We start from the raw sequence: 144,179 nt of genomic DNA, 5'->3' as shown, positions 1-144,179 counted from the left end.
ACCCATTTAACCTTTCCAAGAGCTGCCTTGAAGGAAAAGCCTCCCGTCAGCTCTTCTCCACCAAGACGAGAGATTTGCTCTTGAGAAGGTGAGGAGGGGGGAGGGAAAGATGTTGTTGCTCACGGATGGACTATGTAGGCATATGGCCAACTAGGGTTGCCAACGGTTTGACAGAGAAAACTCAACACTTGCCCAGCTCCATGCCCCTCCCTTGCCCCCACATGCCTCGACCTTGTCCTGCTCCTATGCCCTGCTCCAAGCCTCTTGCCACACCTACTGTTGCACTTCCCCCATCCCGTCCCTCTCCAACCAACTTTCCATACCGTTGACATCTCAGAATAAAAAAATGACACATGTACATATGCTCTACGATTATTTCACAAACTCTGTTTGAAGTTATGACAAACTAAAATGATATTACAGCTGTGATGTCACCTCAGTACGACCTATACACAATCCTTCTACTGGAAAACACAATACACAAAAGCACACTCAAAACCTTACTATACCATAACAGCAATAACTCCCAGGACTCAAAGAACAACAACCTTATCCGTGAAAAGGCAGCACTGCAAATATTATACCAGGCCCTAAAACACCAATACACCACCTAGTGAAAAAAACTAAACAAATGGGAAATCTATACAGAAACTACCATACTTTGGTCAAACGCACAAAACACAGATAGACCCTCAACAAATATGAAACAAGGGCCCACAGATCAGGAATAGATACAAAGGCAACCCCCCCCCCCCCCCCCCCCATAAATCTGAAGAAGTTAGACTCTGTAAGACCTACCCCTCACTTTATACCGCTGACTGATACACCCCTCCTGTCTCTTATCCCGCTAGTTCACCCTGTTAGATGCTTTTCCCCCTGCTTACTCCTTGTATACTTTTCTAAGCTTCCTATTCTGTAATTTTATTTCATGTTTTGTAAGCCACATTGTGCCTGCATGAGTGGGAAAATGTGGGATATAAGTGAACAATAAATAAGTAAATGAATAAACATATCAGAATGCACATTTCACAAAGTTGACTTGTTTCAATTAGTAAATTCATAATAAAATACTTTTTTTTCTCCCTTTGTAATCTGTTTCTTCTGCTTGTCTCTATTGTTTTCTATCTTTCCAGGGTCTCCTGTCCGTTTGACATTTCTTCTCTCTCTACGTCTACCATCCATCTTATTTCTGTGTCTCTGTCTGTCCTGTCCAGTATCTCTCCTCTGTATCCCTGTTCTTATCCTCCACCCATGTTCAGCATCTGCCTTCTTAGTGTCCCTATCTTCCTCTTATATTCAGTATCTCTCCTTTGTGTCCCTATCCTTCTCCCTATAATCGTCATTGCCCCTCTGTGTACCTATGCCATCCCTTTTCCATCTTTGCTCCTCTGTGATCCTGTTCCTATGCTTACTCAATGTCCACCATCTCTTCTCTGTGCCCGGTCCCTCCACTCTCTCTTCCCTTCCTCCCTACCCTAGTTCCAGCATCTCTCCTGCTCTCTCCCCTGCCCCACCCTCACAGTCTGGCATATCTCCCTCTCTCCCTTATATGGTACTGAAGTCTCACCCAGTGCATCCCAGGATGCATCGGGCAGGATAGGGTGTCACCATTTTGAAGGCGACGTTCACAAGAGGAGGGACTGGTACTCCCTCCTCCTGTTTCAAAAGTTACAGCAGGGGGATTTGGGGGGGCACTATGCCACCAGGACTTTGGGCAATAGACCACCAGGCTGGGTGGGGGTGGTGCCCACTGGGCCACCAGGGAAACAGTCCTCAGCCCCTTGTGTCCAGGTGGGGCAGTGGAGGTCCACTGGACCTCTAGCCCCTTGTTTGTAGGGGTGGATAGTGGGATCTGGAGGTCCACCAGACCTCCAGCCCCTTCTATTACTCTGACAGGTCCAAGTTTTTTTTTTTTTTTGGCAGCCTGGACCTGTCAAACATCTTCTGCGGGAGGATCAGAGAAAGTTGAGGTGGGTCAGGTGATGATCAAAACTAATAGCACACATAAATTTGCCTGCTATTAATTTTGATAATCGGGGCTTTATTTTTCCACGCTGTTCCAGTGCTAATTTTAGAGCACTGTTCAGAACAGCGTAGGGAATTTGATGATCTACCCATACAGGAATGGTCTGGAATTTGGCAGCTATGATTTAATACTAAAAAATGCAGGGTCAAGCATTTAGGTTGCAAAAACCCAAGGGAATGGTACAGTTTAGGGGGTGAAGGACTTTTGTGCACGAAAGAGGAGCAAGACTTCGATGTGATCATATGTGATGATGTTAAGATGGCCAAACAGGTAGAAAAGGTGACGGTAAAAGCTGGAAGGGTGCTTGGCTGCATAGGGAGAGGAATGGCCAGTAGCAAAAAGGAGGTAATGATGCCTCTGTATAAATACTCTGGTGAAACCTCATCTAGAATATCGTGTATAATTTGTTAGGAGCCTCTAGTGACGGAGAAAGTACCTGTGTATAATGTCTACAGTACTGAATATGTCTAGTAGTGTTATAGAAATAAGTAGTAATACTATTTTTTGGATACTTCCTGTAAGGACCCCCAGGTGAACCCTTGTTCAAGGGTGTTATCTGTGGGACCCGGGAGGAGGGGGAGGGAATTTTCTGCATGGCCCTTACTCTTACAGATCTAGTGTGGTGTCTGGTTACTGAGCCTTGACCTTCTCTGTAGGGGTTCTCCCAGAAATAAGTCAACTCCCCACAAGGTCAATAACTGTAATTCCAAATTTAATAGCAACCCAATGGGATCAAACTTCAGAAAGAATCATTGATGAAGCTAAACAGTAGCAAAAGGAACAGTTGAGGGACGTATACTTTCTTGTACAGATGCACAACAGCTTTACTCGGCTCAGCTCCTGCCAAGAAGGTTTGGCTCTTCCTTGCGTTCCTCTCACTCATTTCTTTCTGTGCTCTACTGGCAGGTTCCCAGGACCCAAGCAGGTACAAGATGTTGTAGAAGTATCTCCTGGGGACTGAATCTACCTGAGGCTCCAATGCTCCCTCTTCCCCTTTGTGTAAATATGAGGACACTTCCCTGGCAGCCCTTCCCAATCTTCTTCTTTTGTCTCCCCCCTGGCTTGTGATGTCCAATGTTCAGTCCAGTTTGGTACAAAAGAAACCCTTCAGCATCGCAGCTTCCATGCTGTACTTGGGGTGATTCTAACCTTGCTGTGAGAGCCGAGTCAGAGTTTCCAATCCAGATCGGCTTCCAGGAGAAAGTAACCAACTGTATCTTCCTTCTCTATAGGGAACGTGGTGTATCTCCATCCCAAGCCCTACTACATGAGTGCAATAGACAAGGGTTGTGGAAAAAGAAAGGTTCTCTCCAAAACCATAGGATACATATATAGTCTCCAAAACTACCCTCCCAGTCCCCCCATGGGGTTGGGCTCTTCAGCTGCTCTATGGAAAATTAGTAGGTGTGGATTTATGCTGATTCCAGGGCACTGACTCCTCTGCAACACCCAGCAAATCCCAAAATTAGGTGTTAACAGCAGGCTTTAGTAACACCTGGGTCACAAGCCAGTAAGAGCCAGCAATGCATGCAAGAGCCATAAAGCTAATATGCAGTCTGCTACGTCTTCCACTCACCAAATGGAAAATCTACTTCTGTTGTCTGGCCGAAGCTTTTTCTGATTATGATGATTACAGTTGCTTTTCCATTTCTAACTTCTTCTCCAGGCTCCTTTCAGTTTTGCCTTTATTTTATCTCCTCTTTTCATTGCTTCCTCCCTTTCCTTCATATCAGTCTTTCCCTTTGATTTTGTTTCCTCCATTTTCTCCCTTACATCGCCACCACTTCATTACCTCTATCCACCTCTCCTTTCTCATTCCTCTTCTTTCCTTCACACCCTCTCACCCTTCTGTTCTCCCTGTCCCGATGCTTCACCTCCATCTCCCTCCCATCAGCTCCTGCTATACAGCTCTATCCTTCCCATCATCTCTATGTTGACTGTCTTCCCAACCATCCCATTTTATTCTCACTCCATTTTAACCATTTCATTCCATGCAACCCCTCTCACATTCTCCCATCCTCTCCAGTCTGACTCCTTCACCCATTCTCCCCACTGACTTCAACCTTCAATGATCTCTTCTCACTATTCCCCTATCACTTTCTCTGATTTCCTCACCCTCAGTCACTCCCTTGCATGCTCTCCCCTTCCCGTCTCTCTCACACACAGCCTCTCATTAGCTTTGTGGCTCTCTGTCTCTTTCAAAATATCTCTTCCATCACAACCTCTACACTCTTTGTCACATGCCCTCTCTCCCCACCCCCAAAGACGTAGCCAGCCCTCGATTTGGGAGGGGGCATGAGGCCAAAGTGTGTGTGGGAGGGCACATTTTGCCCTGCATCCCCATCGCTCTTGACCCCTGCCGTAACCCCACATACCTGGGCTGGTGGGTGTCCCCAAGTCCTGCCAGCAGAAGCTTTCCTGCAGTGATATTCGCCACCGTGCTGTTCCTCACCCCACCTTACTCACACCCTGCCTGATCACCCCCTCCTTTCTCTGGAGTCGGGGGCAACCCAGTGCCTTTGGTTCTCACTCCCGACCCTAGGAAAACAGAAAGCATTTGGACTTGGAGGGAGGAGGAGGAAGCAGCAAAGGAGCTGTTCTGAGCAGGGGCGTAGCTAGGTGGGGCCATGGGGGCAAGGGCCCCCACAGATTTAGTTCTGGCCCCCTCTACTTTGACCCCCCCCCCCTCCCACTGCCGACCCTTTCCACCAGGTACCTTTGCTGGCGGGGGTCCCCTACCCCCATCAGCATTAGTCTTCTTCAGCGCCAGTCTCCGGCGCTGAAGAAGACTGAGGCTGGCGGGGGTTGGGGCCCCTGGCCAGCAAAGGAACCTGGCAGTGCCGGTGGGGGTTGAAATTGGCGGGGGAGGGTCAGCGGCTGGGGGAGGGGGGCTAAAATGTGCCCCCCACCTTGGGCTCTGGACCCCCCTCCTGCCGAGGTCTGGCTACGCCTCTGGTTCTGAGTCCTTTTTGTCACTGTAGGGGAAGGAGAGAAGGCACGAGAATCATCATTCTCCACCAGGGCCGAGAGACAGAGCTGGGCAGTCACCGCCACCCCCCCTGCTGAGGCCGCTGCTGCCCCCCGCTCACCCCCCACTTAGGAAGCTGCCGTCCCCTGCCCCCTTACCTTCCTGTATCTGCTCCTCCATTGGTCTGTCACTCTCCTGCTCCTGTGTGTTGGGACCTGGGTTATCATGTTAACGCAATCACTCGGGTCCCATCACAAAAGAGCAGGAAAGACACAGACCCCACCACCGGGCCCCCCTTGGAGGCTGGGCCTGGGGAATCTTGTCCCCCACCCCCTTCAGCTGCCCTGTTATCCACTTGTCTCTCATCCCACAGCCCACCGGACCTGACAGAAATACCTCTCCTGCTCTGCCTGCTGACTGGTGACTCACTAGTGGTGAGAGATTCCCTGCAGTATTGTTCAGGTGAAGAATCTGAAGGCAGTGGCTTGACTCGAGCTCCTATAATAGTGACCCAGAACCTCAGACCCCTCTCTTTCAACTTGGAATGTTGAAAACAGCTGAAGTTGTGAAAACAGTGAAAAAGTGCAAATGAAAAAAAGTCTTCAAATATCATATTTTCTTCATTCCAAAAACAGGGAAACTGCTCATAAGTTCATTCGCCTGAAAGCAAAAATTTAGACCCCTGCATTCATACACAAGCAAAGTTAATTGATAGGGATAGGAAGCAATGTCCTTTTGTGAATTAGGAATTGATTATTTAACAGAAAACAGAGGGTAGGGTTAAATGGCCATTTTTCTCAATGGAGGAGGGTGAATAGTGGAGTGCCACAGGGGTCTGGACTGGGACCGGTGCTATTTAACATATTTATAAATGATGTGGATATCAGAAAGACAAGTGAAGTTATTAAATTTGCAGATGAGACAAAACTATATTCAAAGTTGTCAAAACACTTGCGGACTCTGAAAATTTGCAGGAAGAACTTAGGAAACTGGAAGACTGGGCATTCAAATGGCAGATGAAATTTAATGTGGACAAATGCAAAGTGATGCACATTGGGAAGAATAACTTGAATCATGGTTATCTGATGCTAGGGTTCACCTTGGGGGTCAGCACTCAAGAAAAAGATCTAGGTGTCATTGTAGACAAAACACTGAAATCTTCTGCCCAGTGTGTGGAGGTGGCCAAAAAAATCAAACAGGATACTAGGAATTATTAGGAAAAGGATTGGTAAATAAGACCAAGAATATTATAATGCCTCTGTACTGCTCCATGGTGCAGCCTCACCTTGAGTTTTGTGTTCAATTCTGGTTGCCATATGTAAAGAAAAGATATGAATTAGAAAATGTTCAAAAATGAGCCATCAAAATGATAAAGAGGATGGAACTCCTCCCGTATGAGGAAAGGCTAAAGAGGTTAGGGCTGTTCGGCTTAGAAAACAGATGGCTGAGGGGGATATGATTGGTGTAGAATGAATAAAAGTGAATCAATTTTTCACTCTTTCAAAAAGTACAAAGACTAGGGGAAATTGCATGGAAATACTTTAAAAACAAATAGGAGGAAATATTTCTTCACGCAAACATTAGTTAAGCTCTGGATCTCGTTGCTGGAGGATGTGGAAACAGCAGTTACCATATTTGGGTTTGAAAAAGGTTTGGACAAGTTCCTGGAAGAAAAGGCTGTTATTGAGATTGGTAGCATGGAATCTTGCTACAATTTGGGTTTCTGCCAGCCAGGCACTTGTGACCTGGATTGGCCACTGTTGGAAGCAGGATACTGGGCTAGATGGACCATTAGTCTAACCCAATTTGGCTGTTCTAATGTTCTCTTCTGCCTGAGAAGTACCTGTAAACCTTTCTTGAAGTCACAGCCCAAACCTGGAATGAAATGAACTGGAGAAGAAGCTGATAAACTTTTCGACTGCACTCGTAGGAGTCCAATGATAAGGTGATCCAGGTCTGAACCTCTGTCCTTTACTCCCCGGGCCCAATGTTGAATGTGCTCCTTAAACGTTGCTCTAAGTTCTGATATCTTCCAGCTAACTTGTAATAGTAGAGCAAAACTAGCCAGAGTAAGGGACTTGAAACATGCATATTTGTAAGAACTGTGGTTTTCCACATCAAACCATCACTAAAGTGATTACCATGGCGTCACCAATCAGTGGAAACAATGTCATATGAAACAGAAGCAAGGCACTTGGCAGGAGACTCTCCATTGCTCAATAAGTAAACATGACCAGGCAACGAGTGAGTGAGTATGCTCTCTAAAAGAGTTGCCAACGTCAACAGAAAGAGGTTAACTGCAGGCCCTGCACCCCATCTGAGAGGCAAGAGAATCCTGCAGGCCTCAGACCCTAACTGAGAAACAGAAGGATGCTATAGGCTTAATTCTGCAGGCTTTGGGTCCTGTTTGAGAGTCAAAAGGAGAAATTATGGAGACCCTAGACTCTATCTGAGAGTTCATAGGCTGTATCTGAGAGACAGAAAGAGAATTCTACTGTCTTTGGGTCTTAGCTGAGAGACAAGAGTATTTGCAGGCCCTACTGAAAGATAGGAGGGGGATCCTGCAGGCCCCAAACCTACCTAAAAGGCAGAATGAGGATCCTTCATACCGCAGACCATATCTGAGAATCAGAGACACCAAGCTGTATCACATATTACCATATTTAAAAGGCCAACCGTTCTCCAGCCCCCCCCCCCCCCCCCCCCCCCCAAGTAGTTAGGTCAGAGGCAGTAAAAGGAAACTGGCAGTGTGGAAACACAAAAAGCACACACGTCCTGTCTCTGTGACTCCTTTTCAATTATGTGCCCTGATTACAAAGGCTGATCATAAGTAACCGCTTATTCGGGGACTCACTAGGGTACTGAGACCTTGCCACTGAGTCCCAGTCCTTGGTCTGATGTAAACAGTGGTGGTGGGTGGGGGAATTGTTTCTTCAGGCCTTTAGGACTATCACCACTCAAAAACCACTTGGCACACCAGAGTCATTATTCCAAACAATTTAAATTATACTGCAGTAAAGCTTGTGATAATTGGACAAAGTGTAAATCTTGTGGGTGATGAATCTAAATTTACGTAATTTTACAAGACTCCAGTTCGTGCTTCTTAAATCTCTTGTTTTCTCCAGCCAAAATGGCCTTGGGAATGGGATGCAGACTTGCTGAAGTTCCTCAGGTCTCCTCCACTCTGCTCTTCCCTGGCACTATCAGATTCAAACTGTCTCTTGGTTAGGTTCAGTGGTGAGAAACCCAGATGCCAGACTGACATAAAACACTTCCTGCTGCAGATTCCTAAGTAACTTAGACAGTCCAAATGCAGGTGATCATTAACTAAGTTATCTCCCTTTAGAAAGAGACTCAAGTAGCCCTTGGAAAAGGGAAAACTCACCATCCAAAGAAAGAGAAAGGAGAAAAAAACTAAAATGTCTAGATCAGTAAGACAAAAGGCCTTTTCCAAGGCACCCACAGCATCATACAGTATTATGCCACTCCTGCAACTAAAGCAGGAAAAGAGAACAGAGCCTCTCCCTCCAAACCTCAAGTCCTACTGCGAGAAGAGAGAACGCAACCTCTCCCTCCAAACCTCAAGTCCTACTGCGAGAAGAGAGAACGCAACCTCTCCCTCCAAACCTCAAGTCCTACTGCGAGAAGAGAGAACGCAACCTCTCCCTCCAAATCTCAAGTCCTACTGCAAAAAGAGAGAACGCAACCTCCACCTCCAAACCTCTACTGCGAGAAGAGAGAACGCAACCTCCACCTCCAAACCTCAAGTCCTACTGCGAGAAGAGAGAACACAACCTCTACCTCCAAACCTCAAGTCCTACTGCGAGAAGAGAAAACGCAACCTCTCCCTCCAAAAATCAAGTCCTACTGCGAGAAGAGAGAACACAACCTCTCCCTCCAAACCTCAAGTCCTACTGCGAGAAGAGAGAACGCAACCTCTCCCTCCAAACCTCAAGTCCTACTGCAAAAAGAGAGAATGCAACCTCCACCTCCAAACCTCTACTGCGAGAAGAGAGAACGCAACCTCCACCTCCAAACCTCAAGTCCTACTGCGAGAAGAGAGAACACAACCTCTACCTCCAAACCTCTGCTCGTATTGTGGGAAGAGAAAACGCAACCTCCACCTCCAAACCTCAAGTCCTACTGCAAGAAGAGAGAACACAACCTCTACCTCCAAACCTCAAGTCCTACTGCGAGAAGAGAGAATGCAACCTCTACCTCTAAACCTCTGCTCGTATTGTGGGAAGAGAAAATGCAACCTCTCCCTCCAAAAATCAACTCGTAATATGGGAAAAGAGAACGTAGCCTGTCCCTCCAAACCTCTGCTTCTACTACACAGAGAGAAGACACAGCCTCTCCCACCAAACCTCCACTGCAAGAATTGATTCTCAGACTTTCACTTTGCTTCAACATTTGATAATTATGATTGATACCATATCATAGTTTTGTTAGAGGGATAGAATGAAACATGTCTCTTCAGATGTACATTTCGCCCAATTCCTTACTGTTTAAACATTCGATTTGTTATCCAGCATTTCATTGCTGCATTTAGGAATTTCTGTATATTTTCACTAATACCAAATAATTCAGTGCACTGTATGATCCAACTATGTGACAAACAACCCAAAGCCTTTCTGTAATCAATCCATGCCATATGCAAGTTTGTTTTTCTTCTTTTGAATTTTGCAGGCTCATCTTGTCAATAAGTAATCGATCCTTTGTTCCTCCTGAATTCCTACAGTTTCTCTTTTGTTCCACTGGGAAGAGAGAATTTGTTTGTTGTTAGGTAAATGATAAATTGAATTGGCTAAAATTCCAGTAAATAGTTTTAATGCGATTGGTAAAGTTGTAGGTTGGTAATTTCTGGAGTGGCTCCTTTTTTCTTATCTTTAAGGATTGAGAAAATCCTTCCTATTGTCATCCATTCCACCATGGATGCTCCATTCAATAAGGCATTTAATTATCATGTAGACTGGTAGCATCATGTAATTCATCCTGTCCAGGTATGGACCAATTTTTAATTGCTTTCACGTGATTCTTAACCATGTCAGTTGTTATAGTAACGTTCTTCATCTTCGGTTCATGTTTTTTGTCTTATCTAGGCTGAATTCTTATTGTACTTTACAGGGTTACTCCACAATTTTTTCCAGAGCTCTCACATTTTGCCTTTGTCTGGGCTCAAATCAGAGGATCCTCACAACGTCCCTGAAGAATTTATGCTGAGTTATAGAAACTGATGTTTTTTGGGAATAGTATCTTTCTAGCTTTTTACCAGCTCATTTTTGATCTTTTCATTTTGAAGTCTCTTCTTTTGTTTTTATTTTGTTACATTTGTACCCTGTGCTTTCCCACTCATGGCAGGCTCAATGCGGCTTACATGGGGCAATGGAGGGTTAAGTGACTTGCCCAGAGTCACAAGGAGCTGCCTGTGTCTGAAGTGGGAATTGAACTCAGTTCCTCAGGACCAAAGTCCACCACCCTAACCACTAGGCCACTCCTCCACTCACTTGCTACTTTTCATTTCTGTGTATTTTCCATTTTGGCTGCCTTTCGTTTAACTTGTTTTGCCTGTTTTATTTTTAGAACCGAATTCTTCAGTTGTGATATAGGTGGCAGAATACATGTATTGCTTTTTTCATCAATAGCCACTGTAGGACTTGTCTTTATGGCCATATTTAGCACCTCAGTCTTGAGTTACTTTTGTTCGTTCAATATCTTTCGTTTATGTGCATAACTTGTATGTATGTATGCATGTGTATATCTGTGTCTATACATTCTTATGCATTATTCTTTGTTATGTATCCTATACTGTTTATTGTAAACCACATTGAACTCAGACTTGTTTGGGATAATGTGAGATAGAAATATCATAAATACATAAATATCTGTGTGTTTTCATGTATATCTGTGTGTGAATACATGCATATGTGCATGTGTATTTCTGTGTACATATGCATGTATATCTATGTTTGCATGTATACCTGTGCGTATGTGTATAAATATGCATATATCTGTGTGTATATCTGCGTGCATATGCAATGCATGAATGTGTGTGTGTGTGTGTGTGTGTGTGTGTGAGAGAGAGAGAGAGAGAGAGAGAGTTAAAGCTGAAAGATCATTTTTTGGAAAATGGCAAGTGAAATACTAAACAGGTTAGGGGGATCTTCACCTTGGAGAAAAAATGTCCCGCCCTTGTGGAAGCAGGAAGTTACATCAGAATAGAGAGCTGCACGGCTTCCGTCCCCGCGGGAATCCCGCGGAACCCGCGGGATTCCCGCGGGGACGGAGGCAGTTCCTGCGGGGTTCCCGCGGGGATGGAAGCAGTTCTGCGGGGTTCCCGCGGGGACGGAGGCAGTTCCTGCGGGGTTCCCGCGGGGATGGAACCAGTTCTGTGGGCTTCCCGTGGAAGTGTAAGCTGCACCTGCACCAGCCTCTCATCTACCGAATACCAATTTATTTGAGTGCTGTCTCCTCCTCCTCTTCTTCCTTGCTTTAACAGCATAAATGTGGAAAGTCTTCCATTAAGGAGGTGGTAGAGTCACAAATGATGACGGAATTCAAAAAGGCGTGGGATGAACACAGAGGATCTCTAATTAGAAAATGGAAGTTATATAAAAGCTAACTTTAAATGGCTGCATGTGTGTGGATATGTCAAGTGACACTTAGATGGCGACTCTGGCTGTGATGAACTAGAGCTGATACCTGGCAGACTTGTATGTTCTGTGTCTCATACATGGCAATCTGGTGTAGGATGGGCTGGAAAGGGCTTAGACAGCAACTTCAGTGGCTGGAACATGAGGACAGTGCTGGACAGACTTTTACGGTCTGTGTCCCACAAATGAGAACATGAATAGGCTGGAGTGGGCTTTGATGGCAACTCCAGCAGTTGGAACATAAGGATGGGGCCAGATAGACTCCTGTGGTCTTTGTTCCAGAAACACAAAAGAAAGACCATAATCAAGTATATAATATCACACTCGTTGATTTAATGATGAATTGATCATGAGTGTGACTATTGGGCAGAGTGGATGGACCGTTCAGGTCTATTTGCTGTCACTTACTATGTTACTATTAATCCTCTTTGCTCCCAGGCTGGTGCACAGACCTCAGCTCTGACACAGGCACGAGAATCAGATGTCACCTGACCTACTGGCGCGTGCATGTGGCGGCCTCTCAGCACACACTGCCAGTGAATCAGAGACAAATCTTACATGTGCACACCAGAGTGTTCCAAGTTCCAACTTCCATTCCTTCCTTGCCTACAGTGCTGTGGCTCAAATCCAGAAAGGGAGCTGACTGGAACTTTCTTTTATGTACTATTAAATTCTTACGGGGATGGGTTAAATTCTTACGGGGATGGGTGGGGATGGGTTAAATTCTTGCGGGGACGGGTGGGGACGGGTTGGGATGGTTTAAATTTTTGCGGGGATGGGTGGGAATGGGTAAGATTCCAGCGGGGACGGGCGGGGATGGGTAGGATTTCTGTCCCCGTGCAACTCTCTACATCAGAAAGGTACAGGATGCCACAGGCAGCAGGCTCTGGGGTCAGCAGCAGATGACCTACGTGAATCGCTGAGACTCTATGGAGAAATGCTTTAATAAAGGTGTGTGTGGGGAGTGAATGGGTTCAGAGACAGGGAGACATGCTGGAGTAGGCTGACTCCTGTCACCCCTGTTTGTGACCTGGACTAACACGGTTGGAGACAGGACGCTGGGCTCAACGGACCTTGGTCTGCCAGCATATCTTTTCTTATATTTTTATCTAGACTGCCATCTGCTTTCCTCTCTGGTTCTCTGTAAATTCCCAGTGTCTTTTACCTGTTCCTTCCGCTGCCCTCTATATCTCTGCCAAGCTGGTTTAAATTCAGTGTAGTGGGCTGACCTCCCCCATCTTCACTGGGAGTTTTTGGGGGGTTATTTCATCATCTTCTTTGGTTCATACTGGTCCTATAATCCAATACTCGGTTTCCATGCCACATCTTATCACCACGTTTTGAAACAATCCATGGAGGCATCGAAACGAATGAGGCTTTTGTCCAAAGCCTTCAATGGCCCCTTGCTCAGTGCAGTTAGGAAATCAGATCAGACGTCCATGAACACTGCGGGTGTAGAACCAGGCTCCAAGGGGCCTGACTCTCTGAGATAGATTTTTTTTAAATTGAATTTTTACACTGCCTTTTCTCGACATCTATTGGTAGGCCCTGTGGCCTGGGAGCCATCACCACCTTCAATCACGTTGCATTTGATTTAATCCCATCATTGATTCTCTCCTTACCATTGGGTAATTCAATTAAGAAAAACTCCCATTAATAATGGATTTCTGCAAGACCAATTACAGACACAGAGGTTTTACGATAACTCAAGCAGACTTGATTTGTTTTACAGACTGTTTGATGCAAGCCAGTCTACAGATGTTGTTCCAGGTCTGGTTTTGCCGCACTGCCTGCAGGGAATTGCAGTTTTTCATAGCTGTGCTTTTCTTAGGGAAACCAGTACTCAGGGCGTTCTGCCAGATAGGAAACAGGCAATGATGTCAGCGAGGGCAGGGCGCAGCAGATGGAAGACTGCGGGGCTGGTGCAAGCAGCGAGAATGTATCGCTGCAGGTGCCGAGGACGCCTGAACGGTACACTGGGGAAGGATGGGGTTTAGAGGCAGGAGCGCTGATGCCGGGACATCACGGAGGAGAGGAGAGAGATGTGGGGTAGGGAACATATTGGTGGGGGGGGGGGGAGGCGAGTGCATGGAATGGCCCATCCAGTTTACCTCTGGGCCCATCCAAAATACTGAGTCTTGCTACGCTTCTAACCTAGAGCTTTTCAACCCTCACCTCAACCTTCCTATTCCCCATCACTCTCCTCCCCAGCTTCTAATTCCAATCGTTCACTAATTCTCCTTCCTCTCACTGTCCCTTATGTCCAAGATCTACCCTCTCCCCTCCCTTCCCCCACCCAGTATCTCCCTACTTTCTTTCTCCAGTGTCTTTATTCCTTCATATTCAACATCATCCCTCTAGATCCCTATTCCCACCCCCTCTCGTGTCCAGCATCTCCCTTTTCTTTTAGCCCCTTTCCACTGGTCTAGCATCTCCCATCATTGTGTCCCACTTTCCACTGTCCTTCCCCCCCCCCCCCACCCCCGCCCCATGGCTCTATTATGTTCAGATAGCATGTTTCCTGACCCACAGCTACCAAATGAAGCACTCTGAATCCCAAAGCTGTGGACATGTCACTAGCACTTGACAGAGAAAGAAAGCGTGTTGTCCTGCCTTTCACCCAAGCATCTTCTAAGGTGTATCTGCCACATTCTGCTCTCTCTTCTGCTATCAGGTCAGAGGAGGGGGCGGGATGCGGCAGAGCCTCCTCAGTGAGTACACGGATGCAGTGCATGGCCCTGTTGTATGTTATGTTATGTTACACGGGACTTGTCCGTAAATACCTATACTTAGTTCATTGTGGATCACAACTTGAAAAAAGAAGTTGAGACAAAACCTCAGGAATCATATAATAACATAAATTATAAGAACATATTGAAAAAATTATAAATGTTATCTCACATATTTATAAAATAAAAATAGTTTTGAGAACTTTACAAAACAGTTGATAATTCCTGAACAAATGGACTTCTAAAGTCCTCAGGGGTCGGTGCTGGGGCCTATTCTGTTTAATATATTTGTGGGCGATATTGCTGAAGGGTTGGAAGGAAAGGTGTGCCTTTTTGCGGATGACATGAAAATAGCCAATAGAGTGGATACCCTGGAAGGAGTAGAAACGATGAGAAGGGATCTCCGAACGTTAGAAGAATGGTCGAGGGTCTGGCAGTTAAAATTTAATACCAAAAAGTGTAGAGTGATGCACTTGGGGTGCGGAAACCCAAAAGAGAGATACCGGATAGGAGGGGAGAGATTAGTAAGCTCGACTCAGGAGAGAGACCTTGGGGTGTTGGTGTCAGAGTATCTGAAGGCGAAGAAACAATATGACAAGGTGACGGCCGTGGCCAGAAGGATGCTAGGCTGCGTAGAGAGGGGCATAACCAGCAGAAGAAAGGAGGTATTAATCCGCAAACAAACCTTTTCCAGAGACGGGAAGGCGGTAGAACTAGAGGACATGAGTTGAGGTTGAAGGGGGGCAGACTCACAACTAATGTCAGGAAGTATTTTTTCACGGAGAAGGTGGTGGATATGTGGAATGCCCTCCCGTGGGAGGTGGTAGAGATGAAAACGGTAATGGAATTCAAATAAGCGTGGGATAAACACAAAGGAATCCTGTTTAGAAGGAATGGATCCATGGAATCTTAGCGGAGATTGGGTGGCGACGTCGGTAATTGGAAACAAAACGGGAGCTGGGCAGACTTCTACGGTCTATGCCCTGATCGTGACTGAATAGATATGGATGGGCTGGAGTGTAAATTTAAGGGGCTTCGATGTTAGCTTCAGAACTTAGTACAAGAACAGTACTGGGAAGACTTCTACAGTCTACACCCTGAGAAAGGCAAGGACAACTCAAACTCGGGTATACATATAAAGTATCACATACCATGTAAAATGAGTTTATCTTGTTGGGCAGACTGGATGGACCGTACAGGTCTTTATCTGCCATCATTTACTATGTTACTATGTTAAAGATAGGGAATTCCACCAAGATGCAGCTAAAAAATCACGGGAGAAGTTAAATGGCTTCTTAAATGGAATGCCCTCCCACGAGAGGTGGTGGAGATGAAAACGGTAGCAGAATTCAAAAATGCGTGGGATAAACATAAAGGAATCCTGTTCAGAAAGAATGGATCCTCAGAAGCTTAGTGGAGATTGGGTGGCAGCACCGGTGGTTGGGAGGCGGGGCAAATACTGGGAAGACTTCTACAGTCTATGCCAAAAATGGCAAGGATAAATCAAGTACTAACAAGACAATCTTTCAGCGAAGTCAAGTGAGCCAATGTTGTCAGAAGTGATTCAGATTAATATAGTGGAGAAAAAGACCTCAGTAGTCTGCGCGTGGCAGCAGAACCAATATTGTTCTCAATGGCAGCTTCTTCAAGACTCCGTTATTATCATCGGTCAAAAAACTCCACTTGTTTATTAATTAAATCAATTATCACTCCATAAATCTTATTGATATTTCTAAATAATTATGACTCTTCTACGGCACTTCATAAGATATAAACTATGCCACTTAGCTTTGGATCTCTGCCCAACGGGGCTCTCCGTTTCACTCTGTAGTTGAGCTTCCTCAGGGGGCTAAGTAACTGTAGCCATTCACTGTGCCTGAAAACTAAAGTGATACCAAAATATTAGTGAAATGCTGCTCACAGTGAAAACTATGTGATAAACCATTTGTATTCACTGACCTTACAAAATGGCGCCCACCGTCTCTGGGATGCCGAAACTACAGGCTCGACCCGGAAGCAGGGTCAGGCTATTTAAATCGTTAATGTGATTGACACGTTTGAACCAAACACCTTTGCCAATTAATTAATTTAATGTTTTAGGTTTTAGAAAAACGCTGACCATTCAATCTGAACATTCAGGCTACTTGGTTCTCAAGACTGGAGTGTGAAAATCCATCTCTGTTCTTTTTGTATCAAAGTTTTGTTTCTGTCACCACCTCTATCGTTCAATGGAACGTGATCAATTATCAAGCAGCGAAAGGACTCAAAATCATGACCCTTGTCTAAACAATGTGCCTCTAATGGGGCTCCTCTTTTCTATGTTTTTATGCAGGAGCGATGTTCTGTGATGCGGTGATGTAGTCGTCTCTTAGTTTTACCTATGTATATTTTCTGACGTATACGACATGTGTTGTCTGACAATCTGTGTCATATTTCAACTTGAACCTTTTGCCATCTAGAGGATTTCTAAATTCCTGTGTCTCCAAAGTGATCATACATGTTTTACAATGTTGGCATTTTCTGTGTCCACCTGTGGCCATGTTGCGTGCCACCGGTGATAAATTGGCAGGGCTGATGATTTCTTTTAAGTTACGTGCCCTGGAAAAAGCTATTCTTATATGATGATCATTCAATATGGCATGGGATTGCATGATGGTCCAATTTCTCTTAACGATTTTGCTCAAGCGGTCACCACCCTTGGGAAACTGAATTACAAAGGTGTTAACGTTGTTCGTGGCTGGCCGAGCATGTGATGTTCCCTGGAGTAAGAGATCTCTGTTGTTGTGTTTCGCTCTCTTATATGCCGAGCTCACCACTCTTTCTGGATAGCCCCTTTTGGCCACATCGGTGCGGAAATTCTTAGCACAAATTTTGAAATCTTCATCCTTCTCACAGATCCTTTTAAACCTAAGGAACTGCGAGAATGGCAAGCTGTTCTTGAGATTAATAGGGTGGCAACTTTGGTATTAGAGAAATGTGTTTCTGTCGGTAGTTTTTTTTGAAAACTTTCGTACTAAATTTATGATTTACGATGCTCACATCTATGTCTAGAAAATGTACGTTCAGTGTGGAATACAAGTGGGTGAATTTGATATTCGGATGGCAGGAATTGAGCCAATCCACAAAATGTCCTAAAGATGTTACATCCCCATTCCATAACTTAAGCATAACATAACATAACATAACATAACTACGCATCCAGTTTCTCCTTTTTGGGCAGCCAGCTTTGGAACGCTCTACCCAGACCAATCCGATTAATAAACGACTTCTTGCCCTTTAGAAAAATGCTGAAAGCTCATCTCTTTAAGCAAGCCTACCCAAATGCCCCAACCTAATCTCGCCAACTTCCACCCCCAATTCTGTTCTGACTTAAATACCAACCTCCCATCCTTCTCTTTCCATCTCTCCTTAATTTTATCCCTCCTTACCCTTTCTCCCAAATTACACTACCCTATCCTGTCTACCCTCTTTTATCCTAGTCATATTTTATCTAGCTCAACTTATCATACACTACTAAGCCCAACTTTACATTGTTTTACTACTGTTTTATTAAAATTCTATCAACTTTGTATTTCAAATTACTATGTAAGCCGCATTGAGCCTGCATTGTGTGGGAAAGCGCGGGGTACAAATGTAATAATAATAATAACACATCATCGATATAGCATTTCCATATGGCAATGTTAGCTTTGAGTAGAGAGTTGTCCAACCATTTTTTCTCATACTGTGCCATAAATAAATTCGCAATGGAAGGGGCAAATGTCGCCCCCATAGCGATACCTGATGTTTGTAAATAAAATTCCCCAGCAAACATTAAATAGTTCTCAGTCAATGCCAATTTTGCGAGTTGTAATAAAAAGTCTGACGGAAGTCTATGAGGTCTGGTTCTTGTTTCTATGATATCGGATACTGTTTCAAGAGCTTCTAATTGTGGGATCGACGTGTATAATGCAGTAATGTCTAAGGTAACCAGAAGCGTATTGTCCCTAATTAGGTGATTGTGCGCTTCCAAAAGTGTCAGAAAATGTGTGCTATCTTTCACATATGTTGGACAGATGGTGACAAAAGGGTTTAAGATTACGTCAATAAATGAAGATAACGCTTCTAAAACTGAACCATTCGATGAAATTATGGGGCGACCAGGAGGAGATTGAAGACTTTTATGTATTTTAGGTAACGCATAAAAGAGTGGTATCGTACAGTGGTGGAAATAAGTATTTGATCCCTTGCTGATTTTGTAAGTTTGCGCACTGACAAAGACATGAGCAGCCCATAATTGAAGGGTAGGTTATTGGTAACAGTGAGAGATAGCACATCACAAATTAAATCCGGAAAATCACATTGTGGAAAGTATATGAATTTATTTGCATTCTGCAGAGGGAAATAAGTATTTAATCCCTCTGGCAAACAAGACCTAATACTTGGTGGCAAAACCCTTGTTGGCAAGCACAGCGGTCAGACGTCTTCTGTAGTTGATGATGAGGTTTGCACACATGTCAGGAGGAATTTTGGTCCACTCCTCTTTGCAGATCATCTCTAAATCATTAAGAGTTCTGGGCTGTCGCTTGGCAACTCGCAGCTTCAGCTCCCTCCATAAGTTTTCAATGGGATTAAGGTCTGGTGACTGGCTAGGCCACTCCATGACCCTAATGTGCTTCTTCCTGAGCCACTCCTTTGTTGCCTTGGCTGTATGTTTTGGGTCATTGTCGTGCTGGAAGACCCAGCCACGACCCATTTTTAAGGCCCTGGCGGAGGGAAGGAGGTTGTCACTCAGAATTGTACGGTACATGGCCCCATCCATTCTCTCATTGATGCGGTGAAGTAGTCCTGTGCCCTTAGCAGAGAAACACCCCCAAAACATAACATTTCCACCTCCATGCTTGACAGTGGGGACGGTGTTCTTTGGGTCATAGGCAGCATTTCTCTTCCTCCAAACACGGCGAGTTGAGTTCATGCCAAAGAGCTCAATTTTTGTCTCATCTGACCACAGCACCTTCTCCCAATCACTCTCGGCATCATCCAGGTGTTCACTGGCAAACTTCAGACGGGCCGTCTCATGTGCCTTCCGGAGCAGGGGGACCTTGCGGGCACTGCAGGATTGCAATCCGTTATGTCGTAATGTGTTACCAATGGTTTTCGTGGTGACAGTGGTCCCAGCTGCCTTGAGATCATTGACAAGTTCCCCCCTTGTAGTTGTAGGCTGATTTCTAACCTTCCTCATGATCAAGGATACCCCACGAGGTGAGATTTTGCGTGGAGCCCCAGATCTTTGTCGATTGACAGTCATTTTGTACTTCTTCCATTTTCTTACTATGGCACCAACAGTTGTCTCCTTCTCGCCCAGCGTCTTACTGATGGTTTTGTAGCCCATTCCAGCCTTGTGCAGGTGTATGATCTTGTCCCTGACATCCTTAGACAGCTCCTTGCTCTTGGCCATTTTGTAGAGGTTAGAGTCTGACTGATTCACTGAGTCTGTGGACAGGTGTCTTTCATACAGGTGACCATTGCCGACAGCTGTCTGTCATGCAGGTAACGAGTTGATTTGGAGCATCTACCTGGTCTGTAGGGGCCAGATCTCTTACTGGTTGGTGGGGGATCAAATACTTATTTCCCTCTGCAGAATGCAAATAAATTCATATACTTTCCACAATGTGATTTTCCGGATTTAATTTGTGATGTGCTATCTCTCACTGTTACCAATAACCTACCCTTCAATTATGGGCTGCTCATGTCTTTGTCAGTGGGCAAACTTACAAAATCAGCAAGGGATCAAATACTTATTTCCACCACTGTAGGATATTCTCTATTAAGGAATTTAAATTCTTTAGTTGTTAAGAAACCATCTTGCAATCCTTCTTGTGTGAGATGTTTAATGCGTGCCTGTAAGTCCCCTTTGGGATCCTTAGTGAGTTTGCGGTACGTGAAAGTAGCCGATAATTGTCTGTTAATTTCACTCACGTAAGAGTCCCGGTCTTGTATCACTACAGCGCCGCTTTGTCAGCACATTCTTTTCTGTAAATCGTGCATGGTATTTCTTTCGTGTTTAGTAAGATTATCATGAAAACGCCACTGTTCTCTGTCAAAATAATCATCTACATCACGTAATACTATGCTTGAAGTAAGGGATCCAGTGGGATCGGAGGTGGCCAGGTTGATTTTGGAACTATGATGGATGGGTCAGAATTACTCTCTTTATCAGAAAAAAAAAGATTTTCAATTGTAGTGTTCTTAAAAATCTCTCAAGATCTACCCTGAACTGGGGGGGCGGAGCAAGATGGCGGCGGTACCATCTGTCTGCATCGGTGACTAGCTCAACGCTGCTGGAGATTGAAATTACTCTTGGGGTTTTTCCTTTTAAAGATTTTTTTCTCTTCATACCTGTATGATGCCGCATACCAAGAGAAAGGGGACTGTTAGACCGACGGCCCAGTCGGCGCTAACATCAACGCCCGTCCAGCAGAAGCTTGACCAGTTCCTGATGCGACATTCCACTGTTCAGCAGATTGGAGGTCCTGCTGATATTACGGCGGTGGGAGACGCCGAAATCTTGGGTATAGACACATCGTTGTCTCCTCCAACTCTTTGTCCTCCTTTGCAACCGGCGACGCTCGACTTCGAGGGTGGATCGCCAACACCGGAAGTCAGAGTAAGCGCCCCACCGTTGGGCCAGAAAGTCGGTTTGTTTGCTGGGGCTTCCCTTCCATCGGAGCCAGAGGGCATAATTGCTCTACAGGAGAGACCAATAACATCTAAGGCCTCAAATGCAAAGGTAACGCTGGAGACGATATGGGAAGTGCTCCAGCGTTTGGATAATACGGTGAGGACTTCAACTAGCAAGATTGACTTACTGACTGAAAAGGTACAGACTTTGAATACTGCATTTACCACAATGAAAACTGAGGTCAATGAGCAAATAAATCTCTTGAATATTGATTCCACCAAAATGAAAGAAACAACTGTCAAGCTGATACAGGACAATACACTAATTCATAACAGGCTTGAATACTTTGAAAACTTCAACCGAAGATTGAATCTTCGATTATTAAATTTTCCTAGGACATCAGTGTATTCTCCTATGGATATCTTTAAAAGATATTTGGTGGAAAATTTAAAGTTTACCTCTGATAACATTCTACCTCTGAATAAAATTTATTATTTACCATCAAAAAGAACAAACGATGAGCCACAGATTCCGCAAAGTGATTTAAATGTTTCAGAACTCTTGGAAACCTCTTTGACCTCTATATCTGATAGGCAAACCCCTTTGGTTTCATTTGTGTTTCAACAGGACTTGGAACTGGTGAGAAAACTGGCTTTAAGAAATTTGCAAAACCCTTTTTATGGGGGAAAAATCTGGGTTTTCCCAGACGTCACTAAAGTTACACAAATAAAAAGAAAGGAATTTTTGCTGTTACGACCTGCTATTTTGACATTGGGGGCCTCCTTTAATTTAAACTATCCGTGTAAATGCATTATAAAATATTTGGATGTAAAATATGTTTTCTTTGTACCGGATCATTTAAAACAATTTATCGCACAAAAAAATATTATGAAAGCTGTTTGAAGCCAATTAGTATTAATCCTAAGGAAAAGTAATGAAGATATACAGTGGTAATATCCGTTAAGCCTTACTTACTATTTTTTGTAATCTCTTCTCCTGAGTTATCGGCATACTCCCCCCGTTATGGTGGTCTAAGATAAGATGTTTTTTCTTTTAACTTCTTGTAAGAAATTTCCTTTGTAAACCAAATTAATCTGTTTTTCTTGTTCAAGTATAAATGCTTGTAAAATGTTTAAAAGGACAAATAAAGAATTAAAAAAAAAAAAGATCTACCCTGAACTGGAACGGGTTGTAGTTGATGGCGGGTACAAAGGATAGACCCCTCTGTACTTGATAGTTGTTTGGAGGATAAATTAATCACCTCCGTTGTTGACCCCTCTGCAATCTGGTTTGAAAATGGCCTCGTCCTCCTCTGCTTCTTGTTTGTCGGCTGGATGCTCGGCACCCTTGATTGGACCCTAAAAAACCCTCCGCTGTTTCTCCACTGCTGGAACTTGAACTGGATGATGAGTCCCTGAATTCTACATGCTTTTTCTGATCCGATGGTTTCTCTTGAGAATCTCTCCACATCCATGGGTAGATTTTGCTGTCCCGATAAGCCTTATTGTCTCTGGATAGTTTTTTGAGCTTCCTTTTTTTGATGTTGTCTTTGAACTTATCCATTGACTCTTTGAATTTTATTTATTTATTTATTTATTGCACTTGTATCCCACATTTTCCTACCTATTTGCAGGCTCAATGTGGCTTACAAAGTCCTGTTATGGCATAGCCATATAGGGGTAAAAGATACAATTGGTGTAAGAATAAGATTAAAGATGACATGAAGGGTCTACGCAAACTGTTACAGAAGTATAGTTATCAGAGTAAGGGTTGAGTGGTGAGTTGTTATAGTTAAATTATGGGTACTCGTGGTAGGCTTTGTTGAAGAGATAGGTTTTCAGAGATTTGTGGAAGTTAGTAGTTTCTTTGATTGTTTTCACATTAGCTGGTAGTTCATTCCACAGTTGTGTGCTAAAGTAGGAAAAGCTGGTTGCGTGTGTTGATTTGTATTTTAGTCCTTTACAGCTGGGGTAGTGTAGGTTAAGAAATGTGCGGGCTGATCTTTTAGCATTTCTGGGAGGTAAATCCATGAGATTTAGCATGTAGGTCGGGGCATCTCCGTGAATGATTTTATGAACAGGTATACATATAAAGTAGTACATATGAGTTTATCTTGTTGGGCAGACTGGATGGATGGTACAGGTCTTTCTCTGCCATCATCTACTATGCTACTATGTAAATCTTATTGAGCTAATTGTTGGAAACTTTAACATATGGTCATGAGTTATCGTGCTAGTAGACGACCTGCCACATAATAGCTGCGCAACATGAGATAAAGACTGAGGTGCATCACCATAAGTCATTTTGAATGCTGCCGCTTTAGGTGACAGGTCCCATGGAGGTGTAGCAGTGACAGTGGCGGCAGCTGAAACAGGCTGAAGATGCAGGTGGAACGTGGAAATCATCGTCTTGGCAGCCATCAACCTTGCCTTTGAAAAACTGACCAGGCCAGTCAAGCATTGGCCAGTTAAGAGGCAATAACATTAACAGAGATGAAGGCAACCTGTATTTACTGATATTTCCTGAAGCCCTTTTAGGAAATTCTCTCACTTTAAACTGAATTAAGTAAGATAATTAGAACCCAACAGCAAGTGGAGGCATCCGCTTCCTTTTCAGCTGGGACTATTCTGCTTAATATTTTAACTGCGGTTTCAGGTTGGATTAATGGGCATTGATTATTACGTGGAGGGGCATAATCAAGCAGGGCGCTCAAGTTTTCATGCGGGCGTTCTCGCAGGACAGCCCCGTAAAGGGGCGGGGCAGCCCGTATTTTCGAAAGAAGATGGGCGTCCATCTTTTGTTTTGATAATACGGTCGGGGACGCCCAAATCATGAAATTTAGGTCGACCTTAGCAGTGGTGTACCAAGGGGGGGCGGTGGAGGCAGTCCGCCCCGGGTGCACGTCGCTGGGGGGGGGGGGGTGCCGTGCACCGGTCAGCTTCCTTCGTTTCCATGCTCCCTCTACCCCGGAACAGGAAGTAACCTGTTCCGGGGCAGAGGGAGCATGGAAACGAAGGAAGCTGACCGACGAGCGGCACCCCCCCAGCAGCGTGCACCCAGGGGGGGTTCTTTTGCCGGGGTAGGGGGGTGTCTTTTCACCGGGGGGGGGGGTCGCGCTGCACCGGGGGGGCGCTGCACCCAGGGGGCGGGGCACATCGGCGATCCGCCCCGGGTGTCAGCACCCCTAGGAACGCCACTGGACCTTAGAGATGGTCATCCTTAAGTCGTTTTTGAGATGGTCGTCCCCGGTTTTCGGCGATAATGGAAACTGAGGACGCCCATCACAAAAGCAACCATTCCAGGCCATTTGGTCGTGGGAGGAGCCAGCATTCGTAGTGCACTGGTCCCCCTCACATACCAGGACACCAACCGGGCACCCTAGGGGGCACTGCAGTGGACTTCAGAAAATGGTCCCAGGTGCATAGCTTCCTTACCTTGGGTGCTGTGCCCCCCAACCCCCCCCAAAACCCAAACCCCACAACTGTACACCACTACCGTAGCCCTTAGGGATGAAGGGGGGCACCTACATGTGGGTACAGTGGGTTTGTGGTGGGTTTTGGAGGGCTCACATTTACCACCACAAGTGTAACAGGTGGGGGGGGGGGATGGGCCTGGGTCCGCCTGCCTGAAGTGCACTGCACCCACTAAAACTGCTCCAGCGACCTGCATACTGCTGCGATGGACCTGAGTATGGCATTTGAGGCTGGCATAGAGGCTAGCAAAAAAGTATTTGTAAACTTTTTTTTAGGGTGGGATGGGGTTAGTGACCACTGGGGGAGTAAGGGGAGGTGATCCCCAAATCTCTCCGGTGGTCATCTGGTCAGTTCGGGCACCTTTTGTGGCTTGGTTATAAGAAAAACAGGACCAAGTAAAGTCACCCAAGTGTTCGTCAGGGATGCACTTCTTTTTTCCATTATCGGCCGAGGACACCCATCTCCTAAGCATGCCCCAGTCCCGCCTTCGCTACACTGCTGACACGCCCCCGTGAACTTTGGTCATCCCCGTGACGGAAAGCAATTGAGGGCGCTCAAAATCGGCTTTCAATTATGCCAATTTGGGCGACCTTGCGAGAAGGACGCCCATCTCCCGATTTGTGTCGGAAGATGGGAGCCCTTCTCTTTCAAAAATTCACCTGATAGTAACATAGTAAATGACGGCAGATAAAGACCTGTACGTTCCATCCAGTCTGCCCAACAAGATAAACTCGTTACATAAGGTATGATGTGATACTTCATATGTATATCTGATCTTGATTTATTCTTGCCATTTCAGAACATAGACCATAGACGTCTGCCTGGCACCAGCCTTGTTCTAAAATTTCTGAAGTTGTTGTCAAAGCCCCTGAAAATCTCCACTCCAGCCCATCCAAATCTATTCAGCGTCGATCAGGGCACAGACGTAGAAGGTCTGCTAAGCACCGGCTTTCCTATCTAATCAACACTAAGCTTCCTTGGATCCTTTTCTTACAAACAGGATTCCATGCATTTTTGAATTCCATTACCGTTTGCATCTCTACCAGCTCCCGCGGGAGGGGATTCCAGGTATCTACCACCCATCTCAGTGAAAAAATATTTCCTGATATTATTCTTGCTTCAGCCCCCTTTCGACCTCAATTCATGCCCTCTGGTTCTGCCACCTTCCCTTCTCTGGAAAATGTTTGCTTGTGGATTAATACCTTTCAAATATTTGAACATCTGTATCTTATCACCCTGTTTCTTCTTTCCTCCAAGGTATACATGTTTAGGTCAGCAACGTCTCTCCATGTATGTCTTGCTACGTAAACCCCATACCATTTTTGTCGCTGTTCTCTGAAGCACTCTTTTTACATTCTTAGCAAGATAAGACCTCCAAAACTGAACACAATACACAATGTGTATCTATGAGGGACCAGCTATTGAAGCAGGGTCTCATTCTAACCCTGTATAAGCACAGCTGCTTATCCTATTCTGTATTTCTTATGCTACTGGATTATATCAAAGAATGGAAAAAAGGATCCGAATGAAAAAAGTAAGAAGCACTGGCAAGTTATGTGCAAAGCACTGATAAAGAAGGCTAAAAGATAATTAAAAAAGAAACTTGCCACAGGAGCAAAAACTCGGTAATAACGTTTTCAGGTACATCAGAAGCAGAAAGCCTGTGAGGGAATCTTGGGACCATTAGATCATGAAGGAGCAAAAGGGACACTCAGGGAGGACAAGGCCATAGCAGAGAAACTGAATGAATTCTTTGCTTCAGTCTTCACAGAAGATGTAAGAGATCTGCCTGTACCAGAAATACTTTTCAAGGATGACAATGAGGAAGAACTGAAAGAAATCTCGGTGAACCTGGAAGACAAACTGAGCCAAATCGACCAATTAATGAGTAGTAAATCACCTGGACTGGATGGTATGCACCTCATGGTACTGAAAAAACTCAAACATGAAATTGCTGAGGGGAGATATGATTGAGGTCTACAAAATCCTGAGTGGTGTAGAACGAGTAGAAACAAATCGATTTTTTTTACTCGTTCCAGAAGTACAAAGACTAGGGGACATTCAAGGAAGTTACATGGAAATGCTTTTAAAACAAATAGGAGGAAATATTTTTTCACTCAATGAATAGTTAAGCTCTGGAACTCTTTGCCAGAGGATGTGGTAACAGCAGTTAGCGTATCTGGGTTTAAAAAAGGTTTAGACAGGTTCCTGGAGGAAAAGTCCATAGTCTGCTATTGAGACAGACGTGGGAAGCAACTGCTTGCCCTGGGACTGTTGCCACAATTTGGGTTTCTGCCAGGTACTTGTGACCTGGCTTGGCCACTGATGGAAACAGGATACTGGGCTAGATGAATCATTGGTCTGACCCAGTATGGCTACTCTTATGTTCTTATGGGAAGAATAATCTGATGCATAGTTACCTGATGCTATGGTCCACCTTAGGAGTCAGCACTCAAGAAGATCTAGGGGTCATTGTAGACAATACACTGAAATCTTCTGCCCAGTATGTGGCGGCAGCCAAAAAACGCAAATAGGATGCTAGGAATTATTAGGAAAGGGATGGAAAATAAGATAAAAAATATTATGCCTCTATATCGCTCCATGGTGCGACCTCATCTTAAGTATTGTGGTCAGTTCTGGTCACCATATCTCAAAAAAGATATAGCGAAATCAAAGTTTTGCTAGAAGGAGGTCTGATTGACAGGAGACAGTTTCACTTGACATGGCTGATGCCGTATACACCCAAGGAGGTTTAATTGGTCCCCTATGCAGCTGCTGCCATCTTGGTACCCTCAAAATGCATGATTTGTATGGCGTCAAGCTCCGCCTACTGGCTTCAGGCCAGATAATGGGCTAAGCACGCTCCTGCCATCTCCTGTCAATTAAAACTCCTGGGTTTGCTATACAGATAAGTCTTACCATGCATCGGTCTGTGAGTACTCTCTGCTGTGTTGTGTATCATACGGTGATCTGTGTCTGTTATGAAGCAGATAGGAGAATAACCAGGGCGCAACTTATGGGGGAGGGGGGGCAATTGCAGTTGCAATCAAGGTATAATGAAAGGTCCTGCATTGACCCACACACTCAAAGGAAGAACCATCAGCAGAAACGTACTTAAAGAGATTATGACAAATAAATAGGTGTTTTTCAGGATCCTTGGGGGGAAAGGGGAACTGGGACTTGATATATCACCTTTCTGTGGTTTTTGCAACTTCATTCAAAGCAGTTTACATAGTATATACAGATACTTATTTTGTACCTGGGGCAATGGAGGGTTAAGTGACTTGCCCAGAGTCACAAGGAGCTGCAATGGGAATTGAACCCAGTTCCCCAGAATCAGAGTTCACTGCACTAACTACTAGGCTACTAGGTGTTGTGTGAAGCATAATTACTGACTTTCATATAAAATCTGAGGGGGAACGCTGATAGTTGACTGTAAGGCTCAAGTTTTACCCAGGGCACTTAAACTACCCTTACATCAGCCATTGTGTTACACAGTCAGCACAAACAGGGGTTGACTTGTTCCTAACCTTATCTTGTCCTCCTCTCTTCAATGATCCCCTTTCCCTTATTTGTCTTGTCTGTCTGTCCTGATTTAGATTGTAAGCTCTTTTGGGCAGGGACTGCCTTTCTTCATGTTCAATTGTGAAGCGCTGCGTACATCTGGTAGCGCTGTACAAATGATTTGTAGTAGTAGAAATCCGTTTAGACACTAGGGTGGGGTGGGGGTGGGGGTATTTTACCTAGAAAATGGTAGGGATTTTTAAATCATTTTGAGCTAAAAGTCCAAATTGCAAGGCTCATTCTTTGCATGAGCTAAGATGTGCCAGCAGTTTAAGATGAACAAAGCCTGTTTGTGTTATTTCAAATTTCCCCACTCCATTTTCTATATACTGTTCTCTGCTGCCCCCTTCCCAGACAGCATACGTTTGGACCTGTACTGGGCCTAGGGGTGCTCAATGGCCAGCAGGGTCATCTTCCCTCTGGTCCTCAGTAAGCCCCTCGGAGGCTCTGCAGCCCAGCTGGCCCTAGCAGACCTGGTCTCCACACGTCTAGAAACAGGCATAACCCTGACTTCAGGGAAGACTGACTTGGTGAGCTGCAGGAAGCTATTGCAGGCACCCGCCCTCCGCCTGCCACTGTTTCTCAGACACCCTGTTCTGTGACCCTCCCTATGTTTATATTAAACCTGGTAGGTGCAGAGGTGGCTTTCAGTGCAGCCAGTTATTAACACCAGGCTGATGGGCGCTGCTGCTACCCAAACGTCAGAGCTGACAAGCCAAGGTCTAATCCCAGCAGGTCAACCTGATTGAAATGATATGGAAAAAGTGGCTGACAAACATCTCCAGTGCCCTGTCCCCCCCCCCCCCCCTCCCCATGGCTCCAAAGAAGGACTGATTGAACCAGTCCGGGTTTTACTTCTATTGTGGAAGTAAAATCCGGACTGGCTTAATCTGACCTCTTTTTTTCTGGTGCCATATGGTAACCCACCATGCTGATCCTGGGGTTTGGGGATTTATCGATTTTGATGCTGCCTCTGTGGGAAGGATCTTCTATGCACGGATGTTTGGGGGAGCAGAGATGCCAAGCTACCCAGTTCCAGACTGGAGACTTTTTGAACTTATCATCCCAAAGCAGTGTGGGATTTGTAGTGCCTGATCCTGCCCATTGAAATCAGTACTGCAAGTCCCATAAGGCACCAGGATGGGCTGGTCATAAATCCAGGACTGTCCTAAAATCTCCAGCCTGTTACAGGCTGGTACAGGGTAACTTGCTATCTCAGGGGGAGGGGGGGGGGGGGGGAGCAGGAAAGAATGCTACAGCAAAGCTGGGGTTTGAACTGGCCAGTTCAGGTGCAGCAAAGCAAGGTGATGTAACCATACAAGCTGAGTTACAGGAGGAGCCCTGCTGCTGTTTCGGGGCTGTACTTTTGGGTAAGTGCACAGGTGAAGCACCTACACTACATGTCTATTGCCCTGGGCCTGAGGCAGCAGCTCTTTCCCAGCCTTCACTATACTGACCCAGGTCACGGGTGAAGGGAGGACTGGCAATCAGAGCAGGTTGTCTCAGCTCAGCTGTGATCAGGTGCCACAGGGCTCAGAGCTGCAGAGCAGGGTCAAGTGGGATGACAGAGTGAAGGTGAACTGACCCTTTTGTCAGTGTTGGGTGTCTTTTTCAGCTCATCTTTATTAAACTGAAGGTGTGAAATTTTTAACAAGTGTTATGCCACAGGCACAAATCCACAAGCCAGTTCAATGTGGAGGTTAATGCAAATTAAATCCATCTTGAAAGCACCCAAAATTCTAACAACATGGATGCTTGAGCACCCCCACTATTGACCAAACTCTTGCACTTTGTCCAGGAAGGGGTAATCAACATCAAGTTTACCCCCCCCCCCCCCGATCTTTCAGGACAGGTGGCTTCTGTTCTCTACCTCCCATACTTTCATTAAATTCATTACACTGTAATCTCCCTCAAAGCTTTGTGCACACAGAAGACACAGCCCTCGGGGTCCCCAGGCTCAAGTCGCAACATCCCTAGTTAGCTAAAAATAAAATTTATATTGAACCATCAGACAACAGAGCATTGTGCAAGGCGATTCCCACACTTACAGCACTGGTGTGACGTGGGTGGCAGATAGTCTTGTATCCATATCAAGGAACGCGCTGGGTCTTAGAGGAACAAACAAGGGAGTTTTCTGGCTGTTGGACAGCAGAACCAGCGGAGCCCTGTGGAGACTGAAAACCTGGATAATCGGGATGGGGGGGAGGGGTAAGATCTAGCCACCCACCCCCACTAGAACAGGATGTGAGCACCTGCTTACAATAAAGCTGAAAGTAATCCTGGGGGTGAATATGGAAGCCGCTGTGGAACTCTTTGCCATAGGATATAGTAACAGTGGTTAGCATATCTGGGTTTAAAAAAAGGTTTGGACAAATTCCTGGAGGAAAAGTCCATAGACTGCTGTTGAGACAGACATGGGAAAAAACTGCTTGCCCTGGGATTGGTAGTATGGGAATGTTGCTACTCTTTGTAGATTCTGAATGGAATCTTGTCACTCTTTAGGATTCTGGAATCTTGCTATTCTTTGGGGTTCTGCATGGAATCGTCACTCTTTAGGATTCTGGAATCTTGCTAGTCTTTGGGGTTCTACATGGAATGTTGCTACTCTTTGTAGATTCTGAATGGAATCTTGTCACTCTTTAGGATTCTGGAATCTTGCTATTCTTTGGGGTTCTACATTGAATGTTGCCACAATTTGGGTTTCTGCCAGGTTCTTGTGACCTGGCTTGACCACTGTTGGAAACAGGATACTGTGCAAGATGGACCAGCGGTCTGACCCAGTATGGGTTCAGAGTTGCAGCTCTGGCTCTACCCCAGGACCCACTAATGTCACTTCAGAAAAAGGTGTCTCAGGCTCTGGGCTTAATCTGAACTGCTGTGTTAGCTCAATGCAAAGGGCAGGAGCAGCGCTTTCTGCTTTGCGATGAATCACCGACTTATGATTGCTTCCTGAGAAAGACAAATATTTCTTTTCAAGTTGAGTCCTCTGAGACTGCAGGACAGTCTTCCATGACATCATTCCTGTTACACAAACTTCAAAGAGGAATTTTATTAGGAGGGAGAACCTTCCCTCCCCCCTCCACAGTACACACTTAAATCATTTAGGAAGCCTCCCCCAGTCTTCCTCAGGAGGAACCACAACTATCTTAGAACAAAAGTGAGGCTTTGTGGGGAGAACTAGGTTTTGAGAAGGGATTGAGAGTCCAGTGTGCATGGAAAAGGAGCCACCCCAAGGGTAGGGGGGGGGGGGGCTTAACTCACTGAGGAGGGGTCTCTCGTATAAATCGCATTGTCTCACTCTTGCCAAGCTCAATTTAGAAGATTTCCTTGCTTTCCTGGGACTTATGTTATCAACTGAATGTTACCTGTCTTTGGTATTAATGATGGAGGGATGCTGGTGGGAGATACAGAACTGGTGTGGACAGGTCCCAAGGCAGCTGCAGCCACACACTGGGGGTCCCACTTCCCCTCCCCCCCCCCCCCAATGAAGCAACATTTCCCAGATGGTATTCCCCCAGGTGAAGTTGTGCATTCAGGGGACCCCCACAGCCACTGGCCGTGGCTCCTGCCCAGGATCTCCATCACAGTCACACTCAGAAACTGCTTTACCACCTCGCCCTTTTCCTCCTGTGCCAGATCTGATTGCTATCTGACTCATTCTTTCTATTTTTGCTAAGACACTGCTTAGATTTGTTTATGTACAAGTGGAGCAGTTTATCAAGTTTTTCAAATAAACAGCTGCTTCTCCTAGCGAAACTGGATCCAGGGTTGATCGAGTTAATGGTGCATTAGCTTCGGCTGCAGTGTGTTCACCCTCTTATCTGTACCCCGTTCCCCAGCAAATGCACAGGACGGGGCTAATACAGAGCTTCAGTGCAGGCACCAGCTAGAACTGCTGAAGGAGCCCTCTGGGAACTAGGCCCATCCTCAATCACACTGTATAAACTCTGCTTCCATCACTAGCACATCATGGTTTGTCTTGCGTATTAACCAGAAAGCTGCCAGGCCCACATACCACCAAATCAAGCCATGAAGGAGGCTCCATTTCCCCCACACATCACTGCAAAAAGAAAACTGGGTTATTGCAGCAAACACAGGTAGGTTACATCTGCAGGAAACAGGTCTGCTGGCAGAATTTCAGGGGGCAACAAAATGGACCTGGTGTGTGGCAAGGAAAAAAAAACCCCAAAAAGTGAAAAACTGAATCATGTTCAAAAGCCCAGAGGAGCTCACCAAATCTCAGGCTGCAGCACTGCAGAAGCTCTGAATTACTGCCCCAGGTCTAAGCTAGGCTGTTATGGTCACAGCTAAGCTACAGGGTAGCAGGTAATGAACGGCCCAGGTTGGTTTTTAATTAGCTGCTGGGCTCTGCCGCCCTGGTTCCAATATAGTCTGACAAGTGCTTAATGGTTTACACATTATATCATTTTGAAACATGCTCGACCTAACAAAAATAAGTGTAGTAATGTTATTAAATCAAATGCTAAGACAGGTGGGGTAATGTCTACACTTACTGCACAGGAGAGGTAAAGTTCAGGGGTGAGTAACCAGAATCCTCAAGGGCCACAACACAGGCAGATTTTCAAGATTTACACGCATGAAATCTATTTACATACAAAGTAAGGAGGACACGCAAATCTCCAGCGAACCCTCGCCCACCCTTCTCTGGAGGTTTGGTCCTCACTCCTAGTCCTTGAGGGCAACAACAGGGCAGGTTTTTAGGATCTCCCTAATGAATATGCATGAGGAAAATTTGCATGAGATCTCTCTCCTATATTTAAACACCCACCCCAGTAGCAGCCCTCACGACTGGGACTGAAGACCAAGGAGGTTTGATTGACAGGAGTCGGCGTCACGTGACAAGGCTGAAGCTGTGTACACCCAAGGAGATTTACCTGCTTCCCTACGCAGCCGCCGCCATAGTGATGCACTGAAGCTCCACCTACTGGCTTTGGGTTAGATCATGGCCCAAGCACGCTCGCCATCTCCCGTCACTCAAACCTCCTTGCTGAAGATCAAGGCTCTAATGTCAGACAGCAACACACACAGGCCATAAGGAACAGCTGGTTTTCCATAGGAAAAAACTTTATTTAACACGGTATCAGGTCTCCAGCGTGGCGGTGTGGAATTCCATCCATCCACTGAACAGCCAGGATCTGCTAGTCAGGTAAAATGCGCTGGGTGAAGTGAAAATAAAACAAAGGCGGAAGAGGCACATACAACAGAAATATTTCTTTAAAAGACAATTTCTCTCAGCGATTTCTTACAAAACACTGTGTTAGCCAGAATAGCGAAAAATGTCCGGTCAACGGCTCGTCCCCCAAGGACAGAGGGAACAGGAGGGAGACAGACCGGTCCAACCAGGCCAAGGGATGGGAGATGAGAAGGTGACTGAAACACAGAGGCGGGGAAGGGGCTTCCTCACTGCCCCCCCCCCCCCCTTAATATTCTTCCATCTGGGCTGGAAACAGACGTTAAATGCAGTTAAAGCCATTTTCTCAACTCAATTTTATTTAACTTGGACAAAGGCAGAGAAGAGGTCTGGGAAATACTCAGCAAACTGGAGAAGGAAAGCAGCAGGCCTGACACCTCGTCAGCACAGCCGTCTGCTCACCTGGCACAGAGCTTACCCCCCCCCCCCCCCCCCCCCCCAAGCTTCAGAGACCTCCATAAGTGTGCAGTGAGAAATGCGTTGTATATAGGTGAATGTATTCACAAGCAAAACCCCTTCCCATGTGTGAGCGGCTTTGGGGTGATACAACCAAAGCCCTTATGAAATGCGCCTTTCACAACCCAAAGCAGGTGAACAGAATAGGATCATTATCAATAACAGATCATTCAGTGCACCTGCCAGCCCTAAATTCCTATCACTGGCCACTTGCCACCCCCTTTACCTCAGTCCTATGGATGGATAGGGTGAAGGATGTAGAGCTGTGATTGGCTGCGTGCCGTGTCCACCCCGTCCTAGTGAGCGAATCGGGGCCACAGCCTGTAAAGCATTCACGCTACACCTCCTCTGTCCTGGGGCAACCTTGCTTTTTAGGCTGTTTATTTTTGTTTAATTTTTTGCTTTTTAAAATTTTCTACGAAAAAGCAACCAGAAAATAATTCAGAGTCTATACAAAACATCTTTACAGTATTTCTTCCAAAAAGGTCTAGTATTTACATAAATTCTCCCCAAAATAATCGTAATCTCAACACTGTCAAGAAAAAGCAGAGGAAAAACTTCCATTTCAATCTTAAACAGTACAAGGGCTTGAGCTCCCTTTTCACATATGTACAGGGGATTCTCTGGGACGGAGAGTATTAACGTTACAGTGATTCTGTGCTTCAGGAATAATGCAATTAACGGGGGTGGGGTGGGGGGGAAGAGTGCAAATATTCACCTCTTCTGTACACTGCACCTCATCTTCCTGAATAACCTTGAACCTTGGGAAAAGCCAGCCTGAAGCTTCACCTCCCTGGCCTGGGATTAGACTGGCAGCTTTAGCAGACAGGTGTATATCTAGAATGCTACCCCCCCTTGCCCCCACCCCCTTCAGCATCAATCTGAGTTTATGATCTGTGAAATGTACTGCTTATGCTAAAATCTTCAGGTTAGGAGGCGCGTATTACCTGTCCCCCTCCCCCAGACAGTTCCAGCCTGCACCCTTCCTTCACCGCACTCCCCCCCCCCAGTAGTGCAGAACCTGTCCGAGCTCTACTGCAGCCTCAGCATCCATCACCAGCCTTGTAAAGCCTGCTCCTGCCACTCCAGTGCCCCACTTCTCCAGTCAATAACGCTTCTAAGGACGTTAGAATGGAAGCTAAGGAGACATCAGCTCACGCTGCCACTGGATAAGGGTGAGGGGAGGAAAAGTGGTTACAGTAGAACACAGAGGCAAGAGCTAAGTGGCAGAGTTGGTGCCATTAGAAGCCCCAGAATCCCCCCCAATTGTAAGGATGAGGCACGTGGTAGATGGCCAGGAGGGGGAGATGCAAAATGGAAGTAGAGGGCGGGCAACCCAGCTGCAGTTCAGCAGGGCAGGGCTGTTCTAGGTCCTAGGAATTGTTTGGTTCACAAAGTTCAAGGAAGTGGACTCTACAGCTTGAACACCATTTCTCAAGTCTTCTCTGCTGATAAAATAATTCCACTTTGTCTTGCACAAATACACTTCCTGGGCAGCATAATCTCATGACAGGTCATCTATGGTTAGAGAACAAACTGGTGCTGAATCACACACATACCTATGTGTTGCACCCCCCTCCCCCCCAAGACACCAAATCATGGCTAAAATGAAGTTACAGATGACTTGGGAGCAGGTAAAAATGTCTGTATACAGTAGACTTGTAAGTCAGGCCTGGACTCTTGGACCAAGTCTACCCAAATCCAAGTGATATAAAATCAAGTTCTCTATGGTCATTGTACACCGGGAGGGGGGGGGGGGGGAGAGCGGGCAGGGACCTGTAATGAACCCTTTAGAAGATCAAGCCCAGTATTTCCAGAGCCCTGAGCTTTCTGCCAATTCCACCATCCCACAGCTCAGGAAGAACCAACCCATTTCGGCTATCTGCAAGAGGTTCAGCCCTTCCCACCCCCACTCCAATACAAGAAAACACCCAACTGCCCGAACACCAGCTCCCATATCATAAGACGAGCTGGGCTCTGGAGGAGAAGCATAAAAAACACAAATTCTAATCTAGAAGAAATGCACAGTAGAGTTTAAAATATATTACTACCTTAGTATAACTTTCAAATATGAACCTGTTATGGGCACTGAGAAAAGCAAATGCAGAGGGCACTATGCCAGGCAGGCAAGACTCAACCAGAAGGAGACAGACGGCAAACAGGAGGGATTCTGCTCCCATTTCTTCATGAGATGCAGAATTTAAGAGGAAAGCTGCTGACCGGTCCAGGCACCAGGGCCCGTCTTGGGGAGAAAGCAGTGGAAAAATGCATCTCATCGGACAACGACTGGCTGGTGGCATTTCAGAAGGTAGTACACACTGAATATCAACAGATCACTCCACCTTGACGAAACAAGCCAACTTGACCATAGATATCAACAGAGCTTCAGGAACAGAGAGACCTTTTGATCCTGCTTTTGATCAGAAGCCAACCTACAAAGCCCAGTACAGCCTAGATAGAGTCATCTCGAGAACTTATGAGACTGTGCAAAGGGGGGGAGGGGGGGTCCTGCGAGCTGATTTTCTAAAGCAAGTTGATTCCATGACTGAACTAGGTCTACACCAGGCAAAAGGCAGAGTTTGCTGTTCCTTTCCTCAGAGTCCTCAGCTGCACAGAAAGCGCCAAACATCCATCCAATGTGCCAAATCTGGTCTCAGCGAATTCAATTTGTACCTAAAATCAGAGGGGGAGGGAAGGAAGAGAAGAGGTTTTCTGGGGACAAAAATTGGCAAGGCAGCTGGACACACTGATAGGAGCAGTCCAGTGTTTCCCAAGTCCGGTCCTGGAGTACCCCCTTGCCAGGCAGGTTTTCAGGATAATCACAATGAATATGCAGATGATGGAGGCAGTGGATGCAAATCAAGTTCCTGCACATTCACTGAAGACCTGACTGGCAAGAGGGAACTCCAGGGCTTGGACTTGGGAACACGAACACAGAACCAGACCATAGCAGTAGTTTCAGCTGGGACCAAGTATCGCATGAAGTGCATTTCAGTCCTAGGAGAAGAAAGTCAGAACTCTTCTGCAATGCTACAATCCGCAAAAAAGCACATTCAAGAGCAACTGCTACAGGGCCAAGGTTAGTGATCAAAGCTTAGCACGGCAGTCCGGGATCTTCCACTGGGAGCAATTTTTACACTTCAGAAAGAGAATCTGGGAGGGTGAGGCCCAGCCAGTCCCTGTCATGCCAAGAATGCCAGTCTTCCTTCTTATGTGCTTAACCTAGACTTTCAATTCCGTTACTCATTCCTATTACAAACTTCCAAAACCTCTCTCCTCTCAAAACAGTCGATTTATGGCTTATGTAGCACAAGCACAGGACAGTTACCTATGATGGGCCAGGCTGCCTAGTGTCCCCGCTGCACCTTCCCATGTGCCACAGGGCAAAACAAAGACATGCAGCTTTGTCCTATCAGAAAACGAGCCATCACCCACCCCCTGCTCCTTGGACCTGAGATCGGTTAGCAAGGCTTGGGTGGAAACTGTTTATCTAGACCAAGGATCTTATTGCCCACCACTCCCCCGCTCGAGCCCACCAGGACAGTTCCCTTTGGCACTGCCGCCTACCCCGCAGGTGGATAGCTGAGCTTCTGAAGGGGGGAGGGGGAGAGCTACGTCCCACCTTCTTATCGATTCTGCTCAACAAAATGAATTAGAGGAGGAAAAGGCTGCAGCGGCCACGGGTGGAGGTTCAGTTTTTGTTGTTTTTTTTTTGTAAAGGAGTTGCCTGAGCAGAAAGGGCGTCAGTTACCCTTAATTCATAAGTACTAGAAATGTTTAAAAACAAATCAGCTTCTTTTAAACCAGAACCTTATTGTTCGACTGCTTAAAAATAAGGAATTTTTCACAGGTTGATGCATAGCTAAGTTTGGTGTTGCAAAGGTAGTTAACATTTCCCCAGATCCCTCCGCCCTGGCTGCTTCCTTCCACCTGCTCTGAACCTGAATGCTGAGCCCCGCTGGGCGAGAGCAAAGCCCCTGACGATCTCAGAGCTACATGTACCATCTTATTGCTGGAGCTGTGCAAACCAACAGGAAGACCTCCCCACCAGCCCCTTTTCTTCCCAGTCCCTCTCCACACCCTTCCCTCCCAGCCACTAGTGCAGGACTCTCGCCCATTCCAACCCTCCGCCATGATACGCTAATCTGAAACCAGGCAGAACGCCCAAGGTCACGTCCTCATACCAAAGGACAGCGTGTGCAAAACTGGGGATTTCATTTATTGCAGTAGAAAACACACTAGCTTCCGTATGAGGTGGGCCAAGGGCAAAGAGATGCTGCAGAGGTTGTTCTGGTTAATCCAGGGGCTGAGTCTGAAGGACAAGATCTAGGAGAGATGCAGAAATGAACCACCAGCAAAGTCTAGAAAGTTTAAAAGAACTCCATTAAAAAATAAAAACAGATTCATGACTAATTATAACAAAATTCCTCCCCAAACCAAAAGCCTGTGGTTTGTCCACCACGATCGAAAGGACCTGGGAGAGAAAATGTCCAAGTTTTATGATGGGTTCCGAGAAAGCGGGCACAGGGGCAGCCGACCCCAGGACTGCGGAGGGCTGTGCTCGGAGTCCTTCAGTAGCAGGGGGCCAACCTGGTTGCTGTCTGATTTTGTGCTCAAGGTCCCACTCCGCTAGGTAAGAGTCAGAAGAGCGGGGCCTCCATCCAGGGTGCCGAGGTTATAAGAAACCCAAACTGTAAGACTAAATACGAAGGAAAGAGTTATCCACCACAAGTTCCCACCAGTTATCCACCACACACACCAGCAGAACTCTCTGGGGCCTTGGGAACTTCAGCTTCTCAGAAGGCACACTGTGTGGGGTCTGTCTCATCAAGCAGACCTTAAATCCAGCAATATGGACCAGGAAAACTCCACAGTGCTGTTAGCAAGCGGAAATCCAGCCGTAGAGCCCATTTCCTGCACGGCCCGTGGGCAGGGGGAGAAGACATGGTCGATGGGAAGATCTTCACACTTTGTAGTAGATGTTAGCGGGACTCTGGGGGGGCATTTCCTGCACAATGTAGACAGGGTGGCCGTAGTCTCCGCTCACCTTCTCGTAATGGGGGCAGTAGTTATTCTCTGTAGTCCGCAAGGGGATGATGATATCGCTGGGCTCCGAGCCAGCGTTGCCACTGCATTTGGGGCTGGCCAGCGTGCTGAGAGAAAGCGCCGTCGCTCGCTGCTGCGTGTGCTTCCGGTGACGTTTGCGGATCTTGATGAGCAGGACGATGAGGAAGATGATGATGAGGATGAAGATGACGCAGCCTGCGCCGATCGCTGCGAAGACGGCTACCTTGGAGCTGAAGAATCCGTCTGCGCTGCTTCCTGGCTGGTTTTTCCCATCCTGCGTGTCTGGAAACAGAGACAACAGTCAGATGCAGTCAGTCATCGGCCTGAGAAATATTAATCACCCCACCTCCATCGTCTCTTCCGCCCCAGGGCATCACACGCACCTCCCAAGCAACAGCGTGTACACCGTGGCTTAATGGGAGAAGGCCAGATAGGACTGCACTTGGGAAAGCCCCCTGCCTCTCAAAGCGGACACTGAGCCGTGCTGGGATGCTTTCTGCATGTGGGTAAACAACAAGGCAAACGATCTGCAAATTCCAACATGGAAAACAAAACAGCAGATCAATATGATTAGACACATTATTGGTCTTTTCGGATGTGCTGGTTTTTTCTCGTATGAACATTACAACCCCTGAAGCAGCCCTTTTGGGCGAAACACGGCCTGTGTCGGGCATTATTCTGGTATCATTAATAAAATCTTCGGATGTTATATTGATCTGCTGTTTTGTTTTCCAAGTGGGTAAATTTGGAAATACTCTGTAAGCCACATTGAGCCTGCAAATAGGTGGGAAAATGTGGGATACAAATGCAATAAATAATACTATGTTAAAATTAGAGATCTGACCCCAGCCCCACCCCCACTGGAGAATTTTGAAGGTGAAGGTCTCCAGGCATTGCTCTGAGCAGGGGTCCGGGGGAGGGATTTTGGATTGAGCTCAGGTAGTCTTTTTTCCTGTCCCCAGAGAACAGTAAGCTTGTACTCCAGGCAATGGAAGGTTAGGTGACGTCTCTGAGATCACAAGGAGAGGCGGTGGGATTTGAACTCTGGTTTCCTGGGTCTCAGCCAGTCTGCCAGGTTCAGGTCTTCTCAGCCTCCCTCTCCTCTAGACAAAGGAGACATTAACTGCTCAGTGCGCCCAGGAGGCCCTGTCTGCTGCCCATTCCAATCCCCCACACGTCCTCCCATCTTACACATTACAGACTACAAACAGCAGCTACAGGCCAAATCAACATCAGCACATCAAAATCCACCTCAGCAGATGGCCATTAAGAGAAACACCTCAGGAAAGTAAATCCATTCCAAGGCATAGTTTGAACATACACACGGCTGTCCTGTCCTGTCTTTCTGGTCACTATTACCCAGGCAGCTCATGGAGCTGGTCATCCTGGCCTTGTCACTCCCCAGGCAGGGTCCTGTCTAAACCACTTAACAGAAGAGAGGGGCTGCAGGAGCCAACAGACCCCATACAGCTCAGCCGTTTGAAGTGGAGGAACACCCTAGTGGTTAGAAAAGTGGGATGAGATCCTGGAGAACTGGATTTTATTCTAAGTCACGTAACCCTCCATTGTCTCAGGTACAAAAAAAGCCATCCTGGATTATGAGCCCACTAGGGACAGAGAAACTGTGTATGTCAGTAGCACCACAGAAATGAAAAGTAAAAGTAGATTCCAACTATTTGACCAATAAGCGAATCCAGGTTATAAGAGGTCTACGCATAATTGTTTTCTACTAAGCTTCCAATGCAGCCTCACCCCCTCCCCTCCTTTGTCAACAGGTGGCATGTGGGGAGAACAAGGGAAGAGCTGGAGCAGACACAGACTGGCTTGAAACTATGATCCGAGGAATAGGGATGAAGACAAAGTAAGGGAGAGAGAAAGATACCCCCCCAGAGCACCCTTGAACTGTGAATCATTGAAGGTGGGGTGAGTGGAAAAACAAGTACCCCAACTAATCAACTGAAACCTCACGGTCAGCACAACTGGGAGTTAATGTTACCATAAGTCTGCATTTCCCCGGATATGCCCCTCCTTTTCAAGGGACTGTCGGGGGTCTGGACAAGCAGACTGACCGTCTGTCCGGGTTTCTGGACTGGCGGGCGGATGGACAGGCTTGCAGCTCGTGGATGGCATGGGAAGGAAGGGAAGGGAAAGGGGGAATGCAGCACATGGATAAAAGGGGATGGAAAGGAGAGGTGAGGGGGACGTGCTGCTCATGGATGTTTGCTTTTTTGGAAATGTACATCTTTTCTAATTTTGTATTCAGACCACAGAAGAAAATGCATTTCTGTTACTTTTACCAGTATTTTCACTGCTTCTAGGGGGATCAAGGTGACTGTGCGGCTGGGGAGGGGTGGCATTTTATTTTTTTGTCTCTGCAAATATGGTAACTCCATAGGTATACAGTGGTGGAAATAAGTATTTGATCCCTTGCTGATTTTGTAAGTTTGCCCACTGACAAAGACATGAGCAGCCCATAATTGAAGGGTAGGTTATTGGTAACAGTGAGAGATAGCACATCACAAATTAAATCCGGAAAATCACATTGTGGAAAGTATATGAATTTATTTGCATTCTGCAGAGGGAAATAAGTATTTGATCCCCCACCAACCAGTAAGAGATCTGGCCCCTACAGACCAGGTAGATGCTCCAAATCAACTCGTTACCTGCATGACAGACAGCTGTCGGCAATGGTCACCTGTATGAAAGACACCTGTCCACAGACTCAGTGAATCAGTCAGACTCTAACCTCTACAAAATGGCCAAGAGCAAGGAGCTGTCTAAGGATGTCAGGGACAAGATCATACACCTGCACAAGGCTGGAATGGGCTACAAAACCATCAGTAAGACGCTGGGCGAGAAGGAGACAACTGTTGGTGCCATAGTAAGAAAATGGAAGAAGTACAAAATGGCTGTCAATCGACAAAGATCTGGGGCTCTACGCAAAATCTCACCTCGTGGGGTATCCTTGATCATGAGGAAGGTTAGAAATCAGCCTACAACTACAAGGGGGGAACTTGTCAATGATCTCAAGGCAGCTGGGACCACTGTCACCACGAAAACCATTGGTAACACATTACGACATAACGGATTGCAATCCTGCAGTGCCCGCAAGGTCCCCCTGCTCCGGAAGGCACATGTGACGGCCCGTCTGAAGTTTGCCAGTGAACACCTGGATGATGCCGAGAGTGATTGGGAGAAGGTGCTGTGGTCAGATGAGACAAAAATTGAGCTCTTTGGCATGAACTCAACTCGCCGTGTTTGGAGGAAGAGAAATGCTGCCTATGACCCAAAGAACACCGTCCCCACTGTCAAGCATGGAGGTGGAAATGTTATGTTTTGGGGGTGTTTCTCTGCTAAGGGCACAGGACTACTTCACCGCATCAATGGGAGAATGGATGGGGCCATGTACCGTACAATTCTGAGTGACAACCTCCTTCCCTCCGCCAGGGCCTTAAAAATGGGTCGTGGCTGGGTCTTCCAGCACGACAATGACCCAAAACATACAGCCAAGGCAACAAAGGAGTGGCTGAGGAAGAAGCACATTAGGGTCATGGAGTGGCCTAGCCAGTCACCAGACCTTAATCCCATTGAAAACTTATGGAGGGAGCTGAAGCTGCGAGTTGCCAAGCGACAGCCCAGAACTCTTAATGATTTAGAGATGATCTGCAAAGAGGAGTGGACCAAAATTCCTCCTGACATGTGTGCAAACCTCATCATCAACTACAGAAGACGTCTGACCGCTGTGCTTGCCAACAAGGGTTTTGCCACCAAGTATTAGGTCTTGTTTGCCAGAGGGATTAAATACTTATTTCCCTCTGCAGAATGCAAATAAATTCATATACTTTCCACAATGTGATTTTCCGGATTTAATTTGTGATGTGCTATCTCTCACTGTTACCAATAACCTACCCTTCAATTATGGGCTGCTCATGTCTTTGTCAGTGGGCAAACTTACAAAATCAGCAAGGGATCAAATACTTATTTCCACCACTGTAGGCCTCACTGGTTAGACCAAGACACAACCCTCATGCAGAAGGGATGCATGAAAGCAGGACAGAGACACAAAGTTCGGAGAGCAGAGCTCGTTACTCTCAGACTGGTTGGGACTGGGCCGTCTCCTCTATCCAGCCAGTGAAGGATATTTTATTCAGGAGCAGAGCGGGGGATCGGTGGGGTGGGGGTGGGGGGATTTGAGATAAGGCTGCAGTGGAAAATCATCCCTGGACCTCCTGGCCCCTCTCCAGCTATCCAGGGGCTCATCCAGTTTGTGACTCTGTGGGGGAAGAAGAGGGAGTGAGAGAGAAACTAATGGAGCTCCCTGTGGAGACAGCAGAAATGATAATAAAAACTAAATGAACAGGGGAAGACAGGAAGGGGCTTAGACCAAAGATCCAGGCAGATAGAACCTTCTTTAGATATAAGGCTGAGACAAACCAGAGAGGAAATACTCGAGATAAGAGAAGAAAGTGGGATGAGAGGGAGGGAGAGGGTGAAGCACAAGCAGAAATCTTTTGGTCTGTATTTACAGAGGGGAAAGTGAGCCCCAGGCAGGATGCGGGGGATATTGTGAATTGATTACAAGCCCATCTGCTGAGAAGGAAGTACTTGAAGCATTTACTCAAAGCCAGTGCAGATAATGCTGAGAGACCTGACCAGGTACATCCAGGACACTTAAGAGGCCAGGACAGTGGCAAGTGCTCTGGGCAGCCTGACCGGAGGACAACACAGGAAAATACATCTGAGGAAGCTCCAGGGACAAAAGAAAGCCCAAAAGGGGAGAAAACCCAGACTTTGCACAGCCCTTTTATACAGAAACATCCCCAGATAGAGCTGAGGGGGAAGATCAGCACAGTTCCTAGCAGGGGCTGCAGGCTGGCACCGTCACACTTCCCAACTGAGGGATGTCCTAGTAAGGACAGTGACCTCTGCTGGAGCACTGGAGCCAGTTAAACTTGTATGGCTGAGGGCTGGGAGATCTCTTCAGTTATAGCAGTGAAAGGGGGAGGGGGCTGCAAATGGTCCTTATCTGCCAATATTTATTATGTACAACACTGGGTCCAAAGCCTGGGATAGGAGCTGGTGTTCCAGGCTTATGAAGCTCCGACAGGCACCATTATGTCACGTCCATGATAATAGTTAATTTATAGAATCTTGATATACGGCTACAAAATAACATAACATTTAAAAAACATGAAAATTAAAATCAAGGGAAAGAGAGAAGACAGGAAGGTGATAAAGAAAAGAAGATTGATAGAGTTAAACAGATGTCTATCTTGCCACACTCACCTGTCTTGCCAGGGAGCTCCACCACAGGGAACTGGTTGCGAGGATTGACAGTGGCTATCTTCATTGTGTTGTCGGCTACCTTACTCGGCCGGCTCGTGGTCATGTGCTCTGGCATCACCGCATTTGGATCTGCAAGACGAACAAAAGAGTAACGCATTGGAAAACATTCGAGCAAGTTCTTTTTGTCTCTTCCTGTTACATCCAGTCCCTTTACTGCTTTCACCCACCTTCCTCAGACGCTCTACTGCTCAAAACCCTGTAAGTTCATTTACCATGCACCCTGCTGCAACAGGTTTCTTACAATTAACCCGAAAGGAACCCCAGGGACAGACAGATATCAGACTTTCCCAGAGGAGTCAGGTCACCGAATTCAGAGACTGTGTTCTATGGAAATGTCGGACACCACTCTGTGGGCTGTTCTCAGACAAAAAGATACCCAAGGAGACATCTCCACTTCATAACCACCACCTCATGTCCACCCAGCTGATCTGGAACTTGACCTAGGAATAAACTAATCGGCAGAGCCAAAGAGCAAAATGACACAATGAACACTCGAAATTCTTCAGGTCTCAGACACCAAAGGCCAAATGTTAACTGAGTTGCTACAGGCAGGCTTCAACACCCCAGAAACCAACCACATCTGTCTGGAAGCTTGCTAAACCAGGCTGGCGGCACCTTACAGATTAATTCGTTTTTTGAAGGATTAGCCTTCAGAAGAGAGGTCCACAGGATAAAGCAGACTCTGGCCGATGGAAGCTCATGCCTCAAATTGGGTTACTTAGTTCAGGAAAGGAACTTGAGAGGTGGAAGTTAGATACACACATCTGTCAAGTTCCTTTTCTCAACTGCAATGTATTAAGACTAAACATTTACATATTTTCTGGTTTTATATTTTCAGCCATTAAGTCTGCAAGTCTCCTGTAACCTGATGTAAACTGCAGCCTAAATATCACATGTACAGAGTTAATAAAGAAAATTATAACCTAATCTCTCTCTACATTTATATCAGTGGTGTAGCCAAGGGTGGGCTTGGGTGGGCCCAGGCCCACCCACTTTGGGCTCAGGCCCACCCAGTACCAGCATAGCTATAATGTGGCTGGCAGGGATCCCCAAGCCCCACCAGCCGAAAACTCCCAACAAGTGTCCCTCCTACATACCTTGTAAGTAGCAGATCTTCGCCTGCAGTGAGCAGTGACATACATACTGCTCGCACCGGCCCCACAGCCTTCCCTCTGATGTATTTCTGCCTAGGCGAAAATAGGAAGTTGCATCAGAGGGAAGGGTGTGGGGCCAACATGAGCAGTGCGTATTAGCTGCTGTTCGCTGCTGGTGAAAATCTGCTATTTAAAAGGTATATGGGAGAGGGGGGATGTTTGAGAGACCATATAGCATGCAGTAGAAGGAGAGACGAAATCACGTGTGGGATGGGGCGAGGTTCTTCTGCCCACCCATCTTGGGCCCAGGCCCGCCCAAAATTGGGTGTCTGGCTACGCCCCTGATTTATATTCCATCCACTCCCCATTGTAGGCACTAAGCAGATTACAAGAATATAACCAGCGAATTGAACACAGAAGTACATAGGTAACTGTTGAACTAGTTATTCATCCATTAAACACAAAAACTTAATTAATGAAAATCTTTACTGAATAAATAAGTCTTCAACCGATGATGAAAAATGAAATTAGTAATATAGGCAAACTATTCCAAATTAATGATGCTTGATATGAAAAAGAATTAATGGTTTTCTACAGCGTAAATTCTGTGTTGACAGGAAGTGTTTGCTGCCCTCAAAGATTTAGAAATCCCTGGAAGAACTTTCAGGACTTGTCCCCTGCAAATGGCAAGCCGATTTAAACTCGACTCATGCTTGGATTGGTGACCAGCGGAGGCGACTCAGAGATGTTACGTGGTCATTCTTAAGGGTTTAGCAGCAGAGGTCTGTAATAGCTAAAGCTTGGAGTGTAATTGAACAGATAACCCTGCATACAAGGTGTTGCAGTAGTCTAAATTTGATAAGATTAAAGCTTGGACTAAGAATTGGAAATGCTCCTAAAAAAACACTAAGCTTAGCTGTCAATCAAAAAAACCCTCCATCCTTACAATGAAATGATGAACTACAAATTTTGTGTCGGCTGGAAGATCATTGTAAGAGTGGAATAAAAGAATACATTATAATTGCCTACCTTTATAGAAAACTAATGGACTGAGGAGTCTTGAAGGATATCCATGTGTGAAGATTATTTGATTCAAACTAATGGGAAGAAACTGACCGATCTGGACTGATTTGAACATTTGTAGTGTGCTGGGTGATTTATTTCATTCTCACCATGGATTGATTCCCGAGGACGTTTTTCAAAATACTGTTTTCTTAATAATGGTATATATGTGGGGAATGAGTGTTATATTTTATATACCTTTGATAAGATTGCTGTGCTTTTTTATTATTATTGAAAATAATTTTTTAAATGAATATCTGGATTTTCAGAAGGCGTTTGACAAAGTGCCGCACGAAAGACTCCTGAAGAAATTGCAGAGTCATGGAATCGGAGGTAGGGTATTATTATGGATTAAGAACTGGTTGAAAGATAGGAAGCAGAGAGTAGGATTGCGTGGCCAGTATTCTCAGTGGAGGAGGGTAGTTAGTGGGGTCCCGCAGGGGTCTGTGCTGGGTCCGTTACTTTTTAATGTATTTATAAATGACCTAGAGATGGGAATAACTAGTGAGGTAATTAAATTCGCCGGTGACACAAAATTATTCAGGGTCGTCAAGTCGCAGGAGGAATGTGAACGATTACAGGAGGACCTTGCGAGACTGGGAGAATGGGCGTGCAAGTGGCAGATGAAGTTCAATGTTGACAAGTGCAAAGTGATGCATGTGGGTAAGAGGAACCCGAATTATAGCTACGTCTTGCAAGGTTCCGCGTTAGGAGTTACGGATCAAGAAAGGGATCTGGGTGTCGTCATCGATGATACGCTGAAACCTTCTGCTCAGTGTGCTGCTGCGGCTAGGAAAGCGAATAGAATGTTGGGTGTTATTAGGAAGGGTATGGAGTCCAGGTGTGCGGATGTTATAATGCCGTTGTATCGCTCCATGGTGCGACCGCACCTGGAGTATTGTGTTCAGTACTGGTCTCCGTATCTCAAAAAAGATATAGTAGAATTGGAAAAGGTACAGCGAAGGGCGACGAAAATGATAGTGGGGATGGGACGACTTTCCTATGAAGAGAGGCTGAGAAGGCTAGGGCTTTTCAGCTTGGAGAAGAGACGGCTGAGGGGAGATATGATAGAAGTGTATAAAATAATGAGTGGAATGGATCGGGTGGATGTGAAGCGACTGTTCACGCTATCCAAAAATACTAGGACTAGAGGGCATGAGTTGAAGCTACAGTGTGGTAAATTTAAAACGAATCGGAGAAAATTTTTCTTCACCCAACGTGTAATTAGACTCTGGAATTCGTTGCCGGAGAACGTGGTACGGGCGGTTAGCTTGACGGAGTTTAAAAAGGGGTTAGATAGATTCCTAAAGGACAAGTCCATAGACCGCTATTAAATGGACTTGGAAAAATTCCGCATTTTTAGGTATAACTTGTCTGGAATGTTTTTACGTTTGGGGAGCGTGCCAGGTGCCCTTGACCTGGATTGGCCACTGTCGGTGACAGGATGCTGGGCTAGATGGACCTTTGGTCTTTCCCAGTATGGCACTACTTATGTACTTATGTACTTAAACTTGTACTGAACTTATAACAATGTTATTATTACTATAAAAACTTTCTATATAATTGTTTGGATTTCATATTGAGGAAGTATTATTTGTTAGATTCCACGAAATATTTTTTTCCTGCAGACCCTGCAACATTTTTCTAGAACACTTCCGTTTTCTCTAGTCTTGACGTTCACAGAACCTTGACGGCTTTGGTGAGATCTGGCAACCGGAATTGCCCAAAACACTCAGGGTGAGGTCACACCACAGAACTGTCACCGTATTATTTGTTTCTATTCTTCTCCTAATAATTCCTAACATTGTTTAGCTCCTGTTGCACACAAGTACATAAGTAATGCCACACTGGGAAAGACCAAGGGACCATCGAGCCCAGCATCCTGTCCACGACAGCGGCCAATCCAGGCCAAGGGCACCTGGCGAGCTTCCCTGAGCAGAAGATTTCAACGTATTATCTTTTGTCCCCCCCCCCCCCCCCCCCCCCATCTCATTCCTTGCTAAATCTTGTTTTTGCACTCTTAGCTACGGTTCGTTCAGAAGTTTTTTTTCCTTACGATTCTTTCGCTCATCACATCCAAGCTCAATTACTGTTACGTCATTTTTGCTGGTTCATCTCAGATTTTTCTGAAAAAAGTTACAATCATTGCAGAATAAGGCTACGTGTGTTTTTGTCATGCTGGTAAGTTTATGTTTCTCATCTGCTTAAGGAACATCACTGGCCGCCTCGTTCTTTTCGGGTGCAATATAACAATTCCTCTTCTTGCATTTAAGGCTTTTCATCTTGGCCTCCCTCCATATCTTGCTCCCCGTACTCTGCGCTCCCTGATCAAGCCCCAGTCACTTGGAATAGCCTCCCCTTAGAAATTCAAACTGAATCGTCTCTCTCTCTAAATTTAAAGCCGCTATTAAGACTGGCTTTTGGGAGCCAGTAGTTGTACACTGGGTCTAGGTCCTCTTATTACCCTCTCTCCCCAACTCTTAGCTACTCTTCCCTGTTTCTGTAAAGTTTTCATTTCTTCATTTTAGTTGTCGTTTGGTTGTTTGCCTTTCCTATCCAGGCATTGTAGTTCCTTTCCATTTTCTGCTTAGCCTGTAAACTGTTTAGTTCTGAGTTCAGCCATTGCAGTACAGTAAACGCTAATAAAGGATTGTCCATGATGACACCTAGATCTTTTTTATGGGTGGCGACTCCAAACGTGGAACTTAGTTCAAATGTACCTGAAAACATCTTTATTCTTTTTGCCATTAAGGCAAGTTTCTCTTCATATTCTTTTAGCCTTTATCAGTGTTTTGCATCTAACTTGCCAGTGCTTATTTTCTTCATTTGGATCCTGTTTCCATTTTTTGAAAGATATTCTTTTGGCTGCAATAGCCTCCTTCACTTCACCTTTTAACTATGCTGGCTCTCATTTGCTCTTCTACCCACCTTTAATATGTGGAATACATTTGGTCTGGGCTTCCAAGATGCCTGATTTAAAGTCCTAACCTTTGTGGCTGATCCTTTTTAAAAAAAATCATATTCCTAATTGTATCACAGTTACTCTTTTCGAAGCTAAACGCCAACATCAGATTTTCTTAGCATCTTAATTCCAGTTATTAACTTTCAAATTTGATTACGATAACTATTACCAAATAGCCCCAAATTTCCACTTGCATCGTGTCCTGCTTTCCACTGAGGACTAGATCTAAAATAGCTCCCCCTTTTGTCAGTTCCTGAAGCAGTCATTTATTTCATCTAGGAACTTTACCTCCCTTGCATTTCTCAATACGACATTTATCTACTCAATATTGGAGTAACTGAAAATCACCCATTATTGCACTGCCAACTTCTATTAGCGTTTCTTTATCTGTCAGACAGAAAATGAGTTAAAAGTCTCAATTGTTGGGACGTAGCCATGGCAGTCCATCTTCCAGGCTCTACCTGTGCTGACTTGAGCGGCCTAACATTTAAAGCAGTGTCCTGAGAAGCGGAGCCCAAATTGGCTTTCTCCCACAGATACACTTTATAACCTGGAAACAGCAACTTATCTCCCACTGCCTCGGGTCGTAAGCTCTTTGGCACAGAGACTTATCCTATCTGAGTTGCTAATAACTGTAAAACACCTTGGGCATAAACTTCCAAATTAAAAATGGATAAAGAGCCCCTGTCACACTTCTCCAAAAGAATTTACTCATTTTTTTCCCGCTTTTTCTGCCAAAGTATTAATTTAGGCTGCAAGGCACATCCCAAAATGTTTGCAAATAAGTACAGTCTGTAGCCCCAACATGAGATACAGAAAATGATTTGGATGGGGACGGTTTTCTTCTATGCTAGCTGATTTGATTGAAAAAGTGGCTTAAGACCAATATACTTTCATTAAATCTGGCAAAGAAAGTTTAGGGGGGTTTGGCAGCCATCCTGACCTGCGTGAGAGATGAGCGAGGATGAGGTATCCTGGAGCCGAGCTGGATTCTACGTGGCCTATGAAAGCCACGTAGCTCAGATTGTTCAAGCACTATTTTAAACTCTGCACAGGTTTACATTACTATTTGGATGTGTCCCATATGTTATGCTATAATGGACTTATATCCCGCCAACTCCCTCAATTGAGGTATAAAGAGAGTGCCGATACATTTTATTCAGGATTTACAAAAAGCTATGAAAAACTACTTCTTAAAAGAATGGGAAAACAGATAAGTCTTCACCATTTTACGCAAGGAAAAATAACTTCTTAAAGAATGGATTTCAACAGGAAGATCATTCCATAACTGCACAGCAAGACATATATATATATTTAAAAAAAAAAGTGTGAGAAAGAATGCTTTAAACCTCACGTTTCTATGATAATTTTTTTTTTTAATTCTACTTCCTTGGATCTTTTTGCATTTTTTTGTGGACAAATGTTTTATTACTTTTATTACAATGATTCAAAATGGCCACCGAGAGTTGCAGTCTTGCGAGGCAGTGTCAACTCTCGGTGGCCATTTTGAATCTACTACTACTACTTAACATTTCTAGAGCGCTACTAGGGTTACGCAGCGCTGTACAATTTAACAAAGAGAGACAGTCCCTGCTCAAAGAGCTTACAATCTAATAGATAAGAGTGAGACAAATATAGGACAATCAATCCATTGTGACATCACTGATGAGGTTGGCTCTTAGGCATTGGTGGAATGAGGCATTATGACATCACAATCTCAGCTCTGGATACCAGAGACTGAAACTCTTCACACTAAGGGGGGAAGTGGGCCAAGTATAGGACAGTCGAGCCATTGTGACATCACTGATGAGGTTGGCTCTTAGGCATTGGTGGAATGAGGCATTATGACATCACAATCTCAGCTCTGGTTAAATCACTGCTATATGTAATACTACTACTACTACTACTACTACTTAACATTTCTAGAGCGCTACTAGGGTTACGCAGCGCTGTACAATTTAACAAAGAGAGACAGTCCCTGCTCAAAGAGCTTACAATCTAAAAGACAAGTGAACAGTCGGTCCGATAGGGGCAGTCAAATTGGGGCAGTCTGGATTTACTGAACGGTAAGAGTTAGGTGCCGAACGCGGCATTGAAGAGGTGGGCTTTAAGCACCGGCGCCGGGACTAGAGTCAGAAAGGAACAGTATGCAGGTGCTCCGGGCAGGAAAGAGGGGGCTATTTCCTGCCCCAAAGAGGTCACTAGATCACCAGGGCAGTATAGTTAGGTAAGGGGAGGGCAGGACAGGACACCCTTAGGGGTTTGTGATGGGGGGGTGGGGGTGTGAAAGGGGCGGGGTGGTATGTGACAGGGGGTGGGGCATGACAGGGCGGGGGCATGTGTCCTCTTTTTTTTGGGGGGGGGGGGGGAGCAAATATGGTAACCCTAGTTGTACATGTGATTTTTTTTTTTTTTTAAGGCTCGAGGGTGGGCAGGTTGGGAACACTTTAAGAGCTGAGTTGCAGGAGATTTTCTTCTTTCTGTTGCCGTGACTGGGAACGTGTGGTATTCCTGCTGCTCAAACATTATTTATTCTGGTAGTCACGGACCTGTGATACCTGTCAGTTAATCCTGCAATAACTTGTTCTGTGGTAAAATAGTAATAACGACATTAATTTTATCATGTTAGTACCTGAATGTTGCCTGACTTGAGCTAGCAGCAAAAATGAATACATGAAATGTCCCTTCAGCATCCTGTATGTGATGACCAGAAAAACCGGGGTCATCATCTCGCTGTGCCTGTAGTTGTGTAGGGTTAAGTACATAAGTATTGCTATACTGGGAAAGACCAAAAGTCCATCGAGCCCAGCATCCTGTTTCCAACAGTGGCCAATCCAGGTCACATATACCTGGCAAAAAAGTACAAAACATTTTATACTGCTTATCCCAGAAATAGTGGATTTTCCCCAAGTCCATTTAATAACGATCTATGGACTTTTCCTTTAGGAAGCCGTCCAAACCTTTTTTAAAGGAGAAGGAATCCGGGAACTATTTTCCATTTCCGCATCAGAGTGGTTTCTCTGTGTAGAGGGAAAGAGCTCGTTTTCCCTTGTTTGCCAAGGCAGAACACGACTGCCAAATTGTCAGTTTATATTTAGAAGACCTTGGACACTAAGGGTTTTTTTTTTTTTTTTTTTTTTACAAAGGAGCACTAGCGGGTTCGTGAGTACTAAATGCTATTGACGCCCACAAAAATATATGGGCGCCTCGAACTTTTAGCCCGCACTAAAAATGTTATTGCGCCTTTGTAAAAGGACACTAAGTGTTGGAAATCTCACAATATAGGAGACCCATGTTACATCAAAACCCCTGAACCAAGAACCTTAAGCCCAAAAACATTGGCCACGTATTTCTTAAAGCAGAAGTAATGATCTGTAACTTTAAATTGTCTGGAACGAAGAACCCAGGTCAGGCCTCGAGAGCCACCCTCACAATCTTTCAATCCCCTTCGTACCAGTATCCTGTGAGAACTCAGATCCCATGGAGAATCTCACCTGGCGTCTGGCTAAAAGAGACGACACGTACACCGACATTTTGAGCTGCAGTTACCTGGCTTTGGAATACCTCCCTTCATGAGGTTGTCTAGATATAACACTCTGCCCCTCAAAAGCTGCACCTAGCTTCAGTCTCGGACTGTATGAATTTTCAAAGTGAAGCAACGCATTTATATATGCCATAATGGCGATCGCCACTTACGGAATGAGAAATACAAGTGGTATTGCATTAAAGTTCATAAAAGATAGAGCAAGTTATAAAGTAAATCAGTTCATTTCTGGCGTGAGAAATAAGGTGGTAGTGCGTTAACGTTCATTAGTGACAGAGTGATTGAAACAGTCAGGTATAGAGAGTTCGGTTTTGTCTGATTCTGGTAGAGTTTCGTTGTCTGGTATTCAGGATGGATCATTGTGGTATGTCTTTTTGAACAGGTTGGTCTTTAGTAATTTTCGGAAGATTGTTAGGTCGTGTATTGTTTTTATGACGTTTGGTAGTGCATTCCATAGTTGCGTGCTGATGTAGGAGAAGCTGGATGCATATATTGATTTATATGCAAGTCCTTTGCAACTGAGGTAGTTGAGATTCAAGAATGTGCATGCTGACCTTTTTGTGTTCCTGGTTGGTAAGTCTATGAGGTCTGACATATATGCCGGGGCCTTGCCGTGAATGATTTTATGGACCAGGGTACAGATTTTGAACGTAATTCGTTCTTTTCGCAGGTGCCACAGTAGTTTTTCTCTTAGGGGTTTGGCGCTTTCACATTTCGCTTTTCCAAATATGAGTCTGGCTGCAGTGTTTTGGGCAGTTTGAAGTTTCTTAATGATTTGTTCTTTGCATGTGCTTTCGTCGTCAAGACAGCCTAAAGAAAGAGTCGTCTGATCTTCTGCAGTTCCTTTTAGTAAAAAAGTACAGGCAATCCCCACTAACCCCAGCAGGCCTCCACTAATGCAGCTATAAACACGCATTAATGTTCCACATTCATGTCATTTTATTCACATACAGGCCAGGCCGTCTTCCCAAGAGCTCACTTCCATATTGTGAAATGGCTTCACCATTTGCCTGCCCTCCCTCTCAAATGCTTTCTTTAGGTTTAGATACAATCCAGTGTCTGAGCTAACTCTGACAAGATCATGCACATTATTATTTTGAATTTTCTGAAGGTTTAAGCGTGGAGATTCATTTTCCTTGACAATAAATGTCTTTTCCTCATTCCTTGGCTGAAATCTACTTAAAGGCTCATTTTACTAATAAATCCCAATGCGGACTATGACGATATTTTCTTGGCTGACAATTTGGAAGACTAGAGATGAAAGTCTGATGTTATCTGAAACCACCGACTCGCAACGTAGGTTACCTGCCTCTTATTGAGCTGGTCTTTTGCACCAACACTGGCAGATTCCTGAAGGCTACAGGCAGGAGTCCAATGCTTGACCTACACAATGTGGTGACCGCTATAAGAAACTTTGTCTTCACTTGGGCATCCGTAAACTGTGTAAAATTCATGCATTTATGCAGTGCAAGTGAACAGGACACAGTGTGATATATATGGATCGATTCCTGGGGTACAGCATACAGGGAAGGGAAGGAGGATTGGCTCCTATGCACTTATTTCCAGAAAAATCTATCACAATTGCACCTGCTTCAGACCACGTGTGAATGCCACTGTCTTCTGTCCCTGGGGCAGTTCCATAAAACGTGCATTTACGTTTCTTCATAAAATAATCGGAACACAACGTGAGTAAGCCAGCTCTGGAACTCTCCACTCAGTTCCTAAACAGAAGAACAGACTATCCCACTTTACCATGAGGTAGAGCCACTTTCTGTCTTCGGCCGACATCATTCCTTATCAGGCAACCTGCTCAGATGTCAAATCATCCTCACTGCTAAACTTTGTACCCTGGCTTGTGGCACCTGGTGCCTGGACAGCTCTTCTGAGTTGATGCATCCCCCCCCCCCCCCCCCCCCCCCCCCCCGTGCCAGATTGTTTTAAAATCCCAAATCCCTGTGTCTTCCTGATCCAATGTGTTTCTTAATATAATACCAAAGTGATTACTAGAAATTATTTGAATCCTCTGTATCTCAACCAACTAAGCTCAACTGAGCAGGGACCTCACCCTGGTGTGGTACGTAACTCGGTGTTTTCCACACTGGACCCTCGAAGGAGAGGATCCCTGTCATAAGATCCATAACAAACATATCCTGACTTCCAGATTTCTGGGAAAGGAAGCGTTACAACATTTTAAAATCTCAGCTGCCCTTTAACCTCTCCAATCTTTATCTTTTCTTACCTGCCTCACCTTCCTTGATGATCAACCCCTTCCCTACCAGGACTGCAATCTCAACTCTGGTATATGTTTTAGGAGTGGTGAGGGGACAGCAGGGTATTAGCTCTTCCTGGCTTAGGTTCATCCTCCCTCCCTTCTGGAGTATCCCAGATACAAGATAAGAGGGTCTCTGCTCAAGGTCTGTACACAAAGAGGCTGAATTCTTATACGGCACCTTGTACCTTATTTTGAAAGGGCGAGACCGAGGGAAGTGGTAAACGAAGTTCGCTCTGAGGAAAAGGATGCTATTAGTGATGTATTGCAGGGATCGGTCCTTGAACATCTTTGTGAGTGATACTGCGGAAGGACTGACGGGGGTAAAGTTTCTCTCTTTGCAGATGATATCAAACTCTGTAATAGGGTGGACACCCCAGAGAGTGTGGATGCCATGAAGAAGGATCTAGCGAAGCTTGAAGGTTGCTCCGACAATTGCCAACTAAGATTTAATGCTAAGAAATAAAGGGTCATGCACATGAGTCGCAAGAATCTGAGGGAACGGTACAATATAGGGGGTGAAGTGCTTCTGTGTATGGAAGAAGAACGGGACTGGGGGAGGTGAATGTTTCTGATGACCTTAAGGTAGCCAAACAGATAGAAAAGGCAACAGTGAAAGCCAGAAGGATGCTCGGGTGCATAGAGAGAGGATAGACCAGCAGAAAAAAATAAAAAGCGATAGTGCCCTTGTATAAGTCTCTGGTGAGGCCCCATGTAGAGTACTGTGTGCAATTCTGGAGACAGAATCTATGGAAAGATATAGACAGGATGGAGTCGGTCCAGAGAGCGGCTAATGAACTGGTCAGTGATCTCTCCCATAAAGCGAATGGGGACAGACTTATAGACTTAAATAGGTATTTAAATATGTTTAAATACCTCGGTGGCATGAAGGAAAACTCTGCAATGAGAGGGCATAGATGAAGTTAGGAGGAAACAGGCACCGGAGTGATCTAAGGAAACACTTTCATGGAAAGGGTGGTGGATGTGTGGAATACTCTCCCGGTGGACACAAAGACTGTCTGAATGTAAGAAAACGTGGATCTGCTACGGAGGAGAGAGTGGATGCTGTGGATGGGCAGACTGGATAGGTCAGCTGACGTCATGTTTCTGTTTCTCTCTGTAATTTCCTTTAAAAAGATCCTTGCACACACAGCACCCACGGACTTTACACACGGTTCCTGCAGGCAACCAATCAGGGCAGAGAACAGCAGGCGCACGCAGGGGCAGCTTTCCCCTCACTGAGAACAGCCCTGGCGACGCATCATTCAAATAGTCACCCCTGACTGGAATTGAACTGGAATGACAATATTACTCAAAGTCTCAGGCAGGGGGTAGCTACGTGGGGCCACGGGGGCCTGGGCCCCCGTAAATTTGGCCCTGGACCCCCCTGCCGACGATCCTCTCGACCCCCCCCTCCCCCACCTGCCGTCGCCTTCTGCTACCTTTGCTGGCGGGGGATCTCAACCCCTGCCAGCTGAAGTCTTCTTCCTTTGTTCTGTTTCTGAGTCTGACGTACGTGCAGGACGTCAGATTCACAGAAACAGAACGAAGCCTTGCAGATCAGCCAGCGAGGTCCTCTTCTTCCAGCGCAAGGCTTCGTTCTGTTTCTGTGAGTCTAACGTCCTGCACGTAAGGACGTCAGATTCACAGAAACAGAACGAAGCCTTGCAGATCAGCCAGCGAGGCCCTCTTCTTCCAGCGCAAGGCTTCGTTCTGTTTCTGTGAATCTGACGTCAGACTCAGAAACAGAACGAGGAAGAAAAGGACCTTGGTAGGCGACAGCGGGGGAGGGGGGGTCGAGAGGGTCATCGGGGGGGGGGGGCAAAGTTGGTGGTGGTGGTGGTGGCAGCGGCGGGGGGGGGGGGGTTCGGCAATGGCAGGGGGGGTCGGCGGCGCGGGGGGGGGGGGGGGCTAAAATGTGCCCTCTCACCTCGAGCTCTGGACCCCCCTCCCACTGAAGTCTGGCTACGCCCCTGGTCTCAGGTCATTCCCCCGAGTCTCCTATAACACAGAAACTGTGGCCAATGTGCCAGTGGGAATGAGGTTGTCCAGCCCCAGAATGGGGAGGGAGTCTTCCAACTCCTGTGCGAACGGTACTATGATGCGACTTACCTTGCCCAACTTTCATGATGATTTTCATGGAGCGTGACTGGCAGACACCACCTTCTCTGTTCTCTAGGCCTTCGAACGTGCCGTTGGAGGTGGCTAAAAAAGAAAGGGAAATGTGGTTAGGAAGGGGATTATTTACAGGCAAAGAAAGATGCAGAACGTCAACTCCTCACTAATGACAAGGGACTCGCTCCTGTTTATAAACAGCGTAGCAAACCCCTGAATGCAGCACCTCTCCCTCAGACCCGGCTACATTTTCCACCGCAAAATGCACACAGGTAAATCTAGATGGTTTCACCTCTAAAACATTTGCACATTTCCTCCATTTTCACCTAAACTGCATCTACCACATTTTAGGCCAATTCAAATACAGCAGGCTTAAGACTTCCAGGAACATGTGCATGAGACGGACCCTTCCTCCCCCCGAATCCAGCTACTGCCAGGTCTGTTTTGAACGCACTCACTCTTCAAATTTCAGCATTCCAGGACCTAAACTTTGCAAATTTCCCACTTGAACCATGACTTGAATCATTGTATCAAAAACTCAAGTGAAGATTAAAAAGTTGTTCTTTTAAACAAACATTTGTTACATGATTTGTGATCAGTTGAGGCTTTTAATGCAGAGTGCTGAACAGATGTGGAGACACAGATTGTAAACTGAAGCTCTCGCTTTTATTCTTAAAGTGTTCTTAAAAAACAATTGTAAAATGCTTCTCATCTTTTCTTATTTTATTAAACTGCTAAGATGGTATTTATGGACTGGTATTATAATCAAATGGCAAGTGACTTGCAAGATGTATAATTTCTGCCAGCCTTCTTACAAAATCTAAACCTGCAAACACTACTTCTAACCTGGATGCTTTGCCATCCTCACCTCTCATTACTCTAAAAGTTACTGCCATTTTGAACGGCCCCACCTTCCTTGTTTTAAAAGCTTTTGTTGGGGTTAAGCCCCAAGGTTATCACTGTATTAATGAAGCACCATGAATGTGGTAAAGGTGGTTAGCTTAGCAGGGTTTAAAAAAGGTCTGGGCGGCTTCCTAAAGGAATAGTCCATAGACTATTATTAAATTGGCTTGGGGAAAATCTACTGCTTATTTCTGGGATAAGCAGCATAAAATGTATTGAATTTTTGCGGGATCTTGCCAGGTATTTGAGACTTGGATTGGCCACTGTTGGAAACAGGATGCTGGGCTTCATGGACCTTTGGTCTGTCCCAGTGTGGCAATACTTTTGTACTTATGTAACCTCTTCCTTAGAGGGATCTGACTCTCCCAATTAAAGTAGAGGGGATGAGCAAACCAAGCTGCTGCTTCCCTGGTCTTTCTGTGCCCACAAAGTCACAAAAAGAAGCCGAATGAGTGAAAGATGTAGCGCCAAAGTCTGGCTTGGAGTCAGCGTCTAGCTATAGGATCCTCGATTCCCGAGGCCAATATTAACACCGATGAGCTCCTGAACTTAGGCACCCAAGTTACACATGTAAAGGGGCAGTTTTAAAATCATTTTGATTACAATTACTGAAAACTAACCTATTCAAAAAGGCATATCACAAAGATCCATCCTAAATACCAGTAAGAAATTTCCACCAGAACTACACAAAACGTAACCTTTAATTTTCTGATTGTTCAAAGTAACCTATTCACGACTGAAGTTTAATCTTATACCTTTTTACTTCTCAGCACGAAAATGAACTTTCTCTACCTGAATATCTAATCCTCTCTGTGACCTCCATCTTAACTATGTATTTTCTCTTTTCCAGAATTGGTGATCACCATTACGAACAACGTAAGCTACATTGAGCCTGCAAATAAGTGGGAAAATGTGGGATATAAATGTTACAAATAAATAAATAAATAAATTTTGTGTGTGGAAATAGTTCGTTATAAACTGCCTAGAGTTAACATGGGAAATATCGATTTGATCAGCTCGGGTTGGAACTGAACCTTCTGTGCGAGTTCATTTTCTTGAATATTTTGTGTATATTTAAAAGCAGGCGTAAGTGTGTTACTTTGGTCGGATATTTTTGGAACGGACTCTATGCACACACCTTTCCTTTGAAATTTGGTCTAAATTTAACCAAATACTGGCTGCACAAGTTATGTCACCTATTACAAACTCCTTTCTGAAAGGGTCTTTTGCAAAGTGGTGGTAAGACCAACGCAGGCTAAAACGGAACGACAGAAAGTCTAATGCGGACACCAGCGGCAGTTCTGGCTGGAGTGTGCATCATTTCCAGCGCTCCGGCAATTTTTTTCCTAGCGTGGTGCTAACCCGGCGGTAATCGGGCCTCGCTGTGCACTGCCTGGTTACCGTGAGAGCCCTTACTGCCACCTCAGTCAGAGCTCCCTGGCGAATGGCCACAAGGTAAGAGTTCTCTTACCGCGTGGCCATTTTTGGGGGAAGCATTTTACCGGCTGTGGTAAAAAGGGACCTGGCGCATGGGAAAAACAACCCTGCCGCTACCGCATGGCCCTTTTCCCCACAGCTTAGTAAAAGGACCCCTAATTTAGGCATTTATCAACAGCTGAAAATTCACCTAAATTCAGGAGTCCTAACATGTCAGCCAACAGCAGTGATCATGTCTTTACACACCGCCTACCACCAGCTAAATAAGACCCAGATATACCAGCACTCAACATAAGAGTAGCCATACTGGGTCAGACCAATGGTCCATCTCATAGGAACCAACTTTTCAAAATTATTAGGGGTGCTAAGCCCAGTGAAAATAACCCTTCCTTGGACACAAGGAATTTTCTCAATATTGAGGGTGCTCAAGCACCCACAGCACCCACAGAGTCGGCTCCTATGGTCCATCTAGCCCAGTATCCTATTTCCAACAGTGGCCAATCCAAGTCACAAGTACCTGGCAGAAACCCAATTAGTAGCACCATTCCATGCTACCAATCCCAGGGCAAGCACTGGCTTCCCCCATGTCTATCTCAGTAATAGACTATGGACTTTTCCTCCAGGAACTTGTTCAAACCTTTTTTTTCAATCCAGATACACTAACTGCTGTTACCACATCATCTGGCAGTGAGTTCCAGAGCTTATCTATTCTTTGAGTAAAGAAATATTTCCTCCTATTTCTTTTAAAAGTATTTCCATGTAACTTCCTCGAGTGTCCCCTAGTCTTTGGAACGAGTAAAAAAATCAATTTACTTCTACTCGTTCTACACCGCTCAGGATTTTGTAGACCTCAATCATATCTCCCCTCGTTCGTCTCTTTTCCGAGCTGAAGAACCCTAACTTCTTTAGCCTTTCCTCAAATGAGAGGAGTTCCATCCCCTTTATCATTTTGGTCGCTCTTCTTTGAACCTTTTCTAATTCTGCTATATCTTGTTTGAGATACGGCGACCAGAACTGAATGTAATACTTTAGATGCGGTCGCACCATGGAGCGATACAAAGAGTCATGAGATAGGAGGCAAGGTTCTGGTGAGGATTAGCAATTGGACAGAAAACAGAGGGTAGGGTAAAATGGCCATTTTTCTCAATGGAGGAGGGTGAATAGTGGAGTGCCGCAGGGATCTGTATTGGCACCGGTGCTATTTAACATATTCGTAAATGATATGGACATCGGAATGACGAGTGAGGTGATCAAACTTGCAGATGATACAAAACTATTCAAGGTTACTAAAACACATGTTGACTATGAAAAATTGCAGGAAGACCTTAGGAGATTGGAAGTCTTGGCATCCAAATGGCAGATGAAATTTAACGTGGACAAAAGGAAGGTGATGCACATTGGAAAGAATAATCCGAATCACAGTTACCTGATGCTAGGGTCCACCGCTCAAGAAAAAGATCTGGGTGTCGTACGTAATAAGCTGAAATCTTCTGCTCAGTGTGTGGTGGCAGCCAAAAAAGCAAACAGGATACTAGGAATTATTAGGAAAGGGATGGTGAGGAAGACTGAAAATACTATAATGCCTGTGTATCGCTCCATGGTGCAACCACACCTTGAGTACTGTGTTCAAAATCTATCCACCTAGGGCCGATATTCAGCACTATATCTACATATGTAGCAGGCAGAGAGTCAGGACTGATATTTATATGGTCCTCTTGCCCGTTAGCTATGCGAACGCTGGCGTTGGACATCACTAGTGTCCGCATAACTCCCAGGTCTATTCCAGACTCCACCCCGCACCTCCCAGGATAAACCAGCAAGTAAGGTGGAAACATTTAAAGTTATTTTTGTTTATGTAATTCTTTTTACGCCTATAGACATCTCTGTTTAATATGTATCGAATGTAATTTCTTCTCTGTTTTTGCAAACAGTTAACTGTAATTCATTTTGATCCTTTTAAGTGAGTTAGTGGAATACAAGTCGTATATTACAACGTCTGGTTAACTGTATTGAATATCTCTTTCTGACCCGCTGAGTGTGATCTAACTGGGTAGGAGCCTTTTCCTACTTGGTTACATTTGGATTTGACCTCTTTGTTTCTCTAAATTTAAGCTTTTTTTTTTTGTTGTCTGTATTTAGGATTTTGAAGTAGGTTTCCTACTGTTAAATTCCTTACTTTTTCCCTCTAATTCTGCCCTGTATCCACTCAATTTGGGCTCCCAGTAAACTCAGTCCCCGACTTAGGGCCTCAGCTCTCATCAGTTTTTGAAGGAACCACTTTTCAGCCTTCCAACCCCTTCAAAAACTGTCCTAAATTTAGGTTCCTAGAACATGGGCAGGGCCAGATCAGGAGGATGACGTTGGGCACTCAGCACTGAATTCCAGACTCCCAGACTGTCAATGGCTGCCCTAAATTTAAATACCATCTGTACCACACACAGCTATTTGTACGGGTACTTTCTGTCCTGGCTGGGTTCACAATCTAAGTAGCTGGGGCGACGGAGGGTTAAGTGACTTGCCCAGGGTCACGAGGAACTGCAGTGGGAATCGAACCCACTTCCTCAGGATCTCAACCCACTGCATTTTTACCATAAGGCTGATTAAACTTAGTCAAGAGCCACAACATCTAGGAACGCATAGCAGGCTAATAGAGATGCCGAACTTCACTGCCTCAGAGAATGTGATGTTGGATGGGTTCCTCTGCTCCAGTCCGCTACATCCGATTCTCGCCCTGGTTTCTATCCAACCTGGGATCCGGGCTCTGTATCCCAAGTCCTCTTGGATCTAGTTCCTGGTTTTGGGGTATTGTATTTTATCCGGGAGGTCCACTATGCATTCAGCACCATTCCTGTGAAGAACTATTCCCTCATCTCACCCCTGTCTCTACCCCCACGAAAAGGCTCGGCTTCTAGAACTTTCTTCCACATGTATCCGTCTGGAAGGTTAAATGTTTAAACACACGATTTCACCAGAACGTGCAAAGCAGTGCTAAAGTCCGTAGGGACAGGGAAAGCAGTCATCCTGCAGAATTGGGAGCCCCTGGGATGTCAATCAGCCCCCCCCCCCCCACCCCGCCTCGAGGATTGAGAAGTATTTAAGTCTCATCACAGGGAACCTTTGGTGTAAGTCCAGCGAGTGATGGGAAGAAAATGAAATAAAATGATCCAGGAGGTAACCCAACTCCTTGCAGCTCTCCTTACACACCTGCACCTGGGGAGGGAGGGGGCACCCGAGGGGGGGGAGGAGAGAAAAGGGTTTTATCTTCTGCCACCTGCTCCTCCTGTGGTCCTGGGGTGGGGAGGAGGCGGCTGCCTTGTTGAAGGAGAAAGCTGCTTTGTTTTACAATTTAGGACTGCATTACGGGAAAGACGGAGAGTTTCTCTCTTATTGGTCTCCCCCCCTCCCCCCCCCATCAGAAGTATGTGTTCTCATCTCCTGAAAGAAGCTGTGCAGGGCTGGGGGAGGCCGGGAGAGATTAACATTTGAGACTCGGCTCTGCCAGTGATATTAACAGTGACCTTTAAAGGCTCAGAGGCAGGAAAGCCAGCGAAATATGTACTGGAACAAAAACCCTGAAACCCCCCCCCCCTTACACACACACATCCAAGAACACACTCCCTAAATACCCAAACCCAGTACATGCACACATACAACCAGTATATCCATAAACACACGCTTCCCCCTCCCCACATAAATACGCTCTCCCCTCAATACTATTCTGCAAACACCTTCCACCTCTATCAGTACAGGTCTTTGTTTAAACAAGTACGATCGTCCGACAACATCCATGCGCTGCAGCCTGACTTTCCTAAGACCACCAAAATCTAAACTCAGGCCTCCCATCGCAACGGTATCCTCATCACAAAGTCAGAAAGCAAGCTGCACTAGCCTCCCTTCACAGGGCTTCCCACAGTCCAAGCAGGGGGAAGGGGAGTGGGCTGCGTCTGTAGCCCCCGCAGGACCAACTACAGCCGTGAGAGCACACGGCAAGCTCAGCGTTTACTATACCAAATACCGAATCAGTTCAAGAATCAGCACGAGATCAAGTCCACCCGAGAAGAGATCATTGGGGGGGGGGGGGGGGGGGGGAGGATGCATGGAGAACAAGGCTAGAAATGAAGACAATCTGTCCCCAGGCATCACAGATTTAGAGGTCATTGTTAGCGAGTCAGAGACGGAAAGGGGTTACAGGATTTAGTCTAGGGGTTAGAGACGGTATTTGAGAGAGAGCACGAGGTGTAGCAAAATTTACTCTAGGAATGATAGGTCACAGGCCAGGCTAGTGTAAGGGTGTCAGGGGACCCAGAAGGACCTTCAGCCTTATACCATAACCTTCAATTATCTGGCGGAACTTTAACTACCCACCATCCTCTCTCCCCCCCCCCCCAAAAAAAAAGAAATTCTGATAATAAAACCATATTGATCACTCCAACATCATCCTTCCCTGAATGATCCCACACAAATACATACTTGAATATCATTTCTGAACATTAATGTGGTTAGTATATCTGGATTTCAAAACAAGATTTGGAGAAGTTCCTGGAGAAAAAGTCCATAGTCTGCTATTGAGAGTAGTCAGTGCTGTCCCTGAAATTGGTAACATGGAATCTTCTTACTCTTTGGGATTCTGTCAGGTACTTGTGACCTGAATTGGCCACTACAGGAAGCAGGATACTGGGAAAGATGGACCTTTAGTCAGACCCAGTAGGGCAACTCTATGTTCTAAAATATGTTTATATTTATATATGATCTTCACACCTTTGACTCAATACTTGACGTCTCTTATGCAGCAACAGCAGCCATGTCTCATTTACGATAGATACTTTTTGTCTATTCCTCTTGGCAGAATAACTGGAGCTGTTTCAGGTTGGCAGCTGCAGGCTTCAAATCTTAACACAGATCTTCTAGTAGATTCAGGTTGGGACTTTGTTTCTTCTTCCTGAATCACTCCGTTACTGCTTTGGCTTTGTGTTAGGATCATTGTCCCGTTGGAAGGTGAATCTTCTCCCCAGCCCACTTCTCCTTCACGATCTGTCTATGCTTTGATTACCCATCTTTCCCTTGTCCTTCACAAGTCTCTTTATCCCTCCTGCTGCAAAGCATAACCCCCCCCCCCCCCCCACACACACACATACACACACACACACACAGCATAATGTTGCCACCACCCAGGACAAGCTCAAGGGGTTGCAGTGCCTTGAACCAACTTTAGCTTTTTCCCCCTACATTAACTCTCTTCCAACCAGCCAGTCCAAATCAACTCCCTTTCCAATGAGCTCCGTCCACTGGCATCGGCTCCGACTCACCCCAGGGGTCCTGAGGCAGGGTTACATTGGGAGGGGGGTCTCATCAGGCTCACAGCACCACCAGGGATTTAAAAGGTCCCACTGAAGGAGGGGATACTGGGTACTACCACTGGCAAATGCCACAGGTTTAAACATGTTCAATCTTCTAATTGTGCTGGTGGAAGTCCAAGGAGAGAGCAGAACAGCCAGCTCTGGCCACTGTGAAGGCTGAACCAGTGAGAAAGACTTTTGGTGTCCTGAGCCAGTGCCTCACCTAATCCTTTTACAGGAATCTCAGATCTCACAGTTGCCTTCTTCTACAATTTCCTTAACACAGGACTACTGACTTTGGAGGCACAGCCTTGGTGAACCAAACTGTTTCCACTTTACAGAGATATTCAAAATACATTGAAATTTTCTTCAAGACTTTTTTAGTAGCTCCCTGTTTGGCATGTTTAGACCTTTGCTTCAAATTCAAGTCATACAACAGAAACAGCTTGGTTCTCCGTGCAGCAGGAGTATTCAAACCAGCTCAACTACTATGACCGGAAACAGTCGCGTTCTAATTTATTATGGGTCTCATTAAGGCAATTTCTCAAAGCTGACCTAATTTGGGTTTGCTGACTCAGGCCGTGAAGACTTATGCAAATCAGGAATTTTGGTTTCTTCTTCTTTACCTCTTTAGAGTTTAAGTAGAAAATTGAAATCCAGAACTGCTAGGCCAGCATTCTCAGAAATGCTTCCCGTTCCAGAGGAGAGCAGAGCCGAACGTGTAGGTGAGACCATGATGCAGGGAGGAAGACTTCAGGTTTGTTAGGAATTGGGCAACATTCTGAGGAAGAGGGAGCATATTCTGAAAAGGCTGTGGCTGCTAGGTTTATAAAATCTTGATCCTAGGGGAAAGCCAACAGTCACGCATGAGCGCACGGTCCGGGGTGAAGAGACACTGGCAAAATCTCCAGTTGCAGTTACAGAAAAAAGATAAATTACTTTAATTTACACCCATCAACTACTATGCAGATGGCAAATACAAGCAAACACACTTTAATCTGTTTATATGCAAATGCCTGAAGTCCTAAAAATGAGATGCCAGTTGTACCATTCAGGGTTAACCATTCTATAGGAGTGGAGGAGTGGCCTCGTGGTTAGAGTGGTGGACTTTGGTCCTGAGGAACTGAGTTGGATTCCCACTTCAGGCACAGGCAGCTCCTTGTGACTCTGGGCAAGTCACTTAACCCTCCATTGCCCCATGTAAGCCGCATTGAGCCTGCCATGAGTGGGAAAGCGCAGGGTACAAATGTAACAAAAAAAAATTGTACTAAATTATAATGAAATGATAGAGAACACTGGTGGAGGGGTGGTGTTGTATATTAAGGATGTCATGGAATCAAACAGGATAAAAGGTCCTGCAGGAAACAAAGTGCAATGTGGAATCTTTATGGATAGAAATTCCACACGGGATGGGAGAGAGTATAGCAATGGGGGTATACCACCATCCACCTGGACAGAAGGAAGAGAGACAGATGGTGAAATGCTAATAGAAATGAAGGGGGCTAACAAATTTGGTAGCAAGAACAATGGTACATTTTATTTATCCCACTATTGATTGGGTAAATGTTTCATCAGGACACATTGGAAAAATTGAGCTTCTATATGACACAAATAACTAGTTTGTGGAGCAGCTGGTCCTGGAAACAACAAGGAGGTGAACTAGTCCTCACTGGAACGTAGACCTGGTACAAGATGCAAGGACAGTAGAGCTGCCTGGCAATAGTGATAATGCGTCAAATTTGTCAATGACATGAGGGACACAAAAGAGAACGACTGTTGTAGAATTTAATGTTTAAAAAGGCAAAGAAAGGAACGGTCGCAATGGTCAAAAGCCTCCGTGAGGTGAAGATATGTAAAAATATCTTGGAAGCAGAAACTAGATGTAGCCCATTCATTAAGATCAAAGACAAACTAAACGAGTGCCGACACAGTCAAAAAGGGTGAACTGAAAGGTTATTTACGCTAAAAGGGTGACTTTCAAAAAATGGAAAGTGGATCCAAGTGATGAAAACCGAAAACCAGCATAAGCACTGGTGAGTTAGCTGTAGAGGCAAAGCAAAAGAGAATCTGAAGAGCAGCTTGCCAAAGAGAAACTCATTGTAAAAACACTTTGAGAGTACACAGGGCTGGTCCAAGGATATCTGACACCCTAGGTGAAACTTCAGCGGTGAACCCCCCCCCCCCCCCCCCCCGACCCGACCCACCAGATGGCTCCCAGTTCAAGGCCCTTCCCCTCAGTCTCCATCATCTCTCTCATTCCTTCCTTCCTTCCCTCCACCTCTTCTACCACCCACAATTTGGTTAGGTCTTACCTCCTTCCCTTGCTCCAGTGATATAGATATGTATCGGGGCTTTGAGCATGCTGAAATCCTGCCAGATCTGCTCTCCCCCCCCCCCCCCCCCCCCCCACAGTGGTCTCCAGCATCTCTCCTCCTCAAGTCCTCTCTGATCTTTCTGTTTCCGAGAGGCTTTGTGAACATGCAAATACTCAAAGCCCTCTGCTGGCAACCGTGCATGTTCTACAGCTGCTGTTGGCTCCTGCATCGTTGCTCTGGAGGAAGGCAGGTAAGACCTGACGTGTGGGGGGAATGAAGGATTTAGGGGGCAGCTTTGCATTGGCACTGGAGATTAAGTACCAGTGCAAAGCTGTCCCCTCAAGCAGCTGCCTGGTCCGCTTAGTGGATGGGCCGGCACTGGCTGGAGAACCGGACAACAGACGTGCCCAGGGATAACGCAACAGCAAAAAAATCAACACTCTTTGCTTCGATCTTTACCAGAAATGTTGGGAAGAAACCTAGGCTGAAACGCTATTTGATGGTGGTGAATCAGAAGCTGAATCAAATCACGATGAACCGGGAAAAAGTAGTAGAGCCACACTAACAAGTTTAAAAAGTATCAAACCATCTGGATTAAACCCTAGAGCTCAGGAAGAATGCAAATGAAACTGCAGACCTATAACCTATCATTAAAATTGGCTATGGTACTCATGGACTGGAGCCTGGACAATGTAAACAGCAATTTTAACAAAAAGGGATCCAGAAGTGCAGACCAGTAAGCCCGACATCAGGGCCAGGCAAAATGGCGGAGGCCATTCTGACAAACAAAATGACAGAACACAGGGGGAAACAGGCTCAGTGGCTCATAACTAACATGGATTTAGCCTGACCAATCTGGAAGACTTTTTTTGAAGGAATTAGCAAATGCAGATAAAGGTGAGCTGCTTGATTTGTTGTTATCTATCAAATGTCTTCTGAAAAATGCCTCATAAGAGACTCCTGAGAAAGTTAAACAGCCATGGGATAAGAGGGAATTGGTTAAAAGATGGAAAACAGAGCAGAACAAATGGTCAACTCGCTCAACGGAGGAGGGTGAACAGTGGAGTGTCTTGGGGTTCTATACTGGGACCAGTACTGTTTTAACATATTTATAAATGAACTGTCCAGGAGTCAGCAGTCAAGAAAAAGTTCTAGGTGTCATTGTAGACAATACACTGAAATCTTCTGCCCAGTGTGCAGCGGCGGAGCCCAAAAAAGCAAGCAGGATGCTGGGAATTATTAGGAAAGATGTAAAATAAGACCAAGAATATTATAATGCCTCTCTATCACTCCATGGTGCGACCCCACCTTGAGTATTGCATTCAATTCTGGTCGCCGTATCTAAAAAAAAATATATAGTGGAATTAGAAAAGGTTCAAAGAAGAGCAACCAAAATGATAAACGGGGTGGAACGCCTCTCATATGAGGAAAGGCTAAAGAGGTTAGGGCTCTTCAGCTTGGAGAAGAGATGGCTGAGGGGGGATATGATTGAGGCCTACAAAATGCTGAGTGGTGTTGAACATGTAGAAGTGAATCGATCTTTCACTCTTTCAGAAAGTTCAAAGACCAGGGGGCACTCAATGAAATTACACGGAAATAATTTTAAAACAAATAAGGAGGAAATCGTTTTTCGCTCAAGCTCTGGAACTCGCTGCTGGAGGATGTGGTAACAGTGGTTAGTGTATCTGGGTTTTAAAAAGGCTTGGATAAGTTCCTGGAGGAAAAGTCCATAGTCTGTTATTGAGGTGGATATGGGGGAAGCCACTGCTTGCCCTGGGATTGGTAGCATGGAATCTTGTTACTCTTTGGGACCCTGGAATGTTACTACTAACTGGGTTTCTGTCAGGTACTTGTGACCTAGAACGGCCACTGTTGGAAGGAGGATACTGGGCTAGATGGACCATTGGTCTGACCCAGTATCGCTACTCTTATGTTCTTAACTATTCAGCTGTTAGATCATAAGCAAACAGAGGAATTGCAGGGGGACCTTTCAGGATTGGAGAACTGAGTGTCTAAATAGTAGATGAAATTTAATGTGGACAAATATGAAGTTTTTTTTGTTACATTTGTACCCTGCGCTTTCCCACTCATGGCAGGCTCAATGCGGCTTACATGGGGCAATGGAGGGTTAAGTGACTTGCCCAGAGTCACAAGGAGCTGCCTGTGCCGGGAATTGAACTCAGTTCCTTAGTTCCCCAGGACCAAAGTCCACCACCCTAACCACTAGGCCACTCCTCCACTGTTGCTACTATTTGAGATTCTACATGGAATGTTGCTGCTATTCCACTAGAAGTCGGGCCTTGCAGATCACCATTGTGGTCGCGCAGGCTTCTGCTTCTGTGAGTCTGACGTCCTGCACGTACGTGCAGGACGTCAGACTCACAGAAACAGAAGCCTGCGCAGCCTTCTACATGGAATGTTGCTAGTGGAATAGCAACATTCCATGTAGAATCTCCAATAGTAGCAACATTCCATGTAGAATCTCCAATAGTATCTATTTTATTTTTGTTACATTTGTACCCTGCACTTTCCACTCATGGTAGGCTCAATGCGGCTTACATGGGGCAATGGAGGGTCAGGACGTCAGACTCACAGAAACAGAAGCCTGCGCAGCCTTCTACATGGAATGTTGCTAGTGGAATAGCAGCATTCCATGTAGAATCTCCAATAGTAGCAACATTCCATGTAGAATCTCAAATAGTAGCAACAGGATCTCCAATAGTAGCAACATTCCATATAGAATCTCAATAGTAGCAACATTCCATGTAGAATCTCCAATAGTATCTATTTTATTTTTGTTACATTTGTACCCTGCGCTTTCCCACTCATGGCAGGCTCAATGTGGCTTACATGGGGCAATGGAGGGTTAAGTGACTTGCCCAGAGTCACAAGGAGCTGCCTGTGCCTGAAGTGGGAATCCAACTCAGTTCCTCGGGACCAAAGTCCACCACCCTAACCACTAGGCCATTCCTCCACTGTTGCTACTATTTGAGATTCTACATGGAATGTTGCTATTCCACTAGCAAAATTCCATGTAGAAGTCGGCCCTTGCAGATCACATATGTGGCCGCGCAGGCTTCTACATGGAATGTTGCAAGTGGAATAGCAACATTCCATGTAGAATCTCCAATAGTAGCAACATTCCATGTAGAATCTCCAATAGTATCTATTTTTGTTACATTTGTACCCTGCGCTTTCCCACTCATGGCAGGCTCAATGCGGCTTACATGGGGCAATGGAGGGTTAAGTGACTTGCCCAGAGTCACAAGGAGCTGCCTGTGCCTGAAGTGGGAATTGAACTCAGTTCCTCAGTACCCCAGGACCAAAGTCCACCACCCTAACCACTAGGCCACTCCTCCACTTAGGAAACAATTTCAGATACAAGATGCCAAGTTCAAATTTGGGAGTCATCACCTGGGAAAAGGCCTTGGAGTTATTGTGAACAATATTGAAATTGTCTGTTTAGTGCGCTATGGTTTTTACAATTCAACAAAACAATTTTGATGCTATTAGTACAGGAATAGAGAATAAAACTGTACAGCATAACCACCTCTGTCCTGGAAGCTGATCTCAAAAAACGATAGTGAAACTAGATAAGGTACAGAAAAGGGTAACCAAAAATGATGAAAGAACAAGTCCTCTGTGAGGAAAGGCTAAACATGTCAGGAGAAGAGACGGCTGAAAGGGTTGTAAAATTCTGACTGGGGGGTCTGGGAAATTTGGGAACAGTTCACCCTTTCACATAGTGCTGAGATAACAGGCCAGGCAGTGCTTTTCAACCCATCTGGAGGAAGTAAGCTTTCACCCAACAGTGTTAAGCTGTGGCACTTATTGTCAGAAGTTATAGTGAAAACAGTTAACATATCTAGGTTTATAAAAGGCGAGTTCTTGGAGGAAAAGTCTGTATTAAGTTTTTAAAAAATTATTACGGAGGCTAACTGTACTGCCAACTGTATAAAAATATAAACTAAAAATGAAAGCACTGACATAGGGGGTGAGAGGAGAAAGGCAGGTCAAAAGAAGGGAGGAAGAGTTGAGTAAGAAAGCGAGAGGGGGGCCAGGGTGGGGAAGGGAGAGGGGGGGCCCCACTGCTGTGCTGTTTAAGCCGAGCACAAGAAAGGCTATCCAAAGCTGAGACGAAAGGTTTTGACCTGTAGTAGCTGGTTCTGTGGGTGCTGTGCACCCCAGTACTGAGCAAGCTTCTTCGCTCTGTCCAGGGAGGGCTAATTTGTATTGTGTCTGAAACCCCAATCATTTGGAAATGTTGCCGATCGTTGCTAGCCAGGTAACCTTGGGAAAGTCAGCGAATCCCTGGATGTAAGAACACAGAAAGGATGCATTGTTTGGGATCCTGGATTGGCCACTGTTGGAAAGAGGATAGAGAGACCGATGGACCTCTGGTCTGACCCAGTATGGTAAGGCCTATATTCTGTGGTGAAACAGAGACATTCAGTGAGGTTTACTGGCAGAGCAGTGGGGGTGGATCTGACGGCAGGAATGAAATGCACTGACAAGAGCTGTATATTTAACAACTCCATGTCCCCTCGCTCTCCTGTCGCTCTCCTGTCCCTCCCCCCCCCCCCTACAAAAATGCATCTTCAGCATCCTCTCCCCTCTGAGCCCCCCCCCCCCCATACACACATAATTCGGCACCTCCTCCTCTCCCTGGTTGCCTGACCCATAGACTGGCATATATCCCCCCTCCCCAAACCTTCCTCTCAGCCCCCCCCCCCCCCCCCGAGTCCAGCAGTTCTCCCACATCCTCCCCCCCCCCCCAGTCCATCAAACCCCACTTCTTAGCCAGCAGCAGCCATAACACACTGCCTGGGCTGACCTGGGGCCTTTCCTCTGCTGCATCCTACCCTCATTTGAACAGGAAGTTGCATCAGGGGGTGGAACGCAGCAGAAGAAGGCTCCAGGTTGGCCCAGATAGCACCAGGTAGCGTATTATGGCTACCACTGCTGACAAAGAAGTGAGGGGGGGGGGGGGGGAATGAATTTTGCCCGATTAAGCAACTCTTACCAGAAGAGAGAAAAGCAGCGAGAAAGCAGAGAGAGAATGAGGCGGGCAGAGGATAAGCAGTGATCCACAGCATGACAAATGAGCTCTGACAGGACCCTCGTTGCCCCGACTCGCTGGTGCGCTATTGGTTTATTGTAGTCAGGCAAGTCAACTGGAAATAACAGTTTGCAACAATCCATGGGAGAGTGAAAAACAAAACTACAGGCTGCACTTAGGTAAGGCAGTTCCCAGAACCAGCAGGAGCTCCTCAGGTTCAATGCTAGGCCAAGCCAGAGGCAGAAACACCGTTATTTACTACTTCTTATTTTAGCAAGAAATAGAGAAAGGGTTAGAAGGTACGAAGGACAGAGGATAACGGATTCTAGAGTCAGGGAAAGAGAGAGCACAGACTGACGCACTAACATTAACTACCTAGAACATACCGGAACTCTAGCAAAAGTTCGACAGATAAACTACATCCACAAAACAGACCCTAAAAAGCAATAAAGAACAGAATGAGGACACTTCACTTCCCTGCTCACTATCACCCCCCTCCCCCACCAAAGGGTACTTCAATTGCTGGTGTCACCTCTGTAAAAACATCACTTAAGAACGTAATAGCCGCCATACTGGGTCAGACCAATGGTCCATTTAGCCCAGTATCCTATTTCCAAACAGTGGCCAAGCCAGGTCACAAGAATCTGGCAGAAACCGAAATCGTGGCAACATTCCATGCTACCAATCCCAGGGCAAGCAGGATTTTCCCCATGTCCATCTCAGTAATAGACTATGGACTTTTCCTCCAGGAACTTGTCCAAACCTTTTTTTTTAATCCAGATACGCTATCCGCTGTTACCACATCATCTGGCAGCGAGTTCCAGAGCTTAATTATTCTTTGAGTGAAAAAATATTTCCTCCTATTTGTTTTAAAAGTATTTCCATGCAATTTCATTGAGTGTCCCCTGGTCTTTGTACTTTTTGAAAGAGAGAAAAAAACAAAATCAATTCACAAAGTCCCTCCACTACCAGGTACACTCACAACGTAATACTCTAGAAACACAAACACGCAGCCACATCTGTCATATCCTCTCACAGCTACAACCCTGCTAATGAAAAGGCATCACCAGATATATTACAGCAGGCCCTGGAACCCGAATACACCTGTCTTCTAGTAGGAAGAGATGAGAAAACAGAACAAGCCAGAGACCCTACACAGCAATTACAACATGCTGGTGTGCTTATAGGAATTTATAACAGGAATCGTACAAAATACTTGAAAAATGTGACTATTTTATGAAGGCAACATACATGTGTTTCACAGGGTCCTACAGTTATCCAGACTACAGCAAAGTTACACCTGGAACCTTCTACATGCATTATACATGGGTATTTTTTTTGTTTAATTATAGAATATGCTTTTCCACACAACTCCACACCATCTCTACCCCAACCCTGGCCCCATAACGCTTAATGCCCAGCCCACTGGGCTGTGGAGTCGGTACACCAAACCTCTGACTGATATTAGACGTCAAATATTTTGGCCAGGGCAAAGATAAAGTATAAAATGAGAAATTTACCATATATTATAAAGTTCCCCCTTTTTTTTTTGGCTTTACAGGCTTTTTAGCAGTACGTAGTTATATGGTGAAAAGGGTAGACTGTGGAGTGTCTCCCGCTTTGTTTAATCTGTTGCTCCAAGCTTTGGGAACGGAGCTTGAGCGGCTAAAAATACCATTTCGTATTTATGCAGATGACATTTACCAACCGCTAAAGATTGGGTCGCCACCTTGAACAGCATGATGGGTTGCATCAGACTTACTGATATTGGATTTCTACTAATTGTTTAAAAGTAAAATCGAGAAAAAACTTAAGTTTCTATGGCTGGAACCGGAACGTCTAAACTTTCCACATAATTTTCAAATAGGAACTGATTCTTTTCTTTTCCAGATCTTTTCATGAGTCTTTGTAGTTGAAGTGGATACTTTGACCTTTTCAAATCATGTTAAGCAGATTGTACAAAAATCTCTCTTTACTATGCTTAAATTAAGTAATTCAAAAAATGTTTTGGAGTTGCTGAACTTAGATTCTGGTTCAAGCATTAGTTCTAATCATATCATTTTATTTATTTATCAGGATTTATTTACCGCCTTTTAGAAAGAATTCACTCAAGGCAATATTGTATTTGTTGGCCGTCTACAGAAATTACTGAGTAGAATACAATTGGTGCAGAATACTTACATTTTCAGTTTCTAGACCTGAATCTGCTACTCCACTTCTTACGAAGCTTCACTGGCTTCCGACTGACGCCAGGGCTCAACTTAAACTTTAGTTTACAAAGTATTAACTGGGTTAAACCCTTTCGTTCTTACTGACTGGGCAAATTGCGTAAATTGATGTTGCTATAGTTTCCTCCAATCAGACAGCTTAGGTATAAATCTATATTCAATTCGTCTTTATCAGGCTGTTGAACTTTGAAATTTGCACTCTCTCAATTACTTAAACTTTCGTAAATTGAGAAGTTTTTTGGAGTTTAATTTTGTTTTATTTTTGAAATTTATTGTAGGTCCTGGAGAGTTTTGATCCAGCCTTATTTATGTAATCCACAACAAACTGGTCAGGTGTTTTGCGAAACAGAAGTACTGCATAGTAGGTACCTTTTTACCGACTCCAAATCCATCCACATTGCTTCTGACCATCTCCACCGTCTTGCTTGTACAGATTTACAACCGTTTCCCACATGTACAATATAATCTACACATGGAGACAGCCTCTCGCAAACTGGCATGCAGATAACGCCTACCTCAGGGATCTGCCTGCAGACAGGAGTTACGAACACTTGTGTATTTTATTACAAACACATTTACCCGCCACTGGGGGTCACTGTATACAAAGGAACATAGCTGCCTGTGTTGACTGACTTTCACATCTGCAACTGTTCATTAGCCCCTGCATGTTCATTCCCCCTAAGTGGCAGAAAAGCCGTTAGACTAGATGTGTTAACTGGTCTTTATCTGCCATTAGTCACATGCAGAGAACCCAGACTGGCCAACAGCTACAGAATCAAGGACCACAAATTAGAAAGGTGCAGACAAAACTGACCCAGAAGTCCCAAGAAGCAAGACCCTGCCTGCAGTGCAACACTGGAAAACCAGCCATGCATTTCCTATTGCAACAGACTGAAATGTACATTTCCCAGAACCGAGAGAGGAAAATCAGCATGAGCAGGAGAACTGTACAATCCTGGAGGGAAAGAGGAGAAATGGCAGTGAAAGCAGGAAAACAGAATGTGATCCAACCAGGGACAATATGACCAGAACCTGGCAAACTTTTTTCTTTTCTGTTCACATCACGTGGGAAAACACATTTATCAATTTACCAATCAAACGGACAAGTCTTGTTAAGTTGCCGTTTACCTGCGGAAAAGGTGAAAACTGCCCACCCATGGTGATTTTCCCCAGGTTCTGCTAATGAGACAGACATGGTGAAGAGACTGCTTGCCCTGGGATCAATAGTATGGATCTTGCTACTATTTGGGTTTCTGCCAGGTACTTGTGACCTGGATTGGCCACTGTTGGAAGCAGGAAACTGGGCTAGATGGACCACTGGTCTGACCTAGTATGGCTACTCTTATGTTCTGCCGTGTTACTTATTCAGAGTCTGTTTCACCTCGCATCCTTTTCCCTTTGGCAGTTCACACAGTCAGTGGAGTCCGTCGCTGGCCCTGACTGGGTGCCTTTTCTTAAAGAAAATTACCCTTAAAGAAAATAACCCTTAAAGAAAATAACCTTTCCCTCACAGTGGGTTGATATACGAGTTACTTAGCATTTTGTCATTTTTTTTCCCACATCAGAAAAGGGACAGAAGGGATGATGAGGCTGGCGCTGAGGAACAAGGTTCACGCAGGGCTCTCGTTTGAAAAGCCCCACGTGGACTTGGTGCCAGTTCATTTGCACCCCCCGTCTGAAAGCAGGTTCGAATTTTCATGCTCAGGTGCAACCCAAGCCCTCCCCTTTTCAAAGGGAAATCTTGTGTGGAGTTTCTCTTTGCAGCCCTGCATGTGAAATGCACGATGTACCTGCAGGGCTTACAAACATTGCAGGCAGTTAGAAAATCTCCCCTTTTATACAGACGGGGATTCTTTAACAAGGCGCTCGGTTACGCTCCCATTTGAGTGTGAAAATTATAGACAAAAGTAGCACTTATGCAATCACGCTTAGGGCACATGTAACTGCAAGGGGGTCCCAGGTATGCGCATAACTTACAGAATACGGTACGTTGTGCGCGCTTTTGCTGCATTTAAATGCCACGATGCCAGATTACACTGGTATTGTATGACAGAATCTGGGTGCGCAGATGCAGGCTCTCACCGCCCCCCACTTACAGAATTACCTCCACAGTGTAGAACGTTTGTGAATTCTGAAGGTGGGAAAAGTGGAGACGGGGGGGGGGGGGGGGGGGGGGGGCTCAGCAGACAGAGAATGCCAGGGCCCAGCCCGGCGCTCACTTACAGGTAATAAAGTAATCCTGCTGGCGTTTGAACTCCAAGCCCATGTAGTTGGGGCTGAACTCTTGAAACTTGATAGTGAAACGGATCTCATGTTCAGGCCGGTTGCACGTCACCAGTACGTTAGGGTCCATGACAGTACTGCAAGTTTCCACCTGCTCTTTTTTAACCAGATACAGCTTGTAGAATTCATAAGAGTGCGATGGCTCAGACTTCGGACAGATAATATCCAACTTGTCTCCGATTTCCGGGTATATAACCAGACCCTTCCCAGGCACAAACCTATGGGAGCAAGGAAAAAAAGAAGCAGGGTTAGAGCTGGGAGGAAAGAGGAGCACTTACTGCTAATTTCTATAGCCCCATTAGATGTGCTAGGTACATACAAACCTTGCCCGACGGAGTTTACAATGGCATTAAAATACAATTTCAGAACATACAGTTATCGTAGAAAACAAGGTTAAAGCACCCAAACATCCTGTAGGTAGCAGGTAGGCAGTAACATTTAGGATGATTTTCTGGTTTCAGGACAGTATTGATACCGGAATACAGTCAGACACCCTTGATTAATCCAGTGTCAATACTGAAGGCAAATCTTTAAGAAAATAATAATAATTGTACTTTGGGGGTCCAGATTCTTGAAGAATTCTAGGTTAAGTACCATCAGGACCAGGAGTCTTCCTCGACTTAATGGTTCACCCCATTAATGGGAGGAGCCCATGTGACTAACGTACAACCCCGCAGCATTTTGCAGCAGAATTGAAGTCGCTTTCTTTTGGTGTCCTCGCTGCCTGAGGTTTCTCAGTGCTGGTGTTGATCTCTGGTGCCTTGTGTGGTGTAAGCCGACAGACTACACCAAGCTAAGCACCAGAAATCAGATTTCCATTATTTCTCTTATCTTTTGCCATTTGGTATACCACCCTTTATAAACCATCCTGATGTCTTTGATGATCACTGGAAATGTAAGCGACAAAAAATAACCCAAGAAACATTTTTAGACAAACATAACGAGTAACACATCATCAACCTCTAACCATGCGAATAGAGGAGCAGGTGGTCACAACGGTTCTCTGTAACACCTATACTCACTGGAAGGATTTGACATGGAGCCAGGCCCTAACAGACGCCATATGTTTAAGGGAAGATTCGGTCTGAAGGTTCACTGGTAAGCAGGTTCAGACTGCTGGAGCCTGGCAGCTACAGGTATCTGAGCTGAATTTGGCAGGGAAAGGAATCACGAGAATTTGTATTAGGGGAGCTAAGTGAAGAGAAATGCTGGAAGGGGGTTAGGCAAGCAGCCAAATAAATGGGAGTACCTGTATAGCAACCGCAATATGTGAGAAGTAATATTTTATAATAAATCCAGCTCTGAATGGGTAATCGACGTTGCTCCTGCAAAAGTGGAGTGACAGTCAAATTTTTTTGCATCAAATGTTTTTACAGCTGTATTCTCAAGTTGTAAACATTTAAGTTGATATTGAGAAGTGACAAGCGAAAAAGAGAATTTCAATGGTTTAGAATTAATGCATCCGATAGTCTTCAGGGGCTTAACATTCAGAAGCAGCACTGGAAATGCTGAACAGAAAAGTGTAAGAAAACTGGGAAAGCATTAGCAGGATGCTCAGGTACTTAAGGAGAAGTCATCAGCTGCAGGAAACAGGAGGTAATGTTGCCTCTGTACAGGTCCCATGCGGGTCGCCACCTTGACTGCTCTGTTCATTTTTGGAAACTGTATCCTTGTAAGGACACAGGGAGGTCACTGAAATCACAGAATGTCTGACAAACCCTACAAGGAAAGGCTTAAGACCCCCAAACTATACTCACCGGAAGGGGTAGGGCAAACATTCAAGTATTTAGCAGGTTTCACGAAAATACCCAAAAAATAAATTCTGGAACAGAAGGCAGGAGAGTTCAGAGGAAACATCTTAAGCAACAGCCTAGCTGATGTGTGGAATTGGAGCTGAAAGAGTCCCAGACACCAGGTCACCCTGGCATCTAACGCCAGAGGAGCTCCAGCAGCTGCCCAGGCCAGAAAACAGAGCAGCAGAAACTGGGAAAATCAGCAAATGCCGTGAGGGCTGGAAAGAGGAAAAAACAGTTGCCAGAACCTGACAGCGACATGGTAGTGGCAGAAGCAAGGGGCAGCCACTGGACTACAGAAGATAGGGAGGGGCTGGAGAAGGGCAAGAGGTGAAAGAAAAGCTACGCTGGAGACTAATGATTTCGGCTAGCAGCTAAATTCTCAAAACCTTGCCAGTCCTGTCCAAAACCATTTACCAGGATAACCACAACTTGGGCTGAATTTAGACTTGTTTGTGCCAGAGGCAGACAGCAAAAGACAAGTGGCACAGTGACAGAGCACAATAAATGGGACCCTGGGTATTGGTTTTATAGGATAGAAACGGAGGGGGTGAAAAGATGGACATGGCAAAGCTGACATGTACAGAGTGCTGGCACAGGGGAGGCGGCAGGGTAAACCAGCTGCCAGCACAGACCTTAAGATGTTCTCTGGTATAATCAGGTAGGTATTTGGGGGGGGGGGGGGGGGGGGAGGAGGAGGTCCACCTAACAGGAGCAGAAAAATGACTTATCTAATCTGATCTATAGTCCCCAACTATGGGGAAAAGGAGGCAGCGAAATCTCCTGCAGGGGGGGGAGGCAGGGCAAGTAAGGGCACAGAAGGATCAAGGCCAGAGCTTATAGCACTATCAATGCTCAAACTGGATTAGTTTAGGCCATGGGGTTCACCCAGCCAGTCGCATGAAACAGATTCACAGGTTTCTACCTCCATTCCATGCAAAATCTCTCATATGCATATTCATTCCGGGAAACTTGAAAACCTGGATGTGTCCGGAGGACTGGGCTGAGAACCCCTGAACAGACTCCCATCACTATCCACCAACATTTACCCAGTTATTTCATTTAGCAGGAGGTTAAGCCTCAGTGCTCGTGTATTCCATTTCCTATTTCTTCCCTCGCTGCTGCTCAGGTGGTCAGCTACGGGAAAGAAAGCAACCAACAGACTCTCAAAGCTGCCTAAGGGAGCATCAATATTTAATTTCCAGCAAAAAGGAAACCCATTAACTCATCTATAATGTATTTATTCTGCTTTCTAGCAGCGCTGCCTGCTCCCCCACTGTACCTCTTCCACTTTAAGGAGTAACTTCTCTCTCCCTCATCACAAACTAACTCCAGACAGAACCTGCTAAGTGCCAAACATGGCAGCTGTAAGGAAGGCCCCAGTGCCTGGCACATTTTTTTGGGCCCGAGCCAGAAAATCAGCTGCCACGAAGGGGACACCAACGACTGATCTTCATTCAGTAACAGCTGTATTCTCAAGTTGTAAACATTTAAGCTGATATTGAGAAGTCAAGGCAGAGAAAAGAAAACCCTTCAGCAACGAGAGAGAGAGGTAAGTTCTCTCTGTGCATCTCCTACCCTGCAGCATTCCTCTGCCTCATGCCAGCTCTGAACCCCCAAGCTGCCGTGGTAGAAATCAGAAGAAGGAAACAGAGATGATTTACCTCATTTTGAGCACTGCACAGCTCCCGCCTGGTTCCTTTCAGACTCCTATCCTAAGGGTGAACACATGACGGGCCTGACCTATGGCCGAGATCACAATTCTGCACCCTAAGCTTGAATTTTGGTCGAACCTGTCACCTTTCCAAATGCAAGCTCAAGGAGAGTTGCAATTCAAATCGAGTACATCTGAATTCTTTATCTGCGGAGGCAGTCAGAGCTGGTCGTAAGGTGGAAGTGATGCACTCAAGCCATGCAGGAAGATGCATTGCATGCATCATCCTTCCAGCCATTGGACCAACAAGGACGAAGACCTTCTGAGCTACCACAAAGGGGGGAGGGGGACATCTGGGGTAACTAAAACTCGCAGGCCATTATGCTGATAAGCAAAAGCCTCCTGTCCCCCAAAAGTCTCCCCTGCCTACAAGTCACCCCATTCAGCAACCAAAGTCTTTCCATACAAGTCAGAAGAATACACCCAGGGTTGGCCACTCCACTGCACAATAGAATGAAAGGCTTGTTCTGATTCCATGTCTGAGATACGGCATGTGAGTTCAGGCACATGGATGCTGTTACTGGATGTGCCCATAAGAACAAAGAGCAGGCGTAAGAACATAAGAGCCATACTGGGTCAGACCAATGGTCCATCTAGCCCAGTATCCTGCTTCCAAAACCAGGTCACAAGTGCCTGGCAGAAACCCAAAGAGTAGCACCATTCCATGCTACCAGTCCCAGGACAAGCAGTGGCTTCCCCATGTCCTTCTAACTAACAGACTATAGACTTTTCCTCCAGGAACTTGTACAAACTTTTAAAACCCTGATACACTAACCACTGTTAGCACATCCTCCGGTAACAAGTTCCAGAACTGAACTATTCTTTGAGTGAAAAAATATTTCCTCTTATTTATTTTAAAAGTATTTCCATGTAACTTCACTGAGTGTCCCCTAGTCTTTGTACGTTTTGAAAAAGTGAAAAATGGATTCACTTTTACTGCTTTACACAACTCAGGATTTTATAGACCTCAATCATAACCCCCCCCCCCCCCCCTTCAGCCATCTCTTTTCCAAGCTGAACAGCCCTAACCTCTTTAGTTCCATCCCCTTTATCATTCTTTTCTCTTCTCTGAACCTTTCCTGATTCTGCTATATCTTTTTTGAGATACGGCAACCAGAAAATGAATGCAATACTCAAAGTGAGATTGCACCATGGAGCAATACAGAGGCATTATAATATTCTTGGTCTTATTTTGCATCCCCTTCCTAATAATTCTACTACTACTACTATTTAGCATTTCTATAGCACTACAAGGCGTACGCAGCGCTGCACAAACATAGAAGAAAGACAGTCCCTGCTCAAAGAGCTTACAATAGACAAAAAAATAAAGTAAGCAAATCAAATCAGTTAATATGTACAGGAAGGAGGAGAGGAGGGTAGGTGGAGGCGAGTGGTTACAAGTGGTTACAAGTCAAAAGCAATGTTAAAGAGGTGGGCTTTCAGTCTAGATTTAAAGGTGGCCAAGGATGGGGCTCAGGAAGTTTATTCCAGGCGTAGGGTGCAGCGAGACAGAAGGCGCGAAGTCTGGAGTTGGCAGTAGTGGAGAAAGGAACAGATAAGAAGGATTTATCCATGGAGCGGAGTGCAGGGAAGGACGAGTGTGGAGAGATACTGGGGAGCAGCAGAGTGAGTACATTTATAGGTTAGTAGAAGAAGTTTGAACAGGATGCGAAAACGGATAGGGAGCCAGTGAAGGGTCTTGAGGAGAGGGGTAGTATGAGCAAAGCGACCCTGGCGGAAGATGAGACGGGCAGCAGAGTTTTGAACCGACTGGAGAGGGGAGAGGTGACTAAGTGGGAGGCCAGCAAGAAGCATCCTGTTTGCTTTTTTGCCGCCACCGCCCACTGGACAGAAGATTTCAGTGTATTGTCTACAATGACACTTTTCTTGAGTGCTGACTCCTAAGATGGACCCCAGCATCAGGTAACTATGATTTGGATTATTCTTCCCAATGTGCGTCATTTTGCATTTGTCTACATTAATTTCATCTGCCATTTGGAAGTCCAGTCTTCCAGTTTCCTATGGTCTTCCTGCAATTTTTCATAACAACCTTGAATAGTTTTGTCTCATCTGCAAATTTAATGACTTCACTCGTCATTCTGATTTCCACATCATTTACAAATATGTTAAATAGAACTGGTCCCGATACAGATCCCTGTGGCACTCCACTATTCACCCCCCTCCATTGAGGAAAATGGCCATTTTACTCTACCCTCTGTTTTCTGTCCAATAACCAACTCCTAATCCATAGAAGGACATTGCCTTCTATCCCATGACTTTTTAATTTTCTCAGAAGTCTCTCATGAGGAACTTTGTCAAAAGCTTATTAATATTAACGAGTGGACAGGAAGGGTTACTTTCCACCATTAAGCCCTCCCTACGCACTAGATGGGCAAGCATCTCTGGGGGTTTTGTGAACCTTTTCTAATCCAGACAGGCACAAGACAGAACTACTGGGCCCTCTGTCAGACTCGGCAAGCTCATGATTTGATGATCTGTGTGAGTCTAAGGTGCCACCAGCCCCTGTTGAATTCACTGGGGAATACTGTCACATCCCCCTGTTCAGCAGACCTTAGTGCAGAGTACAGCACACAGTAGGGTGAGTTTCCACTGTTTTATGCGAATGAGATCCAGTTGCTGGGAACCCAATGTTTTACACTACAGAAGAATTCAACTCTTTTGGTCTTTTCAATGTGCCGTTTTCTACACAATGTCTATTCAGAAGAGTTTCAAGGTACTCCTGAAGCTTCTTTTAAAATCTGTCAGACAGAATGTGGAGCAGACATTACAAGAGATGACTGAGGTCTACAAAACCCTGAGTGGTGTAGAAACGGGTAAAAGTGAATTGATTTTTCACGCTTTCAAAAAAGTGCAAAGACCAGGGGGACACTCGATGAAATTACTTGAAGTATTTTTTGCACTCAACAAATAGTTAAGCTCTGGAACTTGTTGTCAAAGGATGTGGCAACAGCAGTTAGAGTATCTGGGTTTACAAAAAGGTTGGACAAGTTCCTGGAGGAAAAGTCCATAGTCTGCCCCTCCTCCCTTCACATTAAAAAAAACCCCCACCAACTGGACAGAAAAGAATGAAAATAACACATTTACATAATTATGCAAATAAATGCAGACTTATGAAAATGTGCCGATCTCAAAACATTTGCCACAGGAAACCAGGGGTTGAGGGAATAAGGTGCATAAGCAGAAAATCCCCACCCCACCCCCGGGTTATTCAGGTCTGGCCCATACCCTCTCTGTAGGCAATCAGTTTTCAGGAAAGACAACACAGGTGCCTATACGCTGTTCCAAAAAATCAGCCCGACAGATTTACCCCCTCCTCCCCCGCTCAGAAGCAGGCAAGTGGAAATCTGAGTTTATATGTGTCTTATAGAGTGTCAGGTCTCCTCACCACACCTAGATGTCTACTACACACAAGCAGGCAAGAGCTGACCTGAGGATGCATGACACTTCTAAATGCTCAAGTTCCTTATAAAGTCCCCCCCCCCCCCCCCTTTAAGGTCTCTTGCAGGCGAGCACACGCTCTCAGACTGCTTGCCAGCCTTGCCCTCTTGCAACTGCAGCAATGTCTCTGAATCCACAGCTTGAGTATCTCCTCTCCCTATTCCTCCCCCTCCAGAGCCAGGCTACCTTGGGAAAGCTATCAGGTGGCCAGCTCTGATTTCCACATTGTTTGCGGAGGTGTCTTCTGATGGGAAAAGGTGAAAAGGGGATTTGTGAGGCCTGAAAACGATTCCTCCAAGTTGGGTAAACAAGAAAAGCTTTGTTGCCAAGCCTCAGGGAGCTGATGTAAGATCCACTGGCAGGGAGGGGCGAATGCGCCAGATTCAGGGGCTCCAGGGCAAAGCCCAAGGTCTTGGCAGAAACAGTCCAAGTCCCTGAAGGGCTCTCAGGGTGAAGGAGGAGGAGGACGTCAGGGCAGGATTCTGTGCCTGTGGGAAAATCCCTCCTTAGAATTAGGCCTGGTGTTTAGTCAAAGCAGCTAAGAAACGCAGCCAGCCTTAGCTAATCCAGGGCCCAGTTTCTGCAGAGGCTGCTGCAGTATCTGAAGGAATTAAGGGGAAATCGATCTGATGGCCTGTGAGTGCTGGGGACCCAGCCTGAGGAATGCAGCTTTGAAAAGGGCTTCCAGGCATCCACCCCGGGCCCCCAGTTCTGCCCAGACCTATGACCTGAGGGATTGTCTGGGTCCAGAGCAGATTGACAGGTGACAGCCAAAGTGGCCTAAATGTGGCTTCAAGCCTCCTGCTGGTAGGCCCAGACCCTGTGAACACCAGAGATAATAAAGGTCAAGGGTCAGTCACGCAGCAAATTGTGCTGAGTGGAATTCGGTAGTGGGCTTGGAGAGTTTTGAACACCTTGAGACCGAGTGCCCGGGGGTGGTGGTGGTGGGGGGGGGGGGGGAACTCAGGCAACAACTTTGCTCACTTACTGGGGGAGTCTAACTCCTGCCTGCTCCACCTAAATCATAGGAAAGATACATCCCTTAGCACCCAACCCATCCGAAAGCCACAGTCCTCCTTTGAAATTGCATTTTCAAGCATATTTTTTGGCCGTACACGACAACTTTATTCTCTCGCTGTTTCTCCTCCCAGGACAGCCAGGCTGCACCGGAAGGAGGCCGAGAATACAAAACAACTCTCTGACCGAATTTAATGTGCACAAGTGCAAAGTGATGCACAAGGGGGAAATGTGCTGGAGGCTTCTGCACTGTAGTCACCGTACAGGAAAAAGGATTTTGGTCTCATTGAATAATACGTTAAAATCCCTAGCAGAAAGTGAGTTAGGTGTTATTCGGAAGAAGCTTAAATCAGATCATAGGAGCCAACTTTTCAAAATTATTGGGGGTGCTAAGCCTAATGGAAATAACCCCTCCCTGGACATATACAAGGAATTTTCTCAATATTGGGGGTGCTCAAGCACCCACAGAGTCGGCTCCTATGAATCAGATCCTCAAGTACCAGGGGCCATTCTGATCACTCCTCATCTAAAAAATACAGATAAGGGGCAAGCAGAAGGATTCAGGAGATGGAAGAACTCGCTCTTCAGCTTGGAGAAGAGACGGCCGAGGGGGAATGAGAGGTCTATCAGATCCTGAGTGGACTGGAACAGGTAACTAGGAAGCAGTTATCTCACCTAGACACAGAATGCACATACCTCCAAGGGATCAGAGCGATTTACAAAAGATTAACCAGAAAGACTGAGAATTACAATTGTTTAACACATCCATGATTTCCAGCAAAAACAACTTTCAAGTACCTCTGGAATAAAAAGAAGGCTGTCATTTTACAAAGAGACAACCCACTCCCAAGTTGGGCTGCTGGAAGACATTTTTAACACGGGGGCTAGTAACGTACCACATTTAATACCAGATGAAGGAATGCAAATAAAAATCAAACAAAAAGTGTATTTTCCTTCTACATACAAGACACAGGAGCCAACTTTTCAAAATGATTGGGCTGCTAAACCTAATGGAAATTTGTTGCCAAGAGATGTGGTGAAAGCAGTAAAGTACAGCTGGATTTAAAAAATGTTCAGACAAGTTCCTGGAGGAAAAAAAGTGTACAAAAGTCCTTAATAGTCAGGTACAGCTGAAGTCACTGCGCATCCCTGAGCGAGAGCAACGAACAGACTGTATTTCTGGGATCTGCCTGGTACTTTCGCCAGTCAGACACTGGGCTCAGCGGACCTTTGGTCTGAAAATGAGGCAGCCACAATTCCTTCTGGAACATGTACGAGACGCTTAAATCTCAAATTAAAATCTGAGTTATCAATCTAAAGAGCTAAAACCTGACCTGGGCACTTCTAGCGTTTGTATAAGAGACCAAATCTAAAGATCTCACATAAAGATCACAGGAAACTCGAGAGCAACGAAACCTGCTGAGAAAAGTTCATCAAAGTGATCAACCGCACAGGACACCCTGGAACAATACAGGAAGGCAAAGAATATGAAAAAACAAAACAAAACAAAAAAACCCACATAAAAATACAGCAATTTACAAATCCAGAAAGGAAGCACTATCAAAACCAATCTGATTCAGTTCTCTGTTTGTTTCTGCAACGCACAGAAAAGGGGTCGATTATAAAAATGGGATATCCCTAACTCAAATATTTACCCAGGGGTGGGTGGAGAGGGGGGGGGGGGGAGGAAGTCTGTGTCAACAGTAACCATTATTTATTCCCCCATGTCCCAAAACAGATTGGTTCAATGTGGCTTTCAAAGTTAAAATGAAAGCACTGACATATTGTTGGTCACGTTTACATCACTATTACGGGAAGACACGTCCTATCCGGTATTTTAGGATTTCAGTTATCCTCTCTGGGATAAGAAAAGAAAGTTAAATTAGAAATGAAGGGTGAAAACCTACACAGAAGTCAAATTGGGTCCCCCTCCCTGCACTAAACCACTGACCAGATACCTTATATCCACTGATTAATAGCAATAACCCCCCCCCCCCCCCCCCTCTGTTTTTGAGTCTACATAAGCTTTTGATTTATTTGGCACCTCACCCTTAAACTAATGCAAACTGGATTAAGGAGAAAATCTACAAGTAAATAGCTGGAGAGGTACTGTTGGTTGTGGAGTATTAGATTCACTCCGTTCCACGCAGGCAAATGCACTTCACATTTCACTTTTTCTTCAGTAATTAACAGGAGTGCATCTCCCTGCATGCACTGGGGGTTAAAGCAGTCCCGTCACCTGTACTCTTGACAGGGAGCTGTATTATACCAGCTAATAATCATTCAGGCAGGGGGGGGAGACAGAGTAAAACCAGGACACATGGTCAATCCCCACCCTATCCTCAGCCCTTCAGAATAGCCCCAGTAAGCATTAAATGAAATTTGCATAACTGTGCTGATGCAAATCTCTATTCACCATCATGCTCATTGTGTCCCCTGGCTGGGCAACAGGAGGACAGGTTTGAAAACCATCATAGTATGGAGAGATCCCCAGTCCAGGACAGAGGCACAATTCAAATGCTTGCTCTATATAGACCACCTGGTTACCTTATACCCTATCCAAGAAGGTTTGCTAGAGACCTCCTGCAAACAGGCGTATCAGAAGAGTGAATTTCCAGAAACATTTTTTAAAATTATATTTCTGGATTTTCTGTCCCGGGATTGGTAGCATGGAATGTTGCTGCTAGTTGGGTTTCTGAAAGGTACTTGTGACCTGGCTTGGCCACTGTTTGGAAAACAGGATACTGTCTTGGTGAGACTAATGCTATTGGCTACCATTTGTAAAGAATTACAAAGCAGACAACACTGTTCAAATAATGCAGTCCCTTCGCGAAACGCTAATCATCTAATCAAGAATGCGGACAAATAAAAACGGCTACGTTCATTTGCTACAGAAACTAAACGAGGCTGTGATCAGGATATTGTACCATGTGTACCCCATAGAGCAGGAGCAGCCAACGGTCCAAACAGCAACACTGCTCTTACGTCGTTCTCACCCGAGATGTGTCGCAGCTGCAAAACGCAGCAGAGCAACCTGTGGTATAAATCCGCAAAGTGGCCGCTGTGCTGAACAGCCTTCCAGGACGAGGTCTACGGACCCCTATCCACAGTGATCATAGTAAAGCCAGATAAACGTCCAGAGCAAACATTCTGGCTCCCTCTGCCCTACAGGTACCTGGAAGCTTTAAAGCTAACAATATCCCTGAAATAAAGTGTATCCAAGAGCCCTAAAGGAAGATAAAAACGACAAGGCAGACCTAAAGGAAATAAGGACAGGATGAAGGGCAACCAAAATGATTAAGAGGATAGGACTAGCCCCCCCCCCCCCCCCCCCCCCCCCCCCCCCCCCCCCCCCCCCCCCGGAAAGGATAAAGTTAGGGCTCTTGAAGTAGGACAGGTAACTATGAATCTATTGTTTACTCTTTCCAACAGTACCAAGACTGGGTCACGCCATAAAGTTACATAGTAGCAACATTTAAAACAAATAGGGAAACGTATTTTCACTCAATGTATAAACTCTGAATTTTTCACTCTTTCAAAAAGCACAAAGACCAGGAGACACTCAATGAAATTACATGGAAATACTTTTAACACAAATAGGAGGAAATATTTTTTCACTCAAAGAATAGTTCAGTTCTGGAACTTGTGCCAGAGAATGTGGTAACAGCACTTAATATATCTAGGTTTAAAAAAGGTTTGGACAAGTTCCTGGAGGAAAAGTCCATATATTATTCAGATGGATATGGGGGAAGCAACTTCTTGCCCTGGAATTGGTAGCAGAAATGTTGCTGCTAATTGGGTTTCTGCCAGGTACTTGTGCCCTGGATTGGCCGCTGTTTTGGGAAAACAGGCTAGATGGACCATTGGTCTGACCCAGTATGGCTACTCTTATGTTCATATGATGGTTTGTTTTTTTTCAAACACAACAAAAGTTGGAAAGAATTATACAAAAAGGGGGTTGAGAATATCTGCCTGTGTGGGAGCAGAATAGGATGAAACATGACATATGGGAAAAACTGGTTCAAAATCATCTAGTTGGAAAATGGTCCAAAACAGACGGAGGGTTCCAGAAGAAGCAGCCCCCTCCCTCCATTGCATTGCTATGGGAGAAACAATTCCAGCTTCTGTAGCATAGAAACATCTATACAGTGGGAACACAGCAGTTTAGGAATTCTTCCTTTCAAACTGCTTCTCCCTGTTCTCTACTAAACATAAGAACATAAGCGTTACCATACTGGGACAGACCAAAGGTCTATCAAGCCCAGTGTCCTGTTTCAACAGTTGCCAATCCAGGTCACAAGTACCTGGCAATACGCCAAAAGAAACTGATTTCATGCTGCTTATGCTAGACATAAGCACTGGATTTACCCAAGTCCATCTTAATAATGGCTTATGGACCTTTTTTAAACCCCGCTAAGCTAACTGCTTTTATCACATTCTCTGGCAACAAGTTCCAGAGTTTAATTACACGTTGAGTGAAGGATATTTTCTCCTGTTTTAAATTTACTATTTAATAGCTCATTGTGTGCCCCCTAGTCCTTGTATTTTTGGAAAGAGTAAATGTCTACCATTTCCACTCCACTCAGTATTTTATAGACCTCTATTATATCTCCTCTCAAGTCATCTTTTCTCCAAGCTGAAGAGCCCTAGCCTCTTTAGCCTTTCCTCATAGGGAAGTCACCCATCCCCTTTATCATTCTCATCACCCTCCTCTGTACCTCTTCTAATTCTGCTATATCTTTGAGAAGCGGTGAACAGAATTACTTACACACAATATTTGAGATGCGGCTGCACCACAGAGTAATATAAAAGCCTTATAATATTCTCATTTTTGTTTTCCATTCCTTTCCTAATAATTCCTAACATTCTATTTGCTTTCTTAGCTGCCGCTGCGCACTAAGCAGAGGGTTTCAACATATCATCAACGATGACACCTAGATCCCTTTCCCGATCGGTGACTCCTATTGTGGAACCGTGCATCACGTAGCTATAGCTTAGGTTCCTCTATCTTGGATGTATCATATTGCCCAGTCTCGTAACGTCCTTTTCCTATTTAAGAATTTTGAATAACTCATTAGCAAATCACCTCACTCATTATTCCCATCTCCAGATCCTTAAAAAGCAGCTGTTGCAGAACAGACCCCTGGGGAACCCCACTATCCACTCTTCTTCATTGAGAATACTGACCATTTAACTGTCTTGACTAAATTCATGTCTCATTAATCCATGCTCATTATATGCTCTGTAATTTTGACCTTTATAAGAGTCTCTACCATTTTGCCAGGCACTGATGTCAGGTTCACTAGTTTGATTTCCCAGGTCACCTCTGAAACCCTTCTAAAAAACTGGCGTTACATTGGCCACCCTCCAATTTTCCAGTATCATGCTTGATTTTAAAGATAAAATTACATATTACTAGCAACAGCTCTGTAAATTCATTTTTTAGTTTTATCAATACTCTGGAATGTATACCATCCGGTCCAGGCAATTTGCTACTCTTTAATTTATCAAACTACACTATTTCATCTTCCAGGTTTGCAGAGATTTGTTTCAGTTCCTCCGACTCATCACTACTGAATTCCATTTTAATTACTGGTATCACCCCCACATCTTCCTTGAAGACAGAAGCAAAGAATTCATGTAGTCTCTCTGCTATGGCTTTGTCTTCCCTGAGCATCCCAACTGATTTTTACCGGCTTGTTGCTTCTAATATACCTAAAAATGTTTTTATTGTGTGTTTCTGCGTCCAACACAACCTTCTTTTCAAAGTGTCTCCCAACCCCTCAGACTACCCCCACACCAGAAATTATCTCCCTGCATAAACTACCTCTAAAAAAGCACCCCACAACTTTCCTGCCATTTTAAACTGTCCCCCACTTCAAAAAACTGTTCTACCACCTCCCAACTACTGCCACCCCCAAAAACTACCACAGCAACTACCCCACCACCCTGCAACCTGCCCCAGCCCCATAAATTACCTCCCTACAACTCCCACAAGCCACCCCCACTGCCCAAGAATTACATTGTCCAGCATTACGCACACTGCCCCATCCCAAAAGCTATTCCCCACAACTGTCCCACTATCCTATGAGCTGCCCCCAACCACCCCAGATAACACACGTAGTACACACAGAGAACATGCAGAGTCTGGGCAAGTTACCTACCCCAGGTATGTGTATATATAATGGAATTAAAAAAGGTTCAAAGAAGAGCGACTAGAATGATAAAGGGGATGGAACTCCTCTGAGAAAAGGCTAAAGAGGTTAGGGCTCTTCAGCGTGGAAAAGAGACAGATGAGGGGAAATATGACTGAGATCTACAAAGACTAGGGGACACTTGAAGTAGTTACATGGAAATACTTTTAAAACAAACAGGAGGAAATATTTTTCACTCAATGAATAGTTAAGCTCTGGAACTCTTTGCCAGAGGATGTAGTAACAGCGGTTAGCGTATCTGGGTTTAAAAAGGGTTTGGACAGATTCCTGGAGGAAAAGTCCATAGTCTGCTATTGAGACAGACATGGGAAGCAACTGCTTGCTCTGGGATTGGTAGTATGGAATGTTGCTACTCTGAGATTCGGCACGGAATCTTGTCACTCTTTAGGATTCCGGAATCTTGCTATTCTTTGGGGTTCTACATGGAATGTTGCTAGTCTTTGAGATTCTGCACGGAATCTTGTCACTCTTTAGGATTCCGGAATCTTGCTATTCTTTGGGGTTCTACATGGAATGTTGCTAGTCTTTGAGATTCTGCACGGAATCTTGTCACTCTTTAGGATTCCGGAATCTTGCTATTCTTTGGGGTTCTACATGGAATGCTGCCAAGATTTGGGTTTCTGTCAGGTACTTGTGACCTGGCTTGGCCGCTGTTTGGAAAACAGGATACTGGGCTAGATGGACCATTGGTCTGACCCAGTATGGCTACTCTTATGTTCTTGAGCCCACCAGGGACACACAGTACCTGCTTAATATATGCAAACTGATTTGGTTGTATCTCAGAAAGGCAGCATATCAAATCCATGACCCTTTACCTTAGCTGGAACGTAGAGAAACAAACAAGAAAACATTTGCTATTGCACTGTGAAAAATGCTAAGACATCAAGGAGGAACATTTCCCAAAACAGAAAATCAAAGAAGGAGCAGGAAAAACTGTGTAATCCTGGGGGAAAGAAGAGAAACAGAAGCTACTGCAATCTGTCACCAGGCCAGGAATTAAAACATTTTCTACACACTCTACCCAGCTAAATAGGCCCAGCTGAAAATGCCACCCTGCGGGTTAAGGAGGGTGTTCCAGTTAAACACATCCAATTTTTAACATTTGCCGTTTCACCCACCACCGATACTAATCCCAGGCGCAGGGTAGGTGGACACATTAACTGGGTGACCACTGCTCTCCACTGTGACCAGCGGTTATACCCATTTTACCAGATTGCGAAGCCATCCCGCTTATCCCTCTTCAGTATATGACGAGATCTTCCTTGAGCAACAAGTGCAGAAAGAATCAGCCATAAATGTTTCCTTGAATCTGAGAGAAAGATGAAGGAACCCCTGGGAGCCAGCTAAAAAGCAGACTTGTCTCTTAATCTGGCCCTTCTGCTCAACTACGTTAAACACGGACTAATGAACGAATCAATGCCCGTAAGCATTTACAGGTTTCAATTCTGGGGAACTTTTGTTCTATGCAACAAACAGCCAGATTTCTTTAATGAATATGAAAATTCACTCGATGAAGAGAGTGCGACAAGGCAGACCTTGTACCCCCCCCCCTTCACATGCTATCTCAATAAGCAAAGGACAAGAGGGACAAAGCAGGGGTATTCTTGATCATATCCACTCCGAGAAAAAATTAATTTGTGCGGGGTGGGGGACGTATTGGCACCTTCTCACAAAATACCATTAATAAGGATGCAAAGGGATGTCCTGCTCCCTCCCCTCACACAAGAATATTAACAGGTAGGTAGGGAGGGGTCCAGCCTCAGTCAGACAGAGAAGGTCTTAGCTTCACTGTGATCCATTTACACAGAAGCCCCCCCCCCCCACCTTTCCAAATACCAGCAGAAACTAAAAGCCTCTGGGGCCAGTCTCACCTAAGAGGGGGCAGAGCAGGAAGGCAGCCTGCCACCTTCCCACCCTCTGGGCGGCATCTCCATGGCTACAGGGGAAAAGCAAAGCTGCCAAGTCTGGGAATGTCTCCTTCCCCGGCCCATGCAACCCCCTCCCCTTTCAAAAACAAAACCACTGAAGAAAGACCCCAGCAGGGCACCTTGCATGTCCGACAAGCTCATGAATATTAAAGAAAGGAATTAGCATATCCTTCTTCCCATGTGAGTTCTGGAGGGGATGGGTGGGCAGGAGGTTATTGAAGAGAAGAAAGCTTGACACATCATGCCAGAAGCTTCTTTCCTTAGTCTTTATAAATGTTTTCAGCTATCTGCACTCAACTCCCAGGGCCCTCGAACCAATACCAGAGCCCAAAGGAAGCCCCGGGGCCTGCAGTAGACATGCCTGGGATTCTCCACCAAAGGAAAGACAACCCAAGGGCAGGGTGCTCTGTGCAGGTATCTCAGTCCCTTGCCTGGCTCCTCTCCTACCGTTCTGTTGCCACAGATGGCCTACTGGAAACCTGGCACTTTATAACCGTGAACCTAGGACACAAGGAGGCACAGCACCGAGCCACTACCACCTGGTTCAGATACACGACCCCAGATCCGAAAAGCTTGTTCCCATGGTGCCTTTGACCATCTAAAAACCATCCACATTCAAGCTGTTCAGTTACTGAGAAGGGTCTTTCTGGCAGCTGGAGTGTCCTAGCAATAAGCTTTCCTTATGTAAAAATAGGACTGTTATCCATAGCGCTTTGAGGCCGCCACGCCTCACAACGTACCTGAGATGTATATGCATTAGATTGTAAGCTCTTTGAACAGGGACTGTCTCTTTATGTCAAATGTTCAGCGCTGCGTGGGTCCGGTAGCGTTATACAAATGCTATTAGTAGTAGTAAGTGGGGTGTTATCACCCTGCAAGAGGCCGCAGACTATTACCTAATGAAGTTCTGCCCTCTGGAATCTAAGTCACGGGGTACCGTGAGAACCGAGCCACAGGAAGATATAGAGGCATATTTTCAAAGCACTTAGCCTTCCAAAGTTCCATAGAAACCTATAGAACTTTGGAAGGCCAAGTGCTTTGAAAATATGCCTCAAAGTGAACCACCTTGGGTCACAAAGTCCGTGGCACAGACGGGACGGTCTCTCTAAATGTGTTCCTAATCTACATGCAACCCTACTTCATGAAACCATTTCTCAGGTCACTTGAGGGAAGATGGCATGTAAACCCCAAAGGAACAAGTTGAATAGAAGGTGGAAGTGGGATAGTGGAGATTCGAGCCCCCAGCTATGGTCTTGAGGTCCAGAATGTATACACATTCGGGGGGGGGGGGGGGGGGGGGGGAGAAAGGATAAGATCCGAGGACACCGGCAGTTCCAGGTTAATATACTGACCGAATATCCAGCGTCACCAAATTACATACAGGCAGGTGAAGGAAGCAACACAAGGCCCTCGATCCACCCCTGCTTCAGCTGAAAATACCCCACTGGGCTCAGACAGTGTCCACTTTCTAACTCCCCCTCCGAGCCAGCCATGCCAGGTACAACACTGCTGAGCAGGTGGGGGCCTGCGATGCACGTTGTAAAGCAGATGGCAATTTACCGTGTGAGCATCTTTAGAAAGCCCCAAACCGTGTAATTCTGTCCTGTCTTCTCCAGAGTTAATGGGGCACAGAGGCCCAGTTTGCAGCAGAGAGAAATAATAAACCCCAAACTCCGTCAGAAGTTCTTGTGAAGAAATAATCTAATAAGATGCTAATGATCCATCTTTCTGCTACTGCAAGAACCCCCGTTAATTAAATTATGTAAAATCCCGCCAGGTGCTGAGCCAGGCTTGAGTCAATGCCAGGGAGAGATCCCCTTCGGCTGCCCAAACAAGCCCACTTCAATAGTTTGGGGTTAAAGGCCTCGATTAATAAACTCGGAGAGATAAGGAGCACTGTTCGAGCCCTTTGTCTGTGGCCTCTCTGCTTATTCAGGCAGGGGCTCCCCCCTCCTGGACACACTTTAAGCTCATTTTTTCACATTTCGGCCCTATTGAGGCCTATTCAGCTCTCCTCACAGACAAGGCCTCTTTCTAGTTCCTAAATGGATTTACAAGATGCACCAGCGAGGCAGAAACTGGTTGGCATGGAAACTCCAGCTCCGGCTCAGCCTTCTCCTCCTCCTCGCTTTAATGGAAGAGGTCTGAATCTGGAAGTCACCTTTGCTTGGGGAGGGGGGAGGAGGGGGTCTCATCACATCTCAGAAAGGGATTTTGAGGTACCTGGGACACCTGCCCCTGCACCAGCCTGTTGTACTACAAAAAAAAAAACACTGAGAACCCATGACGAAATGCTATCTGCAAGGAATGCACTCTTAGGGATGTAAGAGACATGCTCTGTCGAGGTGAACAACAAAAATCCCAGGTTGACAACACAGCCATACCCAGAGCATCTTCCACACCTGCCTGAGCTCAAAACTGATTTTGAAATTAGGGTATAGAATATATATATTTTCTGACATTTGATCTCACATCATGTGAGATTGACCAGTTTCCTGCCATTCTGCAGCCATGACTATAGCCACAGATTGAGAAGAAACCATCCAAACACCTATCTGCTCCCTGCGTCAGCGCTGCCGCTCAAGAATGAGCATGGCGGTGGTGGAGGGGGGGACTCCTCTAAATCCAGCAAAACCTCAATTACTGCTGGCACAGGGAAAGGCAAAACCTAGCAGTGCAGGAATTAGGTGGGGGAGGGGTAGAATGTAATGGCATCAGCACTACAGGGATGCACACTGCACTGATAAGTGATAGAGCAACTCTGTATGTCACATAGAACCAGGCAAACCTGACAACCACCTTCCTTCCATGGACACCAGCTTAGGATATCCAGACATGGGAAGCGCTTCCTACCCCTGCTCCCCCCCCCCCCCCCCCTAGCCGTTTCCTCATCTCATCTCCTGGAATTAGCAAGAGAACTTCTTAGACCTGGAGTCTGTCCAAATTTCTGGTTTACTGATGGATGCCGAGGGGTTTGTTAGCATCTGTGTGCCATTCTGTGGTTACAATCAAAGCGCTTTACATATTATATACAGGTACGTATTTTGTACCTGGGGCAACGGAGGGTTGAGTGACTTGGCCAGAGTCACAAGGAGCTGCAGTGGGAATCAAACCCAGTTCCAATCATAGGCGCCAACTTTTTAAAACGATTGGGGCAGCTAATCCCAACAAATTACCCCTCCCTGGACACTATCAAGCAGTTTGCTCAACCTTAGGGATGCTCAAGTCCCCACAGAGTTGGCTCCTACGGTTCGAATAAGAAGCTTTGTAAATACATACAGGACATTTTCACCACGGCCCCCACCCAACTCCCTGCAAACCGATCTGAACAGAGCAGCAGCCGGCCTGGCTCACCAGGGCTCAAGTTCTGCACCACTTTCAGGAAGCAGCAGGGAAGGGCGAGGTGACTGGCGCCTCGAACAACAGAACAGCAAGAGTTGAAGTATCAACTGGTACATTCCAACTTGAATCTCTAAGGTTTACTGAGATGATAAGGAGAGCAGAAACCTCCAAACATCTCTCTAAAGCACAAGTCAGTCAGAAGAGGCGGCTTGGATAGGAGCAGTGAGCAGATAAGCTGGTCCTCAGCCCTCCGCAGAGGGGCCCATGCCTGTGACCTGGCATTCCTCAGGGCTAGAGAGGGCTGCCAGGCACTCGGTCACAAAGGAGCCATGCAGAGCGATCCACTGCCCTTCCCCCCCCCCTCCCCGGGCCATGTCTACGCTCTGGGCTCCATGCTGAGACTGACGTAAGGCTTACTATTCAGTGCAAGCTCTCCAAGGGGGTGTTAATGTGGAGAAGGAGGGGGAGGGAAAAGCTCTCCACAGGAACTGTCACAAACTCCACAAAAGCATAAGGGGCTTTCAGGGATGTCACATCACTTTAATTGGGACAGCAATGGAGACAATGGGGCAGGCTGGAAGAGCGGCATGCTGGGACCCAATGCAAGGAACAAGCAGGGCTGCGGGACCGCAGACTTGAGACACACCTGGAAGGAAGGTGTCTTCCAAAGAGTTCACAGATTTTACTTTTGTGCGTCAAGTCATTTTCTGACTATTTGTCTTTGGAAAACCACAATAACAGTATAAGCCACACCACCCAGCAGTGCCCCCCCCCCCCCCCTCTCCTCTTCAACTATAGAAGGACTCACCCTCCTCCACCCCTTAAGCACCCCTTACCATTTCAATATTGGGAACACATTTCCAGCCCACGGTTCTGCTGCGCCCCCTGCTGCTCTGGTGAAAGGAAGCTCAGTCCACAGAGAGCAGTGGCTTAGCTGGGGCAGAAAATACCCTGAGAGGGTGAAAGAAGGCAGCCAAGGGCAAGAAACAGTGCTTACAACTGGAGGACTCAGACGAGGAAAAAGACTGTCAAAAAAAAAATAAACTATTTTCAGAGACACTTAAGTGACTAGAAACCATCAAAGCAGGGCAAGATATGCCATGAGATTCCAGTACATGGAATCGCTGCAATAGTTTTACTAAAGAATTGAATGTCCTGCCACCCCCCAGCACGTAAAAAGCTTGAATTCAAAGCCCAGGAACCTCTCAGTATGCCTTGCATGTTTGGTGACTACCCTCAAGAGAATCCACTATACAGAGATAGAAATTATCATCCAGATCCTCCTGTGGAAGGAAGCCAGAACCTGCCATGAGTTCGGTGCTCTGGAGAACCCCGTCTGGCAACTCCCACCTTCAATAATACCATGTAGGAGAGAACAAGATGAAACAAGAAGGCCTTAGAAGGGGATCCCATAAAAACCATCTGTAGGCTCCTCTTGGATGGAGAGTTGAAGAGATCTGCTCAGTTAGGGAAGCGAGTTGCTTCTCTACGAAAGAACCTCACTATCACCAGAAGTCATCCTCCTCCTCTGGGGACAAATCTGCTCGGTGCCAGGAAGCACCCCGCTTGGAGGGAACAACCATTATCTAGGTTGTCTACACCCCACAGAGGAGAGAGGTGGAATTTCCTCCCATTTATGATCAGAGCCTCTCAGTGAGCAGCCTGGCCCACTTGCAAACTTGCACCAGGTCCCCCCTCCCCCAAGAAACTTGGCCCTGAGGCCCCCCCCCCCCCCCCCACAAAAGACTCAAGAAGAACTCTACAGCCCTTCTAAAATGATTGGTTCAGACCTGTAATATATGCGGCCCCGAATCATCTCCCCTTCCCCCATGGGAGGAGCAGAGTCTTTCAGCGTTCTTTCCAGCAGGCCTGATTCTGCTGCTCCCCAGGGCCGCCGAGAGAGACTAGGCCGGGCCCGGGGCAAGGCCGCCCCGCCTCCCCCCCCCTGCTGCCACCCCCTCATTGCTCCCCCGCCGCTGCCGCCCCCCGTTGCATCTCCGCCGCTGCAGTCCCCGGTCTCACCTGCCTGCCTCCACGGCTCCGGGCCCCCTGCATTCAAAGCGGCAGTCGCAGATTGCCTCTCTTCTGGCCTTCCCTCATCTGATTTAACTTCCGTTTCCGCGAGGGCAGGACACAGGGAGGGAAGGCCAGAAGGGAGGCGATCTGTGACTGCCGCTTCGAATGCAGGGGGCCCAGAGCCGAGGAGGCAGGCAGGTGAGACCGGGAACTGCAGCGCCCCCCCCCCCCCCGCCCCTCCCACCTCAGAAGCAGCCATGGCAGGTACTGCTCGATATCCACCAGCGGTCCCCCTACATCCAGGAGCACTGTGAGGGCACCATGTGGAGAAATTTACTCTTTGCCATCACAAACGGAGCAGTAGGAGCTGTGGGCAATACGCTGGCTCCCACGTCTTGTAGCATCTGCCTCCCAGTACAGGCACGAACACTGCTGAAGCTGGCTTACAAAGAACTCTGCTGAGGAGGACATTAAAAGCAGCTCAGGAGCTCAGCCTAGCACAGTCCTCTGCCGCAGTCATCCCCCCCTGACCACCTGTTTAATGAAATTAACAAGTGGTATACCAAATAGGAAGGTGAAACTGAAAAGTACACCCTGCCTCAATTGTAATTTTGTATTGTTGTTTTTAAGTATGCAGGTGGAGTCCCAGGGAATAAAGCAGGGTGGGGGATAGAACTCACCCCAACAGACAAGGCCCTTTAGGGTCACCACCAACTGCCTCACAAGCAATGAAGACATCCCTGTGCTCCAGAGCAAACTCCGTGGACCAGGCCCCGGGAGCAATGCCTAAGCCAAGGCTCAATCTTGAGGGATGCAGGCTCTGGAGAGAAAAGGCCTGTTCAGAAGAAATTCTGCACCATCTGCTGGAGGCAGAAATATACGGGGAACCTGTTATAATAGTAATAGACAGCATAACCCATTAGTCTGGGCTGGTCTAGCAGGACAAGGAAAAACATGTTTTAAATGTGGCTCCGTGGAGGATATCAGCTCCTCATGCAGATATGTATAGTGCTGGAGATGTGAATAAATGGGAGTGTACCCAGAGTGCATTGGGAGGAGGGCCATATGTACGGGCAGTGTCGTCATGCATATTGTGGTCATTCCCCCACACAGGATAACCCCAGGAAGAAGTCCCTGGCAAGGGGCAAGAGAGCCAACCTGATCCCCAGACAGAGCAGAAGGGTCTGCAAACCAACTTCTGTGCCAAACGGAGGTGACCACCACCGAGTGTCAGTCTGAACAAGAAGTGGCTGTGAGCAAGTCCACACTCCATCCAGTTCTCTGATACTCCTGAGCTGGATACGAGTACTCTGAGAATAGAGGAAGTAGACTCTGGGGGAACCAACAGAAAGAACTCCCCCCCCCCCCCCCCCCCCCCCACACACACACACAGTGTATTTGCTTAAAAGGGAGATCGACAGCATGTAGTGCACTCCGAGAAAGTGAAGAAAATGTAATACAAAGGGCATTTCCTGAGGTGATCTATCAATTCCTTGCAGGGCCGGTTCTAGTGTTCATGGATCCACTTTTCTGTCCCAGTCTCTGCACACGGCCTGGCGTCCCCCACCCCTCATTCCTAAAGATAGCCTAATACAGTCTGAATTCATTCCAAATGTTAAGAAAAAGAAAATTCTCAAGTGAAATGAAGGAAACAGCAGTAGATCCCCCTCACTTCCAGAGGTCCCACTGCCACCTCTAATCAGAGGCACTACAGATCATCAACTCAACGCAGAAATGAGAGAACTGTACAGAATAGAAAAAGCACAGACAGCCATGGTCAGGAATGAAGGCAAGTAAACTTATTACCTAATTACAGGACAGGGGGCTCTCTAGAGGGCTAATAGAGAACTCCTTAAAAGGATGCACCATTATCAAATCCCCCAACCCCCCAAAAAGAAAAAAAAAAACAGGCAATTTCGTTGAACATTCCTATATGCAGACTCCTGCAACGCCGGTCACAGAGCAAGAATCACTGATGCAATCTCCTGCAAGAATTATGAGAAATCTCCAGGGGCTGATGGTTTAAAGAAAATACTACTACAAGATCTTCAAAGCTCTATTGGCTAAGGACATATCTTTCTGAAAGAAGGGGTTCTGCAAGACTCCCTGAAGAATTCACTGCTGACATTGTTACCCACAAGAAAAGGAAAACAGAATATCTGACACACATATCATTACTACCAGTGATCACAAAATACTGATTAAGACCCTGTTGAGGGATGAAGCTACAGTAGAGAGATGAATCATCTCCCCAGCCCAGAACAGACCTGGGCTACAAGAGACAGATCAACAGTCTGGCCTATGTCTGGGAACCGTGGGCTCTACAAGACAGGAGACGATTCTCTCCCATCTACCCAACCTAGAACAGGAATCAGACAAGATTGCCTATATTAAGAGCATTTCAGAGGAACAAGGGCTATCCAGGGATTTGCTGTCCACTCAGAAGGGAAGCATCAATGCTTCGTTTCCAGTGTCGGGTCTGAGAGCTCCGTGGAAGACTGTGGAAATTGAGGCTCTGTCAGCTTCTGAAATAAAAACTGAAGACCCTGTGGGCAGATCCTAGTGAAACCAGATTCACACTTAAATTGGGAATCAAGAGAGAGAAAAGTGAATGTGTAGATGGGAAAACCTGAAACTTCTCTGAAGAAAAGCTTATATTAAATATGTGAATACTAAGGGAAAGTCTTGTGTTTCCTGCTGCCAAGCTGGATTGTCTATTTTAATAAAAGCTTTTTTTGGGGGGGGGGAGGGGGGCGTGAGGAATACAAAAGCAGAGTATCATCTGAATGCCAAAATGCAAGATGGGCTAACTATGGTAAAACTCTCTTTGCTATTCTGTGCCTCTACAGATATGAGCCTTTCAGAACAGTGGGTCATGTGACTGGCTGCGCACCATGTGCTGATGTGTCGTGGCAAATGATCACATTCCACCCTGTTTATCAGTAAGTAGACTCTTTAGTTTATCTTGGTTAACATTTGAGAGTTATTGTGACAGAAAAAAAAGGTCACAACAGGCTCCAATTAGGTTAGAAGGGCCTTCAGTTTATATCACATCAAACTCCATTGAAAGTTTTAAAGCATCATTCGGTCAGCTTAGCCACCAACTTGTACATCATTGCATCTGTTGTCTGGTATAAAAACCCAGGGCCTATATGTGGCTACTACTGTCTCTCTCTTTGCAGCAGTAGCCACGGCCGCTCTTCCAAGGCCTTGGTCCTTGCAGCCACTCCAGCACGTCTGGTGAAAACTCACCGTGGTCCTACTAGTTCAGGATGCCAGGAGGCTCAGATAACAGACACCATGCAGGGCAGAAGTTACACTAGGAGCAAAAAGCAAGCCCAATCTTCTTAGACTCAGGTTTAAGGTTTATCAATTCCATCATGTTCCTAAAAGCAGACGGTAAGGGCACACAGATATCAGCCTGTAAACTTCTTCCTGTCAGGGAAATCCTGATGAGACCATGGTTCACTCAACTGTTTATGGTCCAGCCCTGTGCATAGCTTGGTTTATGGTTTTATTTAGTCTTGCTATACTGCCCAAACTGACAAACAGGACAAGGACAAATAAAAATATTCAGAAACAGAAAGGAACTACAATATTGAAGGGTAGAAAGGCACTCACTAAAAGACACAGCATGCAACCATCATTTGGGCAGACACAACCATAACAGACTAGAGAATAAACAGGCAGGATTACAATGAAATCAAACCTATAAGGAATGCAACTTCAGAGGGGAAGATCATCACTCGCATTTAGAATCAAACGTCCGTCCAAAAAGTCACATTCTCAAAGCCGTTTTGAATTCTTTTAAAGAGGAGGAACCATGAAGGTTCATTGGCAGATTGTCCACCGCTTCAATTGCACCGTGTCCCGCTGACCATGGCAGTTTTAAGATGCTTTGCTCCCGATTCCATGTTTTTTTTCCTTCAGATGCAGGTCCTTACGAAATGACACAGATCATTGGTTTTGAACCCAGTCTTCAGGGACCATGTGGCCAGTCACATTTTCATGAGAGAGATCTGCATGCACTGCCTTCTTGCGATACAAACTCTTGTGCATATTCATTGTGGATATCCTGAAAACACGACTGGCCAGGTGGTCCCTGAGGACTGGGTTGAAATCCACTGACCTAGACTGTCCTGATCTCAACCTGATCGGGGGAGGGGGGGGGTTCAGAACAATATTAATGATCTCATGAAGCCACTGCCCATCTGAAGTCCAGGCTCTGATAAGATATGACATCTTGGTGGTATATTTTGGCAGCTAAGGTGAGGGTCAGTCTCGCCCTGCCTCAGTCCCACCGATATTCAAAGTGAGTTAACCGGCCAGGAACAGCTGACGACAAGTTAACTCACCTGTATGCAGCTATCCAGTCATTCTCTGCCGCACTTAAGCAATTACTGGTGCTGAAGCGCCAAAGTGGAAGCCGGCTATATCATGGACGTTTCAGGGGCGGAGTCTGGTTAGCTCCCAATATTCAGAGCTAAGTGGCCATGTTTAGCGCATACATAGATCACAGAAATAGTATTTTTGGAAAGCGTCTGTTCATGCTTTCCAAAAATATTAGGACTAGGGGGCATGTGAAGAAGCTACAATGTAGTAAATTTAAAACGAATCGGAGAAATGTTTCTTCACTCAACATGTAATTAAACTTTGGAATTTGTTGCCAGAGAATGTGGTAAAGGCAGTTAGCTTAGCGGAGTTTAAAAAAGGTTTGGACAGCTTCCTAAAGGAAAAGTCCATAGACCGTTATTAAATGGACTTGGGGAAAATCCACTATTTCTGGGATAAGCAGCATAAAATGTTTTGTACTTTTTTGGGATCTTGCTGGGTATTTGTGACCTGGATTGGCCACTGTTGGAAACAGGATGCTGGGCTCGATGGACCTTTGTCTTTCCCAGTATGGCAACACTTATGTACCCCCCCCCCCCCCCCCCCCCCCCCACACACACACACACACTTTGGAATTATTACTGAACACTGCAGCAGGAGTGAATGAAGCTGAATAAAGCCTGGGTGTCACATAGTGGTGAGCTGGGTACGGACACAGCCCGAAGGAGCAAAACAATACTTCCAAGGACTTCAGGGGGGCTCTGATGCCCTAACATTCAGTTTCACCCCAATACTACCCTTCTACCATTGCCGCTTCAGAGACCCTTCTCTCACCTTCAAAAATGTTTTGCTAATCCACAAAAATGGACAAAGCGATGCACAACTCCCCAACAGAGAATCAAATCACAGGAAAAACTCTGTATAAATTGATGGGGGGGGGGGGGGGGGGGGGGACACAATAACAGTACAGCAAACCATGCTACCAATAGGAAAGAAGGAAGGGAATGTGGACCAGCACCAGACCCAGAGAATTCTCATCACAGTCCTGGCTAATGGTCTCTGACTTGATTTCCATATCCTCCCCCTCCCCCGCTTTTTTAGCACTTTCACCATTGGTAACACGTACAACTGTCATTAATAACGCTCAATTTATAACAAGTTTATTAAAAAAAAAAGTATGTGAAGCTGAGACACAACGAGAAGAGTCTATTGATGAAGTCCTGCCTTCGGGTGCTAGAATTTACTTTCACAAGGTACGGAGAACTGCAGGGCGAGTTAGAGTTAGAGTTAGAGGTGATCGCATCCCGACAGGAGGTGGAGAGAGAAAACTCCGGCGCTAGGCCTCCCTTGGAGGCTGGGGAGGACCCAGAAGAGCAGACTTCAGGTCTTCCTCCAACGCTGCTCTTCACTCTAGCCATTGCTTGCTAAGCAGCTGTTTTTCCTCTCAGGCCACACATGCTCGGTTTTGAAACTAAGCATGCACTGAGAGACATCCAAAGTTTCAGCGTGCTTGTCTGACATCGCTGTCTGGATGTCTCAACGCCACCTGAAATTAAATATGTCCAAAACCGAGCTTCTCATTTCCCCCCCCAAACCCACCTCCCCGCTCCCCCCATTTTCTATTTCTGTTGATGGCTCTCTCATTCTCCCTGTCTCCTCAGCTCGAAACCTTGGGGTCATCTTTGACTCTTCTCTCTCCTTCTCTGCTCATATCCAGCAGATTGCCAAGACCTGTCGTTTCTTTCTTTACAACATCCGTAAAATCCGCCCCTTTCTTTCCGAGCACTCAACCAAAACCCTCATCCACACCCTTGTCACCTCTCGTTTAGACTACTGCAATCTGCTTCTTGCTGGCCTCCCACTTAGTCACCTCTCCCCTCTCCAGTCGGTTCAAAACTCTGCTGCCCGTCTTGTCTTCCGCCAGGGTCGCTTTACTCATACTACCCCTCTCCTCAAGACCCTTCACTGGCTCCCTATCCGTTTTCGCATCCTGTTCAAACTTCTTCTACTAACCTATAAATGTACTCACTCTGCTGCTCCCCAGTATCTCTCCACACTCGTCCTTCCCTACACCCCTTCCCGTGCACTCCACTCCATGGATAAATCCTTCTTATCTGTTCCCTTCTCCACTACTGCCAACTCCAGACTTCGCGTCTTCTGTCTCGCTGCACCCTATGCCTGGAATAAACTTCCTGAGCCCCTACGTCTTGCCCCATCCTTGGCCACCTTTAAATCTAGACTGAAAGCCCACCTCTTTAACATTGCTTTTGACTCGTAACCACTTGTAACCACTCGCCTCCACCTACCCTCCTCTCTTCCTTCCCGTTCACATTAATTGATTTGATTTGCTTACTTTATTTATTTTTTGTCTATTAGATTGTAAGCTCTTTGAGCAGGGACTGTCTTTCTTCTATGTTTGTGCAGCGCTGCGTATGCCTTGTAGCGCTATAGAAATGCTAAATAGTAGTAGTAGTAGTAGAGCGACAGGCTTCTCTCCTTTCTTGGAAAGGAGCATGGGAACAGCAGACATTCCTGGGAGGCCACAGGCTTCTCAGCCTCTGCTGTCACACCTGGCGGGCCAAGCTTGAACAGGTCTTCCAGGAGCACAGGAGGGCAGGCAGCAAGCCTGGGAAAGTGCATTGGCTATGCAAAATCTACTTTCTTAGCAGAAAACAGGAGGGTAAGAAATACCACTTTGTCTTCTGCACAATGTTTTGCTTTACAGCTTCAAATCACCCACACATAGTAAGTGTGATGTTGTCTGGGGATCATCGGTATCCCTGGAATAAAAAAAAACTGATCGCCCAATAAGTTGGAGTACTCCGTGGATTTAGTGTCAGACAAAACAAGAGCAATGACAGGGAATTTCCCTGAACTATTCCTCACTTGATCTTGACATTAAGAATCACCATTTGTCCTACATAATTCAGGTGACACGTGGCTCACCAAATTTCTATGGTGAAACTGATGCACTCAATCAATGCACAATTCACTCAGTGCAGGTTGCTATTGAAACCTCTCTTTGTCAATCCACGCTGAACTGACGTTTCATTTTTTTCTTAGAGCTTGTCATAACTTTACACCATACACTCCTCTCATGACAGTCATATATGCCATTGCAAGGAGAAGGTTATAAATCATAGCTCAAGTTATTTTTATTTGCTATGGTATTTATATCCCACATTTTCTAACTGACATTGTTTCGATGTGGCTTAGAAATAAAATAAAGTAGTAACATTTGAAGACTGATCTGTAGATGGCAGGAAAGAAGGTGGGAGGGTATATTAGTGGCGATAGTCATATTGACAAGTAGTTATCTGATTAACATTTCTAGGGGCCCTTTCACCAAGCTGCGCGTCTACGCGAGCCCATCACGCGCCAAAATGGAGTTACCACCCGGCTACCATGTGGCTCTTGCGGTAATTTCATTTTTGGTGCACGTCTGATACGCACAGCTGAAAAACAATATCAGACACGTGCCAAGTGGCATTTTACGCATGTACGTCATTACCGCCCAATTGCCGCGTGAGACTTTACCGCTAGGTCAATGGCTGGTGGTAAGGTCGCAGACTCAAAATGGATGCGTAGCAATTTTGATTTTGCCGCACGCCCATTTTTGGCAAAAAAGGGCCTTTTTTACAGGCATGCTGAAAAATGGATCGGCGCACGCCCAACACCCGCGCCTACACTACCGCAAGCCATTTTTTAGCACACCTTAGTAAAAGGACTCCCTAGTTTGGTGTCCTTCTGTTTCTTCATAGAAAAACTTCTTGAAGACGAAAGCTTTAAGTTGTTTTCGTAATATCAAGTAATTATTTATGTTTCCTAAGGATTTCGGTAATGCGTTTCAACGTCTTAATTTGGCACGTATCATAGTCCATTGCAGTTGGGGAAGTGGAGTGCCAGACAGTTTCTCGATTCCGTGCTTATGTTGCATATCAGTAGGGTTAGGTCTGTGCCGGAGATGGGAGGCGGGACTGGTGGTTGGGAGGCAGGAAATACTGCTGGGAAGACTTGTACGGTCTGTGCCCTGAAAAAGGCAGGTACAAATCAAGGTAAGGTAAATATGATTTTTGTATGCAAGTGGGCATAGTTTGAAAGCTATTCCTGCCTTGATGGGGAGCCAGTGTAAGAAAGTTACTAGACGGTAGCCTTGGTCTTTGGAAGAAGTATTCTTCCCGTTATTAACCATTGTTAAGCTTTGCCAGATCTTGGTAAAGAAAGAATAAGGGACACACCATGAGATTACATAGTAATATATTTTAATTTAATGGAATTTTTTTCACTCAATGCATAGTAAAGTCTGGAACTCATTACTGGAACATGTGGTAAAAGCAGTTACTGTGCTGTGTTTAAAAAAAAGGTTTGGACAAACTCTTGTAAGAAAGTCCATAAGCCATTAAACTAGAGCTGGGAAAAGTCGCTGCTTATCCCCAAGGTTAAATCACATGGGATCTTACTTTTCTATTTTAGGCCATTCCACACTTTTTGATCTTTGCCGTTTCATTTCCTTCTTTATGTTGGGTCGTCAATCTGCTTCTCCATTGTGCTCCACAACATATGAATTTTTATGCTGCTGGTTTTACCCTAATGGATATGTAACACCCTGATCAGTTTTGGGGTCTTTACCTGTGTGGTCAATCAGGTGCGATATCAGACCATGAGTGGATGACAACTCAGCATGGAAGACGATTAATTCTCTGACAAGAATAGGGAATAACTTCAGCTCATGCTTCTAGTTTGGCTCCCAGATGAACTAATTTACATGGGTAATTTATGCACAAGCTTCATTTCACTTGAAAACAGTCAAGTCAGTAAATTCTAGAAATCTGTACAGAGCGCTAGGCTTCCAAATTCAATAGGACATTTCTAAAATTATATCAGTCTTTCATTCCTCCCACAGAAAGAGAAAAGAATTTCTAGCACCGAGTTAAATATGTATTCCCGGGACTGGATATTTCTCTTTAACAGGCAAACGTCCCTTTGACCAGGTCTCACACCTCCCTACAAGCCTCAGGATGTCCACTAGGATGATGAGGGTTGGGTTACTGGCTCATTGAATACACTATAGCTATAACACTGAAGGTCTCCTATGCTATGATTTAAGGGCCTCTCTCATGGGAGTCCTTTATACCTGTAGGCAAGGGCTATAAATGTCAATACATCTTTCCCATAATGCATTACAACTCCCCAAAGCTAGGGCTGAAGTGGCTGCTCTGGCCAAAGAGCCTTGAATCCCCTAAGCACTGGGGTGAAGAGAGGGAGAATGAGGGGGTTCTAGAATCTCCTGAAGTCCAGAAATCACAGACTGAACAGAGGTGGGGATTCATCACAGGTAATTAATGTACTTCAATAGAAAGGAAGCTTGGATAGGAGGGTCATAGGAGGAAAGGGAAAGACTTGAGCAATTTAAAGAGATTTCTTTAGAGAAAGGGATGACGTGTACAACGATCTCCCAGCAGAACTGGTGGCGACAAGAACTATTTGAATTCAAGAAAGCATGGGACAAGTACAGAGGATCTAAGAGAGGGAGAGAGGCTGTGCAGCTTGATGGACAGACTGGGTAGGCCATAAGTCTTATCTGCCTTCATTTTCTATGATTTGATGTTTCTTAGCAGTTCGACAACCATTGCCAGAGAATAATCATCTGCTGAATTCACGGACTGTGTACACAGTGTCCCTCGGGATTTTCAAGTACTGCTGTGATCAGAGAGCGGAAGCCACTATTACCCAGCAGCAGAGGTACGGCCTACACGACAGGAAGCCAGGGTTCTTGAGCAAATCCCTTCACCTTCCATCGCCCCAGGTATAAAAACAGACAGTAAATCTTCTAGGGACAGGGAACTAGCTGTTGTACCTGAACATAACTCGCCCTACGCCGAGACTGGAAAGGAGCAGTTACATGCAGGAAGAGAGCCGGGACACTGGGACCCAAGGACAGTACTGCAGAAACATTTTCATTTGTCTGTTTTAATTATATGTTGCAAGATACAAGAGTCCAGAGATGCACATTTCCCAAACCGACAGAAAATTAGAGACTTCCCAAAAATGAACGAGCAGGAAAAAAGCTCTATAATCCTGGAGGACAGAAGAGAAACAGTAGCCAGAGCAATGAATTCTGCTGAATCCTGTCCCCAGGCCAGAAGTGCGACCTGACCAGGGACAGTAGGGAGCAGTATGCCGGGAGCGCAGTTCGGGTTGCGCTGCAATGTCTCTATGTTATAAAACCCTGGTGTACGTGCAAAGAGCACGCACACCTCTGCCTCAGGGCAGGTATAAATTGGGAGACGCTGTATCGGTGTCCTTCAGAGAGACTCACAGCTGCCGATGAATCTTTACGATATAAGCATGTTTGCAAGAGTCTGGTAGGCGCTCTTAAAATTAATTTAGCTTGATAATACACAAAATTGTCGTGTTAAGTCAGATGTAAAAATCGGACTTCAGGTCATAAGTTCATCTAATTCACAGAACAAAAACTAGAGTATTTGAACCTGGAGAAAAGTCAGACGAAGACAAAAGAAGCTAGAGAACATATGAAAATATATTTATTTGCATTGCTTTCTGCTCACCCTCTATAAATCAAGCAATAAATAAAAAGAAATTACAAACCGTATCTCAATTGCATAATAAAAGTAAGGACAAACGCAGTATAACGATGACAGAGTTCATAAAGTGTATCCACGTTGCCCTCAAGGTTTGCCAACTCCCTTCGCAACGCTGGGCCTCCAGAGAAAGAGCCCAGAACCTTCTCAGCACACCAAAACCAGCGAAAACCTTTTATTAAACCGGCCACCCAGTACCAGCAGATCCAAAACACGAGAAGGCGCCTTTTCTAAATGTAAAGATTACAGTACCCCTCTCTCTGCCAGTCCCCAAGCGTGGAAAATTACCGCCTGCACAACGTCATCCAAGAAAATTGTTTAAAAATACATCCAGACTTCGTTCCAAAGCCGAGGCCGAGCTCCTTATGGAAAAAGCCAGGCCCAGAATCCACAGTCCACTGAAGGGAAGGGGGGTGGCCAATGTGGGGGGAAAAAAAAAAGAAAAAAAGAACAAGCTTTCAACAAACCCCTAAAACAGCAGGAAAAAAGCAACTTCTATGAAGAATGAAAACCTCCAACTCCCTTCTCTCTCCCCTCCCTTTTTCCATCCCAATTGTTCTGTGGTATTTCCTTCTGGAGAGCCTGAGGGTAAGTGAAAGAGAAGCTTTACAGCTCCCTAACCTCCAACATGCAGATTTACATCCAATTACTCCCCATCTCCCATGGAATGAAGCCACAAGGAGAACCCCCCCCCCCCCCCCAACCAAAGCAGCCCACCTTGTCTGGCCTCTCCTGCTGCACAAGATCTATAGAGGGGAACAAAACCTGCTTCTAATATTGGAGACAGGGATGCGAGGGGGGAGCGTGCCCTTCAGTGAGATAAAAGCAGACACACCACACTAAGGACAGACATGTCCCCCTGAGAATCCACAAAAACCACTGGGCATCTGTGCCATGCTTCAAGATAGGCCTGTAGCCAGCTCTGGGGTGCACGGTGAACACTACAGCTCTGACACTTTGACTGCATAGAAGCTCCCCTGATCTCAGATGAGAACAGCAGTTAAAAAAAATTCATACCCAATTAGCAGTTAATGCAAATGGATGTCTTGTGAGCAAGAAAGAAACCTGGCTTCCTAGCACAGTTATTCAATTTGCCCCAAAATGCTTTATTTGAGCAAGAGGGGGGGGGGGGGGGTGAAAGAATACCCACAAGAAGTTACCACCTGGTGACTCCTGAGGTCAGCCCTGGGCCCTTGAGCCCATGTCCTTTCAGGATGCAGCCTCTCCTACAGATGATAATGGGAGTGGAGGAGTAGCCTAGTGGTTAGTGCAGTGGACTTTGATCCTGGGGAACTGGGTTCGATTCCCACTGCAGCTCCTTGTGACTCTGGGCAAGTCACTTAACCCTTCATTGCCCCTGGTACAAAATAAGTAGCTGAATATATGTAAACCGCTTCGAATGTAGTTGCAAAAACCTCAGAAAGGCGGCATGTCAAGTCCCAGTTCCCTTTCCCCCTTTTCCCATTCCCTTATGACATCACAATATCAGGAGTGAGCCAAGTATCGGGCAATCAAGCCATTGTGACATCACTAATGAGGTTGGCTCTTATTGGTGGAATGAGTGGAGGAGTAGCCTAGTGGTTAGTGCAGTGGACTTTGATCCTGGGGAACTGGGTTCAATTCCCACTGCAGCTCCTTGTGACTCTGGGCAAGTCACTTAACCCTTCATTGCCCCTGGTACAAAATAAGTAGCTGAATATATGTAAACCGCTTCGAATGTAGTTGCAAAAACCTCAGGAAGGCAGTATATCAAGTCCCATTTCCCTTATACCAGGGCAACATTCCCCTACCCTTCTGAAGTTCCTCTGTCCTCAGAGGGTCCCCATCACTCCTCTCTCAAACCCATTTACAGAGGTCCCTAGGTCTCCTTCAGCTGTCATGCTCCTTCTCCACACTCGGGGAGCAGTTCTGCCCCCCCCCCCCTCTCTCACCTCACAGTACTACTGGTCCCTGAACTACCCCAATAATCAACAGCAGTATGAGGCAAGTGAGTGGTCCTTATATCCAAATCCAGTTACTGCATCCTTGGGAACAGCAAAGGGGAGAGGGCAGGCTGCTGGGGGGGGGGGGGGTGGACTGCTTCAGGGCATGTGGTGGACAGATTTAGGGAGGAAGGGGGAGGCTGTACTGAAGCGGCTCCAATCCAATTACAGTCCATGTATTGTTGCTAGTGAGGGTCTGACATGCAAAACCATCTGAAGAGCATTTGTTGTATTGAAAGGTGTCTTCCCTCCCCCAGCCTCTGAAGACCACTGAATAAGAGCCTCCTCCCGCCCCACCCCAAAGTTCTTCAGGTTGAGGGCTGACCCGCACCAAAAAAAGTCCTATTTCCATCCCAATGGTGTCAGAGACAAACTGCCCTCTTAGCTGCTCTTCCATCTGTGGCCAGGGCTTCAGAGGTGTAGTAGCGATGGCTTGGGGTGGGGGGGAGATTGGCGCACCAGGTATTAAAGAAAACACTCATCCCTAAAGACAGCTTATTCTGTCATCTCTTTAACCCTCCCCCACACACCAGTTCTCTGGGGGTATAAGCCTCCGAACCGCACCCAGTCACAATAGCCCTGACAAAAAAGCCCCCTAAGAAAAACTAACACATCACAAAAAATGTAATAAACTACAACTGAAATCTGCACTGATAAAGACTCCTACCAGCATTCAATTGCATAAACACAATTCTCTAGCTGCCAACTGGTATTCATGATCTGTTCTGCTGTTTAAGGAAACTATTCTTCCATCAACATGCTAATAAAAAAAAAGATATATTGTCATCATTTTCATAGTCTTACCAACCTTACCCTGTTTGGCAAGGTAAGATAATTAGGAAAGAAATGCAGGGTATCCTGATCAGCCCCTTTTGTCATGCCGCTATCTTGTCAAGGGCCAAATTGTGGGCAGGCCGTTTTGACAGTGGCTGTTATGTCAGGAGCTTTTTTATCGGGGCCATTTTGACCAGGTACCACCTCCAAACACCAGAAGCCCACTCCTTCCACCCCAGTGCTTATAGCAGCCGACTCTGTGGGTGCTTGAGCACCCCAATAATGAGAAAATTCCTTGTATGTGTTCAAGGAGGGCTATTTCCATTGGGTTTAGCAACCCCAATAATTTTGAAAAGTTGGCTCCTATGTCCAGACTGCCACATATCTGATTTTCATTGCTGCTCAGGGGCCAAAATTGTGAACCACAACCAACATATCGCACCCAGGACACGCAGAAGCTACCAATTACCTGACAACGACAGGAGGAAAATGAGGAAGAAGGGGAGGAGTACAGCACCCACCCACCCCCAAAATCCTGAGTCCTCAGTTATATCCACCACCCCAGTATATCTGCAGCCCCCCCCCCCCCCCCCCAGTAACACTGGAGCACCAGCAAAGCAGGAGGAATACATCCGAAGGGCTTCAACCTGCCCCCTAGGAACTGCAAAATTAAAAAGATTTCAAAAATTGAAATCAAAATGCCCTCAGTTGTAAAATCTGAATTATTTGGGGGCAAGAACTGTACCAAGTACTGGGTCCCCCACACTGCCTGCCGGTACTCATCACTCAGAAGCCCCCACCAGCTTCACACGGTCTCTGGAACTGGGCTCCCAGCACTGCCTTAATGTTTCATTCCCCACCTCAGATCTGGTGTCACTGCGCCTGTGCTGTGCAAAGGCTGCCACGTATGTCTCACTCACTTCTGCAAGTGCCCTGATCTTTACTCTGACCTGTGATCATTTTCTCAACCTGCAAAGAGAATTTCTATGAAATGTCACCATTTACCCTAACCCACCAGTCACAAATTGGTTTTGAACTGCAGTCTGAGTATTTCCATACCCCCCCCCCCCACCCCAACAGCTCTAGGGGGAGAGAAGACAGAAGCAGATGATGAAAGAATGGCTCAAGGCCAAGCAGCCCACCCAGCTTGCTTCCAGGTACAATGCCAGCCTCTTCTTCCTGTACCCAGATCAGATGAATGGTGGCAGGGCAGGATGGGAGTAGCCAGACAGAAGCTCAAAATGTGTTTGGGGCTCCCAGAAAACAGGGTGCCCCCCCCCTGCAGCCCCCAAAAGGTGCCCGTAAATGGTTTCACAGTCCTGCCAATGTTGGTGGAGGCTGATGTCAGCTCCAGGATGAGCCCAAATTTTCCAGACATTTATTCTGGAATCAGCTGCTCTGGCACAAGCCAAGTCCACACTCCGTATCCAGGTCTGGGGCCGACCTGGGCGTCAAAACGCAGAACTGGTAGAAAAGAAAAGCAAGGACGCTCTGTTCAGGTCAACATGCAGTCTCACACACAGTGCCAGCTGGTCTCTCACCTCTCAACCTGCCCCCGCCCCCAGGACCTCCCAAAACAGTGAAGCCCCCCCCCCCCCCCCCCCCAGGACTGTCTCGTGACACGATAGCTCTGCCTCTTACCTTAAGCATATTTTTCAGCTCCCTAAAAAACCCGTTATAAATTACCAAAAACTCTGTCCAGGAAAAAGAGTCAAGTGTTCAGCAAGAAAGGTCAGCCACAGGTTCTTGGTGAAAACCGCTTTGAGTGGAGGACAACCCCAAAATCTGGGATGTACAAAAAACAAGTTATTAAGTTCCAGTGGAGAGCAAGTTGCTTCCCCATAGGCATCCGTGGTCAGAGGCTGCTTTAGGGACAGCGGAAAACCCAGGAGCGTTAAGGCAACAGAATAGGATGTCAACCAGGACACAGGAAAGCACACGCTAAGCTCTTCAGGGCAGGGAACGGCCTTTTCTTGTACCTGTAGAACACACCGTGTGAAGCCTAGTGCTCTGTAACCTAATGGAAGAGAGGTCAGGGCACACATAGGAAGGTTACAATCTAAGTTAGTACCTGAGGCAGTGGAGGGTTAAAGTCGCTTGTTCAAAGTCACAAGTAGCTGCAGTGGGATTTGAACCCTTCCCAGCTTCTCAGCCTTTTGTCTAACCATTAGGCCACTCTCCCGCTCTAAGCCAAAGACCAAGTCTGTGCTAATGTAAAGCAAAGAAACACGTTTGGGAGAATCCCAGGACTACAGATCTCCGACACATCCCCTCTCACCCTCCTAAATCCTCTCAGCAACCTGTGAAGCAGCGTGTTACCTACACAAAAGGCAATTCTTCACCCCTTTTCTGAGCTCCATCCTATTATTATGAGTCTAAAATACGAATATTTCTGGAACAGACCTCCTACAATACACACCAGATTTTAAAGGAAACATCCAGCCATGATTTCCCTTTGAAAATGACCATGACGAAAAGTACGCACACACGTTACACTTGATAAGTAATATTCAAAAATATTAGACAGCCGGTGAAAATATTTTAAAAAAACAAAAACAAATTATACACTTTTGAAAATTCAGAATTGAATGTGCAAATCGAGCCGATGCCCTCGCATCTCCTGTCCTGGCCTCATAGGTAGGCACACTGGCATTATGTCCCTTTCACTGGCATGTACCCAGGGCAAAGTTAATTAAAACAAGCCGCTTCTAAACAGAAAAAAAAACTGTTTTATGCATGTAAATTGCTTTTAAACTACCCCTCTGTGCGGCCACACAACTGTGGAAAACACTTCACCCGAACATGGATGCAAGCAAGGAGCTGTACAAAGTGTCACCCTGGCCACCAAGGTGACCCAAGCGAAGGCATGTGGCAGATGCAGGGCACATGACAGATTCCACATCCCCCCCCCCCCCCCCCCCACATACACTGTAAATCGTTTTCCAGAGATTATGCGATGATTTATAAATAATTAAGAAAACCCCATCAGTATGCATCAAGTTACCATCTACCAGCTCTCTGATTCCTATTGTGTACTAAAGTGTCGTTTCCAAGTTAATCCAAAAGTCCATCAAGCCCAATTAAGAGTGGTCAGTCCCAGACACTCCCACATTCATCAATCCCATATCCATCTGCTTAACTGTCAATGAACCTTTCCTCCAGAACCCTGGCCCAAATCTTTTGAAAGCCACGTCCTCTGCAGGCTGGTTGGGGAGCGGATGAGGGGTCACTGCCATATACCCCAGCCCAGCTGCAGTTCACCTGAGATTGACTGCAGGGCAGCACCCTCAACCTGCTTCTCTGCCCACTGGTCTTTGGAGATCAGTTAATCCTGGGTGTTTAACCCTTCACCTGCCAGCATTCACAATAGTTAACCAGGGGGTAAGTGAACCAAGTTATAACCTACAGCAGTTACTCATTAATTAGAGTACAAACGACCTCCTGGAAAAATTTAATCATTGCCGAGATTTAAGGCAAAATGAGACGTTTAACAGAGCCGGCCTGCAAGCCCCTCATGTCCTGTTCTGTTCTTCAGCTACCCGACCCGGTTCCTCCCCAGGCTAAAGGCATTCAGTCCGTGCTCTCATGCCTTCGAACAATTGGCAACAGAAAGGAAATGGAAATATGAATCGGGTTTATAACGAGCCTGAGCCTGACACACTGAAAAGGTCCCATGGAAGAAAGCCATCGTGTCACCGTCCTTTTGACATTCCATCCAGGTCTTTTTCACATGCCAGTTCTCTGTAAAAAAAAAATCCTATCTGAAGCTCTTGCCCCCTGTGTACAAACTTTTCTTCCGCATCTCCCTGTTCAGTACTAGCTGCAGTCACGCGTGAAGCATGTTAATTACATGAAGTGCCTGGCTATATTAACTACGCAATGACCTCTAAGAAGGGCCCCCCCGCAGCTGCTCTACAATCACATCCACGGAGAACGGGGTTGATTCAGTGATCTAATTAGATAGCACAATCTCCACTCTATCATCATCTACCTTTAAAGTCACGAGCAGAAGAATTCTAATGAAATCAATGTTAATACAGAACAGAAAGAACAGAGTTACTGCCACCTTCAGAGGTTTAAAAAAAAAATCGAACCGTTGGGCTTCTGTAGGAAAAATTACATCCCTCTCCAAAAATCATTCCCAGTATAGAAAGCAAGGTTTGATGGGCAGATTACAGGAGGGTAAACAAAAATCCCAAGAGAAAATAGAACCAGCAGCTGAGAGAGAGAGAGAAAAAATATCAAAGCCTGAGCAGGAAAAACTCGGGATAATCCTGGAAGAAAGAGGAGAAACGGCAGCTGGAGCAGCAAAATCTGTCGTAGCAGGCCAGAGCTGTGACCCGATTGGGAGGAGAACTTGGGAATCGGTCCTCCTGTCCCGTTCTTTGGATTTAGTTCGCCACGGGTATACAGTCTGTGGCCATCATTTACTAGGCTCTGTTAACGTGATTTAGAGAGTCTTTTACTAAGGTGCCTGCACTCAAAGTTAGACACGCCAGTGCAAACTAAAAACGTGAGAATTCCTTAGTAAAAGATGCCCTAAATGTCCAGTGAATTATGAAAGCCCGTTATAGTCAGATTTAAAACTCACGTGCACTAATATAACTCAGCCCGAATTTGTACCCGAGGCAATGCAACCCAATGTCACAGGAAGCAGCAGTGGTGGGATTTGAACCCTGGCTGATCCGGCCACCACTCTTCTCCTCTCTTTTATACTAAACACTGTGTATCACTCTGACAACCTGGCCACAAACACAATCCGGACTAGCACCAAAACTCTTTGCTGTCCTGTCTTGCCATGTGCATTACTCCTACGTGGCAGTTCCCGTCTCTTATTTAACCAAAAGCACTCCCTGAACGTGTGAAGCGAGCAAGAGATTTTACAGCTGCTACTTCATAATGCTGCCTTTGGGGTTAACGTCTGAAAAATGTCTCCGTACGGGGTTTCACTGCAAATTGTTAAAAGCAAAACCGCATCTGTATAGCCGAGGTTAGCGTCTTATAATTTAAACCTCAGAGCAGAGGAACAGCAAAGGCTCGATTTTGCATCACTGCTTTCCCCTCATTTGCCAACCAGGGGGTCCCCTCCAGTTCTGAGACTCCCACACCCATCAGAAACAGTTTCCAGCATTAATCCCTTGGAAGATTAGATATGTATCAGGATTAAGATCACTCTTCCAGCTCTAAATTCAAATTCTGACTCTGAAAATAAATACTGCAGAGGGGAACCAGCTACCCACTCTCCTTCCTGCACTGGGCCACTCAGGCACACAGCAGAACAATCTAGTCCTGGGGTCACGAGCTGTGCTATAGCTTAAGCTCAGCTTTAGATTCCCCCCCCCCCCCCCCAAAAACACACACAGCTAGGCCTGACTTGTAGTCCCTCCTTACCCAAGCTGCCTATTGTAGGGAACAGAACACCACCACCACCCCGGTCAGAACAGTCAGATCCTGCCTTAGGAATTTAGGCCAATTCCTGCTCTCAACATGCACCAGGGGCTCCTCAGGGAAAATCACAGAAATAAGAGATGATTCCCTGTCCTGCGACCCTTAAGCATGTGCTGGGGCTGCAAGAGAGGATCGGGTGCTCAGAAGTTCTGGGGGGCAGGAGTGGGAGCTGAGCCGGAGTCTCCCTGCAGGAGGGTGTGGACTGAAACGGGCTTTTTAAAATGATTTCAGATGTCACATTGTGTTCTGCCCAGGATGTTAAGATGTTGCAGAATATAATTTTTAAATAAACTTTAGCAAGTTTCACTGACGAAAAAGCACTGCAGATCAGCTCTCAGCCCACTACAGACGGCCCCAAACCCATTCCTTCTACAAATATTAAAGCATCTGCAGGGAAGGGAAAGAACAGCGGCCCAGGGGCCAGCCCTAGCCATTTCTACTAAACTCAACACAGGGTTTTAGGTGCGATACAGTAGAGCATTATCCTGGGCTCCAGTCCTAGGACAGTCTAAAGGTGTGACCCTGTCAAAACTGCAGGACCACCTTAAATTGAGGAAACAGCTTGTGACTCCAAGAGACAAGAAATTCCCGGAGCAGCTGGCCCCGGGGCCTTACTACAGACTTTTCTGTGTGCCTGGGGTGGCGCTTGCTATTGGATTAAGTCTGATACAGAGCAGGAAAGGTGGAAACAGGCTCTCAGGGGTCCAGCACAGACTTCTCCCAGATCCGTTGGTGGTGTTAGCAGAAGACATTATAAGAGGAATGAAGGGAAGGTCTCCCTTCCCCATCACCATCTGTAGCTATAATACAAAAAAAATATTGAGCGTATGTAACATTGGGAGGAAAGGCTGGAAGACACCCCCCCCCCCTTCCCCAGACCATGTCCCCATACTTCCCTTCTGGAATAAGTCCACCCACTTTTCTAAGAGCGGCACAGACCCTGGGGTGACCAGAAGAAAGCCTGGAGGGCTGCAGAATCCTGGAAATCTGAACCAACTGTTACTACCAATGTTCCAGCTCCAAGCTAAGACTGGAGCAATCAGAAAACATCCCAGTAACCTGCAGCTTTCTCCCACACAGTCCCAGCACCAGCCCTGTCTGGCCTGCTCTTACCAGAAGGGGAATCACAAAATCCGCAAGACCCCGGGTTCAGAACCTGCCAACGTGCCACTTACAGTCTGAACAGCACCAGAGGCCCTGGATATGAAAGAAGCTGGTGAACCCCGGCAGCTTCCACAAGCCTCACAGAAGCAAGTGATTATCACATACTGTTACCGTCCCAACTCATCCTTCAAGCTTCCACACCTTGTATCTATTGGGCAAATCGAGCAGGACGCAGCCAGGCCGATCAATATACAGCACACGGTTCTATTTACCGACTTCCTTGAACCAGACATGTAGTGAGGCTGTTCAGGGACATTCTACCCATTCCCCACCCGGCAGGCACCCTCCTCTGACCCTAAAGAACAGAAATTGTTTTAAATATAAAAATTATTGAGGCTGCGAAGAAGGAAAACACAGCCATATTTAAGTTTCACTATTTTCCTTGTGCAAAAAGGGAGATAAAAGGCTGGAAATGTTACAACTCTACAGGTTTATAGACTGATGTACGTCCTCTAACAATATAGTTACTCTATTTAGTGTTAATAAAAAAGTACTTAACCATAAAAACTAAAACAATAACACCATAGAAAAGCAAAATCCTTCCGTGTCCTCACTGGAGGTCCTCGGACGCCTTCTACTTTTTGTATCCTAGGGCTTCATTTCAAAATGTTCCTGAACCACATGCTGTAGAGACCAGGGCCAACATGCCCATCTCTCCCGGGGCAGAAACCCACACAGCGTCCAACTCGCACTGCCAGCTCCGGACACACTAAAAAGCTTCCAGCTCCCTCCAGGCCACAAAATTCTATTAAGAGTATTTTCTTCAGGGGAGCAGGGAAAGTAATTATCATGGTAATGACAACAGGACCCTGCTATGCCTTCCTCATATTTAAACACAAGATAAACAAATCATGAGAGATTTACAGGACACAGGTCAGTGCCTGGGCTGCCTCACCTCCACTGCATTTACTCCCTTGATGGTCTCCATCAGGCCTTACAAGATCCTCTTCCATTTCCCCTAAAACGGGCCAGGGACAAGTTTCCTTTTGGGAGAAATGGGGCGGTGGGGAGAGCCTTTTTTACTGGACAAAAAACACAAGTGGGTCAGAAGGAAGAATTAACTCCCCAAAGAGCGATGGCTCGTCCGCAGCGCCTTTACAGATCCCGACTTGTGCAGATCACAGAGGGCTGGAGATAGGTTGCCATCGGGAAAGCTTCTTTGTTAGTCCAGAACAGAAGCTGCTTCAGATTTCACGGATCCAAGCCCGTCTTCGCAGGCAAGGGAGATAAGTATCGGGAAATAAAGGTGAAACAAAATAAACGTTACCCCGATACTTTTCTAATCCTATAACTTAATACATTTCTTACGTGAAAGAAGGACTGAATCTGCTCTTATCTTGGTTCGCCCTTGGCTATCAGCTCTTTAAAGATTTGTGAACCGGGTTTTTCAGTTATTAGTGATTTTAGGTTTCATATTAAATATCTGATTTTTCTTAATGAAATGACTGCTTTATTTTGTCTTATGGGTGGCTTTGCTTTTTATTAACACATAAAAATAAAAAGCACACAGATCTGCCATGTCAACATTCGATTACCTCGCTGTAATTCAATATCATTAAATATAAATGTTTTTAATAAACAGAGACTCCTTCACCTAAGAATCACTAAAAGAAATCTTGCTTAGCACCAGACCTACTTTTGGTGCACAGGGTTTTAAGGAAATGCAGGTGTGATTTGATGTTTTGATCCTGTCCAATGCCTTGATGGCTACAAGCATCATAAAAAGTGAAATGAACTGATTTCTAAACCTTTTTCTAATTGTCACTTGGCAGCGTTTTGATCAACAATAAACTGAGCGGCAGCAAAGAGCTCGAGATAGGATGGATTGTGCAGCAGGAAAAGGGCAGAGAAGTGTGGCCTGGAATGAATGCGATTCCTAGGATAGGGGAGGGGGGGTTGGGCTGCTCCAGGAAGAATTTACAGCTTCGGGGGGAATGAGCCACCCATCTCTTTCTAGGGTTAACATACCTCAGGACCTAAATGTACTCCTGTTTCATTAGTTTATATTTCATGCAAACACATTCGTTCCAATTGCAGGGTGTAGTAAAGTGGGACGCTGTGGCTTGAGTTTGGCATGAGGGGAAAATCAGACACAAGAACCCTCCAGGACCAGGAGTGAAGCTGGAATGAGAAGCAGTCAAAACCCTGTTGTTAAGGCAGTAATGAAAAGGTCTGTGAGATCAACGGGGTCCATTGGACCCGGACCGTGGAATAGCTGCATGGGTCACTGGGAAAACAGCAGCCGTACCCTGGGCTCTGAACCCACTGGGGGAATCATTTCTAAACCTTCATTCAGCTCCTGTGCCGATTTGACATGTTCTCCTGGATTCAGTCAGGTCCAAACCTAAACTATTTTCTATTAAAGAAAAAAAATAAGCGAATGATGATTGCTTTAACAGCACTCTGCTCTCCAGTGGCAAGAAATGAAGCTTTCTCACACCAGCCTTTATGCAAAGGACTTTCTGCCATGTGTGTGCCCCAGAAAAACATCTTTCTTGCAAGTTTTCTGCAGCTGTCTGTATCTGCCACACCTAGAGAGCAAGGAACTGCTCCGAGGAGAAGACTTTTGCTTTTGTGGTCCTCTACTGGCCCCTGCCTGCTCATTCTGCAGGAACCAACCCCACTGGGCTACAGCGGGGGAAAAGGGGCTGAATGAGGCCACTCCTGGGCTTCTGTAACAGCTAGGAAGTCCCAAACCCCCAGATTTGACAGCAGGATGGTGTGAAAACATTTGCACCCACCCGCACAGTTCTCAGAACACCACAGACCCCAAAACCCAAATCAGCCCGGGTCCTGAGGAGATAAAAACGGGGGAGGGGGGTGCATGAGACTAGATTTTCTATTGTTCTGAAAGGGAATCTCAGGGCTGTTAGCCCTCCTTTTTGGTAGGACTCCGTGTTCTGCCACTCGTGGCCACATATCAGAGAGGGTTGAAAATTTGTTTTCAGGAAACCTACTTTGGCCTCAACAAAACCATGACCTGGGGAATTTTTGCCCCGAAATCAGCCTTAGAGAATTCAATGGCTTTGCTGGATTTAACACACTGGGGGGCACAATGCACGTCCTTTCACACACGCCTATCTGATATGAATCTGCTTTGTGCTCTCCTAAACTTGCTTCAAGCTGGCATCACCAGGCAATGCCACAGGAGCTCAGCACAGCAGCCCCAGACCTGTTCACACCCAAAATACCAAGAGACACGAGACAAGCAAATCCATGCCAAGAGAGACTGTGGCACAGAACACGGCACCTGGGGGGAAAACGCAGGACAAAACAGCCCAGTCCCGGGAGGTGCAGCTCCGGGGCTCTGTACCAGTCCCCCCCCCCCCCTTTGAATCGGGGGAGGGGCTTTTTCATTGTACAAAAAAAGTGTTAGACTGACAGGCCAGTTCCTAAGCAAGGTGGGGAGGGGGGACCAGCTAGATGCACAGGTAAATCATCCTAGGACTAGGGATCCGGGCACGGATCGGAGCGTTCCGGCGCCGGGGGAACGATGCCCCCTCCTTCCTTCTCTCACTTACTTGGGGTTGGAGGCGCTCCAAGACACGGCTTCCAGGTTCTTGGCCAGCGGTAAAGCGATCCTGCAGCAGAAGAGCAAAATCCCAAAGAGGCATCGGCCGAGGGGGCCGCCCCCGCCCATGGTGCGCCCGATCGTGCGGCTCAGCGGGGCTCGGGCTGCGGGTGCCCCCGGGGGCCCATGTCCGCCCCCACCGACCGCGTCCCCGTGCAATCCGCTCCCCGATGCCGCTCCAACAGCAGCGCCGCCGCCCGATGCTCTCTCTCCGGCGGCCAGAGCCCGAATGACGCGCCTCCAGCCCGGCCCCGCCGCCTACCCCACGCCCACCCCCAGCGCGAGGGCGTCCTCCGCGGCCGCCGGCCAATCGGCGCTCCGCCAGCGCCGCCCGGGCCCCGCCCCCGGCGCCCACAGCCCCGCTTTTTAAAGCGCCAGCGTCCGCCTTTAAAAGCCCAGGTGCGGCTCGCCGGCTGCTCATTCTTTCTGCGATCGCCTCGGATCTGTTTGTGCGCTGGAACACGGCACAAAGAACGATCGATCGATCGACTGACCCGCATCAGCACAAAGAATGAGCAACTGAACGTGCTCAGCCCTGGAACACAGACAGCACAGAGAATAAAGAATCGAAACCGGCTCAGCCCTGGAACACAGCACAAACGATGAACGATCGAAACCAGCATATCCGTTTATGAGTTTCACGACCCTGAAACAAGCTGTTGGGGGGAATCGGAGGTAGGTGGGGGAAACTTTCAATAGCAAGAAGAAAAACTAGTGCATCTCCCCCCCCCCCCCCCCCCAAATAAAATAGAGTCCATAACCAACAACTCAACCGGAGCCCAAAACAGTGAAAAAGTGACAGGAGTAGCCTAATAATTACCCTCCCTTTGCCTCGTCTCTACCTGAATGTTCAGCTACTTCTAAACAAGGCGTGAGCCACAGATACCTAAACAAAGCATAAATAATAATGATAATGTTGCTACTGAAGGATTAACAACACTGTGAGTAATAATTATTGCTTGCATTTGATTAAAACTATTTCCCCATTATCAAGGGTATTATAAAAAGAAATCTCTCCCTTCACCCTAGCAGGACCACTGGCTCTGGGTGAATTTATTTATTCAACTTAAAATATTATCTGCAGATCTTCACGAGACTGAGGGCAGAGATCAGCAATTGTCCGAGGCTGGCCCTTCCTTGTCCAGGACTGGGCTGGGCCACTTGGGGTCTGCACTGGCCCAGTGGAATTGGGGTCTAGGATCTAATGAAGGCAGAAATTGTCATGCACTAGCTTGGGTCACTTGGGGTCTGGACTGAGGAAAAATAAATCCATGCCACCTTTTCAGAAGAGGTTTATTTTGGTGCAAGAATTGAAATCATTTAGAGTAAAACAGAGGTGTCCCATGGCAGGGTCACTTCTGCGGGGGAGGTGCCCTCCCTGGGCCTTTGGCTGCTCTTTTAGCCTGTGATCCTGTCTGAAGCTAGGTGCCAGCTCTGCGGGCACTTACCCTTGGGCAGGGAGGGTTCAAGTATGCTGCTGGGTTGGCCTCTTGCTCAGTTCTAGGGTAGGTAGGTGGGCAGGGGCTGAGCCAGGGCCTATCCCCTGGGGAACCCCTCCATCTCTCCCTGCTCTGTGTTCAACTGCCCCTCTCTCTGACTTTTCCACCTAAACAAAGGGGACAAACTGTGACCTGCAAATCTTTCATTGGACTATGACAAATTGACACTTGTGGAAGATTTTGATGTGTCGGTTTACCAAATGCTGAATTAATAAATAAAGACATTGTCAAATGTTTCCCCATCATCCCAAAAAGGCAGAACATTCTTAATATATTTTCTCGGTTTAGTTCAAAATGATCATATCCCAACAGAAAATGCACGGTCTAGTGATTAAACTTTTAAAAAAATATAAGGCATTGGCGTAATCAGGTGCACCTTTTAGCATCTTGGGAGGCTGGAGATTCCAAAATGTCGCCTAAACGTAGAAAACCATTTCTCCAGCTATGGATGCCTTATCTTCAGATTCTAAGCCCAAGGGGTCGGAGTTTACTTATTAATGATTGTTGATTTTGGATGTGAGGGGGGGGGGGGGGTTCCACCTCCTCTCTGCCCCGTAGTAAGCTGCTTTTCCTAGTGTACAAAGGTAATCGCGTAATCTGTGGGCTGCCAAACAGTTCTGGATTACTGATACTGTTGTACTTCCTTGAATCAACATGAATAGCAACAGGAAGGTTCCTGAGACTTTGGAAATTGAGTGGTACAGGGGTTGGGATGGAGGGGATGGGAAGGGGGGGGGGGGAAGGGCGGTTTACAAGCTGTATGGTTCATGCATTGTATCTTATTGTTTGTAAGTTGGCAATATTGAGTATGTTGTGTGTTGTGTTGCTTAACTTTGAGTTATCAATAAAATTAATTTAAACTTAAAAAATAAAAAAAATATATAGGGTCCGTTTACTAAGTGTCAGAAACCAAGACCACAGGGAGTCCTCAGCCGTCCTGCGGTACTTTTGGGATCTACGTGCCCTTCCCATGCGCTAAAAAATACTTGTTAGTACTGGGGGCGGAGAGTAGGTGTACCCAGCGCCATTACCAAACACCGACTGTCAGCACGGGAGCCCTTATCGCCTAGTAAAGAGGACTCGGTAAGGAATGGGGAAATTAGCGTGTGGCCATTAATACAGAAAATCGGCCATTTTATAGCCACGCTAAAAGTGGCCTCACCAGGCGGAAAAACCCACACACTAGTCATAGCGCAGGCCACCATTTAGCCCAGCTTAGTAAAAGGGCCACGTAGTAACTGATCCATCACAATTTTAAAATACTCTTTAGTTTAAGATTATTTAAACATTCATTTGATTACCCCCCCACCCCCCTGGATTTTGTTAATATCAACATTCTGATTAAACGTAATCCAAGGCTGGCAACTTCTCAGGTTTGGATTGTCCCTGTCCTAATTCCATTATTGATTTTTTTTTTTTTTTTGGGGGGGGGGGGGGGTGTCCCCGGAGTCAGATCTGGCTTTCTTTTCTGTCCGCCTGAGTTTCTGCTTCTTTCCTTGGATTTTGATTTGGTTACAGGATACACATGAGCAGGAGAATTTGTACATACTGTACTTGTTATTTTATTTGGGGGGGAGGGGCAGAGATTACTCAGGTTTTTTTTTTGTTTTCCTCTCCTTTCCCCCTCCCCCCCCCCCCCCCCCCCCCCAGACACTGCCATTGCGTCTTTGCTCTCAAATATGGAACAACAGCTCCTCCTGGGGGACATTCCTGGAACTGCAGTGCATACAACTGATTCTGCATTGGGAGTCAAACGGGCTGCTTTCTTATTTTGATCCAGAGACAAACTGCTCAAACATCCTCAGTAGGTCAATAGGTTTTAGAGGGAAGAGGAATGCTTCTCTTTGTTAAGCTTTATTTCTGTGCATTCAAGTGGAGAAACAAAGCAGCCACCCCATTTTAACCCAACATCAGCAAAAACTTTCCAAAATGCGGTAAAATCAAGTGCAGGGAGGGCCGTTAAGTCGTCCTTCCACCCCACGTGCTGCTGCTTTGCTCCAGGTTGCTCTACTTTTCCCCACACACTTCCCCAAATTTTGCTTGTTAAATAAAAGTAGGAAGAGACCTCCCTGCTGCATTAGATTCCTTACATTGACTATTTCAAATCACTGCATGAGCCAGATGAGAATTTTAATATTCTAGTTTTGAAGGTTTTTACAAATAAGTTTTTTTATACAGAAAACACTAGAAATGAATGCAGCTCTCTTGCATGGGAATCAGCATCACTGCAACATAGCCAAAAAAAAAATCCATTTTGTTTTAGGAAAAAACAAGAGCTGACCAGTTCACTGCCAGTAATTTGGGTCAGTTGGATACCAACCAGAAAGGACTTAAAGCCGTGGTAGGAAACTCAGATTATAAATCTTAAAATTCTTCTTCTGTCACTCTGATCACCTCCACCTTTTCCCAGAGCCTGTCTTTGGAATGCTATTATCTCTCACTTATATGGTCTGATACTGCTCTGACCCAAGGAAGGTGGTTTTGGCCTTGAAAAGCTAATAAAAAATGTATTAAGTTAGTCCAATAAAAATCATATCAACTAGTTTTTCTTTTCTTATTGTTTTATTTCTTTGTTAGCCTGTGATAGGGGGACAGCTTCAGTCACTGTGAAAGAAGTTTGCTGCCTCCCCAGGACAAAATCCACTTCTGCCCTTCCATTTTCCTATTCATATTTTCAAAGCACTTTGGGAGGCTAAGTTCCATAGGTTTCTATGGAACTTTGGGAGGCTAAGTGCTTTGAAAATGAGCTTGGGGCGGTGTCAGCTGACAATCTGTGTACTCATAATTTCATTTTATCCTATCTCTGGTTCCTGTAGTGATTCCCACTGCTGCCTGACATTGGGCAGTGGGTTGAGATCCTTGGGAAGTGGGTCCAATTCCCGCTGCTGCCCAAGGGTCGGCAGTGGATTGAGATCCTGGGGAACCGGATTAAATTCCCTCTGCTGCCTGACGGCGGTTGAGATCCTGGGGAAGCGGGGAGGCAAGTCCTCAGTCCTCCATTGCCCCAGGTACAATACATACTTAGATTGGGAGCCCATGAAGGACAGTGCAACGTACCTGTAATAGAAATTGTAAACTGCATAGTTTCTTCAGGGTTCACTTGATCAAATGCTGAAAATAAATAAAAATGTTTTCTAGCTGGCGTAAAACTTTTCTCTTGTGTATTTACATCTTGTAAATGTTTTAACTTCTAATAAAAAATAAGATAGCACAGAGCTGTGCCAGCATCATAAATACATCTCAAAATCCACACATCAACAAGACGAAAGCATACTGTAGCCCACCTGCTCCTATATCATTCTGCTTTTAATGGAAACAAGATGCCTGCTTCATATCTGTTTCTATAATTGCTTTTTACTTAGGGTAACCTGTTTGAAACAGTCCTGATCATATCTCGTATGTAGCTGAGATTTTACAGCTTTCAGAAGTGACTGTTGAAACACACACAAACACAGCAGCTGAATATTGAAACCATTTCTTTGCATCTTTCAACACAGAGTTTCTGGCAAACACGGTCCCATTTGGAATCTGCTGCCTTTAAGGATATCTATGAACAGATTTGGCCGCATATCCGGCAACCCTAATTGAATGCGTTGATCACACCCTTGCCAGGTTCATTTCAAAAAGATTTAGAAAGAAAACTGTCGAACGCTGCTGTGAAAATCACAATCTGTCTTGAAATTCATTTTGCACAATTACATCAGCAGTGTGTTTCCAAGTGAAATGAAATTGTACTGTTGCATCCTCTGAAAGGATTCTACGGTGGTGGAAGTGTGAAAGATTATTTGCACTTCACTGCATTGTAAAAAGGTGTAATTTTGCTTCAAAGGATTTTACATCACAAAACAGCTCATGTGCTATTTTTCCTTTCCCTTGGAATTTACGAATGAGAGCTTTCAAACTTCAAATGCTCTGTGTATATCTGTCCAAACTGAGGTACCACAGCACAGGATCAGAGAGGTCAGCCACTGGGTTGGACTTCCCTTGTATAAATATCTTCAAGGTCCTTTTACTGAGGTGCGCTAATGGATTTAGTGCTTACTAACAATTAGCACGCACTAACTCCCCTGCTTACAAAGCTGCGCTAGCGGTTGCCAGTGCGGTAATGCCCAATGGGCGGTGTCATCGTTGCCACGTGGCAGCTGCTAGCGTGGCTTTCTAAACAGGAGGGTTAATGCTAAGAAGCCCATAGGTATAAAATAGGCTTCTTACAGTTTAGTGTGTGCTAATCATTAGCCCACAGTAAAGGCCAAATGGGCTGTGTCATTGTTGCCACGTGGCAGCTGCTAGCGTGGCTTTCTAAACAGGAGGGTTAATGCTAAGAAGCCCATAGGTATAAAATAGGCTTCTTACAGTTTAGTGTGCGCTAATCAGCGCACAGTAAAGGCCAAATGGGCTGTGTCATCGTTGCCACGTGGTAGCTGCTAGCGTGGCTTTCTAAACAGGAGGGTTAATGCTAAGAAGCCCATAGGTATAAAATAGGCTTCTTACAGTTTAGTGTGCGCTAATCAGCGCACAGTAAAGGCCAAATGGGCTGTGTCATCGTTGCCACGTGGTAGCTGCTAGCGTGGCTTTCTAAACAGGAGGGTTAATGCTAAGAAGCCCATAGGTATAAAATAGGCTTCTTACAGTTTAGTGTGCGCTAATCAGCGCACAGTAAAGGCCAAATGGGCTGTGTCATCGTTGCCACGTGGCAGCTGCTAGCGTGGCTTTCTAAACAGGAGGGTTAATGCTAAGAAGCCCATAGGTATAAAATAGGCTTCTTACAGTTTAGTGTGTGCTAATCATTAGCCCACAGTAAAGGCCAAATGGGCTGTGTCATCGTTGCCACGTGGCAGCTGCTAGCGTGGCTTTCTAAACAGGAGGGTTAATGCTAAGAAGCCCATAGGTATAAAATATGCTTCTTAGTTTAGTGTGCTCTAATCATTAGCCCACAGTAAAGACCCCTTTTACTGTATCACACTAGCGATTCTCAGTGGAGCAATGCTGGCAAAGTCCATGCGCTTTGAATGGGCTTCGTTGGCATTGCTACGCAGGAATCGCTAGTGCGGTTTGGTAAAAGAGATCCTAAATCTGTTAGCGCACCTTATTAAAAGGACCATTTAATTTCTTGATGGCATTCAAAAAACATTTCAAAACTTTAATAGCACTTAAAAAGGATAGACTTCTGTGTGATATCAAGTTTGGTTTCAATCCCAGGAGGCCCAGGAGGTGGTTAAGCAAAAAACGGTAACAGAATTCAAACGTGTGGGATATGTACAAAGGATTCCTAGATGGAAAGAGGATGGAACCAAAACAAAAGTTAGTGCTAACCAGGCGAGTGCCAGGCAGACGTCTACAGTCTGAAGCCAACACATCTGGATGAGTTGGTGTGGGCTTCAGCAGCCACTGCAATGGGGGGGGGGGGGATGTCAAGGGCTGGGAAGACTGCAAGGACAGATCAAGATCAAGAATATATATGTTATATCGCATCAAATGCTATGAGTTTATCTTATTGAGCAGACAGTCCTTATCTGCCGTCATCTACTGTGTTACTATCAGGCTCATTTTCGAAAGAGAAGGACACCCAGCTTTCGACACAAATCGGAAGATGGACATCCTCACAGGGTCGCCCAAATCGGCATAATCAAAAGCTGATTTTGGGCATCCTCAACTGCTTTCCGTCGCAGGGATGACCAAAGTTCGCGGGGGGGTGTCGGAGGTGTAGCGAAGGCGGGACTGGGGTGTGCCTAACACATGGGCGTCCTCGACCCATAATGGGAAAAAAAGGGGGTCCCTGACGAGCACTTGGACGACTTTACCTGGTCCTGTTTTTCTTACAACCAAACCAAAAAAAAGGTGCCCGAACTGACCAGATGACCACCGGAGAGAATCGGGGATCACCTCCCCTTACTCCCCCAGTGGTCACTAACCCCCTCCCACCCTCAAAAGAATCTTTAAAAATATTTTGTGCCAGCCTCTATGCCAGCCTCAAATGTCATACTCGGGTCCATCGCAGCAGTATGCAGGTCCCTGGAGCAGTTTTAGTGGGTGCAGTGCACTTCAGGCAGGCGGACCCAGGCCCACCCTCCCCTACCTGTTACACTTGTGGTGGTAAATGTGAGCTCTCCAAAACCCACCAGAAACCCAATGTACCCACATCTAGGTGCCCCCTTCACCCTTAAGGTCTATGATAGTGGTGTACAGTTGTGGGTAGTGGGTTTTGGGGGGCTCAGCACACAATTTAAGGAAGCTATGTATCTGGGAGCAATTTGTGAAGTCCACTGCAGTGCCCCCTAGGGTGCCCGGTTGGTGTCCTGGCATGTTAGAGGGACCAGTGCACTATGAATGCTGGCTCCTCCCTTGACCAAATGGCTTACATTTGGTCGTTTCTGAGATGGGCGTCATTGGTTTCCATTATCGCCGAAAATCAGAAACGACCAAGTCTAGGGACGACCATCTCTAAGGACGACCTAAATTTCAAGATTTGGGCGTCCCTGACCATATTATCGAAACGAAAGATGGACGTCCATCTTGTTTTGATAATATGCGTTTCCCCGCCCCTCCACTGGGATGTTTTGTGAGGACGTTCTTGGAAAACTTGGGCGTCCCTTTCGATTATGTCCCTCCATGGAGTTCATTTTCAAAAGAGAAAAACATTCATAAAGTGACATAAATCTGCATTTGGACATTTTTATCATAAAAAAACCATTCAAATTGGTATTTTCAGAAACAACTTGTAGATGTTTTTCTATTACGTCCATCAGAAGTGTATTCAGATCACAAGGGGACATGATAAGGGCGGGATTTGGGCGGTCCTAACACTTGGGTGTTTTTCAACCATAATGGAACAAAACAAAACCGTCCAGGACTAAACTTTAAGCTAGACCTGTTCTTATAATGAATAAGGCACAAAAAGGTGCCCTAAATGACCAGATGACCACTGGAGGGAAGCAGGGATCACCTTTCCTTACTCCCCCAATGGTCACTAACCTCCTCCCACCCCCAAAAAATGTGATTAAAAACATTACTTCAACAATACCTCCTCAGGAATCTAACAATCAAAATTGACCCCAATTGAAACTCAAATACAGAACAGGAAAATATTACTAAAAATCATAATTAAATTTTCACAGGGCTGGACAAACGTTTGGAGAAATAGGTGTGTTTAACTCTAATCTGTTTGGAAACTACGGAATACGGGACGATTTCCATGGTTAAAATTGGAAACTATGAGATGGGCAGAACCGGATGTGGTGATTCATTAAGAAGAAAAGTCTCTATCACGGACTGTTTCCGATTCTGGAGGAGTTTTTTTAGTGAACTTATAAGGGTATTGAATGGATGGGTGTATGGATGTGAAGATATGTTTTAGATAATTTTGTTAGGGATTGTTGTGCATTTGTATAGTAAAAATAAGGTATTTTGATAAGTTTAATATATGATTTGTTTGGGGATAAAAATAAAAAATGTATAAAACTTTAATTATGATTTTTAGTAATATTTTCCTGTAAAAACATTACTTGCCAGCCTCAAATGTTATACTCAGGTCCATTAGAACAGCATGCAGGTCCCTGGAGTAGTCCAGTGGTGGGTTCAGTGCACTGCAGACAGGTGGACCCAGGCCCAAACCTTCCCCTACCTGTTACACTTGTGGTGGAAACTGTGAGCCCTCCAAAACTCGCCAGAAACCCACTGTACCCACATATAAGTATCCCCTTCACCCGTAAGGACTATTGTAGTGGTGTACAGTGGGGGTAGTGGGTTGTGGGGGGGCTCAGCAGACAAGATAAGGGAGCAATGGTGAGATGTGTATCTGGGAGCATGTTTTTGAAATTCACTGCATTGACCCCTAGGGTGCCCCACTGCTCTCCTGGGACGTCTGGGGGACCAGTCTACTAAAAATGCTGGTTCCTCTTACATCCCAATGGCTTGATTTTGTGCGTTTTGCACTTGAATGGGGTTCCCCCCCCCCCCCCCCCCAAAATGGACCAAAATACAAAATGTCCACAAAACAGTATTTTCAAAAAAAGAGGTAGACGTTTTTCTTTTATGAAAATGAGCTTCTTTCCTACTTTGGATTTTGGCCGTTTTGTAAAAATGTCCAAAATTGAACTTAGACGTCATATCGAAAATGCCCCACGTAAGATAGTGTTGGGATTGGGAGTAATTGACAGGAAAAGTAACAGTTTTCCCTGCGCAAAGAGTTTTGAATAATTCAGGGTAGCTGCCCTGTTTTTTCTTCTTCTTTCACGTCCAGTAAGTGACGTCTCTCTAACAGTCATATTCCTTACACTTCTCAGCTGTTTCTAACTTAGATCTCGCTCTTGAATTGTTTAAAACACTTTTAGAAAAAAAAAAATCTCCACTGGCAATTGTTTAAGCTCCAAAGTGCTGCTAATTCTTAAGTTATCTTGAAATTTTCACTCAGCTCTCGAAGAAAAATAAGCAATAGCTCAAGTCAGTATTAGAATACGTAGTGTTACTTTTCACCTTGTCTAAGCTGGGGAAATGTTTCTTTCTAAACGTTCACGCAATCTAATGCTTGTACATGCAGATAAACGAAGGGGGCCCTTTTACTAAGTGGCTGTGCACAGGCCCATTTTTCAGCGGCCTTTTTTGGTGGCCGGAAATGGACGTGCGGCAAAATTTAAATGAGCGCACGTCCAGTATCGGCCTGAGACCCTACCGCCACCCACTGATGTCTCATGCGGAAAGCATCTGCGTGCATGCAGTGCCACGCAGTAGAAAATAGAAAATATTTTCTACCGCACATTTTGGACACTACGTCAAAAATGGAATTACCGCCTGAGGCACGCGGTAGCTGGGCGGTGTCACACTTCCTCACGACACACTGGGTCTGTGAGCCCTTGGACCACTGCCGAGGAGTGGCAGCGGCAGGCAAATCACCCAAATAGGAGGCAAGGCAGACCACAGACAGGCGCAGGCCGGACTGGAACAGAAGCACTAAGCAGAAGCAGGAGAATAGTCCATGAATCAAGCAGAGTCTTAACGGCAGGCAGCAAAGCAGCAGGGAAACCAGGAACCACATAGAGTCTGTAGGCTGGCGGCAATCAAAAGTAAACCAGGGATCAAACAGGGCCTTGGGCAGGCAGCAGACAGTAGAATAAACCATGAAACAAGCAGAGTCTTGGGCCGCCAGCAGACAGTAGAACAAACCAGGAAACAAGCAGAGTCTTGGGCAGGCAGCAGACAGTAGAATAAACCAGTAAACCAGCAGAGTCAAAGGCAGGCAGCAATCAGTAGAATAATCCAGGAACACAAGCAGGGTCAAAGACAGGGCATTCAGGGCAGGAACCGCAACAGACCAACAAGGACAAGAACACAACTGAAGACCTTTGTTGACAAGGCAAAGCCTGAAAGTTCTCAGGTGCTTAATAAAGGCAACATACAAGGGAGTTCACCAGGTAAGGGTGCTGCTAAGTTCCAAAAATCCCAAGACATTCTGGAAGGCTGGAAGATCCGGACCGCACCAGCATGACTTCTGGAACATGGGAAACAGCAAACAGACAGTCCATCACAGCCACCAGCTCTGACCACCAGGTGGCGAGATGAGTGAGTGCATGAAACAGGGGCACAACCGTGACAGGCATTGCAATTTGATGCACATTGGATGTGCGTAGGTACCTAGGCGCCTTAGTAAAAGGGCCCCTTACTCTGATAAATGCACCTCTCTCACTGGGTCCCGCATGCTCACTAAGAAGCCCTTTTCGTAAGCTGTGCCGAAAGGTGCTCTGTGCTATGACTAGGGCGTGGGTTTCCCCGCACGCTGAGACCACTTTGAGCGTGACTGTAAAATGGACGCATTAGTGCGTGAGCCCTTGCCGACACGTGGAGGGGGATAATCGAACAGGGACAACCATCTCTAAGGACAGCCCCTCGAAGGGGTGGGGCATCCCGTATTATCGAAACAAGATGGGCGTCCATATTTCATTTCGATAATACGGTCGGGGACGCCCAAATCTCAACATTTAGGTCGACCTAAGAGATGGTTGACCTAAATGTTGAGATGGTCGACCTTAGAGATGGGCGACCTCGGTTTTCGCAGATAATGGGAACCGAGGACGCCCATCTCAAAAATGACCAAATCCAAGGCATTTGGTCGTGGGAGGAGCCAGCAATCGTAGTGCACTGGTCTCCCTGACATACCAGGACACCAACTGAGCACCCTAGGGGGCACTGCAGTGGACTTCAGAAATTGCTCCCAGGAGCATAGCTCCCTTACCATGTGTGCTGAACCCCCCAAACCCCCCCCCCCCCAAAACCCACTCCCCACAACTGTACACCACTACCATAGCCCTTAGGGATGAAGGGGGGCACCTAGATGTGGGTACAATGGGTTTCTGGTGGGTTTTGGAGGGCTCACATTTCCCACCACAAGTGTAACAGGTAGGGGGGGATGGGCCTGTGTCCGCCTGCCTGAAGTGTACTTCACCCACTAAAAACTGCTCCAGGGACCTGCATACTGCTGTGATGGAGCTGGGCATGACATTTGAGGCTGGCATAGAGCCTGGAAAAAATGTTTTTTATTTTTTGGATGGGAGGGGGTTGGTTATCACTGGAGAAATAAGTGGAGGTCATCCCCGATTCCGGTGGTCATCTGGTCAGTTCAGGCACCTTTTTGAGGCTTAGTCGTGAAAAGAAATGGACCAAGTCGGCCAAATGCTCATCAGAGACGCCCTTCTTTTTTCCATTATCGGCTGAGGACGCCCATCTTTTGCACGCCCTCGTCCCACCTTCTGTACACTGCTGACATGCCCCCAGGAACTTTGGTCATCCCTGCGACGGAAAGTAGTTGAGGATGCCCAAAATCGGCTTTCGATTATGCCAATTTGGACGACCCTGAGAGAAGGACGCCCATTTCCTGATTTGTGCCAAAAGATGGGCGCCCTTCTCTTTCGAAAATGCCCCTGATAGTAGGTGAAAAGGTCTCACATGCTAACCATGTTCTAATCAGTTGGTGTGCAGCAATGGAGCTGCGATAACCAATTAGCGCTGGGTGCACGTACTCTCCCGCCCCCCCTCCAGCACTAAAAAATACAGTGCCAGGGAAGCGTGTGCAGATGCCTGAACGCACCCCACGGTAGTCCATTTTGGCACTTGAGAAGCATGTGTTAGTACCAGTGCATTTTTTCTAGTGAAAAAGGTGCCAGTACTCAAATGGCAGGCCACCCTTCAGGGGTGGGGTGATCAATGAGGGACCCCCCCCCCCCCCCAATAGCCAGGCCCCTGCCACCAGTCACAGAATCTATGACAAAGTAGAATTGATGTGTAGAGCCTGAGCTCTTTCATTAAAACTTGGGATCCATGGGTCAGTTTTAGCAGACAATGGAAAAGGTGCCGGTACTCAGTACCCCCAAGTACCCCCTCAAAAAAAGCCCTCGTTAGTACTTACTGTCGCTTAGTAAAAGGACCCCTTAGTGTCTTTTCAGGACTAGTGGGGTACCTGCCAGAACTGCTTCTTGCTTAAAGGGGCCCTTAATGTGTTCTGCTTCATATTTTTTGTTTGAAATGACATAGGAAATGTCAACAACATTAGCTTCTTGCTGTTTTCCTCCAAAGCGACAGAAAAAAATGAAATATTTAGTATGTTGTTAAGAGTGTGCACTTTTCACAGTATCACTCCTGTAAGGATACATTGATTAAGAACAACAACAACAACAAGATAAAGTCTCAGAAATGACAGGGGAAGCCACACAACATGAACAATTGGGGCTGCCCACCCCCACTCTTGTCGCCCCTGAGTTTTCACCTTTCCTTATCCATCTAATCCAGGGCTTTGATCTCTTGTGATTCCAGGGCTGTAGAGCTGCCACAGAATTCAGCCTTTGTCAGGTACCCTATGAAATTGCAGGAGATTGAGGAAAGGGGCACTTAGCTAAGCCAGTTCTGAGTTAGAGGGTGGCCAGTGCACAAATTTGCAAGCCCACCTCCCCTTCCTGTCAATCTCCTGCCTCGCTGATCAGGTACAGGAAGAGGAAGGAAGAGCAGCAGTGGTGTAGCTAAGGGTGGGCCTGGGTGGGCCCAGGCCCACCCACTAGCACCACACCTATGATGTGGCTGGCAGGAATCCCCAAGCCCCACCAGCCAAAACCTCTCAAAAACTGTCCCTCCTGCATACCTTGTAAATAGCAGATCTTCACCTGCAGCGAGCAGCGACTGATACATACTGCTCACACTGGGCCCATAGCCTTCCCTCTGATGTATTCCCATCCATGCAGAAACAGGAAGTTGCATCAGAGGGAAGGCTGTGGGGCCAACATGAGCAGTGCTTATTAATTGCTGCTCGTTGCTGGTGAAAATCTGCTATTTAAAAGGTATGCGTGGAAGTGGGGATGTTTGAGAGACCATATGGCATGCAGGCAAGAGAGGGACAGACGAAATCACTTGTGAGATGGGGCGGGGTTCTTCTGCCCACCCATCTTGGGCCCAGACCCACCCAAAATTGGGTGTCTGGCTACGCCCCTGGAGAGCAGCAGAGCCTTGGCCCATGAACCTGCCTGTTGCCCACAGTCTGACTGATCGGCCCATTTACAGTCATCTGCATAATCAGGAAGCAGTGGGAAGGGATCTCAAGTGAGGTATATGAATGTGGAAGGGGGGCTAGAGAATGAGAGTGATACATGCAATCTGAAGAGAAGGAAGATGGTTTGGGGCTGGTACATTTCTATAGCGCTACTAGACATACGCAGTGCTGTAGGGCAAAGGAAGGGAGGGGCAGAAGAGCACAGGACTGTATTTTTTTCTGGCTTTAATTGTACCACCCTTACGACTGAAATGTGAGGAGGGGGAGTGGGGCCAGAGGCAGGGGGAAAGCTCGCATCCATCATTCACTATTTCCCCCCCCCCCCCCCCCATCTTGTGGAGCTTCATTTTATATAGAACATAGAGACTGGAATTGAGCTCAGTGGGGTGGTATTTGAAAAAAGGGAGCTGCTGACTCAGGGACCCTTTTACCAATGAGGGATTACCGCTCGCTCTTCCGGGACTACCGCTGGCCCAACGCGACTGCCCTGAGCGTGTGCCATTTCAGAGGGAAAAAGGAAACCCCCGGAAATGGCTTGCGTGGTAACCAGACATTGCCAGTTAGCGCAAGAGCCCTTTTCACCTCCTCAATGGGTGGCGGTAAGGTCTCCCTGCCGCATGGCCAGGCAGTAAGAGTTCTCTCACCGCTTAGTCATTTTTTTACCCCTAGCACACAGGAAAAACAGCTACCGCAGGGCCTTCTTTCCTGCAGCTTAGTAAAAGGCGGCCTTTGAGGATGTGCAGATTCACAGATCCCATAGCAGCCCAACGCGGCTGCTGTCAGTAGTCCCATCCCGAGCACATGCCATTTCCCGGAGAAAAAGAAAATCCCAGTAACCTGGCGCTAATTGGGCATCGCTGCACACTGCTGGGCTACCGCTGGGAACCAAATCAGTACCTCAGTGGGTGGCACTAAGGGCTCCCCGTCACATAGCCATATGTGTCTGGGGGCTTTTTACCTAGTGTGCTAAAAAGGACCGTGGTGCACAGGAAGGGTGGCCCCTGCCACTAGAGCAGGGCCCTTTCTCCCGCAGCTTGGTAACAGGACCCCTAATTGCCACAATTATCACCAAGACATGTGAGGTCATTGATGGACCTGTGGGCTCTGACTGCTGCTTTTAGCAGGTTGGGGGAGGGGGTGGGGTAGGACTGGAAATTGTGATAACATAACTATATAAGTATTGCCATACTGGGAAAGACCAAAGGTCCATCGAGCCCAGCATCCTGTTTCCAACAGTGGCCAATTCAGGTTACAAATACCTGGCAAGATCACAAAAATGTACAAAACATTTTCTACTGCTTATCCCAGAAATAGTGGATTTTCCCCAAGTCCATTTAATAACGGTCTATGGACTTTTCCTTTAGGAAGCCGTCCAAACCTTTTTAAAACTCTGCTAAGCTAACCGCCTTTACCACATTCTCTGGCAACAAATTGCAGAGTTTAATTAGATGTTGAGTGAAGAAAAAAAAAGTTTCTCTGATTCGTTTTAAATTTACTACATTGTAGCTTCATCGCATGCCCCCTAGTCCTAGTATTTTTGGAAAGCGTAAACAGACGCTTCACATCTACCCGTTCAACTCCACTCATTATTTTATAGACCTCTATCATATCTCCCCTCAGCCGTCTTTTCTCCAAGATGAAGAGCCCTAGCCGCTTTAGCCTTTCCTCATAGGGAAGTCGTCCCATCTCCTTTCTACTACTACTACTTATCATTTCTAAAGCGCTACTAGACGTACGCAGCGCTGTACACTTGAACATGAAGAGACAGTCCCTGCTCCACAGAGCTTACAATCTAACTAGGACAGACAAACAGGACAAACAAGAGATAAGGGAATATTAAAGTGAGGATGATAAAATAAGGGTTCTGAACAAGTGAACAAGGGCTCCACTATATCTTTTTTGAGATACGGGGACCAGAATTGAACACAATATTCAAGGTGCAGTCGACACAAAGACATTATAACATCCTCATTTTTGTTTTCCATTCCTTTCCTAATAATACCTAACATTCTATTTGCTTTCTTAGCCGCAGCAGCACACTGAGAAGAAGGCTTCAACGTATCATCAACGATGACACCTAGATCCCTTTCTTGGTCCGTGACTCCTAACGTAGAACCTTGCATGACGTAGCTATAATTCAGGTTCCTCTTTCACACATGCATCACTTTGCACTTGCTCACATTAAACGTCATCTGCCATTTAGACGCCTAGAGGGGCATAATCGAACGCTTATCTCCATGGGCGTCTATGTCCGAGAACGGGTACGTGAAGAGGCGGGACAGCCCGTATTTTCGAAAAAAATGGACGTCTATCTTTTTTTTCAATAATACGGTTTGTATGGACCAAATGCCATGGATTTGTTCGTTTTTGAGTTTCCATTATCGCTAAAAAAAGCAAGCGCCCAGCTCAAAAACGTCCTAATCCAAGCCATTTGGTCATGGGAGGGGCGAGGATTCATAGTACACTGGCCCCCCTGATATACCAGGACACCAACTGGGCACCCTAGAGGTCAGTGCGGTGGACTTCAGAAAAAGCTCCCACATGCATAGCTCCCTTACCACGGGTGCTGAGCCCCCAACCCCCAACCCCCCTCCCCCAAAACCCACTACCCACAAATGTACAACACTACCATAGCTCTTAGGGGTGAAGGGGGCACCTACATGTGGGTACAGTGGGTTTTGAATACCTCCCATTTACCAGCACAAGTGTTACAGGTGGGGGGGGATGGGCCTGGGTCCACATGCCTGAAGTGCACTGCGGTACCCACTAAAAGTGCTCCAGGGACCTGAATACACGCAGGCCTCTAGGACTTGTTGCTGCTTTATAACTTTGGCACACCAGTTGACACCTGAAGACTAATCTCTCCAAAAACGTCCTTTATTGGAATAAGCACATTTACTCACAGTTAACTGCAGATCAGAGGTTGTGCCCCACTGGCAACGAGTCTCCCTGGAACTGAGATTAGCTGTAGGTCAGAGCTGGCAGAATGGTGTACAATGCCCTCTTTCAGCCACATTCAAGGTAAGAACTAAGTTCTGTAACGTGGCTAACACGTGAAAGGGATCTAAAACTGGCTTACAAAAATGGCCACTACCTCATGGACTACCGGAAACAAAACAGGGCACACCCTGACCCAGTAAGCAGGGGGAAAAGCACCATGGGAGTACAGCCTACCAACTACCAACATCGTGAGCATTTGCCACAAGCTAGTGGAATCACGGAGCCCAATACCCTACACCCACCACAATGCATTGCTAATGTGACTCTGCAGTGCCCTTAACAGAAAAGGTGTCACACTCACCCGAGACCCACATCAGAACCAGGGAAAGGCTGTCAGAGGATAGAACACATTCTGCTGTCATGGAGGTGGGTACGGCATTTGAGGCTGGCACACAGACTGTGAAAAAAAGTTTGTAAAGTGGGTTTTTTTGGTGGGAGGGGGTTAGTGACCACTGGGGGAGTCCGGGGAGGTCATCCCCGATTCCCTCCAGTGGTCATCTGGGCAGCTGGGGCACTTTTTTGGGACTTGTTTCTGAAAAAAAAGGGTCCAAAAAAAGTGACCCAAAATCGCGCTAAAATGCCTTTTTTTTCGATTATCAGCTAAAAACGCCCATCTCTCCTTGGCCGATAACCACGCCCCAGTTCCGCCTTCACCCCGCCTCCAACATGCCCCCGTCAACTTTACCCGTTTCTGCGACGGATTGCAGTTGGAAACTCCCAAAATTGGCTTTCGATTATACCGATTTGGGCGCCCACAGGAGAAAGACGCCCATCTCCCGATTTGGGTCGAAATATAGGCGTCTTTCACTTTCGATTATGAGCTGGCTAGTCTCCCAAGGTTCTCTTGTAATTTTTCACAATCCTCCTGCGATTTAACGACTTTAAATAACTTTGTGTCATCAGCAAATTTAATTATCTCACTAGTTACTGCCATCTTCTCTAGGTCGTTTATAAATATGTAGTATCCTAGTCCCCTATGCCTTGACCCCCAAATTAAATCAAGTAGGAAAACCTTGCAGAGCTGTGACTTCAGGAATGCTTTTCAACCTTGAAGAAAAGTGTGCTAGCAGTTAGGGGTATGGTAACATGAGCTACCATTAAGATATGTTATTTTGCCAGTCACTGTTTTAGCACAGCTCCCACTTTATGCAATGAGACCTAATTACTAATAACTGGGGTTAACAGTAAAATAACCTCTCTTAACAGTAGCCCACGTTAATAACTTCCCCCCTTAATTAAAGAAATCAAAATAACTGCTAAATGTAATACAAGTGAGCCAAGTATAGGACAATTGAGCCATTGTGACATCACTGATGAGGTTGGCTCTTATTGGTGGAATGAGTACATAAGTACATAAGTAGTGCCATACTGGGAAAGACCAAAGGTCCATCTAGCCCAGCATCCTGTCACCGACAGTGGCCAATCCAGGTCAAGGGCACCTGGCACGCTCCCCAAACGTAAAAACATTCCAGACAAGTTATACCTAAAAATGCGGAATTTTTCCAAGTCCATTTAATAGCGGTCTATGGACTTGTCCTTTAGGAATCTATCTAACCCCTTTTTAAACTCCGTCAAGCTAACCGCCCGTACCACGTTCTCCGGCAACGAATTCCAGAGTCTAATGACACGTTGGGTGAAGAAAAATTTTCTCCGATTCGTTTTAAATTTACCACACTGTAGCTTCAACTCATGCCCTCTAGTCCTAGTATTTTTGGATAGCGTGAACAGTCGCTTCACATCCACCCGATCCATTCCACTCATTATTTTATACACTTCTATCATATCTCCCCTCAGCCGTCTCATCACAATATCAGCTCTGGTTACCACAGACTGAAACTCTTCACACTAAGAGGGAGAAGTTATCAACATGGGCAACTGTTAAGATGGGTTATTTTACCACAAACTCATGCTATTTTAGCTCAGGTCCCACTTTGTTTCAAGGAGACTTAGTTACTAATAACTGGGGTTAACAGTAAAATAACCTCTCTTAACAGTAGCCCACGTTAATAACTTCCCCCCTTAAAGAAATCAAAATAACTGCTACATGTAATAAAAGTGAGCCAAGTATAGGACAATTGAGCCATTGTGACATCACTAATGAGGTTGGCTCTTATTGGTGGAATGAGGCATTATGACATCACAATATCAGCTCTGGTTACCACAGACTGAAACTCTTCACACTAAGAGGGAGAAGTTATCAACGTAGGCAACTGTTAAGATGGGTTATTTTACCACAAACTCATGCTATTTTAGCTCAGGTCCCACTTTGTTTCAAGGAGACTTAGTTACTAATAACTGGGGTTAACAGTAAAATAACCTCTCTTAACAGTAGCCCACGTTAATAACTTCCCCTTAAAGAAATCAAAATAACTGCTAAATGTAATAAAAGTGAGCCAAGTATAGGACAATTGAGCCATTGTGACATCACTGATGAGGTTGGCTCTTATTGGTGGAATGAGGCATTATGACGTCACAGTATCAGCTCTGGATACCAGACATCGAAACTCTTCACACTAAGAGGGAGAAGTTATCAACGTAGGCAACTGTTAAGATGGGTTATTTTACCACAAACTTATGCTATTTTAGCTCAGGTCCCACTTTGTTTCAAGGAGACTTAGTTACTAATAACTGGGGTTAACAGTAAAATAACCTCTCTTAACAGTAGCCCACGTTAATAACTTCCCCCCTTAAAGAAATCAAAATAACTGCTACATGTAATAAAAGTGAGCCAAGTATAGGACAATTGAGCCATTGTGACATCACTAATGAGGTTGGCTCTTATTGGTGGAATGAGGCATTATGACATCACAATATCAGCTCTGGTTACCACAGACAAACTCTTCACACTAAGAGGGAGAAGTTATCAACATGGGCTACTGTTAAGATGAGTTATTTTACCACAAACTCATGCTATTTTAGCTCAGGTCCCACTTTGTTTCAAGGAGACTTAGTTACTAATAACTGGGGTTAACAGTAAAATAACCTCTCTTAACAGTAGCCCACGTTAATAACTTCCCCCCTTAAAGAAATCAAAATAACTGCTACATGTAATAAAAGTGAGCCAAGTATAGGACAATTGAGCCATTGTGACATCACTGATGAGGTTGGCTCTTATTGGTGGAATGAGTCATTATGACGTCACAGTATCAGCTCTGGATACCAGACATTGAAACTCTTCACACTAAGGGGGGAAGTTATCAACATGGGCTACTGTTAACTCTGCTACTGTAACACAGTTCCCATTTTATGTAATGAGACCTAGTTAATAAAGATTGGAGTTAACAGTAAAATAACATGTTAATGGTAGCCCACCCACACACACACTCAGTATTCTTGAAATATTGTTTCACTCTGTATCAGAACAACTCCATTCTCTTCCCTTTCTCATATCCTACGGTCCTACTACAGGACATGGGCAAAGGGGACTGGGAAGTATATAACCTTCCTGTCCTCTGAACATGGAAAAGGTATCATACACATATTTCTCTCATCTACACTGAAATTTAACATGAAAAACATTTTCCAGATCAAGCCTCTGCATGTGTTTTTCCATTTAAATCTGCAGGTTTCTTCTAGTCTTCAATTTATATCTGCTTTTCTTGTTGTGACGGAAAACAGCAAACATCAAAGTATAATAAATATTTTACACAGCATAAATTCAGTGCATAAATGCCATTGGTACTTAACTCTAAACTATCCACCAATCTGTCTAGCCAATATCCAGGTGAAGGGGTTTGAACAGTCCCTAGTCTAAAGCCACAATGTAATAAATTAGCCAGGCACAGAAACTTAGTAACCAACCCCCAGCTATAAGATAAATCAGTATAGAGTACAAACAGTACAATTCCACTGCAAAGCATAAGGTTCTGCATGAATAGCAATAAAAAGATTTGATTTGATTTATTGGGACTTAATCACCTTTCGTCACAAGGATAACAAAGCGATGTACAAAGTTATTTAAAACGCCATCAATTGTAAGAAAAGAGGAAAGGAAGGGGTCATAACTGGATGCCACTGGAGTTGCGGGGGGGGGGGGGGGGGGCTCCTCTGAAAGCCAACAGTTCCAAAACTTTGATGAGAAATTCATTGAATTCAATTAAAGTAAAGGAAAATGGGGCTTGATATACTGCCTTTCTGAAGATTTTTGCAACTACATTCAAAGCGGTTTACATATATTCAGGTACTTATTTTGTACCAGGGGCAATGGAAGGTTAAGTGACTTGCTCAGAGTCACAAGGAGCTGCAGTGGGAATCAAACCCAGTTCCTCAGGATCAAAGTCCACTGCACTAACCACTAGGCTATTCCTCCACTAGCAACATTCTGTGTAGAATCTCAAAGAGTAGCAACAGAATCTCCAATAGTAGCAACATTCCATGTTCCACTGCACTAACCACTAGGCCACTCCTCCACTAGCAACATTTCATGTAGAATCTCAAATAGTAGCAACAGAATCTCCAATAGTAGCAACATTCCATGTTCCACTGCACTAACCACTAGGCCACTCCTCCACTAGCAACATTCCTGTAGAATCTCCAATAGTAGCAACATTCCATGTTCCACTGCACTAACCACTAGGCCACTCCTCCACTAGCAACATTCCATGTAGAATCTCAAATAGTAGCAACAGAATCTCCAATAGTAGCAACATTCCATGTTCCACTGCACTAACCACTAGGTCACTCCTCCACTAGCAACATTCCATGTAGAATCTCCAATAGTAGCAACAGAATCTCCAATAGTAGCAACATTCCATGTTCCACTGCACTAACCACTAGGCCACTCCTCCACTAGCAACATTCCTGTAGAATCTCCAATAGTAGCAACATTCCATGTTCCACTGCACTAACCACTAGGCCACTCCTCCACTAGCAACATTCCATGTAGAATCTCCAATAGTAGCAACAGAATCTCCAATAGTAGCAACATTCCATGTTCCACTGCACTAACCACTAGGCCACTCCTCCACTCCATTCAAGGCTTACATTATATGTTTAATATAAGATTCAAGGCTATCACTCCTTGTCCTCTTCAAAG

At 45.8% G+C, this 144,179-nt stretch overlaps 1 protein-coding gene across 1 annotated transcript; it reads right to left on the bottom strand.

Moving 5' to 3' along the window:
• Positions 1–33,138: 33,138 nt before the first annotated feature.
• EFNB1 (ephrin B1) lies at positions 33,139–122,332 on the bottom strand. The gene is made up of 5 exons (XM_030208794.1): positions 122,070–122,332; positions 76,703–76,980; positions 57,199–57,291; positions 44,096–44,224; positions 33,139–39,091 (listed from the first exon to the last, which is right to left on the bottom strand). Exons 1-5 carry the CDS (start codon positions 122,186–122,188, stop codon positions 38,706–38,708), a joined length of 1,005 nt encoding a protein of 334 aa, XP_030064654.1. The 5' UTR covers positions 122,189–122,332; the 3' UTR covers positions 33,139–38,705.
• Positions 122,333–144,179: the final 21,847 nt, after the last annotated feature.

The sequence above is a fragment of the Microcaecilia unicolor genome, chromosome 7 (assembly GCF_901765095.1).
Source record: "Microcaecilia unicolor chromosome 7, aMicUni1.1, whole genome shotgun sequence".
Classification (NCBI taxonomy): domain Eukaryota; kingdom Metazoa; phylum Chordata; class Amphibia; order Gymnophiona; family Siphonopidae; genus Microcaecilia; species Microcaecilia unicolor.
This window is presented reverse-complemented; position numbering and strand designations above follow the sequence as displayed.

What these genes read in the sequence shown, in the direction of transcription:
- EFNB1 (XM_030208794.1), bottom strand. Translation starts at nt 122,188, where the DNA reads ATGGGCGGGGGCGGCCCCCTCGGCCGATGCCTCTTTGGGATTTTGCTC. An exon ending in GCAGGATTACTTTATTACCT is followed by an intron (nt 57,292 to 76,702) that starts GTAAGTGAGCGC and finishes TTTCTTTTTTAG; the next exon opens with CCACCTCCAACGGCACGTTC. An exon ending in GGAGCTCCCTGGCAAGACAG is followed by an intron (nt 39,092 to 44,095) that starts GTGAGTGTGGCA and finishes CTCTGTTTCCAG; the next exon opens with ACACGCAGGATGGGAAAAAC.